The sequence below is a fragment of the Limanda limanda genome, chromosome 2 (genome assembly GCF_963576545.1).
Source record: "Limanda limanda chromosome 2, fLimLim1.1, whole genome shotgun sequence".
Taxonomy (NCBI): Eukaryota; Metazoa; Chordata; class Actinopteri; order Pleuronectiformes; family Pleuronectidae; genus Limanda; species Limanda limanda.
This window is the reverse complement of record NC_083637.1, coordinates 25231815-25364708: the sequence shown is the minus strand read 5'-3', so window position 1 is coordinate 25364708 and position 132894 is coordinate 25231815. Positions and strand designations below refer to the sequence as shown.

At 41.5% G+C, this 132894-nt stretch overlaps 7 protein-coding genes across 14 annotated transcripts; 6 read left to right on the top strand and 1 right to left on the bottom strand.

Annotated features, from left to right (window-relative positions):
- The first annotated feature begins 35778 nt into the window (after nt 1-35778).
- ptger1a (prostaglandin E receptor 1a (subtype EP1)) lies at nt 35779-40442 on the top strand. Its single transcript, XM_061094745.1, has 2 exons — nt 35779-36666; nt 39623-40442. Exons 1-2 carry the CDS (start codon nt 35797-35799, stop codon nt 39890-39892), a joined length of 1140 nt encoding a protein of 379 aa, XP_060950728.1. The 5' UTR covers nt 35779-35796; the 3' UTR covers nt 39893-40442.
- A 1537-nt stretch (nt 40443-41979) lies between these two features.
- ilf3a (interleukin enhancer binding factor 3a) lies at nt 41980-54964 on the top strand. Of its 3 annotated transcripts, none has more exons than XM_061090654.1 (20): nt 41980-42059; nt 42338-42481; nt 43213-43324; nt 44407-44606; nt 44745-44913; nt 45041-45398; nt 47049-47140; nt 47641-47736; nt 48356-48467; nt 48565-48644; nt 48733-48841; nt 48944-49081; nt 50940-51130; nt 51307-51417; nt 51794-51925; nt 52144-52305; nt 52407-52533; nt 52638-52670; nt 53531-53893; nt 54019-54964. In XM_061090654.1, exons 2-20 carry the CDS (start codon nt 42369-42371, stop codon nt 54129-54131), a joined length of 2811 nt encoding a protein of 936 aa, XP_060946637.1. In that variant the 5' UTR covers nt 41980-42059; nt 42338-42368; the 3' UTR covers nt 54132-54964. The 3 variants fall into 3 exon arrangements, with proteins under 3 accessions (XP_060946637.1, XP_060946623.1, XP_060946629.1); XM_061090640.1 differs by having other exon boundaries at nt 48547-48644; XM_061090646.1 differs by having other exon boundaries at nt 42317-42481; nt 48547-48644.
- Nucleotides 54965-56455: 1491 nt separating this feature from the next.
- acp5a (acid phosphatase 5a, tartrate resistant) lies at nt 56456-58636 on the top strand. 3 transcript variants are annotated; one of them, XM_061092901.1, is made up of 6 exons: nt 56456-56483; nt 57036-57196; nt 57292-57491; nt 57593-57717; nt 57806-58151; nt 58237-58636. In XM_061092901.1, exons 2-6 carry the CDS (start codon nt 57106-57108, stop codon nt 58474-58476), a joined length of 1002 nt encoding a protein of 333 aa, XP_060948884.1. In that variant the 5' UTR covers nt 56456-56483; nt 57036-57105; the 3' UTR covers nt 58477-58636. The 3 variants fall into 3 exon arrangements, with proteins under 3 accessions (XP_060948884.1, XP_060948892.1, XP_060948876.1); XM_061092909.1 differs by lacking the exon at nt 56456-56483 and adding an exon at nt 56952-56985 and having other exon boundaries at nt 57106-57196; XM_061092893.1 differs by lacking the exon at nt 56456-56483 and having other exon boundaries at nt 57013-57196.
- An 11635-nt stretch (nt 58637-70271) lies between these two features.
- On the bottom strand, nt 70272-75448 carry gcdha (glutaryl-CoA dehydrogenase a). 2 transcript variants are annotated; one of them, XM_061090624.1, is made up of 12 exons: nt 75366-75448; nt 74764-74877; nt 74630-74662; nt 74363-74503; nt 74109-74171; nt 73374-73544; nt 73142-73271; nt 72332-72548; nt 72104-72207; nt 71372-71497; nt 71111-71271; nt 70272-70811 (listed from the first exon to the last, which is right to left on the bottom strand). In XM_061090624.1, the coding sequence occupies exons 2-12, from the start codon at nt 74864-74866 to the stop codon at nt 70738-70740; spliced, it is 1323 nt and encodes a 440-aa protein (XP_060946607.1). In that variant the 5' UTR covers nt 74867-74877; nt 75366-75448; the 3' UTR covers nt 70272-70737. The 2 variants fall into 2 exon arrangements, with proteins under 2 accessions (XP_060946607.1, XP_060946614.1); XM_061090631.1 differs by having other exon boundaries at nt 74764-74871.
- Nucleotides 75449-79087: 3639 nt separating this feature from the next.
- On the top strand, nt 79088-97477 carry slc44a2 (solute carrier family 44 member 2 (CTL2 blood group)). Of its 3 annotated transcripts, none has more exons than XM_061086758.1 (22): nt 79088-79192; nt 85096-85144; nt 85238-85311; nt 85969-86053; nt 86641-86725; nt 86827-86946; nt 87036-87096; nt 87222-87348; nt 88204-88287; nt 88675-88787; nt 88888-89019; nt 89110-89209; nt 90677-90769; nt 90955-91039; nt 91505-91767; nt 92135-92229; nt 92854-92957; nt 93041-93114; nt 93210-93280; nt 93397-93485; nt 94001-94085; nt 96692-97477. In XM_061086758.1, exons 1-22 carry the CDS (start codon nt 79156-79158, stop codon nt 96799-96801), a joined length of 2136 nt encoding a protein of 711 aa, XP_060942741.1. In that variant the 5' UTR covers nt 79088-79155; the 3' UTR covers nt 96802-97477. The 3 variants fall into 3 exon arrangements, with proteins under 3 accessions (XP_060942741.1, XP_060942755.1, XP_060942748.1); XM_061086772.1 differs by lacking the exon at nt 96692-97477 and adding an exon at nt 94369-95849; XM_061086765.1 differs by lacking the exon at nt 79088-79192 and adding an exon at nt 83477-83569.
- Nucleotides 97478-98149: 672 nt separating this feature from the next.
- Nucleotides 98150-106460, top strand: odad3 (outer dynein arm docking complex subunit 3). The gene is made up of 13 exons (XM_061067419.1): nt 98150-98228; nt 98448-98569; nt 98701-98778; nt 99868-100059; nt 100213-100314; nt 101145-101270; nt 101875-101997; nt 102136-102285; nt 102368-102528; nt 102617-102773; nt 104094-104243; nt 106168-106255; nt 106339-106460. The coding sequence occupies exons 1-13, from the start codon at nt 98150-98152 to the stop codon at nt 106458-106460; spliced, it is 1650 nt and encodes a 549-aa protein (XP_060923402.1).
- A 4821-nt stretch (nt 106461-111281) lies between these two features.
- On the top strand, nt 111282-131586 carry rgl3a (ral guanine nucleotide dissociation stimulator-like 3a). Its single transcript, XM_061093820.1, has 17 exons — nt 111282-111479; nt 118147-118436; nt 121606-121650; nt 121853-122022; nt 123383-123543; nt 123638-123949; nt 124045-124148; nt 124898-124982; nt 126042-126113; nt 127695-127781; nt 127883-127915; nt 128008-128129; nt 128223-128318; nt 128551-128686; nt 128804-129055; nt 130801-130915; nt 131388-131586. The coding sequence occupies exons 1-17, from the start codon at nt 111282-111284 to the stop codon at nt 131540-131542; spliced, it is 2433 nt and encodes an 810-aa protein (XP_060949803.1). The 3' UTR covers nt 131543-131586.
- Nucleotides 131587-132894: the final 1308 nt, after the last annotated feature.

Genomic DNA, 132894 nt, shown 5'->3' with positions numbered 1-132894 from the left:
AGTTATACACTGGACTCTTTCTTTAGGTGATTCTGATAAAATAGCAAATATCTTTTTTTCCAACAATGATGATGCAGTTAAGGTGACATTCCTGGACTACCTGGAAACAATAAAATCGCACATTTCTTTTACCTAAATGTTGGAGCGGCATGCAGCATTTTTTTTTGATTTGCAAGCAAAGCCAGCATTTGGACTTGTCTAACGCAGGTGTAGCCAATAACAGTCTCTCCTGCTGCACGCCTTTGCAAAAAGACAAAGTGTCTGCTGTGAGAAGGTTCTGATGTATTGCACTGAATCCTTTTTCTACTTCAGCTTCCAAAGGGAAACATGAAAGAAAACCACTGTTTTAACCCTTTTCTTTTTTCTCTCTCTCCGACCGTGAATGTTTGCCAAAAACATGACTCCAGGCGAATGCTGATGTTGCTCTGTAATATGAACACATTAGTCATCGCAGCTTTACCGGGCCATAAAACGTCGAGATCTTAAGATCCTGCGTGACGTCCTGCCTATACTCAACCAAAACGTCAGTCAGTGCAGCTGAGCTACGACAGCAGTGTTTTCTTTAACATCTTGAATGTGTAGCCGGCTAAATGCAACAGAGTGAGTTTGTCACTGTTCAGCGTACGAGTCCCAAGTCAACTCATTCCTGTTGTAATGGTCTGTGACAAAGAGAGAGAAAATAGCCAGAGCCAAGCCAAGGGGGACTCTGATCTGATTGGCCCTTGAAGTGCCCTCCCCTCTCCTGTTAGTTTAAAAAATAAATAAACTAATCACTCACTAGCAATTAATATGACAATGTGTTTTTATTTTATAATCTTTGTTTAAATAAATAATGTGCTTGAACAAGGAACAAGGAACAATTTTCCGCCCCCTCCCCTGTAAATTGTGGCCCTTTTGTTGCCTTAATTTACAGAAATAGATCTACCACTGTAAAGTCACACATAGAGAAATAACGACATCAGTAGACAAAGTATACTTTATATATTATAAAATATTTTAATGAGGTTTACATTTTAAATATAATATTTACATCTTAAGATTTTTAAATATCTTGTGACCCAGAACACAATGCAATTTATCCATAACCTGATACAGGAACTATATTAACTGGTAAACAGAGTTACTTGTCGTCCCTCTCTCTCCGAGGGAAGGATAAGGTAGATGCTTATGACCATTGCTTTGTTATTTAGGAGGAAGAGAGGGAGGGAATCCAAAGTGGAGCAGGCTTTCTCTCCTTCCTCCAGTTTGTCCATGACTCATGTGTCTGGAAGTTCATTCTTCGAGCATCTCCTGTATGATTTATAGTATGTTTAAGGGGCTTGGCAGAAGATGGAGTTTTATCACATAACTTGTGGCTTCGCAATCGTCCCTCTGAGGGACAGATTCCCCCAAACTGTGCAACTCTGGCATTATTGGTTCAGTTGTACTTTTCCGTTTCTTCTCTCTGTTTGTTTCGAAGATAAGCGTTCACACTCGCACTTATACACACACACACACACACACACACACACACACACACACAGGACTGGTCCAGCACAGATCAGTGAACATCTGTGTGTGCAATTATGACCGGGAATTTCCTTAATTAATGAAACATCGCGTTTCTTCGTTGATTTGTGCAGCAGAGGTAAAGTCTCTCAGACCCTTGGATCACACAGTCCAAATTTAACATTTTGGTGCACTGTCATTTTCATGCGGTCAGGTTATGTTGAGGTCATCGGAGTGCACTTGGCTCCTCTGTGTGTTTTGCAGTGACACGAGACACCGGAGACATGCACAGAGCGTCTCCCGGGCAGAGGGCCATGCTGCATCTGCCGCAGGTATCAGCCTGCCAGTCTTCCTGCAGGCCGGTCAGATGACCTCACATAACTCCTGGGTTGAGGTCACCAAACAGACCCTGGATCAGTCACACAGAATCTGAAACCTATTTGCCACAAGCAACTAATCACCCCTCTGATTTACAGTGGAACAAATACACGACCCGCTGCCAAGATGCTTTTTTGGAAATCCCGGCCAGGCTCATATTTGTGTATTACAACTGAACTTTGCAAGAAGTTAACCAGCAAAAGCTGTGCGAGGCTGGAGAACAAAGCGAGACACCAGCACAGCAACTGATTGAGCAGATGTGTGTCGGACAGGATGCAACCGCACCTCCGACAGGACAGTGCAGAGCAGGACAGCACGGAGATAAGTGTTTGCAAACATGCGACATGCGTCTTAGGTCAAGCTATAAATCTTCACAATTGAATTCAAGTAAGGAAATCGGGATTTCACCCTCTGCCACAAACTGCTGTCATTACGTTGATGCATTCATTAAAAAGACTTATTTTTGTCAAAAGTCAGTGTTCCTGTTCCAGTCACAAATTGGATGCAGAGCTCATTTATTGCAGCCCTGCTTTAAATTCTTCACAGATTGATGTGCGATAACGATTGGTTCAGTATTTTAGATAATTATTCCACCCCCAGACAAATATGACCATGAAACTATGACCGCTGGAGAGATTCAGAACAGACTTCTGTCACAATGCATTATGATAACTAGCCGAGGATTTGGGCTGCGTGTTTGTGTGGGCGGATACAGAGTGAAGCTCACATTTGCTCAGCACGTATACAGTAGTAGTGTGTGCGTTTGCCTGTGTGTGTTCTCTGTGTGTGCGCGCACGCGTGTGTGTGTGTGTGTGTGTGTGAGACCCCCGAAGTGATCTGCCCCCTCAAATGACTCCAGCATGTGTGTGGATGGAGGCATGCAGGACGTCTGTTGCAACAATCTAAACAAACCCATGTTGATCGAGGTGGAACATCAGTGTAAATCACAGTCAGGTGCAGTGGAAGGAGGATCTTGCGATCTTCAGCACCCCCTGTGGTGCACAGCTAGCAGAGATATTACAAATGTGTGTGTTTGGAGATATCAGCCAGAAGTTTTTAACTATTTCATTTCTAACTCACCGCTGACTGTTAAACCTTCAATAACCTAAAGGACAACATCCAATACAGGCTGCAGTATAGGCTATTAATCCACCTCCCCCATGTTAATGGTACGCTTACCACATCTCTGTAGCCCTCTCCTCAACTCTGAACATCCAAGGCCCAGTCCCACCCTCAAGGCTCCAGTCAGTCCCTGAGGGCTCAGGGCTTTCCCATTGTCAAATCATCGAGTGCGTGAGGGCTCCCTCGCAGTTTTTATGAGCCTTTTATGCTCTCTTTTTATTTCCATTCGTGCAGACTTTGCCAAAGGGAATTACCCACAGTTCATAGCGTGATGTAGACTGGACCCATTGACAGCACAGTACGCAAGTAGTAGTGTTTTGAAACGGATGCAGGCAGCCACTGGTATATAAATCAATAAACAAGCATGCAAGGAGCTCAAGTTTGTGTAGTTCCTTGTCTAATCAATTTAAAATGTTTGCATAATTGCTATTTTACCAACAAAGAGAGTAAATTAAATATTTAAAAATACCTCTCTTCTACTTTGTAAGAAGAGCCCGGAACACGGTGATATCAGGATGTCAGTCTCTCAAGCCCATTGGTCAAGAAAAAAATGAACAATGTAATATAAAAAGAGGCAAACTTTTTATGTTGTCAAGTAACATAATATGGCGCATGGTGCCGTCCAAATCCGATTCCACCTCACGCACTTGCTGCCTCTCACACTCAATCACTTACCAACTGATGTCAGTAAAGTCTCTGAGGGTTCAGGGCTCAAGTGCTAAAGGGAAATATTAAGATTCTGCCCAAATGTCCAGAAAAACTGTCAGCCATTGTGTTGCATTGTGGGTAATGTAGACACCAGGTTTTGAGAAGGCAAAAAAAACCACATATGTCGTTCTGCTGCATTTAAACTTAAAAAGCAGTTACTTAAGCTGCTTTCAGACATGCACTGAACTAATGACTTTATTTGTTGCTCTGTTTTGGTCTGCACCGACTTCTGCTAAATGTTCGTCTGGTTTTCCTCTGAAGAAAAAAATAGCCTTAGGAGCAGTGAGCATGAGCCAGAAAAAATGTTCAGCTTGAAAACCAAAACAATGAGGTGAAAGTCAATAAAACCCCAATAAAACCATTTAGGTGGTAAAGCAGATTCTGGTTTGTCACTATGAATGATTTATTTCACAATACAGTCATTTGATCCAAGGTTGTTATAAAGATGTGAATTACACCTGATTTAAGAATAGGAAACAGACTAATTTTAATAGTTCGAATTTCCTCTGTAATGAGACAAATATGGGCCCCGGAGATCCCCTTCATAATTTCATCTGAAAAGCAGTCACGCAACATTTCAGTAAATCCCTTCACATCACTCGCCACCAGACCTCAGGGATCAGCGCAAATACGAAGAACTCTGTGTCTTCAAAGGCATCAGTGGTTGAAAGAGTCTCAGCGAGGAAGTACAATGGAAGTGTTAGGTCCCCTTTATTTCCTGCAAAGACCCAACCACACACCGGTGCCAAATGAGAACAAATCCAGCTGAAGATAAAGTGTCTTTCCAGTATTTTTCTTTTTCTCCCTAACAGCTTTCATCTGAGCAGAACACTTAACCACTCAAAAACTTCAAACCCCTGGGCACAGGCGCTGGATGGCTACACATCCCAGTGATTCACCGCGGCTATTTTCATCAGTAATTAGGAAAATGAGCCCAGATAAATGCACGTCTCTTAAATGGAACTTATTGATCCACTTTTCTCATGAAGCCCCGTAATGTCTAAATATTTCACTGTAACTAGAATCTTTCACGAATTCCCTCTGAGATCATTATCTTATCACATAATACTCCTCACGCTATTTACAAAACTATGTGGCATTGCCATAGTTGGCCATTCTCATCACTGGGTCATTTTAATCATGCATTTTCCTTTCAGGGGGAATGGTTTTGGTTCCACAGATGAATTACCTCAAATGTGCAGCTCCGGCTTTTTTTTCCTTTTCGGTGCAACTGCATTTGATTTGTATTGACTGGAGTCCAATAGCTGTTGAGAGGAATTTAACCCTTGTGTGGTGTTGGTTGGTGTGATTTTTAAACTGAGAGCACAGATTTACACATGGCTATTTTTTTTCTTTGTTGACTCTCTGGGAGCTCGGTCCATTTCTAACGTCCGTCTGAGCAGAGAATATTTTTGTCTTATTTATTAATGGAAAATGCTGTATTTGTTGTGTTCCACCCTGAATTTGCAGCTGGGTGAGAGTGTGAGAAATGTTTTGAAATAACATTGAGCCGGTTCCTGCGCGACTACAACATTTTAAGAGTGTGGGAATAGCAGGAGTGAGCAGGGTCTACGGCGCTATGATGAAACGCGCGCGCGTGTGTGTGTGTTTGTGTGTGTGTTTGTGTGTGTGTTTGTGTGTGTGTTTGTGTGTGTGTCCGTGCATGCGTGCGTGGCGGGTTGTCATCGACCAAGCAGTCAAATGAGCACACGATTACTTTAAAAAAAATGAGATTGTCATTGTATTTGGCAGAAGATGCTAAATATACGAATCAGTGGAAAAATAAGCAAATTACGTTGATAGTTGGGAACATGGAAGAGGTCAAACCAACAGAGCCCCACTTAGGAATCCTGCTAAGAAAGCGAGACATTAAGTAAACTAAGTGACCTAACAAAATGAGATGAGGAGACGTGTACACTGACAGCTCAAACCATTTGAGCTAGAATGGCCCAAAAGTTCCCTTATGAAGCTTTCATTTGGATCTCTGCCAAATTATACACACCCATAAATATCAGTATATATCAGTACCCTAGACATGTCTGATTTCTTCATCAAGATCCATGAGTTATTCTCTGAGAAATGTTGAAAAACAACATATCTCACAATGTCAAAGAAAATGAAATAACAAATCCGGTAACCACCGGATCCTTGCCAAAAATGTTTTGGTAATTGGTACTCATTTTTGCATAATCCTGTACGCAAACTTACCAATCCATAAACAAACCTATTGACAGGGGTGAAAACATGACCTCTTTGGGGAAATGAAGGACAAAATCCAACAAAAACGACAAAACAACTGGTTTTGCTTTATGCAACACAATCTGACTGCAAGGAAAACTAAACTGTGACAATGATGTGTGAGAGTGTGAAATCATAAACGTATCTTTTGAATTTGTATGTTGCGAGCTGTGAGACAGGATGAGCGTTACCATATTTATTTCAGCTGTGGCTGCAGGACACAGCTTCTGTCCCCAGTTGGACAAGCTGTCCCCATGTTGATCATACACACAAGCACATACACAATCACACGCACCATACACACACACACACACACACACACACACACACAGAGTCATGCCTCCATGACTTCAGAGGACAGTATATTGACCTACATTAATTTCCTGGAGACTTACTCTGTAGTTGCTATTTGCCAAAGCCTACACCTATATCTAACCTAACCCTTCACCATAACCTTTAACTAATGGACTATTGATTCAATAAGGAACATTTTAAGTAACATATCAGTCCATCTGTGCCTGTGCCCCATGTAGCACTAAACTGGGTTTTTCATTTTAACCCAAACTTAACCGATACCTAAACAGGACCAATACCATAACCTTAACAATAACCTTAACCTTCACCATCACCATAACCATAACCTTAACCTTAACCTTAACCTTAACCTTCACCATGACCATAACCATAACCATAACCTAAACCATAACCATAGCCATAGCCTTAGCCTTAGCCTTAGCCCTAACCTTAACCTTAACCTTAACCTTAACCTTAACCTTAACCTTAACCTTAACCTTAACCTAACCTCAAACTTAGCCTCAAACATTTCTTCACATTATTAGGGACTTGCTTTCCTTCCCTGTTGCCACAACATTAGCTTTACCTGTAATAACTGGACCACACATGATCACACGCACAGAAAATAAGCCAAGGCCTATATGAACAATTTGATGGAATGCACACAGTGGGACAAAAGCATATCACAAATACTATAAAAAAGGAATGTTATTAATTACTGGGATGTTGAAAAGAATACCTGGAGTAATATCAATACCGACAAAATTAAGATGTGATGGCTAAGGGATGAAAACTTCATTGATTGTAGATAATAATTTCCTATTAAAAAAATTTCCCCACAATTGCCCAATTTCAGTTAAACCATGTCAGCAATTTAAATTTGAGTAGGTGAATTCTCAAGTTGTAACATTTCGCTGTGACAGCGAAACTGAATTTCTTTACTGAGCTGCGTTGCAACCAGATCATATGGTTGCTTTTCTGTGTTATAAAACATGAATCTTTTACCAGCACACAAAGTTCCCAGTGAAATTATTTGGCCTACACGTTATTTCCTGTCCATCTGGAGTGTGTTGATGTTGACGTTTTTACTGTGCAAAGACAAGAAAACATTCTGTGGCATTAAATTGGAGGCCAGGGGCATCGCCAGGCCTGTTCACCACTCCATCACAGTGCTAATAAACATCGACACAATATGAGTCACATTCATATTCATTCATGGGAAATAAAAAGAGATTATGTGACGGGGCATCACATTTCTTCTCTCAGGAAATAGGTATTTGGCAACAAAAAAAACTAATATTCAGGCCCCAGCTGTCACTCCTGTTAATAGCTGTACTAAGTGTGAACTTGACTATATAAACATACAGTACATGTTGAAATTTTGGGGGTTGCTGAAACCCCGGCAGCTTTGACACAATAAATATCCTCTATTGCATTTTCCAGGCCTTCCGTCTGCCTCCGAATCTCAGACCATTTATTCATGGATTCCCTCCCACAGCAGCACGCCTCCACATTAACCACACAGTGTGAATGGGCCCAGGGAGAGTTTCGGATGAGTGAGCCGAGAGATCCTTGAAATTCAAAGTAAATCATCGAAGCCTCTGAAGTTCCACCAATTACGAGCAGTTCAATGAAAAGCTGTCGCTTCCTTCCCATCGCTGTATAACCTTACATGAAACATTTTTAACTTGGTAGGATACTGTGACAGGGCCCAGGCAGACACCGCAGCTCAGCTCATTACATAGACGCTCCCCGGGCCAAGTCCACTCCAGCTCCAGACCAATGTGGCTCCTGTAATGTGGAAGCAGTGAAGTATCTGGTGTAAGCCATGCAAAATAGATATTTCACTTCCAGTCCCAAAAAACTGGAACTATCTGGTTCTGTTAAGCAAGAGTTTTTTAAATTAGTGTCAGGGAAGATTAGCCCTAGTGTTTTGTTGACTCTGGCTTTCCTCCCTCAGATCCTACTGAATGTGTGTTCAAACAAAACACACGCAGCAGCAAAGGTATTAATGCCTTTAATTATTTCTTTATAGTTTAAAAATTCGATTTTAAGTAAAATAATTATATAGTATTTTAGTATAATATTCCTTCAGTTTGCCACAAGCTGTTCTCACATATTTGATAAAGCTTATAAAATTCAGAAAATGTAAAAAAAAGCAAAAGCACCAAATAGGTAAATATTTTATGATTCATATGTTGCATAGCTACATATTCTATATTATTTTTGTTGACAAAAAAAACTATTCACAGCTACAGAAACGCACATGATGTCATTAAGCATTAGAAGTCCAGAGGTCTGACTCGCGGTTAAACTAAATAGAGAGAAATCCATATAATGTTAGTGCTGCATAAAAGGCACTGTCAGCAAGAATCACAGATCGAGCATATGAAATTCATTCAGTCCATTATATTTAACCATCTCTCCGAAAACTGGGGTTTCTGAGACCCCGAACAGAACTAATGAGTCCCGAGGACGTCAGGGCAGAGGGTTCAGAAATGAGAGAAAACACATGATGTATCAGGGAGATAAAAATGAATGTGACATTAATTTTCTTAAAGATGGTTCCTGTCATTTCTGGTAGTTCTTCTCCCGCTGATGTGTGTTCAAGTGCTCATAGAGTTGGTTTTAATAAGTGATTTGATGGTATAAAAACACATCACGATTGACAGCGGAGACTGATGATTGGTCGAGCTGGCCTCGCTACCCCGACTCCGTCCCTTGGTCACTGCTGCTATTTCTGGATGGTGAGAGGAAGTGGAGACGTGCTGGCCATGCAGTCCATATGGAATGGAGAAATGAACGCCTGATCTCCTCCTTCTGTGACATGTTCAAATGTCTTGTGTAAAAAAAAAAGCCTATCACATGTTGTTACATTCAGACTTTTTGAGCAGAACACTTCCGTCATTCAAAGCTCCTGCAGACATGTAAATGTTGTTGAGTGTTACACATACTATTGAAAGTAGACGAGTAAAATACTTAGATATAAAATAGAGCAATAATCAAATATGGCCAACAAATCTAAAACCCTCTTCTCTGATCCACAGCATGTTGTCTTCCTACGTGTATTGTGTAGATTAAGATCCACAGGGCTGTGTTGGAGACTGTGTAGTCTCTACCTGTAGCTGATTCAAACTCAGTCTGCCTCTACAACAGTGAACTCCACACAATGACTCAACTCCAACTAAGCCATGCAATCATGTTCCAGGAAAGTCGTACAGTACGGTACAATGGGGGCTGTGATTGTTAGCAGACACTTTGGGTATGGATCATCTGAGGCAGAGCAACGTACAGCCGGTCCAGTGGATGAACAGTGAGTCAGACTAAATCAGTGTTTAAAAATTCCATACACATATGGTGGTTTGAGGCAAAGACCCAGTCTGATATTGAATTTGGTCCGTGATGTTTAACTTGGCAAATGGAAACCCTATTATTTTCTGTAATTATTCAAGATCAACACTTAATTTATCAAGTCAAATACTGCAAACTATAAAGCCTCGTCGGCAACAGTAATCCCATATTCTGTGTACAGTACCCTCCTTATACGGCCTTGATACATGCCACACTGTTTATTCATTCCATATCAGTCATCTGAGTTAAAGGGAATTTTTTGGGAAAAGTAAAAACCTTGTGTGACATTTTTGTACGTCTCACATCATTTGCAGAGCAGAGGGGAGAAATTACACATTTTGGAGTTTGAACATAGCATTCAGTGACTCTTCTTTGTGTCACATAAACACATGACTCCTTCACAGCGCCGTGATGCCGCGCAGGGCCGCACAAGCTTCCAAATATGGAGCCATTAATATTGGGGAGAGACCAAAATCTCTGAAAGCTTGCTGTGTAATTTTAATTTTGTGGTGTTTACACTCATGCCTCGCTCTGCTGTACATAGATGCCTCGTCCTGATTCCGCTGAGGGAAAAGCAGAGTTTGGCTGCTGAGCAGAAGTTGACTCATGTTGTTTCATAACAGATTGTTCCCTCTTCTCTCCGATTTGTCTCCCCGTGTTTCTCTTCACCTCCTCCTCAGCAGGGGTTCCATCACAAAGAGACAGTTTGATCCAGCCTGTGAAACTATTTATAAATAGTAAAAAAAAAGCAGATCAGAAATAAAATAAAATAACTTGTCCTTCAGGGTGGTCCCTCTCAGCTGTATGTCTTTCAGATCACAGTCAGGGTGAATGAAACACACGTGGTTGGTTAAGTATCATCTCTGCCCAGCGTCCTGCCGACAGTCACGAAGAGCAGATGCAGAATTCTCTGCTTTCGATGGGATACAGACAAACCATCACATAGTTTGCAGGGATGAAATATTAGCCATGAAAAAGATTAATCTCCAGCATCATTTCAGCTGGAAACATGCAGCTACACTGGATGAGCTGTAAAGACAAACTCTCTTGATAAAGTCAATGCTCTTTCCAAGAGTTAGTGTAACAAGCAGCTATCACTTTGCTGCACCGGGACAGAGACAACGTTACACAGGCGAGTTTTGTGGTGAGTGAGGTAACAGCTAAAAAGCTGAGACCTCACTCAGAGGGAGAATTAGTGAAGGAGCCTCGTTGCTGCTGTTGTGGAGCTGCTGGAACCAGACAAAGTTCAATTGTTCCAAAGTGTCAGTTTGCCGCAGAGCAGATTACTGATATAGCACAGGAGAAACACTGAGGAAAAAACACTGAAGGACACAGAGTTAAAGATCGGTGATGAAACAACAGACAGACCCAGCCAACCGTTTTGGGCGTAGGATCCATAAACTGTAGATATGTCTCAATGCCTGCAATTGAAGGCCGATTGTGTCAAAGCTGCTTGACTAGACTGTCCAATTTGGAAGGCTCCTTCAAATGTGGCCTTTCATCATCACAAAACGAAGGCTCCCATGTGGATCCTGCTCCAGCCAACCCATCTCAGGAGTCATGGCGATTCAGTGACAAACGGTTCATCACAGAGGCAAGTGCCAAGACTATCACACGTCAACTAAACCGAGCAGCAAACAGTGCTCATGTTACAAACATGTTTACTGAGCCTGTTAAACTTTCCCATTTTGTGCAACTGCAGGTGTGTTGCTAGGCGACAAGATGTTCTGTAGATCATACGGTCATTTTGGTTCGGCCTTCGCTGTGCCAATGATTTGTAACCGCTTGTATAAAAAGATGGATGACATCACAGCTCCCCTAAAGTGTAACCAAAGCGCATTGATTGCCACCTGGAGGCTGACTGCAGAATAGGTCATAAACCCTCCTTCCTCCACGTTAACAGATGGGACATAGACCAAACCAAAAAGTCAGAATACTTTTTCTTAACCTAAATGTCCATTGTTCTCATAATATTGGGTTTATTGATGAGTTCTGGTAAGTTTGGGTTTATTGATGAAATAAAAAAGAGCCGAAACACCATGATTGACAGCTGAGACTGACTCGTGATTGGTCGACTGCGTGTATTACATTACATTACATTACATTTCATTTAGCTGACGCTTTTATCCAAAGCGACTTACAATAAGTGCATTCAACCCCGAGGGAAGAAACCCAGAACAACAAGAATCAAGACAGTACAATTTCTTCGAAATAAAGCAAAACTACAAAGTGCTATTGTTAAGTGCCATTTAAGTGCTACCAAAGTGTTAGTTTCAAAAGTGGTTAGTTTTTTTTGTTTTTTTTTTATTCAAGGTACAGTCGGAAGAGGTGTGTTTTTAGTTTTCTGCGGAAGATGTGTAAACTTTCAGATGTCCGGATGTCAATTGGGAGCTCATTCCACCATTTAGGAGCTAGGTCAGCAAACAGTCGTGATTTTGATGAGTGTTTAGCTCGCAGTGAAGGAGCAACAAGCCGATTGACCAAAGCAGAGCGGAGTGAACGTGCTGGTGTGTAGTGTTTGACCATGTCCTGGATGTAAACTGGACCTGATCTGTTTACAGCATGGTACGCAAGTACTAGTGTTTTGAACCGGATGCGGGTGTATCGGTGAGACCTCGCTACTGAGGCTGCGTGTCCCAAATTTCTCTAGACTCTAAAACATGTAAGATGGCAGTGCTTGTATCACAGTCACTTTAGGGTTCATTTACTGGATAGAAGGAGGAAGTGAAGACATGTCGTCCATCTTTATTTACAGTCCATGGTGTGATCAGTGCCGAGTTTGATGAGATTTGCTGTCTTTGTTTTTGGCTAAATTCAGACGCGTCTATAACATCATCCTCATCGTCAGAGAAGCAACTCCAGACATTGCATTTGAGATGTTAGCCTGTTATATGTGTTGAATAATTAACTAGAAGGAGGTTGTTAAAACTGAAGTGGATCTTGATTGGAAAAAGATTCCCCCACCGCTGCTTTAATCCATTTTTAAAGGCCCCTGAGATTACAGACGCCAATTACCTTTACGTGATGAATCTTGTTTACTTCCTGAGGTCAGAGCTCTATTGGCAGACCTGTTGGGGGAGCGTTATTGATGACGTGCTTCTGCGGCTGATGGTAAAAAAGGGATCGATCCAATCAAATTGAGGGCAGGGGTTAGTGTTAAGTGTGTAAAAGGAATACCTAAATCAGACTCTACATACAAACAAATACATTTATCAACCAGTGTCACACACACACACACACACAGACACACACAAACACACACCTCTCTCTGCATCTCTGCTTCAAATGTCTCATGAGGTGTTTTTAGATGTCATGGAGATTAGCCAGCAGACTCTAACGCTCCCTTTCTGACGTTACCACACCAACCCAGTGACCCAGTGTCCTCTCCACCCACAGCACGCTACACCTATAAGTCAAGTAAATATATTAAAACAGAGGTAGTTCTACTTAATTTCCTCAATGTGGAAACTTTAAACGACCCAACTAAGGGCTGCATGTGGGTAGTGTTTTTTTCTATCCTTAATTTCCTGCCAATTTTCCCATAAAAATCATACAGTAACACGCTGCACCTCTCAAACTGCAAAAACCTGAAATTTTATGATCAATGGTTTATAAAACCTGACCCACCCATACCCGAGAAAAAGAGGGAAAATATGATCTGAGATTGCGATATTTCAGATCTCCCGTGAATAGTTTAGGAACAGAGAGAGGGCAGCCAACACATTGGACAAGACTCCTGAGATGAATGTACTCTCCTAACATCCATGAAACTTGATTTTTCAGCTTCACACCCATTGGATCAACCTTCCATGTAGTTTCATAACTGCTTTCACCTCTCAGCTTCTTTCTCCCTTTCATCCTCTCCACAGGGATCTGTGATTCATGGGCTCAGGCATTTCAGAAGCCCCGGGTTCAGAGCAGAGAGACGTAGTGTGGTGAAGAAATCACCGGGCTGTTACTGTTGAGATTACAAATGGATGAAATTTCCCAGTCAGTAAGAACAAAGAGAGAAAACACTTCCCATGCCTGTTGCACCTGCTGAACACATTCATGTTGGCTGAGATGTTTTCAGAAAGGGTTTGAAATCTCAATTTTATGATTCTGGAAGCCCTGCCTGCCTCAGTGTTTGTTACCACCCCCGTCAACCCATTACATTCCAGCATGGCATATAGACAGTTTACAGGGAAAACTGTGTAATACTACACAAAACATTTTCAACTTTGTAGCCGGCAAGCAAATTGAGTTAAAACCTGGTCTCTCTTTCAAGCTTGTATATTAGTTTTCTATCACATCACAATTATTCTGGAGAAGGCTCACCAGAGACTTGTATTTCTAATGTGGTCATTCTAGTAAAGTTTTGATGCAGAGGTGGATACAGGAATCTTTTGTCCCCTTTTCCTTAACATTGTGAGATCTCCTTGATTTCCCTGAGAATAATTCATGGACCTTGATAAAAAGAAAAAAAATCCAGGCATGTTTGGGAAGCTGAAAGTTATGAGTTTGTGCGATTTGAACAACATTAAGAAATCCAGATCTAGTTAAATGTGGATTCATAAGGAGGATGTTGGGCCTTGGTGGATATATTAGTACCATTCTAGTTTTGAAATGTGTCTGTTCCCTTGAATAAAATTGGTGATTTCTTTGGGTTTTTTGAACAATGGTGGAAACATGTTGGATAATGTAAGTAATTACACAAGTAAACAAAACATATATTCCCATGAATTATGTCAACTTTTCTGCCTCGCCATATGCTAATTTGTCCCACCCCAGTTTCATAATGAACCAAACATTGTTTTACACTGTAAAACAGATCTCGTCTCACTCTTACTTGGTTTGTGCAGCAATATTTGCAGAGCTATCTGCTCTCACTGTCATGCTACCACCTGCTCACGCTACCATGAGCTACAGAGTGCTTAAGCTATGGTCAATAACATTTTTACCATCCACGAAGACAGTAAGATAGATCAGCTGCAGTTTTGTCATCAACGCAGTGAATCTGTTGTGTGTGAGAGTGGCCTTTGTGAGCCTGCATATGCCCCCCATTATTGCCATAGATTGAAGGAATTCTCTGGGAAACCCTGATATAACATAGGTCTATTCATATTTGGATATTTCAATGAAGAATTGTTTATATTATATCTTTAAGGCCCCGATTTGATGTTGCCCTGTTATTTGCTGGGAACTTGTCCAGGGTGTACCTCACCTCTTACCCAGTGAGCTGAGATTGGCTCCAGCCAATACCATGGCATAGATAACGGTTGGATGGATACTCCCTATTTGAATTTTGAGTGTGTGTATTTTTTCTCATCTTTGTCCTGGTGAGTTCACCCAGACAAATTCCAAACAACTTTGTTTACATGGCAATAAAGTATTGAGTCTTGAATTAGATCATCACTGTTAGGAGAGAGGGTTTGGTGAACAGTCAATTGCAAATGAAGAAGGCTGAAATACTTAGGAGCACATCTGTTGTGGTCATTAACTTCTAGTTCAGCCTCTGAGGTAGTCAACACAGACACAAGAGTTAGGAAATAAGTGACAATTACAATGTATCCTCAGGGATTTAGCATCTGATAGGCTCATCATATAAAAAACCTAATGGATTTTCAAGGGCTGTTGCAATTGTATGGATATCAAGCGAATGTGGGCCAGAAAGCAGCTCAGTTTCGTGATTTGGTTGAAACTGCAAAGTCCAACAGTTGGATCATTCATCTCTCAGTATTACCTTCATTTAGATTCCAGATTTTTAAATAAAACCAGTCGGGCACAGGAACATAGAGAAGTCGACTTTATTAGCTGTACAGGCCATTTCCTGTTCTAAGTAGCTGATCACTAGGACGGTGATCAGTTTGCCTTACGATTCATTTTTTCCACACTGCACATTTCAAATTAATGGACATGTACAACATAAAGACTGAAAAGCGAATGCCAGGGCGCTACAACAGATCTGCGTTCAAAGGAAAAACAGATTCCTTCGAGGAGGAAAGTGCGATCATGGTGTACAGATGTGTATTACACCGAGGACTTTAAGCGTCTGCTAAATGTCAAAGGAAAAATTCTTCAGCTCCTCTTCTGGAGGACTGTATCTTCGGACCCTCAGGGCCTGGAACTAATTTAAACATGATTCTAATGGCAACAATCAACATATTAAAGCCATTTGTTGTAACCTCAGATTAAAAAAAAGAAAATCATTAAAAACTAAAAGTGCAGTTTGAATTCTTTCACCTTTGTCTTCCTCTAGCCTGCAGTCATGGCTGCCTCCATCCTCTCTCTCTCCAGCAGAAACTTTATCACAACTCTCAATGCCAGCACGTTGTTAATTTTACAGGAACTCAGGGTTGGTGCACACCTAAAGGAGCACAATTCAGAGCGTGACCTACTTCGAATTGGCACGATCATCACACAGAAGTGCAGGGCGACAGCTGGCACACAGGAATTAGCTCAGCCAGGATATGCTGGCTGAAACGTACAAGTTCATATGACCTGTAGTCAAGGCAAAGGTGTTTAAAAAGACTTGTGATGGTTATCCTTGCTTTTAAACGCCTCTTGGCTCAAATGACGGGAACCGAGTCGTGTTTGGGAGCCAATTTTTAATAGTCGTGTCCAGATTTCACTGCCTACCATAAATTGATTTCCCCTTAAGCGAGGTCCAACTGGGAAAGAAATCGAGGCTTGGACTTACCTGTGGGTGCTGACCGAGTTAGGGGAGGGTTTGTGATTTGTGAGCCAATCAGTCTGTCCTGCCTGGGAGTGACTGATCTTTCACAGCAAAAGACGCCAAAAACTGCAAAGAGCGACGCCCTCTGAAAGCAACACGGCCATAATATGCTTTTTAAGATATTCCCATAGAGCAGCCACATTCAAAGGTGGGCTGAAGTGCAAGTTGAGAGCTTGAGAGAGAAGTTCAGCTTTCCTTCCTTTTCCCATTTTGACAATCTGACAAACACTCTGTGAGAAGCACGCAGAGGGCTTTAAACATCACACCACCAGCATTCACTTCCAAGTTTCCACAGGCTCTTAAATTGATTCAATGTAATTATGTTCGTGGTGAAAAATGGGCTCTCTGTATTTCCAGGTTTGTGTTTGTGAGAGCTGCCACCATGAAACCGCTCACGTGGGCTGAATCTGAAGAGACGCCTGCTCGACGGTTGTTTGGAATAACCCTCATTAATCCTACATGTGAAGTTTACAATAGACAGATTCAAAAATCTGTTTTCGATTTTGTGTTGAGTGTCCTGGAAAACAGTGGGAAAGAGCCTGATTTCTATTTGGATCTTCACCATCAGTCCCCAAAAATGTCTGATTATGTTCATCAAGATCCATTAATTATTCTCTAAATATTATGACATTTTCAGTTTTAGAGAAAAGTGTCAAAAAATTCTCTGACCCGTCCCTGGATGTGGATCTGCACCAACATGTATTTGGTTCTTCCCTGACCATACCACATCATTCCAGAGAGTTTCAAGTTAATCTGTCCATTAGTTTTTGTCTAACCCCTATATAACAGACTTAAACAGACAGAAAACTGCCTGTTTTATTCATAAAGATCCATTAACTATTCTTTGAGAAATCAATGAAAATGTTGCAAATAAACTCTCTCGCAATGTTAAAGAAAGTGACAATACATTTCCTGGATTTACCCGCTGATACAGATCAGTGTAAACTTTTAAATTACTTTTTCCCTGACCCAGACCACATCATTCCACCCAGTGCCATGACAATCCATCCTGTAGTGATTGCGTAATTCTGCGTAATAACAGACAGACAAACAAAAACAAAAAACCCAGACGAAAACATAACCTCGTTGGCGGAGGTAATTAAACCAGCATTACGTGTCCCCATGTTTTTCAACAGAATATCTACTGTGACAGGGAAACGCAATCTGAGACTGAGTTACAATAAATTGCTGCATTTTTCTTTTGAAATGCTGCCGAGTGACAACACACGCAGACAGAGCACTTGGTCCGGAGCATGTGACCATATAAAAACACACATGGCTGCAGAGACACGAACAGCCACCTGATACATCATTTATCCCCCATCAGGGTCTATGAACCAAGAAACGCCAAAGCCAGACTTTTAGAATTTAAGACCTTTGCGACTGTGCTTGAACTATCCATTATAACATGTATTTATTACTGACACTTGCCTAAAGTGCGTGAAATCTCGAGAAAAATCTCAAAACTTTCCCAGATCTTTTAGGAACAACTAAGTTGCCTGTTATTTCTTCCAGATGGTTTGAAGTCTGGATCACTAATATGTGTTTTGAACAACTACTGGACCTTGATTTACATTTTTTTTTTTTGCATCCACTCAAATACTGTATTTCTATGGGAACTTTGGATGGGTACTTGGCTGCAGATTAAATCTTGAGTTACATACACTGCAGAACTAAGCTTAGCTGAAACAACTTCTTAACCACATAAAATGTGACTTGTACTACCCTTACATGGACGTAGCAGTTACTGGCTCAGACCCTGGTTGTGGTGAGAAGCGTTGTGTGCCAAACATGTGGTTTAGGTTTAGTGTGTGAGGATGCGAGGGCACACTGACATCTTGTAACTTAGTGGTAAAACATACATATGCCTGAAATGCCCCGCTGGAGCGTTCCTGCTTTGAAATTTCACCGAGCCACATGTTTTGAGTTTTCCATCATGAGAAAGACAAAAGGGCAGGAGTCAATACCGCGTCCTTCACTTGGATTAAATTGTCATTGTAAAATAAAGTGCATAAAGTCAAATCATTCCTCTTTTCTCCGCTGACTCATCTTTCATTGCAAGTGGATCCACATCTGGCCCGATCACATCTGTTGAGTTTCTGTTGCACAAGGAAGAACAGGGATATTTTCGTTATGCAACGGGTGTAATTTCACATGTAAAGATGTACAACAGGTATTTTTTTATTTTAAAAATGCTCTCAGACTCTCTAGGAAATACACCAACTTTTATTTGTTAGTTTTACGAGAAGATTGATACCAGTCTCTGTAAATCAGAGCTTATTGAGCCGCTAGCACAGTTAGTTACTTCGACTTAATTAGCATAAGGACTATCCGAGGACTGAAAGTGATCTGGAAACTGCTGCCTACAGCATGTTATATTTTGTTTATCCGGACAAAGATGGATGTATAAAAGCCATACGCTGTGGTTTCATGGAAGATTTATGTACTGAGCCACAGAGAGCCGAGGGCATGACAATACAAGCTAGCCTTTGTTCCGCCAGCTTCTGTGACTCAGTGCGACCTTTCTTTCCTTCATCGGGCTTTCTGAAAAAAATAAGTGTATTCCTGCGGTTTCCTTTCCGATATGTTCAAAGTCAAATCGGCATCCTCTGTGGCAGCTACTATCAGAAACTTAAACCCTCGCGCTTTTCACAACGCCAACAGTGATTAGTTTGTGAGGAAAGTTTACTCGTGTGGCAATTATTTGTCTCATGCTTTGTCTACATAGAGTTCATCAGGGTTCCTCTATAAAGTCCTTTTTCCAATTTGTTGACCGTAATCTCTGCTGTCTGAAACCTGCCTCCTGCTGTTATTACAGACATGTCTGAACCGCCTGCGACCCGCTCATAGACTCTATGTCTTTGGTTGAACCAAGGAACTTAAATATTAGATCATTTTTACGAAGACAAAAACAATGTCCTTATGAAGACATGTTCAGCGAACCTTATGACATATACTCGCTAAAAGGCTGCTGGCTGTATCTTCACATTTAATAGAAACACATGAGAGTGGTATCAATCTTCCCATCTCATCTCAGCAAGAAAGTACATCTGGGTATTTTCCAAACTCCAAACGTATTACTTAAAAAAATGCAGGTACATTAAATAAGTTAACGATTTACAGAAACAGAGGGAGATATTTTCCTTTCACCCTTGCACGTAACGTACTCATGTATATACTCACACACACAAATGTACACATTCTTATATTTTTCCATCCATGTATTATAGTAATTTGGCCGAGGCGGCTTCAGGCCACCTACACGGAACTGGCAGCCGTTTTACAGAGTGAACATTACACCCCAACAAATCTACATCACCGTCTCCATCAGACAAAGGAATGGAACAAATGCTCTTCCAGCCACACCAAAGAGTCATTGGATGTATATGTGTCTTTGTGTGAAGGAATATATTTGACTGAGTGTGTGTGTACTTTTTTATTACCCTTATAGGACCTTTTTCCAGTAATAACACTGACCTTGTGGGGACCAGTAGATCTCATGGGGACCAAAGCATTGCCCTAATGAGGCTAAACTACTTTTCCGAGTTCATGCGGTGTAAGATGTGAATTGTGGTTTGGTTAAAGTTAGGTTTCGGCATGATTTTTTCATAGTTGCGGTTCTGGATAATGCTTTGGGTTAGGCTGAATATAATGAATGGAAGTCAATGCAAAGTCCTACCAAGGATAGTGTGTGTGTGTGTGTGTGTGTAAGTGTGTGTGTGTGTGTGTATTTGTATGTGTGTGTGTAAGTGTGTGTGTTTGTGAAGCCTTTTTATCATAAACATATTTAGTTCTTTAGAAATTGAAAAGGACGTAGTTGTTGTTTGGTCTTTCCGATCTTCATAAACAACAGATGACAGTAACACAGGATTATGTGCAAACCAAGATGTACGTTGGCATTTAGAGTCAACACCTTCAATGAAGCATAGTCTAATCACAGGTTATGACTCATCAGTGCTAATCCCCTGCATGAGACAATGTTCCTACTCCAAAATAGTTTACGGAAACACCAAACCATGTGGTTTAATTTAATGAAGTCTCTCCTGTTGGCTCCTTTTATCATACGGATTGTATTATTATTTTTTTTTTCCTTTGTTGTGCATTCCAGTGATGGGCCTTGTGAGCCAGGGTGGTGCAGCATGTTTGGCTGCTAACATGATGGATGGCAAGACAGTCATTTGGAGTAAACACATTTCTGTGTCAAAGTTCAGCATGCGGTCCTCACATCACACTTCAGACCACGTTTGCCTCCGATCCACTGACTTCACTTTGAACCGTAGATGTCACTCTGCGACGAGTGTTTGTTCCTGAACGAAGCCTCAACAGGTTCCTTTGAGGCCAAAACAGTCTCATCCGGAGCAGAGGAAGGAAACTGGCTCCTTGGTGCAGCAGCTGTGGTGTGGAAACACTATTACTACCAAATGCGATAAATGATGCCCTCGCAAGATGTTTAGTCGAACCTCCATGCTGAGAGAGAGTGGTGATTTCACGTTTCTTTAAAGTCCAAATGATCAGTTTGGCATGAGTTCGTTTGTGAATGATGTCATGTCCTGCCTTCACACTGCAGATGATTTTGATTAACTACACTAAAAGCTCCACGACTCTGAAGCCATGCCAATACGACTGGGGTTTTAATCTTTACAGTATATCAAGGCTATTAAACAGATATAACCACTGTGTCATTAATACATTATGAGACAGCATTAATAAACCCTGTGCTCTGATAAAGGCTTTGTATGAATGAATCTCAGGGAGGATGATGTCTGTTTTTGGGGTTTCACTTAAACGGGATTACTGTCTGGGCAAAGTGGGCGCCGGTCCCAGAGTCCTGGAACAGCAGGAGCTGGATTCATAAAGATAGACTTTGACTATGGCTTAGATCAAACTATTAATTGGATGGAAGATGGAAGTCTGAAATCATACACAGCATGGAACTGTTTTTATACGGTTCTTGATCTTTAAGTCGGGCAAATTTACTATGACTTCTGGGTCATTAGTCAAACCTTCCAGACCCCTAAACTCCATATGAAAATGTTTGACTTTTGGAAAATTCAACCGCTAAAAGGATATTATACTGGAAATTTAAAAAAAAACTCAGTACAATGATGTGCTCAGTACAGTCTGTCCTCATGCTGTGTATTTCCAATATAAGTACCTGCGCCCACTAAACTAAAAACGGGTTTCCTTCTCACTGAGGCTTCAACAATGAGGCTTTTGTCACTGGTCAGCAGGTGTCCCCGACTGTTACCGTGGAAACATGGCTCTGACTGCTGATGTAGTCTGAGGAGGTGTCTCATAAGAAGTCTCACTTGCATTAGACTAAACGGGCAGAATGAACTCTGGCAAAAAACTACAACCCTGTTTGTGTGTGTGTGTGTGTGTGTGTGTGTGTGTGTGTGTGTGTGTGTGTGTGTGTGTGTGTGTGTGTGTTTGAGTGAGGACATATGGCTTTTAGAGTTTTTAGGGTCAGGGTAAGGATTAGTGTTTGTCATTTACTTGTGATGGCTACAGAATCCAGAGATAGAAAGTACAAGAATAGAATAGTACATGAATGTGTGTGTGTGTGTGTGTGTGTGTGTTTGTGTGTGTGTGTGTGTGTGTGTGTGTGTGTGTGTGTGTGTGTGTGTGTGTGTGTGTGTGTGTGTGTGTCTCTGTTACTGGTGTAAACACACATTTAGAATGACTGATGAGATAACACGGTTGTAAGGCATCTTCCATGAATGTATCAGAAGTTTATTTGTGTTTACTTTATATTTCCTAATAAGTAACTTAATTTTTAATTAAATCTGTGTATGAGTTATGTATCCAATCATAAATTCTTCTCCACATCTCTTGACAAATGAGCAAACCAGAGGTCCTGGAGCCTCTGAGTCAAGGATATGTATCATAACTTTATAGCACCGTATTTTTTACACGCCATTTAAGCACATTTAGAACATTTTTAAAGCAGCCTGTGAATAATTTGCACATTTGCCAACAAAAATGATTTATGATCAATATTTTATAAATTATTTTACGTCTGCGCAATAGTGTTAAAGTGTGTCGTAAAAAAAGTATTACTCACTAGAGAGCCTACATATGATACATGATGTAAGGGGGTTAAATAATAATATTTTTTTGGATTAATGCAACAGATTGGCTATTTTCACAAATGAAACGTGTCAGGCTTGTTACTATAGTTCTGAGCCCCTCTGTCAAATCAGCAAGTAGAGAGAGAAAGACCTCCCTCTGTGAGTAGAGTGTAGAGGGAAGGTCAGACTGGAGGTAAACACAGCATGATCACTATCAGCAGCATCACTGGAGTCGGTGAGCTGGCTCAGTGCTTTCGCTGTGTCACCACAGTACAGCATGTACCTCAGGGAGAACAATGCTGAGCAAGTTGTGAGCAGTCATAGCAGCACAAGTTTCAAGGTCAGGAGAGTGTGAGTTATCTGTCCGTGTGCAGAACTCCGTCTCACGTAGCGTCACATCTGTGGACGGCCAGCCGGCACTAAATCTCTCACACAGGGCCGCACACTCATCCCTGCATAATCGCTCAGCCTGAAGACAAATGGTAACAGGAAGCAAGTGTCCAAACCTTTTCCCAGACGGACTAACCACTCAGGAGCATTTAATCTTGAATATACGAGGAAGGTTTTCTAGATTTTTACTGTTAAGCGTTTGTTTTCTCTACGTCAAATGAAAAAAGGCCATTTTGATCAATGATGAGTGCTGCCACAACAGCACTTGAGTCCAGAAGAATCTTATTGATTCACTGCCTCCAGCCACAGGCCTCTGCCACTGACATTTCATCATGACAGTGAGACTGATGATGAAATGGAAACTAAACCAAGAGATGTAGCGGGGCTGAAGAGACGGATGGCTCCGAAATCCCAACTAGCTCTCTACTGTAACTGCGGCTATTATTATTCGTATATTAAATATCTTTGGTACATCTGTTTCTCAAGATAATTGCTGATCAATACCAATCTTCCTGTCTCCAAACCAGTTATTTGTATCTCTCCACCGGCAGTGGTCAAGACCTCAACATCTTCAGTCTAACTTGTTCTGAACTGGAAACAGTTTGTTTAAAAAGGCCCTGCAGTAAATGTTTTGTTTAAAAGGTGATGGTTTGGTATACAAATGGATTTGTATGTGTATCTGTATTTCCATCACAATGTCAACAGAAATAATAAGGAAAGAAGAAAAAACAACAACAGAAAAATGAAAAGGAAAATTGCTTTTTTATTTTTCACACTTTGGTTCTGACAATTTAAAATTACCATGTGTGAGAACATACACTGCTGGGCTAATAATCAGGAAGCACTTCTGCACAACTTTATTTCCAGGTTTATGAGTTAAAAGACAGAAACAGAGAATAAGAAGAAAGCAGACTGGTTAGTCCTTGTTTCATTTCCTGGCATGGCTCATGACCACAAATGGACCAGCTAATGGTTTCATAGTTTCAGGCTCAATTCAGTTTGTCTTTGTTAAATAGAGCTTCATGCCGATTATAGGGTCAGCCAAAAAACTAAAAGCCACTTGAGGAATCTGAAGTCTTTCCCAACAAGTAGGGGTGCAAAACAAGAGATCTTCGGTCTGTGTGTCAATGCTCTATAGACCAGATGCTCTCAAGAATAATTCAAAAACAAGCTCAAAAACAAAACTGTGTGGCCTCACCTGATCACGATTCCCTGGAGCAGTTCACCTTTGACCCCCAAATGAAGACAGAAGTTGTGCCTCAATGCAGGGGCTGCATCCTTCAGAGGTTGCATTTAACAACTAACTGCGAGACAGCGGCACGACGAGACTGTCTCATTTTGAATGCTCCTTCAAATGTGGCCGACAAATACTGTACATTTTTCCATTCCAGATAAACAAAGGCTTCGATGGGTGGATCCTTTCGGCCAATGATATCCAAGGATTCAAAATAGATAATGGTGCCAACAATTGTTTTAGTATCAGGCTTCAACTCAAGCCAACAACGAATAGTACGTATGTTACAAAACAAAGGGGGCATTAAAAATGATATGTCCAAGAGTTTTAAAAAATAAGCTAACTAAACTTACTAACTTACCTAAAAATTAACATTTTGCTTTGGAGGCGCTCTTCTGCAAATTCTGTTTTGTACACAACCAATGACGCTAGCTGATTCCCCCTGTTTTCAGTCTTCGTGCTAAGCTAAGGCAGATGCCGACTGTAGCCTCATACTTATTGTACAAGCACGAGTGGTACCAACAAACATTTTAACCAAAAAATATTCTTTTACATTGAGATACAGCTGAATCAATTCAAATCCAGTTAAACTTGTTGCATTGTTATTGCAAATACTAAGTAAAAAAACAAGTTAATAGTACAGTTGGCCTTTTAAATGTGACGTTTTTATAGGCCCACTGTTTCTGATACATTGCTTACTCTGGTCCAGGTAAAAGGTTAATGTGTGCCACTGGGAATGCGATGCAGTAATTGTCTGTTTGTGTGTGGGTGCGGATGATGAGTTGTCTCCTATTAATACCATCCCTGCTGACTTGATTAGCAGGCTGTGGTTCTTAAATCTTGCACTGCTGCACACCCACTTCAATTACCACTTCCCCATTTTTATTCACACTGACAGGACCTCTCATCAATCACTACACGGAGGCGAGGCCTTCACTTTTATTACCGCACACATCAACAAAGCGACCGAGCGCTCGGCCCCATGTGGAATGATGGAGGGCGCCGTTGTCATACATCAGACCGCTCACTTGTCCAGATATGTTGAGTCTCCCTGCAAAGTTTCTGCTCATTTCTCTGGCTAAGCTTCGTGCATAGAGGACGCAGATGAAGATGTAGATTTGTCTTCTCTGGCTACAACGGATTTATGAAAATAACATATATAAAGCCGCACAAACAGAAGGTATGTCCCTCTACTCAGGATTTATGTTTGTCATTGCCGCTCTTGCATTAAATTCTCTGTCTTTGTCCAGGATAAGTGCAGCACATCAGCCAAGGCAGCTGGAAGCAGCCAGTCCCCTCACAGATTCATTCAGATACTGACTAAACACAGGTTTAGTTTGGCCGAGGCCGTGCAGGGAGAATTTGCTCTGATGTAGACCATTAAACACTGATATGGAAACCTGTCATGGGTTTTTACTGTGAAATAAGATTTATGACAAAAAAGCCACAGAAATGTCACAGTTACACAGTTTGCAGAGACAACAGCAAAGAGGTTTTGAGAATTTCACTTCTCAGAACTGCGTTTGGTAGAAAAAGGTGATCCTGACCCTGTGCTTGATGTATTTCTTGGCATCTGCATGTTTTTTACGCTGATGAATTTACACCATGACATTTAATTGCAAGCTAACGGTAAAAGGGAATACATAACCCTCTTCTCTGTCCTTCAGAGAAAGGTCACAGTGTTCTTGCCGTGAACTCAGCGAATATAACGCATGAACTAAATTGGAGTCCAGGGAGCTTGGTTATAACAGCTATGAAATATCACTAACCGTGAATTTTTAAAGGATGAAGTTATATTTTTCCTTGAATTTTAGCACCCAAACGTGCTTTACTTTTCTAAGTTATGAGGGGCATATTCTCATTTCTGGAAAATCAGTAGCACACAGAGCTTTGGTGTAATTTATTGGAAATGGAGCTGTCAAATGAATAAGTGGCGTTTGAGGACATTTTGAAAGATGCTTTGTGACAGGAAAAGTGAATGGAGGAATAAAAAAAATTGTATGGGAAAGCAGTAAAGACGGTGCCTGTACTTGGCAAATTCCAGGTAAGGATTACTAAGTGCTAAAACAGCATACATATGTGAGTGCTTGGATGGCTCTAATAGCCAGGCTGGTGTCCCAGTCACGGTAATGTTCTTTTTCTCCATCTCTCTTTCTTTTTACATTGAAAATTTCATGACACTTATTTCTTTCACTGTCCTAACTGGACTGCTCTTTGCCTTCTTCTGTCTCCTCTCCTGCCAACAGCTCATAAATTAAACCTTGACACAGATCATTAATTTTACAGGCTCATCATGTTGGCCTTGCCAGCATTTGACATATTGCTTAGTCAGAAAGCTTATTTTTCCCAACATATAAAGGCATCATCAACTAATCAGGCCTGTAGACAGATGCTGGGAGCTACAGGAAGTCTCTGTCTTTACTCTCCTGTTTTACTTTACAGGAGCAGAAGGTCCAGCCATTGGTAGGGTTGAGTATATCGCTTAATTTTTTCCTGAAGAACAGATACTTAAAACAACAACATAAGTACATATGTAAGTTGACGATGAGAACAGGTTTTTTTATTGTTAGTGAGAATTTATAATTTAATATACTCAAGCCCCAAACTTGTAATCAGATGTCTCCCCACCGCTGGGGCCAAGGACGCCCACACTGTCGGCTGATGGGTTTGACATGAGGTTACACGGAGCATCACTTTACTTTCCAACGTGTCCTGCATGTCGCCAGTCACTTCATTAAGTTTGGCTGTAGGCATTTTGTTGTCATGTCGACTCGAGTTTGACGTAACTACTAGCTAGCTGTAGGCTAACAAATTCTGTTTCCACCAGAGTTATGGGTATCGTTACCTAGACACGTGCATGTGGCCAAAATGAGGATTTAAAATCTGGGTTGTGATTCGGTCTGGTGTAGGTACAGGCCATGTAGGAATTTACTACTATTATTAAAGCCTGACAGACACACACTTACACTTTAAGGACAGGCGGTCGAATCTGCATAGTGATAGATTTATAATAAAGGGAAAAAGTTGTCCTCCAGAACAAATTTCTTTGGGCAGAAACCTAATTAACTTTGATTTGTTGTGAAGAAATTGGCCAACATTTGTGATTACTGAGCCATTTGAGGTTCATCGCCCATCTCCATTTACATATTATATGACTGCAACCATGTGTTAGCACAGCTATTTAAACAGAGGGATGTAAATAGCCTGAGAATGGTGCATTACAGTTTCCATTTTCTGCGGGAAGAGCTCGTCTGGCCACCAAAATGGTATCTTCATCTTGTTTGTTTCTTCTCAATGCATCCAGCTGTTGGACAAGACCAACCTTACAATGTCAGCTTCATGGTGGTAACGTTAATGATTCACTAAGGTTAGGGCTGCACTGTGGGTTCGTACAGTAAGATGCACCCATTTTGGACAGTCTCTCCTGGAAGACATTCAAAATCTTCCACATCACCTACACTCTGAAGGCCAATAAAAGCATGGGCTGGGTGTGAATGTCAGATTTTCAGAGTTGAAGGAAACTGTCGGACACAGCGCCCGGTTCTGACATCGGAAAGGTGCCTGTCAACCATCTGACAGGCTCCTTGGTGCCCGCACAAAAATCTGTGTCAGACTGCCAATTAGATGTTGAGATATTTTGCTGGATAAGGGAAATTTTGACCTTCTGATGAGGACAGACTCAAGGAAAACTTCTAGGTTTCCCCAACAAGTATTTCTGATTATGTTGCTAAATGATGTAGTTTGGAGAAAGCACAACCATTCAAAGCCCAAAGTGCAGCAAAAGCAGGAGTTTCTTTAACACTGCAAGAAAAAATATTTGGTCTGGATAAACTTCTGCAAGGTCGAAATGAAACACAGACTCAGAATAATTCCAAGGTACTCACGGACCTTGAGCGTGAGACATCCATATGTAACTTTACATGGAGGCCTTTTTGTGGTTTTTCACATCATGTCAGATCAGTGGGGGGTTAGTCTGTGTTGTGTTGGAAAGAGACGCTGAACAGATCAAACTACTGATGCTTAACCGTATAAACACTCAAATGCTCAAATAAATATTCACCGGCATGTGTCAACCTCTTAAATATAGTCTATGGTGTCAACACAGGACAGCGAGTTGAGATCGAGTAAATCTTCCTGCCAATTTGTATCTGTCCATCCAAAAACTAAATGTATAGGAGCCTTTGGTGTGTGTTTTTTTTTTTTAATCTTCGTTCAAGAGCGTGGTCTTCTTGATTTCACGTTCAGATTTTTATAATGCTTTCACTCAAAACCCTTGCGCTTACACTACACACTTGGATTTGCTCTGCTTGTACTCAATCTGTGAACTTTACTACACCTGACATTATATTTGCTGGGGAATCTTGACAGCCTCCGAGAGACGTGTCATGCACGCACAGAAGCACAATGAGGGGAAGAGCTGAAGCTGGAGCGCAGGACATCTGTCAAAGCAACAACATATCTGAGTGCAAGTGCCCAGTTTGGGTACAAGCAGACCAAATCTAAGCACAAGCAGGTGCTAGAGTGAGACTGCAGGCCTTACAAAATATGAACGTGAAATCAATAAATCCTGCTCTCAAACTGAAAGAACATGCTCTTGAATTAAGAAATTGAAGAAAAAAAAATCCATATTGTTGTCACTACAGTACATGCATCTCTCACAAACTGCTTGCTTTGATTGTATATGTCACGAACATGTATATCTTACATTATTGTTCAAGTGGATGTGACAGATTTAATACTTTTTAAGGAAGTACTGCGACTCGATTTTTCTCTTGGGTAACTATCCAAAGAACACAGATTAAAATGAGTACTTTTTAATGGGTTCCTGTCTGGAGACAGGAAAAATCAGCCACTTGCGTTGCCTGGAATGAACGACAACTGTGAGTATTTGTGGATTTCACTGTATTATGATTGAGTTATTTCTCTTGGCACAGTGAGCACACCCTCCCACCAACCAGCACAGTGTGCGAAACAGTAACTAAATATTAGAAATGACCTCTGGGCTGCTGCCAGACAGCAGTTTTTAAACAATTTGCACTCCGAGGAGAGTTTGCATTTCATCAGGGAAAAGTAGTTGAATTTGTTTCTGTCTTTGACAGCTTGTTTGTCTCCTCTACACGCTGATGAATATTCTTATGCGAGCATTCCACTGTTTCAGTTTTGGCCAGTAGTTCCTAAGGCGCCCAGACTGATAGTGTGTGGCTTTCCACTGGTAATAGCCAGCATTTCCCTAAAATGACAGTGAGGAATGCACAAGCCAATGACCCCGTGGTTACCCTTGCCACACTGCAAGCAATCATATGATGTCATTTTGTTTTATTGAAAGTAACACATTGCAGTTGTGAAAACTACTGTCCCAGGACTGAGTTTGCTTGCAGTCATAAAAAGGGTCATATTTCAGATAGTGGAGATTATAGTGACTGGCAAACCAAAACTCCTCTCTGCTTCAAAGCTTCTCACATGTAAAGAAATACTCAATCTCTCTGACATACAGGCATGTGCTCTGCAGAAAGTTTTGGCAAAATGGCCGATGAGAGGAACTGTTGAACAGTTGTGGTGGGGGATTCTCGAAGCAAGTCAGAATACTTGCGTGCACATGCAACACGAAAACCTCTGACGCTCCTCCTTCAATGTTACATTTGCAATCTCGAGAAAAGATAGATATCTCACTGTAAACTTTTCCAGGCCGAAGGGCTCTTCCATCTCAGAGGGCTCCTAAGATCATCAGGTATGCAGTCAGCGGGTTGTTTTTTTTCACTCTGTGGTCGGTGAGAGGGGAAGGGTGTAGAAGAACCTCGAACCCATAAACCCCAGACTTGATATTGGAAGAGCCAGTGGTCTGCAGAGGCCAAATGGCACCATTTGTGAGAGCAATTGATGAGGGAAAAAAGTCTCCCTTCAGAGAGAGAGGATTAACACACGTGGTGGCCAAACACTTGATTGTTGCACATAGGACTCCACGTGGGCACTGGGAACCGACTGAATAATTGGCTCTCTGGTCAAAGAGCAACAGATACTGAAATGTGCCTGTTTTTATATTCTGATAACATGTATGAAGCTTTTAAAATAAAAAAACAAGCTCATTTCTATGCTGATTTGCTTTTGTTGGCGTAAAGGCTCTTATATACTACTACGTGTCCGTTTCTCGGAGAGTTCTCAGCAGGGGGCAAAGACTCTTTTTGATTTTTACTTCTCCGTCAGTCTACGTCCGGAAAAAATTCACTGCCAAACCCATAGGTGGCGCAACGGAAGACGAGCTCAGAGAAGCCTACCCCATTTGGGAAGAAGAAGTCCACGTGTCTCTGTTGACATGTTAGCTTGCGTCCCACACACTGAACCATGGCAACTAACAGAACTAAATAAAGTGACACCCAGCGGGTCAAAATGCTGATGTAATCGTTTCTTAGCGCAGCGGTTCCCGGGTCTTGTTTCCGAACTGTGTTGCTGATTCCACAGCTTGAATCTGCTTGAGGCTACATGTAGCTAGAAGCTACACGGACCTAGCTCCCCCCAGCTTCCACACACAGTCAGCAGGGACTCCCGACACTAACTACTACTATCCAGTGTTTGCTTCTAACCTGACGGTATTATAGAAACAGTGTCATGATAGAAGTGGAATTAAAGTCGTGACGGCGGGTTCTTGCACTGTTACCACCGCAGTTAGCATGGTGGCTAGCCTAGCCCGCTAGCCTAGCCTGCTAGCGCCGTTTTGAAAGCTCGTTATAACCGTCTGTGACCGTGCACACATGCCCTCAGTGCTCGAACGAGCCACCGTCAGCCGGACAACTCCGCTGGCTTAACACACACGTCACATTAATCGTAGAATCATAGTTGTGTTTGGGTTTGATGCTACATGGAAGTAAACAGGAAGTAAACAGGAAGTTTGAGGTCCGGAAATACGGAAATGACGTCATACGGAAATGATGTCGTTCGCGGACCAATCACAGCCAAGAGCGGTCCGTCGGGTCTCCAACATGAAGACGGATAGTTAGAAAAATCAGACGTGTACGAAAAGCTGTACGAAGCATTCGGAGAGGGCGTTTCACGACGGATAGGGCGGTCTTATCTGTCCGTAATAGAAGAAACGGAGAGGCATAAATTGACCTTAAGTCTGCTCGGATGTGCATAAATTCACAGGAAGCTGTTTTTGTGTCTCACTTTTGCTGCTTGCAACGTCTTCCAAAGAGGTTGTGCTGATTTGTTAACTATGTTTTTTTACTGATAAGAAGGGCACTTGGAGAGCACATAATGTTAATGCCAGGGCTAGGTTATTTATATAATGCTCCACCCCTCCACAACATTTCCTGGAAATTGGTTAGGTAGTTTTTCATAATCCTGCTAAATAACAATCAGACAAATAAACTGATGAAACTAAAAGGGTCCTCTGGGAGCTAACACCGCTGCTTGATTTGCCACTGTATTGCATAAACATGTAAGATCAGATACACAAACCAAGTACATAGAAATTCTCTGCAAACTGTTGTAGCACAGGCAGAATTTCTCTCTCATATTGAAGAAAGGTTGTTACTGTGAAGTGACTGAATATAGATCATTATTCAGATCCCCACTAAATTCAAGTTGTTCATAGATATTATCACTTTAAATGTGCCTGACTTTTGTCATAAAGGTCTATTTCTTTTTAAACTCCTGGATCCGCCCCCTTAATTGAATCTGCTCCAAATGGGTTCTTCCTTGGACCAGACCCCCACCCTTCCACCAAGTTTCAAGAAAATCGTTTCAGTGATTTTTGTGTATTCCTGCAGTCGGACGAACAGCAATTATAACTTATTGGTGGAAGTAATAAATAATTTAGGTGGTCAGACCACAGCCTATTTTTGTATCACATGTATGATTGTTCATCCCTTGATGGAGGTTCTGGTAAACTGGCCTCCAGAAAAGTATTTTTACCGATTCTGTTTTTGAATCATGCTAACACTCTTAGCATGATTCTATGGATGTTTTTTCTATCTCTCAGTTCTTTATATTGGTCCTGACTAAAATATATTGACAGTTCCAAATGGACTTCCATGCTGTGTTGCAGACATTCATTATCCCCATAGGATTAAATCCCACTTACTTAAACTCTTTTTACTCTTCCCCTAGCACCTCCAGGTCGACTATTTTGTTTAGTTTGAAAGACCTTTGTGGCATTTTAAACCTTTATTACTGAGAGGCTTTTTTTTTGCCTTCACATTTTATGAGTTTCCCAGAGTGTGAGCAGTCAAATGAGGTGAGGAAGAGAAAGAAGGAGAGAGAGAGAAAAAGAGGGAAGAACAAGAAAAGGGTCATCAGACGAACAGAAGCCAGGTGGTTCATGGTTAGAACCTTAAATACCTCCGCTACCAAGGTGGCCCCAGAGTTTGGGTTTGCGCTGAAATATTTTTGCAGCTGCAGGTTAGATCGGCTTTATTTATTATTTTTTAAAGATTTTCAGAAGATAAACTTCTTCAGTGGCCCCCCTGACTTTTCCTCTGGAGACAACAGCTGGGCAACATTAGTACCTGCAAAACTAAAGGCACTCCCTTTTTGTCAAGAGCAGAGTAGCTTGAGCTAACATCAGCCCGACATCAGCATGTTTAGATTGTGACAAGCATGCAGACAACAGCATTGACCTCAATGCACCACTATGCCTAAGCAGCCATTATGTGAGCATGGCTTTGGACTCTTGTTTCGTCGAGAGTCAAAGCTCCTGAAAGTGGTTATGTGTCACACCAGGTGTGTTTTCACTCAGTGTTTGGTGAACCCCAGCTCACCGTCTGCTGCTGTCAAATGCTTTTTGCAGACCTCACTCCTTTAACCTACAACAGATGCCCTTTGCAATTTTACAAATGAATACTTCCCTAATAGACATTTTTGATATTTTAACATGTTGTGAAATCGTACAATTTATCTTCAAAAGACACTCATGCAGAGTCGAGTTGCCAGGCAGTGAAACCTTCCCTCCAGCTGCCTTTCTTTCTAAGTTTTGTAAACCAATTTGCGTGTCAGTGCCTATACCTCCACTCTGCCTCCTGTGAACCCCCAGCCAATATTGGGATGTTGCTTTTTCCCCCGTTTCCAAACCACAACTTGTGCAAGTATGTGTCCAGCTGGGCTGCCAGGTCCTCTTAAAAATAAAACAAACATGAACACCTGTCCCCAGTATGTGGCAAAAGAAACCAAAATCAGAGATACATTATGCCTCGCCGTGGTTTTCCCTCTCAGACTGTCAATCAGCAGGGAGAAAAATTGACATGTTTTCCATAATGCAGCTGCAAAAACCCTCAGGACTAATATCAGAGTCCTTGAGAAACATCTGGATCTTTCATGATGATGAATATCACTTCTCCATACTGATCCCAATGAGTTTCCAGAACTTGTAGCTGTTTGTTTTTTCAAAAAAATCAAAAACATAAGGGCAAACCAAACTTTTTAGATAATTGAATCAAATATTTTGAGTTCAGTGTCTGACCTAGTCCCCATGCACTGAGGTCACGTATACAGAGAATAGGAAAGTGGCAGCCTGATAAAGACTGCTGGATCCTTCCGTAAACTGATACCTCCAGGTTATTTTGAGCACAGTGTTAAATAGTGAGGGAAAAAACATTTAATCTCGGCTGTGAAACTGAATCTGTTCACATGGATCCAGGCTTCACGAGACAAAACATCTTCACCACAGATCCATTACAGGCTACAACAAGCAGAAGTCATATGTAGAGTCCCATCTTGTAAAACAGTTTCATTAGCGAGTGCTTGACTCCAAACAATGTGGTGACATCAAAGGCAAAGTTGTGCCTGTGATATCTGCAGCCGTGTCGGTCAATGCAAGCAGCTCTGTGAATATTAGCTCTGTGTTAATATTATTAATATAACGTTTGAGATAATTTCCTGGAAGTGTAGGTGACACATATAAAGTGAGTATTATTAGGTATAGTGCTCAGTGATTGTACACTGTAATGTAAACACCAGGCAGCGACACAGAGGGGGAGAGAGGGGGGGGCAGATGAGGCAGCAGCAGCAGAGACGCCCTCACAGCCTGAAGGCGGCGGAAAGACGTGTTATAAAAAAACGTGCGTCTGTGTTTCAGTGTCAGTGGGGATCCTTTCACTCCTGTACAAGCCCGGAGACACCATGCAGCAGCCGGACACACTCACACATGGATCCTATCCCACACAGGACGTCGATCTGCTGCACTTTACCAGAGGGGAATATGATTTCTGATCCAAACACCGAGACATTTTCTCATGTGTGTGTGGACTGTTTGTGCTGAGAGGATCTCTGGATTTCTGTGACTCAAGGAAAAACCCTCTGTTTGGATGTTCAGCTGGACCGAGGAGGATATCACAGCTATGCAGGGGTGAGCTTTAACTCTTAACTTCATAATGAATGTAATGGATAAATTTGACTTTATTTCTAAGAACTACAACTTTAAAGACTAAACTGCATCTTTAACCCTAACCCCAGTAACTCTGAAACAACATTTATCCAGTTTTATTTATCTTTATTTGCCTGTTTATTGTTTATTGCACACTGTAAAAAAAACCACCAGCATATAAATTCTGCAAACAGCTGCAAATCTATTTCCACAATGGATAAACTGCTTCATTAGAATTTGTAAAGGAAAAAGCACTATTGATTTTTTTCTGTAATCGGCAGAACCAACATAAAAACAGCTATTTTCTGCATCACACTAGACTCAATGTAAACTATTTCCAAAACATTATCAGAAGCTGATATTTTTTATATACAAGCAAAGATAGCTTCTGTTTGTTTGAAAGTTTCTTCTGTGGTTTTACTTTAATTTTATAAATAAATTTTTCTGTTATTACTGGGTAAGTAAGGCTTGTAAAAAACACCTTCCTTGGATTATAATGTGCTGTCAACAGAATCAGGATGGGGCTATGGGTAGGGCGACTGCCGAGTTTAAAAAGGTGCATGAATGAAAGTAAAGCTGAAGGGGGGGTTGTAAATTAGGAGGAAATGTTATAAAAACTATCAAATGTGTGTGTTTAACATTCAATAAACATAAATTTGAAAAAGAAAAATCACAATTCACTCCTGAATAAATCTGAACACTAGAACTGACTGTAAGGTCAGTTTAGACAAGAAAAGCAGATGTGAGGATTCTTCATGTTAGAACAAATATTCATATCTACTTGATTGTAGAAAAAAACAAATCTGCCTTTAGATAGTGTTTTGTTGTGAAGACTGTTTATAGCCGGTGTTAAAAACAAAACCTGAGTAATGACAAACTGTTCTGCCTCATGGCAGTTGTGGTGATTGACGCATCTTCTCAATGATTCTGTGGTTGCTTCAAAATGTTTGCTTCAGCTGATTGTTAGGGTCAAGTTCAAGTGGAATTTTAGAAGATAATTTTAAGAATAAACATCTAGTCAGGTCTTTCTGTTTTGAACTACTGCTTGTTAGAGGACTTCTATTCTGATCTATAAAGTTTACGATTTAAAATTATAAATAATAATAGGTTGTTAATAAGGTTGATGATTCAACAACAAAAAGATTCACTGCTCCTTATCATAAAATGGCTGGACTTCCTTCTAAAAGATAACTCCTCATTCTGTGAATTTGTGTTTACTTGGTGACTGTAAAGGCCGTAGAATGTGATTCACAACCTTTTCCCACTCATCAAAGGCTTCTGTCTACCCTCTTGATGTTAGACAATTCAATTTTAACCTACATGTCTAACCTTTACTGTTTTGAATACCCACAAATCAGTTGAATTTTGATTTCGATACGGTTCATAAACCAGATGTACCTTTTGTCTTGCAGCCTCGATTAACTATGGACCTCTGCACCTTCAGAGATCAGTGATGTTAGCTCTGAGCCACTACAACTCCTCAGTCTCCCCGCTCCTCCCTCACTTCTCCAATAACAGTGGAGGGAAGGTGGAGGCCCGGGTGGCCGTGGAGGGGCTGTCGCAGCAGGGGAACTTCACGTTGGTGCAGCCCACCACAAGTGGCATCATTGTCGTCGTACTGTCCATGACACTGGGCATCATCTCCAACATTGTGGCCCTGTTCATCCTGGCGAACGCCTACTGCCTCCAGCGCCGGCGCTCCAAAGCCACATTCCTCCTGTTCGCCACCTCACTCGTAGTAACAGATTTTGTCGGCCACGTGATCCCTGGCGCCCTGGTTCTGCGGCTCTATCTCCATGGAGGTGTGCGCCCAGAGGACTTTGACACGTCTGATGGCATGTGCCAGTTCTTGGGAGGCAGCATGGTGTTCTTTGGCCTGTGCCCACTCTTCATGGGCTGTGCCATGGCTGCTGAGCGCTGCCTGGGGGTCACAAGGCCTTTGCTACACTCATCCCTGGTCACCAAAACGCGAACAAAGATCTGCCTGTCTATCATCTGGCTGGCAGCTCTGTTAGTGGCCATGCTGCCCTGCTTTCACCTGGGCTCTTACGCCTACCAGGACCCAGGGACCTGGTGTTTCATCAGAGTGCTCAGTGACACTGAGGAGGTGGATGTGGCCTTCGTGGTGCTGTTCTCTGGACTCGGCCTGACCTCGCTCGCCGTGGCGCTGGTGTGTAACACCATCAGTGGACTGACACTGGTGGTCGCACGGCTCAGGAGGCAGCCCGGCTCCCATCGCTCGGCCAAGTCCCACGACATAGAGATGGTGGTGCAGCTGGTTGGCATCATGGTCACCTCGTGCATCTGCTGGAGCCCTCTGCTGGTGAGTATCAGGAAATACAATGACAGCGAGGCATACGGCCAGGTCACAGCAAAAAGATCAGTCATATTAAATGTGCACACACCAGTACAGAATAACTGATAAATAGAAGTCGGTCATACCCTTACTTCTAATGACTCCCCAGGCCCAAATCCAACCACCCAACACAGCAGAGTTTGGTTAATTCCTGTTACACCACAAATTATATGATTAGAACTAGCAGCTTTATCGACGCTTGCGGTAGAACCAAAAGAGAGAGAGGCTTGAATGTGTGAGCATTTATCTGTCCTGCTGTGTTTCAACAGTGACGGCAGACTATGTGGTCTCTTTCTTCTCAGCACAAGAATATGTTGTTTATGTTGAATGATACAGAAAGAGACGGCAACAGAGACACATTCAGACAATGGCATGAAGTATGTTTGTGTTATTATCATTCTTGGTTATAAAATTATTTTAAAAACTTCAACCCTTTTTGAACAAAATGTGGGAATTCAACAACTTTCATTGATCCATATGTCCATTTGTGATTTACTTTCTAGGCTTCATTTTTATCTGGCTCTAGAAAGCAACCTCAAATCAATAGAATTTTTTACCTCGAGTCCTGAAAATAGGAGCAGTTCACTAACGGTGCATGCACATGCTTCCCAGAAGCTCCCATTTCCTGGAGTTGTGAAGTTGTTGTTCTGACTTTGGTGTGTTCATGTGCCTTTGAAGTCAGAATGTGGAAAAAAACACATGGAGGCTGTCCACAAAATATGCTGGGTTATTGTTTTTAGAGCGTTTAAACAACACCATGACACTTCTTTCTGATAAAGGCATGGTAACAAAGAGCAAAGGAAAAGGACAGACATAAAACTTCTGTGTTGCCTAAAAAGTCTGGTATTCGTGCCTCACTAATCTGAGATGAGCAAACTGATTACAAGTGACAAACGTGCAGAATTTGACAAGTTCACATTAAAAGCTATTTAGAGCTGATTGCAAAATGATGCTAATAGGTTTATAAGGGATGATGTCAGTGACTCGTTTACAAGACGTTTCACCAACTTTCCGAGTTGCTCCGACTTTAGATGGCGATCACGTGAATTTTTCCAGTCTGGACTCATTTTTCCAGATTATTTCGCCACCGCATGAATAACACATCACTAATGTGGGTCCTGCATGAGTGGAGCTCCTCTCAGGACTGGGCATGTTTGACAGCTCCCTCACAGCTTCGACTTTGTTTGTTTCAACAACTTAATCTTGACCTCCTGCCGCATTATAGCGTGTTATCAGTATTTGTGTTTTCCAGCTGACCCCCACCTGACTCGAAGCAGATCGAGCTCTTAAAAAGCTGAGGGTAACTGAAAACACCTGCATGAATGTACAGGCTCTTTTTTTTACGGCCTAGTACCTTCTCTTTGTGGAATTGAAATGAGAGACCCAGGCCTTTTTTCACGGCAGACATTTTGGCATGTCATTGTAGGAAAGTCACGGGTGTTTCTGATAATATTCAAAATGGCTCTGTCCAAGTGGGTTATTTAATATTTACACCTGTGTTTCACCCTGTGACAGGTCTCTGTTTCTCCACTTAATACAATTAGACACCTTCAGCTCCTTTATTTCCTCAATGACTTTTCTCGTGACTTTCCACTGGAAACAACAAAAAACGTCAATAAACAAAACAGCACAAACGAGAATGGCACCCAGTAGAGTGCATGTACATCCGCCAACAGTCTCCTCATGAAAGCACATTTTAATTCACTAGATCTGAATTTTGATTGCACAGACTAATGAATGTCAGCCTCATAATCATGCCTGATTTATTTCATCAAGATCCATGAATTATCCTCTGAGAAATAAATACAAATGTAGAAAAAAACAATTGCAATGATAAAGAAAGTAAAGGAAAAAATCCTGGATCCGCCCAAACACGTAATGAGTTCTTCTTTGGGTCATGGCCCAACCCTTCAAAACCTTCATTGAAATCAATTGAGTGGTTTCTGCACAAAACTAACAAACAAATTAGGCTGAGGCAATAAATGGCAATTCAAAAGGAAGACTGTAATAATGATAGAAATTTCTATAAGTAACACAAATAATGGTTTCAGTGCATAGTCATCAGAAAGAGAGGGTCACTGATGGACGACTGTACATGCTTATTCAGCATCACCGGGATCAATTCCAACAAAACGCGATCCATTAGATCTTCGTCTGGACACAGGGACAGTCCTCTTGGTGCCCGTTGTATATGGTGACAAATATCACCTCATTAGTTCTGAGATTTCACACTTTTATTTATTATAACTGCACATCCAGTATTTATACTCAGAGGACTTGGTATCAATTCTCTCTATCAAGCCATCACATTGTATTGAAACCACATTGGAATAAAGTAATAGCAGGAGTTGTGTTTTTTTCAGTCCATATGGGCCTGAATTGAACCAGACCTTCACTTCAAGTGTATTTCAGGTCAAGGAAGTTGATGCCCAGCTGTGACGTGACAGGGGGGAGGATATTCACAAAACACTTAAAACCTTTAACTTTATAACTTAATACGTTATTGCTATAGCAACTGAGTTGATTGCAATTTGTTTTTGCAATCTCAACCATCAATTTAGAAGGTCTCTCTTGCCCTTTTCGATTTGCAGTTATGTTGAAAAAAAAGTGTTTTGTGGACCATATTATTGTTAACTATGACCATGACCATTGACCCATCAGCTCAAATTCTTAATCATCTGGAGATACCAAGTAGTAATCCCACCAAATTTGGTTAAAATCTGACCATGCGTTTTTGATATATTTTGCACTTACACACACAGACCAAATCAATACCCTGCTTGTACAGTTAAGCAGGGACAACTTTTTTGTTGTTTGCGAGCACCGCAAAGGTTTTGTTTGAATGATTCCTAGTATTACTCCTTAGGTAGCGTTTTCATTTTTTACCATAAATTAATTTCAAGCGTGTTTTTCTTGCCTGCAGATCTTTGGCCTGATGTCCGTGATCCACTCCTACACGGGATCCATTGGGGACAACCTGTCCAACTACAAAATCCTGATGGTGATGGGGGTGAGGCTGGCCACGTGGAACCAGATCCTTGACCCCTGGGTCTACATCCTGCTACGCCGCACCGTCCTCCGCAAAATCTACCTCATCGCTAAATGCCAAGTGGGCCTGAGGAGCAGCATGTTGGGCCGCTGGGAGCCCACGTCTTTCCCCAGCTCGGACAAGAAGGACGTCAACCACGTGTGAGCGGAGAGGAGGACTGATATTAATACTCTGTGGATGTGTGTTCTCACCACGTTATTGAACACATGAAGAACTTGACATGAAAAGACAATAAGACAGAGTTGGAAAGAACACACTCTGTGGCTGGGATAGTGGAACCGACCAGTTCGATGTTAAATTTGACATTTCTCAGATGATCCACAAAAGAAATGTGTTATGGATTCAAACTTTCTCCATCGTACTCCATCAAAGTTTATCAGCGGGTTCAACGTCTGATCTTACAAATGGAAGCTAGCTAATGCTGTGATTTTGCACAAAATATCATAAACTTTGTACAGTTTACTTATAATAAGTAAACATTCCTTACTGTTATTATATTCCCATTAGGAAACTCATAACGACAAAGAAGTAGGCAGTATTAACCACGCTGCAGACGGCTGCAGGAGTGATATTTAAAAAAGGGACTGAATATTATCTCAACCTCATTGTCATCAGCTTTTCACCAGTATTAAAAGCATCATTTTAAGTATTCTGCTGAATGTACTGCATAGAGGAATGTTAATATTCATATACTGTGGAGTTTATGAATGTCTGAATATGCTTTTCATGTGTTTATACAGTTTTATAATTTTATAAGTTGATACTTGAAATCGACCCTCAATTTACTGAGGAGATGTAAATAAAACAATTTAATGTGATTTGTACATGTAACCTGAATTTCTTTTTATTTTCCTATCAAATGGTTCCTTGTGGAGAAGGGGGATATATTGCCTGGTTAATAAATGTACCACACTGCATACAGTGGTGTAGTAAAGTATTACAGATAATTACTCTACACCATGCTTTCAGTGTAAACTATGAACCTATGAAAACTTCTTTGTTACCCAAAAGTATTGATAGATCTGTACTTTTGGTTGTGCGTGAGGGTTGATCAGGATGTCCTCTGAGGATTGTGGGATTTTCTGCAGAGTCATCCTTGGCCTCCCTTTACACAGATGACTATGATTATCCCCTGAAAGGCCGTGCAGAAAATAAGCTGTTAGATCAGGAGGGTGGTCTGCTTTCTTGCATGGGCAATTGTCCTGTCAAGCAGTCTGTTTCTATAAAGTGTCTTTAGATGAGGTACTGTGTAATTTAAATATGATTATTCCACTTTTTCAGTCTTATCTGTTTCCTGTCATGCCTAACATCTGTGCAACCACACTGATGGGATCTGCTGCTGAAACAGTTTGTTCTCCTTATTCAGCAACCCTGCCAGCAGCTGATGTTGCTTTGAGTAAACTTTTAAAAATGAAAAGACTAATTATAAATGTATAAAATGTACAAGTAGGACATAACTTCGACTATAGCTTCCTGTTCCACCAGAGTACATTGAGGTCTCAGGTGGGCTTTTGAATTTCACCTAAAAGGTAACTGCTCCCACTTCCTACACCTCACATAGCGCCCTGATATATAACCAATAAATAATCATTGTGAAATATAGCATCAGTTGGCTGGAGAAATACATTTAAAGTCCCACACAGTACATTTTGGATGGATGCGTTGCTGATGTGTACAGTAATTGGAAAAGAGACTGATTCACGCTTTTCTTTTTCATCTGTAACTCTATTACAAAAAATATTTGTATTAAACTTTTATCAGACAAAAAAAAAATAATCACAAACTGCAACAAAAAACTGCCTAATTTAAAACAACAAACAAAACGTGAAGACAGACACAAAAAAGTATGGTCCTTAAAAAAAAGGAAATGGCCCTTGATAAGAAACAAAATGTGTGAGGCATGGAGGTGTGGTTCTCCAATAGGGGGTCCTCTGCACACTGCCAGGTGGTCTGCAAAACTTTGTAGATTCATTCATTAAAAATAATCATCATATTTGATAGTTATATGACATGGTAGATAATTTTCAGACTTTTCTCGTGGTCTTTCACATAATTGTAAGAAAAGGTCCCTGGGATTTTAACTGTGTATCTGGGGTCCTCGGCTGAGAACAAATTGTGAATCCCTAGTTCACCCTCCGGAGCAGAAGGTGGCGGTAATGGGCCAATAAGGTGGATGTTATCCGTAGGACGAAAGAGACGGCGAAGAAGAAGCAGAGCCAGTCGATGTAGCAGCAGAAGAAGAAGAAGAAGAAGAAAAGGTGGCTACAGTAAATCAGGAAGGTTTCCACCTTTAACTGGCTCTTCTTCACAGGTAAGTCCTCACTGCACCGACCAAGCTGCACCAGAGGAAGCACTGTTAGCATGTGTTAGCATTCTGCTAACAGCAGCTCGCTCTCTAACCCCAGTGGACGCTCTGCTCTGTAAACATTAGCTAGCGAGCTGTCGCTGTTCCCGCAGCTGGGTCCCCCCTCCCACCCCCCCACAGAGAGCGGGAGGCCACTGGGGACGTTCTATCTGCTGTTTCAATCATGTCTCGGTCTCCTGTCCGTCGCTCACTTGCTCTGACAGATGCTTTTGCTGCTGAAACAGGCGCTAGCCTCGGACCCACTGTCGTGACAGCATGGCGGCCATTGGATCGCCACATTGGGATGAGCACCAGGCGTATGAGGAGCTCCTGTACTGGGACGGACTGATCCAGGAGGGACACCGCCTCCTCCCGCATGATTTTGATAGGTATAGAAACACAGACACCCAAACAGCATACACCCACACAGGCATTTCTATATGTCTTAGTAAATTACACTGACAGAGAAGTATGCACATAAACACACTCATAGGCGAACCTGTAATGAAATAAAACACAGCGACATCTAGTGATTTGTAGGGGTAACAGCAGACATAAGATGAGACATTCCCAAGTGGCAGCAGCACAATAAAGAAGCAGCAGAAGGGGAAATATAGCAAGAATAGAAGTAATGTCGTGTATACAAGGTTGTTTTCTATGTGCAATATAGAGATAAGGATCAAACTGGTGTGTTATTGTGCAGTTCATCCCTTCTTTGTAATATACTGAGCACAAAGTGTGCAGCAGGTTTCAGTTTCATTTCAATTATATGTAAGTTAAAGGTCAGTTTGCCAGTGAGTGAGCTGATCTGTTAATGCTGCATTTTCCTTTTCAAAATGAAATCACACACCGTTACAGCCTGCTGAATTAAATATATGATTATTTAATAAATCAGATAAAGCAGGATTTTGAATAACTGTTCTGACACGTTATTTGGCATTTGTCACCAAATGCGTGTGCAGTATCATCGCTACTTCCTGTAGCGGACATTAAGGCTTAAAACAAAGTGTAAATTATGCCTTTTCAAGTCGAATTTGAAATATAAGCTATCCCTTTATGCTTGTCTTCAGTGTTGTCCTCATTTCATACATCTCACTTATACTAATTCTCATTCTTTCAGATATGAGGAGCTGCGTTACTGGTACGACTGCTTGTGCTACGAGGAGGAGCTCAGACAGTATCATGACTACATGGCTGCTGTCGAGGAGATTGAGGATCAGCGGCATTATGAGGTTATTCTCTCACCTGCTAAATCGATCTATCTTATCTAACCCACTTTTTCTTTCGCTCTAAATCCCATTTCAACCCTTCTCCCCGCAGCGTATAGTGGTAGGGAGTCCTAATTCATGTTAAGATGGATGGGTAGGGGCGAGTTTAAATAATAAAACTAAAAATTTTAACCAGCACATAAATATAAATAAATATAATAAATGTGCATGCCAAAATTTTCTCTATTCCTGTGGAATACATTAAACATTATCTTTTTTCACCTTTTTAATCATATCTGGGTCACGGGAATTGGACGGGCCGTTGTTTGTGGGAGGTATTGTGCGCCTCCTCTATCTTGTAGCATCTGGCTCATCTCAGAGTCAGTTGAGGCCATATCTGCAGAAGATATTATGTCAGTATTAAATATCCCACTGAGGACAGGGGAGACTCATGGTGAAGTGGTTACCCCAGCGGATGATTTCAGGTCTTGCCTCGCAAAGACTGGGACAGGTTGAACATGCACTGCAAAAACGAGCAGGCATTTTGAATTATTACTATGTCTGAAGTTTATGATGATGCTTGAAAAGTACTTTTACAGGGCTTAGTTCTATACATACACGCAGGCGGAGTAGGGCAGGTCTTATATAAATAAAAAATGCCACTTACATACAAATAGAAACAGAAGTACCTGGACTTTGCCCATCATCTATGTCCATTTGCAAAAAATAACAACTTCTAGAATGTATTTTAATAGCTGTGTGCTACTGTATGGATTTGACTGAAAAAGAGCTAAAATAAATACATCTAGGTATATACCAGCCACCTCTCGAAACCAAAGTCTTGCAAACAGCACACATGTCCAATATACTTGTGGGACTTTCCAGGATGAAATATTTCCAAATTACTTTAGCTCGCTCTGGCGACGCTAACACCACCAGCATTCACTTCCTCTTTGCTGCTCTAAAAACAGAGCTTGCCAGTTGAACGACAACTGCCTTTACGAAGTGGCAAGGAAGAAGTCATTTAAATGAAAATAAAATTGTACTTTGAAAACTAAACTTTGAAAACAATATTATGACTAATGTTTTTTTTTTCCCAAATGAAGGAGGCTGCACCCTCCCAGGTGAGCAAGGGGCCATATGATCGCCACGTAATGGCCAAACATTCTGATGTGTATCCCACACCTGAGGAGCTGGAAGCTGTGCAGGAAATTGTCTCCCGTGTGGAGAGTGCTCTGAAGACTGTGTCTGACCAGATGGACACTTCCAAGGAAAACAAAGACGATACGGAGACAGAGACGGAGAGGTAAGCAACGTTCCAAGCCGTTGCAGCTGTCCCAGTTGCTTAAAAGTAAATCAAAATTCAATTAATCTTTTGAATCTTCATTTTTTCCCCATTCATTAAATCATATTTTTTATCTTTTTTTCGTTCGCACCATCCAAGCACTGATTCAGAAGACCGTGTCCTGCGTGGTGTTATGAGGGTTGGACTGGTGGCCAAAGGACTCCTGCTGAAGGGAGACAAAGACTTGGAGCTGGTGCTGCTTTGTTCCAACAAGCCGACAATCACCCTGCTCATAGAGGTGGCGGAAAAACTGACGGCCCAGTTAGAGGTAGGAATCAGTAACTACCGCTGTGTTATGTCACTCTCCATTAAAAACCAGATATTGCAGATTTGGGTTGTTTTTTAAACAAAAAAGTGTGTTTGCAGTTCTAACTTCTTTTACCTCTTTTCAATAGGGTATTTCAGCAGGGGCGTACACAGTTAGCCAGTGTCCGGGGGACGCGGCCATTGTTGTGACGAGCACAACGGAGTTAGCCCTGACTCTTACTATCCACCTGACATCACCTCTTGTCAGGATGGAGGAAGAATGTAAAACTGCAGACGAAGAAGAAGGAGAGAAGGCAGAGGAAGAATCAGCAGCGGCCGAAGGAGGAGAAGACTCAGTAGAAGGAGTGAAGACAATGGAAGAAGAAGCTGAAGGAGGAGAAGACGCAGTAGAAGGAGTAAAGACCGATGAAGCAGAAGTGGCTGACGCAGAAACGTCAGAAGCAGCAGCAGCAGAAAATACGGAAACAGCAGCAGTAGAAGAAGAAGGTAGATATGTTGTTCAAACCTCAGACTAGACATCAACTATCACAGGGCTGATCTGTGTGTTCTCAATATACAGACACTACTTCTCCACTGATCTGTAGCTCTGCTCTGAGGGTTCAATCCTTCAGTGTATATCCACCCTCAGTGGAGCTTGTACAGTGTCTCAGACCAAGTGAACAACCGACCAGTGTTGGCTCTTCACTCGCTCTAGAGTCCTTTCATCGTTTCTGAGCTCCTACATTTCCTCTGAAGTCGCTGATACTTTCTGCACATGTTGTTTGCCTCAGTCATTAAAAAATCCACTTTTATTCTTGTAGAATTGTTTTCATGTTTATAGTGACGGCTTTTTCCAGAATGACAGGTTCAAGCGCGTATTGCATGTATTTGATGCTGAACATGTATGTTTGGCACCAGCTGCAGCAAAACTGATCTGCAGCTAGGAGTTTCCTTCAGTTTCTCAGGGGAGGCTTTAAATTCAACCACGCAGGAAAGGGGAGGTAGGACAGACTGATTGTCTGTTTATGTTGGAAGTCGACGGTTATTGGAGTGTTTGTTGAGCTTCCATGTTAATCAACCTGGAAGGTATTTACACTAGAGTCTAAAGTTACAGTTCGTTTATTGGTCATTGGGAGTTTGCTGAAGCCCCACATACAGAACAGAACCATACCAGTCTCAGTGCCGTTTTAGTCCAGTTACAACTCTTCACACCAGGGCTGCACATTTAAGATCACTGAATAATGGTGTTTAGTATTTCAGCATCAATAATAAATCAATTCCCTTCCTCACAGCCTTCAATTAAAAATTGTTTTGTCTTGAAGAAAACACAACAAGTCTTCATCAACTATCCGTCAAATATCAAAAAATATCAGAGAAGAACACTGTGAATGCCACTTGTTATCAGACCTAGCAGTGCTAACCACATTAAAATACAACATTGAATTAAATGCTCAAGTATGATTTTATTAATGTTATGATGCAGCTCTGCTGCTAATTTGTTGCTGACAATTGTTTGACAGTTTTCAACAGTTCACAATGGCTCATTATAGACATGACAAGCAGTTTTCAGACAGATTAGCTGAATAGTATTTTTAGTGTGTAGAATGAGCTAGAAGCTGCACACAGCTGGTATGGCTCTCTGTGTTTCCAGACTTTCAGAAAGCATCTTTTAGAACAGGGGCTCCATCAGTTTTGCTGCAGCACGGCGCAGACGTTTAGATTCTCTAAATGATTGTGATTTACAACTTATTACCTTTTTAGTTTGTCAAGTTTTTTTAGGAATCGCTGGACCTTTGACCAACTGGACAAACTGTCTCAGGAGGGGAAGGAAGCAGCAAACCCAAGCCAAGGGGCTGAGGGAAGGGGGGGGTGGGGTTAATGCAGTTTGCACCCCCAACACATAGACTGACAAACAGTAAACACTACTTCACTTTATGGCAGTCTTTTTGCTTCTACTTTCACACACTGGTGAAAAGGAACCTGGTGTCTTTGACTGTCAGGGTTGTTGGGACCAACCATTTAACACACTAGCAATTTCTTACCCCCCTCTCCCTGCTGCTGGTGGTTTGTGGAGCGCTGCTACTCCCTGAGCTGCAAGACAGAAGCAACCCCCTTGGTCAAACTGTACCTTTTCTTCTTACCCCACCTCGTCAATAGAAACGCGAACAGTCATCGATCCGCCGGACGTTCTGGACAGGCAGAAATGCCTAACTGCCTTGGCGTCTCTCCGCCACGCCAAGTGGTTCCAGGTTTGCATTCCCGTCCTTATTTGTACATAAGGTTTAATATATTCCTTTTCAGACATTTTCTTTTATTTTCTCTCCATTTTAGAGACAAGAACACTTTTTTAAACTGTTCATTTCAAGATGTTGTTCAAAGATCCTAAAAAATCAAAATGTAAAAAAACTTGAGAAGAGTGATCTGCTGCTCCATACCAACGACAACTAAATTAATCATTGGTATCGACACAGCATGTAATTTGATTTATTAAAATGACGTATGCCAGACTGAACCCCCTAAATGTTTACTCCTATGCCAAAAAGTGCGTGCAGACATTTCTAATATATAAAATAAAAATAATTCTTGGTTTCAACAGCTGTTGATCTGGAGATGCCTCAGTTCTTATCTTTCTTTCCTTTTCTTTCTCTTGCTTTCCGGTTCTTTTCATGAGAACCCAGAAAAACAGGAGTGAGGTCCCAGTGGAGGCGGCAGCTCCTCTGACTGAACTGGTTTTTGTTTGTGTCTCCAGGCCAAAGTCAGCCACCTGAACTCTGCCGTGGTTGTGATCCGGATCATGAGGGACTTGTGTAACCGTGTTCCGACCTGGACGCCACTCTCAGGATGGGTAAGGAAACTGTCATTGCAAATTATAGCAGCTATTAGACATGCACTGAAGTCTGTATAATCTCCTGACAACATCTGCAGGGGCTGCATGTGAGAATGCAAATGTCTGAGTGAGAGCCTGCAGACTTTCTCCGGAGTTTCTCTCTTCTCCTAAAGCAAGGTGGCGTGTTGATTACCTTTCTAACACGTGACCCATGCGAAAAAGACCACAAATGTCTCAGGATGAAAAAGTGGTGCCATACATGTAGAAGAAACCAAAGATGTCGAGAGTGGTAAGAGCTGTCGCCACTCACCAGTGTTAATGTGCTGTAAGTAAAAACAGGCAAAATCTGATGGGGAATTAATACATTGTGTCCGGCCTCGACATGCTGCACCACTCCTCACCTGAATGCTCCGGAGATTTCCGAGCCTCGAAACTCCTGCTGCATTGTTCATGTGTGAATAGAAAACTCTGGAGAAAGTCTGGACTCCATTGTGGACATTCTCCGGAATTCATGTCTGAAAACAGCTTAGGTTATAACAGCAGCTCAGATGACGTCTTTCTATATGTGTGATCAAATCCTTGACTCTTTCTTGTTATGGAGCAGCATTTGATACATTTTTTGGTTTCCCCCCCACAGCCTCTTGAGCTGCTGGTGGAGAAGGCCATCTGTACGTCGGAGAGACCAATGGGAGCAGGCGAGTCCTTCCGCCGGGTTTTGGAGTGTGTGGCCTCTGGGATTCTCTTATATGGTGAGTTCGTCAAACCAGAACAAACATTCATGCCCTAGCCTCAATATCAGTGAACAAATGTATCTGTCAATGTGCAAAGATGGCCCTGGAATTAAAGATCCATGTGAGAAGGAAGAGGTCGACGCCACTGAAAACCTGACTCCGCAGCAGCGTGAGGACATCACACAGAGTGCTCAGGTAAGATGAGGCAAATACAGGCCAACACAACCACACTCGTATTCATGAACCCTGTAGAAAAAGTATCTAACTTCTGTATTTTTCTCAGCTTGCTTTGAGGCTATGTGCGTTTGCACAGATGCATAAGGTGCTGGGGAGGGAATACAAACCTGTAAAGCCACGGAAATCACTGGGAGCCAGCCACAGAGAGAACACAGGTACACAACGGTCTGAACCCTTTCCCCTTTCCCCTTTCCATACAGTTCATGAGACGTGTAATGCTTTAATAAAAAAATGTTCGTTTCTGTTGTTCTTTGCAGCCCAGATAGCTCCTGCTGGATACTCCCTGCCAGCGAAGAGACCTTACACCGAGATGGAAAAAGACGAGGAGGAGCCCCAACTCAACAGCAAACAGAGGAAGTTTCTCAAGTTCCAGAAGCGCTTCCAGAGGAAATCATGTCAGTAATGAATATCACAGATCTCTGTATTGGCTGAGCAATTTGAAATGTCAAATGCTTCACTTTTGATTGTGGAGACATGTCCTGGCAGATGTTAAATGTTTCCGGAACTGGAGAAAATTACCCTAATTAATGTCTTAATCCTCAACTCCGTGATGGATTCACATTATTATTACGAGCAAAGATTGTTTCAAAGCACACATGGATACGTGACTGTTATTTGAAAACGGGACTCTATCAGTAACCAAATCCCCTCACTCCCATAGTGCATGAGTACACAATATGCTGTGTTCACACCAAACACGAAGCAAATTTCCGCGTTGCGTAACCTGCGTGAGTTTTGCCGCAGGATCGTTTGTGTTTACTCGAGCAACGCAAGTAACCACAACCCGCGGACATTCGCCTGTTCTCTTTGGAAAAGAGGAGAGGAGGACTTTAGGCTGAAGTAACTAAAGTTGCTGTGTTGTACATGTTGTGGAAACGCCAGAGAAGCCAGTGTGTGTGGGTCCACTAGCCCATCTCAAGGTGCCCACACCTTTGGGAATTTCTCCATCCTCCTCAGGAGCTGCGCCTGGACGACGGCCATTTCCAGCACTACCTGACCACCGGCCAGTTTGATGACCTGCTAACTGGTAAGTTTCCTTCTCAACGCTGATTGGCTTTTGCGACATCACATCAGGCAAATTTTTCGCTGGCTCTTCAAATAATTTGACTCGTTCTCATTGTCCGGCATGTGTGACACGAAGTTTACGTCGATACACATCTTTGCATTGACTGTGTGCAGTCAAATTGCACAATAATTCCCATCACGTTTGGTGTGAACACAGCATCCGTGTCAACAATGCAAATATGGAATCGGGAACATTTTTGAATATGCTGACAGAACCTTAGGGCCTGATCTACTGAAGGTTTGCGCGTTTAAAAACGTGTGCAAACTTGAGATCCGCGAAAAAACATGCAAGCTGATCGGTGCGCACTGACGATTGCGTGCAGAATAACCCGCGCTGTCCATTCAGTACGTTTGCCTTAATGAATCTGCAATATCGGGAAGAGTAGATGAAAACACATTGTGATTTACAAAGCCTGAAAAAATTGCAGGGGTCGAGACTGCTTTATGCACAGATGGCTGAAGCCAAACAAAACTGAGCATTCACAGCCACTAAAGAACCGAAAAACGACCTCAAGCCTAAAGAAAAATTAACATTGACATTCATCATATCTTCGTATTTCCCTCTTTTTCACTGCGGGTTTTCTTTTTCGCAAGTTGCGCTCGTCTCCAGTGCGTTCGTCTCCTCCGCCGCGCTCTCCTCCCTCTCCCTCCGCCGGCTGCTCCGTTGTGGGACCGCTTGTATCGAGAGACCTCACCACTGCCTGTAAAATATATTTTTTGTTTTGCAGGCCAACATAGATTGTAATGTTTCCATGTGTTGTAGTTCTTTCTCAAGGATACAGATAGCATCATGCTGTAATAAAACTACAATGAAGATCTTTGTTTTTCCTCTTGTTGTGTTTGGTATATTGTTGTGTTTTTTTTCTGTTGTTGATGTGGTTAGTTTGTGTGTATGTATATATATGTATATATATATGTGTATATCTATATATTTATATACAAACAATAACAATGTGGCACTGATAATGGCTGTGAGACATATTATTGATACATGGTGTCTCTGTAGTAGTGTTGTAGTTTGTGAGAGAATTTTGCATTTTGAAGGTTATTCTCTACTACTTTACCTTATGTTCAATTTTGGGGAACTGTAAATAATTCTGGTATTCTGATATTCCTTCATATCTGTCCTACTTGACATAGGTCTTACATTTCATTCCTTCTCAAACCCTGTATTCCTTTTCTCTGTAGTCACAGAAGATTTTAGCATGAATGCTGTGATGCGTCTGAACCAGTACAGACCTGGTCTGGAGTACCGGCTCACATCTCAAACTGGGCCAGTCCACGAGCCCGTCTTCACCATGACTGTGGACTTGAATGGGGTCGTCTACGAGGCCACCGGGCCGTCCAAACGAGCTGCCAAGCTCAACGTAGCCACCAAGGCAAGATACTCCTTCGTTTCACAAACGCACGTTGATCACTCAGTCCTGGCTGACTTCTCTGCTACAGGGACGAAGCCATTTTCCCTGACCTGTATTCCTGTTGTAGTTTACGGACATGCAGTCCAACGGGCCATTGATCTAAAGAGTTGTTCATGTTTTACTTATGTCATTCACAGGTCCTGCAGGAACTCGGCCTGCCAACGGGATCTGATTCTAAACCAGAGTCCATAGCCGAAGTCGAAGGACCAGTAAAAGATGCAACGATGACCTCTACTCAGTCAGAAGATGTACGCACATGTGTTCCTCCTTCAGTTGTGTTGAATTTAGAATCCGTCCATCAGTTATATCGCCTCACCCTTTGAAGGGAGCTGCAGCCAATCCCAGCTGACATTAGGCAGGAGGCCGGTTGCACCTTGAACAGGTCGCCACTCCGTCTCAGGGCCAACATAGAGACAGACCACCATTCACATTCACGCTCAATTCAGAGTCTAGAGTAATGTATCCCAAATCTGTATTTCTTTGGACTGTGGGAGAAAGCTTGAAGAGAAAACTAATGTAGAATCTTTCTTAAAAAAAAAAGTGATAGATGAAATGTTCATGCGCAAAGGGCTCATTGTCGTGTATGTTTAACATGGGTCATGTTTGTCCACTTGTTTTGAACAGAGCGGCCAGGGCCCCATCTTGACCAAACATGGCAAAAACCCTGTGATGGAGCTAAATGAGAAGCGTCGCAGCCTTAAGTACGAGCTGTCTGCAGAGACGGGGGGCTCCCATGAAAAGTGCTTTGTCATGGAGGTGAGTCAGCAATATCACAACACAAAAACAAGACTACAAAGATGGCTTGTATTGAAAAACTGGGTTCTGCTGTAAATGGCTCTGCCCTGCATTACAGCTCCAATAGCTGATGTGTGTCAGCATTTCTAGCTCGCAGAATCAAATAAGAATGAACAAGGATGCATGCAGAGTTGAAAAGGAACCAAATGCTGAAGTGTTCCCTCTTTCTTGTCTGTCAGGTGGAGGTGGACGGGCAGAAGTTTAAAGGGCGAGGTTCTAACAAGAAGGAGGCAAAGGCCTATGCTGCGCTCGCTGCTCTGGAGAAGCTGTTCCCAGAAAACGATGGGGAATCGAACACCAACAGATTTCTTCCAAAGAAGAAGGTCACCTACACCGACATGGTAATGTTTCAGGCCAGCGATCACCAGAATGTGAGACTGCGGTTCAGTTTATTATGAAGGGCACTTTGCATTAAATCATTTTCTCTGTCACTGATCCATAGCACATCCCGGGTTTTGGAACAATTCGTGGCATTCCTTCAGACTCCGGATCCCGTGGCTGGGGGCCCAACAGAGGAAGAGGGAGGGGCCGAGGCAAACAGTTCACCGGAGGACCCAGCTATAACAAGAGTGAGCACTTTTACACTCTAAGTGTAAAGACAAAAACAAAATTGTTTTGATATACATCATACACCTATGAAGAAATCAACTGAAGTCTTTTCTTTCCATAACAGCCAACTACAGTTATGAGGGCAACACCGGCGCATGTAAGTGAACACTACTCATCTCTGTTAGCTCTGTGGACACGCACCTTAGAGGGTTGTGCTGTTTAGAAAAATAAAATAGGAATAATTAGTCTACAAATACAATATTGCTGTTTCATTATAAAGAAGTGCAACAAAATATTTCTGGGAAAAAACTTCTTTATTTACTTCACAATGGTGAAACTGAAAATAAACCTATATTCTTAGTAGAGTGCAGACCTGCACCAAGGCCCAACAGTCCCTATATGAAACCCAGTTCATTCACTAGATCTGGATTTAATTTGTATCCGCTCTAAAGTGCACACACTCTCTATATCTGATATTTTTCATCAAGAGCCGTGAATAATTGTCCACAGAAATTGAATTCCATCTCACACTATTAAAGAACGTGAAGGAAAATTCCTGAATCCGCCCCCTGACCCAGATCTGCTCCAAATTGAATGGGTTCTTCTCTGATCCATCCTTCCACTAAGATTCCTGGTAACCTGTTTCGTAGATTTAGCGTAGTCCTGCTCACTAACAAACACAGATGAAAACAACCATCTGGGCGGAGTTAATAAGTAATTTGCATGAATTGGAAGCTCTTTATTGACAGATAATAGAAGGAACTTAATTGTAGTTTGTCACACATACAGCTGAAAGTTTGTGGTATTTATCAATAAGACAGTTTATAGAAAACGATCAATAGGTTTGATCAATTTCTCAAATAATATTTGCATGTGTTTTTGATGGTAAACTTTGGTTGGATTGTTTGGATTCAACATACCATTTACATTTGACCGTTTGGGTCCCGGGAAATTAAAATTTGTTTTAGTTGGAGACAAATAATTCTACAAAACAGTGGTTTTTTTTTACATTTTTAGACAAACCTTACGGTAACACCGCAGCCAAAAGCCCTGCACCTGGCGGATCAGGCAGCAACGTCGGCTACGGCACCTTTTACCCCGAGAGCAGCGGCGGCACCTTTTACTCCGAGAGCAGCGGCAGCACCCCCAACTACTCCTGCCCCCCCATGTCCAGCTCCGACCCCAGCGCCGCCAAGGCAGAAAGCTACCAGTCGATGCCCCCCCCTGCCGACCAGGAGAGCCCCTACAGCTACGGCTACGGAGACGAGAAGAAGAAGATGCTGACACAAACCCAGAACGAGGGCCAGGCAGGAAACCACTCCATGTACAGCACCGCTTACCCAAGCACAGTGACGGGCGGCCAAGTGTATAATAATTACGGTGAGTCAAGATGGAGCAAATCTTTCTCCGATGCACCTATTCACACTTCAAAATGATCCGTGGCTGCATGTATGTGTCCTGTATAAACAGACAAACCTGACATGGGAATTGATCTAATTCCACAGGCTGGGGGAACCAGGCGTCCTGGGGGAACCAGCAGGGGGGGTACACCTCGTACCAGGGCTACGGAGGACAAAACCAGGGCTCGTACTCTGGATACAGCAACGTGAATTACTAATCATGACTTCATGTTCTCACCTCACTCCGCCATCTTCTGACTCTGATTGTTCCCCCCTCGAATATGATCTGGGGATCCCACTTCTCAAAAGGAAAAGAAAAATTGATCATGTTGTCATTCAAACTGTATTTTTGCTGTTTTTTGTTTTGTACCCGTTTATTCTTGCGTCTTGTAAAAGTAATTTTAGGGGACAGATGCTCAAGTTTATGATTTATTCAAGTCCCTGTTTTTCTTTTAACTGCTACATCTGTCAGCGTGTTTTAAAAGAACACACCTGGTTTATCATTCTGTCTTGTGTCTTGGGTTGTTGTGTTATTTTAATAAAGCGCACTGTTTTTGTTACAGCACATTTGAAGCTGCTTGTAGTTTAAACTGAATTTTTGTTTATTTGTGTCACAAAATGCTCAAATAACTAGTGAAATAAATGATTAAGACTTTGGAGCGAAACTTCTGACCATCAGTTTGCTATTTCACAAACAAGTACAAAGTTAGGATTACTGTGTATATACACCAAGTCAGAGATGAGCTGTCATCAGTAGGATTTGAAATGTGAGTGAACTTGAGCTTCCCCAGATATTCCTCTGCTTCACTTTATCACCCAGTGTAGTGCGTGTAGTATAACTGTAGCGTGGTCACATCACATGTGCAGCTATGTTAGCAAAGACGGGATGAAGCCTTGTTGGCCGCTGTGAGGGAATGAGGTCATTGTTGCTGCAACGGTTCCACAGGAGGAATTACTAATGGCACAAGGACACAGATGGAACATAATGGAGATAATGTAAATGCCAGGTGGAGAATAAATCATCATTAAAAGAGAAATACATAAAATTTTATATGTATGGGCATCATTTGAAGACGTCATACTGTCTTTGCAAAAGTAAGCACACCTACATCATCACCCTAAAACCCGCAGACCTGAATGAATACTAGTTCCCTTCTCAAAGGGACACTCCACATTGTTAGTATTAAACTTCCATAAAGGTTGTAGAACTGATTTTAAATATAAATGGTCCAAATGGAAACAACAGACTGAGATCCAGAATTTAAGTCTCCGGTATGAGTCAAGTTCCAGAGCTTGATATTAAATGTCCCATTATTCTACTCAATTACATCTTTTATTCATCTTTTTAAAGTCAAACTGTCTTTTGATCATCATAGGCAGACCGATATAAGGGATAGAGGCAGACAGATAGACATATAGTGGTGTCATCAGGGTTACTTTCTCAGAATTGAGAAAGTGCCTCTAGAGTCAAAGAGGAAATTATGCTGATGTATTAACATGCAGATGACGAGAATACTTGAGCATCACATTTGTGAAGTGCCTTTTTAATCAGGTTAATGAGAGTAGTAAATACATATAACAATCTGTATTTTCTTATATAAGCACCTCTTCATTCGGCCAAATAATATATGTATATAAATATATATATCTTTGATTGTGTGAATGGAAGTGATTTAAAACACCAAGAAAGTACTGTCACAATTTATCCTCGCCTGGTGCTGTAACGCTATAAATCAGACAGATGGTGAGAAGCTGGTGTGTACGCTGATGCTCACATTTAACCAACACCAAACATGTTCATATCTCTCTTATGAAAACTTTTAAAGCTGGTCCTTTTAGTTACTTTACAAACTAACAAACTCTCTATTATCTAAACTGTAATCTAAGATCTTTCAACCAACACATTTCTTAAATCAGGCTGTTATCTAAGGGTAACCATGCCTTGACCAGTAAGACCACCAGGCTCTGAATCTCCTAACTTCACCATCAGCACTAAATCAATGCTTGAAATATAGTTTTAAATAATGATTTTGCTTTTAATTTTAATATTTTCTCTTATGTTATTTTTCTTGTCTTTTGTGTTTTATCCCTATTTATTTTGTAAATTGTGTATTTTGTGGTATTTCAGTATTGAAGCCTACAGTCGTGCGCATTTGCATGTTAAATTGAGAAGCATGCAGGAAGTTATGTTTTCATTTGTAGATGAAATGTGACCGGGAATTTGAATGATGCAAAACAAATGACAAGACTGCTTTCTATGAAACTGCAGTTTGGACTGGCCTTGACCCATCAGTCTGCTGATGTATACTTGTTATATTTCCTTTTCCGAAATGATCCACAAATAGATTTTTACAAATAAAGGAGGAAAACAAGTGATTAACACAGAGGTGGAAAAAGTGGAGTCTGGACCCCAGCTATAATAACCCCAGTGGATCACATGGACTGAGTCAGGGTGTGACCAATGCTCATGTCCCAGGGCTCGTCCTGCTGCGACCTGATAAAAGGGAGGACAGGAGGAGCGCTGCGAGGACAGAGAGGGTCCCATCAGGTCATCCGAGCAGTTATCCGCTGTGAGTGTTTTATCTTTGACATTACTATCTCTTCTTCACACCACACGTTCTGGCTGTTTTCCTTGTCTGTCACTTTTGTTTTGGAGAGTCAGAGAGGAGTGATGCATCACATTCTGCTTTACTTCTGTATTAGGGCTGGGGTTAGGCCGGTGAAGGTCATTTGATCTGTGGCTTTTAAAACTTGTGATTCTCATTTGAAAAAAGGGTGGAATGATAAGCTTGAAGAAACATGACCTTGTGACTCCTGAAGCTCGTAGCCTCTCTCTCTCTCTCTCTCTCTCTCTCTCTCTCTCTCTCTCTCTCTCTCTCTCTCTCTCTGTGTCTCTCTCTCTCACTCTCTCTCTCTCACACACACACACTTTGATTAACGTCCATTAGCTGCAGCTGGGACATGTCAGCTCTGGGCTACAGCCAATCACAAATCACCATAAGGCATAAAACTCCAGAGAGCGTGTTGTGGTGTCATGAGGAGGAAGGTGACAGGAAAGCGTAGGCTTGTGTGGTAAGCTGCCGTTGTTGTTTCTCACACTTGTTTTATGTTCCTCTTCTCAGCTCTTTGCTTGTGGACTAGTTCACTTTCAGTTCAGTCTGTTGATTGAAGATCAGATTGTTATCTTTAAAGATGGAGCTCCCTCTGGTATTCATCCTAATTGCTGCCATCTCTGTGGCCTACTGCTATCCTACTGCCTACCAAGACCTGGAGGGAAATGGCAGTAAGTGTTTTTCACTGGCTTAAATTGTTTAAATATTTCTCAGTATGCTTCTTGGACTCTACGGATTTCATATCTTGTGTCCCTTTTTTAAAAAGAAAACAGAACTTCCATCAAGTTCCTGGCTATAGGAGACTGGGGTGGCGTGCCCTATCCCCCGTACATCACCGCCGTGCAGAAGGCTACTGCTCGGGAGATGAGCAAAATAGCAGAGCAGATGGGAGCTGACTTCGTTCTGGCCCTCGGCGACAACTTCTACTATAGAGGTGTGGACAGCGTGGATTCTCCTCGGTTTAAGGTCAGTTAAGTGAACCTGCGAGAGTGGAAACTAGGGTTTTAAGTAAAGTGGCATGGTGGATGTGATTTGACTGGGCTTTATCTTCTGCGTCTTCCTGTCAGGACACGTTTGAGACTGTGTACACAGCAAAGTCTCTCAGAGTGCCCTGGTATGTTCTCGCTGGGAATCACGACCACGCAGGGAACGTCAAAGCCCAGATTGATTACAGCCAAAAATCAGACAGATGGTGAGAAGCAACTAGAGAGAGTGGAATTAATTACAGACACCAAGAAACTGACAGACACTTGCACTTTCTTTGCTCTTCATCGTCTCAGGAAGTTTCCCTCCTATTACTACGAGCTGAACTTCCGCATCCCCAACACCGGGAAGACTCTGACCATCATCATGCTCGACACCGTTATGCTGTGTGGCAACTCTGACGACTTCCTGGACGAGAAGCCCAGAGGCCCCCTGCGAGCTGTGGACGCCAACCGACAGGTGACCTGGCTGCAGGAGAGACTGGCCCGGTCCAAGGCCGACTTCCTGTTGGTTGCTGGCCACTACCCCGTGTGGTCGGTGTCGGAACACGGGCCCACAGAGTGTCTGCTGCAGAGAGTTCATCCTCTGCTCATTAAATACAAAGCCACCGCCTACCTCTGTGGACATGACCACAATCTGCAGGTTGGTACAAGTCACAAAAATAAAAGAAATTGTAAGCGTTTTCAAAAATGTGCTTCAGTCTCAATCCTGTCTCTGTGCCCGACAGTACATTGAAGAGTCTGGTGTTGGCTACGTGGTGAGTGGTGCTGGAAACTTCCTGGATCCTGACATCCGGCACTGGAAGCATGTTCCCAAAGGTTCTGTGAAGTTCTTCACCGGCAAGGCTTCAACACTGGGAGGCTTTGTCCATGCAGAAGTCACCAAGAACAAGATGATCCTGACCTTTTACCAGGCAAAGGGCACCTCACTCTATCGCACTGTCCTCTCACAAAGGGCGTTTGACTAGAAGAGTGACTGGGAAACGGTCGACTCTCTCAGAATCATTCTACAGTGTAGTTTGAGATCAGACTAATAGCTGTAATCCTGTTTTAAATGTTGGCATTCATATTTCAAAAGTATTGATTATATTTTAAAAGAGAATCAACTGGTTTTAACATTTATGTAAATGTTTGTATGGAAAAAGAATAAATTGTTATTTGTAAAAAATTGTGTCCTGACATTTTTACTATTGCCTATAATGGTAAATTATGCTCTCTATACAGTAATAATGTTTGATATTATATTATATAATGTTTGATATATATTTTATAGAACTTTGAAATATCCAGAAATGAACTGATTTTTGGACTTTACTTCGAAAAAATCTCCAAATCTATACTGTAAAAATGTTTAATATTCAGTATAGTCAGAGAGGTCCTGAACACAGCGTATCAGTTTTACTCTGAACTTATTGAGCAAAGTGTTTTTACAGTACTTTGAAATATCTAGAAATTATATATTCCACAGTTGAAATATTGGACTTTATTTTGAAAAATCTCTTAATCTATGATATAGTACCACAAGGTGCCTTGAAAAATAAAAGTGCAAAGGTGAGGAAAACCAGATTATACTCTGCAATGCATTAAAACAAAGCAAAAATATAAAGAAACTTTAAAATATAAGAACACTAGTCTACAGGTTCCTTTCTAAGTGCGATTCTGTTTGTTCCAGTGTTGGAGCTAAAATCATCATCCCCTTTGTTTCAAACGAGCAACTGCTGCTTCATTCAGGCGGATGAATAATGAATTAGCCTTGCAGGCAGGAGGAAATTAAAGTGTGGATAATTTGTAGGTTTTGGGGACTGTAGCAATATTTTTGAAATGGAAATTGCAGGATTGAACAAGGCTCTTGAAATGCTGAATGAAGTTGAGGTATTGATACTTTGTGGAGCGTGGAGTTGAGGATCAGATGACTTCAAGCTTTTTATAAAAGTGCTTTGTGTTCTGCTGATGTGAATCTGGTCAGTCAGAATCGGTTTCTTAAAGTAAACTGTATGAGACTGTGACTGAAATCAAGTCCTACAGTTCTGAGCAGTGTTGCCAGGTTACATGTCCGAAGCAATTGCAGCCTTTCTGCTGGCTGGATTGTGAATTTGCACCTTCTTCTTTGAACTTGAGTCTTGTAAAAGTGCTCCATATGCACAAATGTTGCACTCCAGTCATATTTGAACAGACACAAATTTTCTTGGACATCTCTGGAGAGACATGAGAAGACAGAAGTCTACTTATATTATAAGTCTGCCTAGACAAACAGTGGCTCATTTGTTCTGTTCTTAGTCAAATCAGGTCAGTGTTTATTAATATCAAGTGAACTTGCAGTTCGGAAAACATCTGACACATTAAAAAATTTCCCTACGGCTTGTATTTTCCCTCTCTCCTTTCCTGCTTATATTGAAGTTATACAATTTGCCAGAGTAAATCAGAGAATGAGTTGTGTGACACATGTATATGGAGCACCTATGGTTTACATTATGCATTAATGCATAGCAGTGTGAGCCAAGCAGTCGCCCTTTAGTCAAATTCCTGTTTACATTGTGTCAGCTCTGCCTGTTCACCTATTCTGTGGCTTTGCCCTCATTTTCTTAGGCATCATTTTATACCTGTACATCATCTGCAGCATTCAAACATATGTCACTCATTTACATCCTGTCACAGAGCCCTTAAGTAATCTGGACATCCAGTGGTTTTTATGCTAATCATGTCAGGAGCATATATACATATGCAGAATTGGAAATGCTGACATGGCTGCTACCGCTAAAGGACGGGAGAGGTCCAGACTTCTGCAGTCTTCCTTTCCCCGTCAGAGAACCACCTGGCCGGCCAATGCGGGATTAGGCTGGATGACAGCAGATTGGCAGTGACCATGGCCAGGATAAACCCAGCCAACCAATGACGATTAACCTGGGAGTGAAGCACAGAGAGCGCAGCAGACGGGTTTCTATTTTTCACTCCCTTCTCTCTTGCTTGGATGTTGGATGGCACTTTTCAAATCTGCACAGATAAAATAAATGTATGCAAACACACACATTATGCTGGACTATAGGTTCACCCCCCTACAACCAGACAAAGCACACTTCTTATTGTAGCATCTGATAAAATGGCATGAAGACATTTTGTTTATTGGCGACTTCAGGGTTAATGACCTTTGTTGCATGGGGTCCTGGTCCAGGTATGGGATAATCTGCTGGTGTCATGCTTCGTGAGAGCTGACAGGTCTGAGTCACTGCTCAGAGGAAGCTATCACCTGAGGATAAAGGACTAGTGAGGATCACTTAACCTGGACTAACCTGTAGACCAAAAGGAGCCTCGCCGGGTCAGACGGGCTGATGATTAGACACTCTGATATATCTATGCTCATATACATGTATATACATCTGCAGGTCCTGAGGGGTGCACCAATAGGTTAGCAGCAAGTAAACAATTTGAATTGATGATTTCAGCAGTTATAACCCAAAATTATAATAGTTGTAATCATAACTTAACTTTGTATTACACTTTTTAACACTCAAGGAGTGGATGTGGCATTTTTTCAAACCAATATGACAGGAGTCTCTCATTGTGGTGAAACTACGGATAATTTGAACCCCAATCTGCAGCTCCTTTAGCTGCATTGAGCTGGGTGGCTAAAAGATAAACAACTCACAGCTGTACACTACCTGATACAGTACCAAGCTTCAGACAAACCTAGATAAGAGACTGTAGATGTTTGAGCATTTAGCAGCTAAAGAGCTGGGTGTGTCTGGGATGTTGGTGGAGACCAAAAACGGAGCTAAAAGATGTACAATCATCGTGTTTTGGACACACAACTCCAGATTCATGACTGTGTTGAGCTATAATTGTGAATTAGCAACTGTTTGTTTATAAACTACCCGTATGGATGATATGTCAATGTTGTGTTGCTGCTAACTGTAATGCTATCTAATGTGTTATTACCTTTTTCAACCGGGCATTTGTTTGTTGGTTTGTTTGTAAGCGGGTTTACACAAAATAACTCAACTGATCTCCATGAAAATTTGCAACATTTTCATTCCTCAAAACTATTTTTGGATCTTGATGAAAATAATGAGACGTGCTTAGAGGACTGATATTTATAAATTATGAGTGTGTGCAATTAGGTGACGATCCAAATAGAAACCTGTAGAGTGATTTTTTAAATGTGGTTTCATGACCTTGGCAGAGAATTGCGTAATTGGGTTTTTATATAGTTACTCCTAAATTTGATTATTTTCGTGTTGTATTTTAACATCTGTAACATATTCAAGTATCACCATTAAAACATTTTGTGACCATGTTGGGTTTTGTTATTCAGCCCCAGCCCAACCCATGCTCACAGGTTTATATTCATTTGCATGTTTTAGGTTTTACCAGCTGCTGCCGAATGTACGGCAGCGCAGTAATCCTGCACTCACATGTTCCACTTCAAAACCCCCAGACAACAATTCTAATCCCAAAACATCTCTTCCCATGGTGGACAGAGATAAAAGGCTGATCTCACTGCAGGCAGTTAGGCCTGTGTAAACAGTGTTTTCATTTATTTAATTATGCCATCACACTATGCTCATTGTCACTGTGATGATTAGCATCAGGAAATTAAAAACGATCACCCTATATTACCTGTAATACAACATATGGATAGATAGATAATAAGAGTGAGAAATATATCTGCTCAGCCTTTAGTTTCAACCTTATCAGTGGGTTAAGATGTCATTGCTGTGTGGTCTGGAAGAGGCTGGTGAATCTCTCCCTCAATCTGACCTTTGAGTTGTATTAGCTCCACCTTAAGGCCAAACCCCCCGCCCTGCTCCAGTTGGAGATCCTGTGCAGCCAGTGCGTCCCCCCACCGTGTCAGAAGTTAAGAGCTTTAAAATCTCCTGCTTGAGGAAATAGGATTAACCAACCTTTTATCTCACCGCAAGTCACAAGTGAAGAAAGGGAAAGTTCTTTCTAAATTAATCTAGAATATAACTTGTTGTTTTCCTCAAAAAAAGGCACAAGCGAGGGTTTATTTGTTCCAAGAGCACCAAATAGGAAGCTCCTGAATCCTGACTGGTGTATGTATACGACCCATGACATCACGTTATTCCAACTGAGCTCTCCCTTCTTTACACAAATTTATAAAACTGCCCTTACTTTGGCAGAAAATTGTGTTTTCACAAGAGATCTCATCCTCAATTGTAAGAAGCTGATAGAGCAAATGTGTTTTTAGGGTCTTGAAGATAGCATAATCTACAGGAAGTGATAGCACACATTCATTGGTCCCCACTAAATGTTAAGGCTAGTTGTGAGTTTCAAAGTGCTTTTTCCCCCATAGTTATACTTATATAATGGAAATCATATCGTCCATAGTCAATCTTTTCTGGCAAAAAAAATTCTAGAATTTGTATTTTTAATCATTTAAATTTTCACCTGTTGTTTCACTTCCACCTCCCTCCTCCAAGCCTGCTCTGTGTCCTTTCACACTCACGCTTTTACAGCTGCAACACCAGTCCCACTTCCCTTCAGGTTGCTTCAAACATCAGCTCTCATTAGATCAAATATGTTGAAAGTCTCAGTGCTGCAATTTCTCTTTCCAGGCCAGTCCCAATGAGTGAAGCAGAGACCTCTGCCCAGGCCAACAATAATCTTGAAGAGCCCACTATCATGAAACATCCACACACACACACACACACACACACACACACACACACACACACACACAAAAGTCACTCCTGCTGCTTTGCAATGAAAACAGAGCTTTTCTGCGGCGCTCTGCTCTTCCTGCTCCATCCATCACTGACTCCCCTCTGCTCTTCACTCAACACCCTTCTCCTCTGACACTGTATCTTTGCTTTCTCTCTCTGCGCCCCCCCTCCACCCGTGCCTTGATCAGTCCCGTCACACGACCACAATAACAAGGTGAGTTTCGGACATCCGGCCCCTCAGATTGGGCTGCTGCTGCTGTCCGATTATCTAATTCCACAGCTCAAAAGTAATAAAAGGACGTTGTATTAAAGGCTAAGCTGCTCATCTAATCTTCTCTCCCTAATCTCCGGCCCTCCCTGACTACAGGCGCTCTGGATCTCACAGATGGAATGAGCAATGTTGCCTAAATAAGAGTTCTCCCCAAAACATCAAATGATTAAAATAATGATGATAAAAAAAAAGTTAGTGTGTAATTACATTGATTGTGCGTCAATAATGGTGAAAGAGAAAATGAGAGATTAATGGGAGTGCTGGTACCGTGCAAATGTGTGTGTTTGTGATGTCACAACCTTTTTTGAAACCGGATTTCTGCTTCACAGCCAACTTCCTGCTTAAAATAGAACCTAAAATCCTTATTTTTGTGTTATGTAACTGTGTGTGTGTGTGTGTTTGTGTTTGTGCTCTTGGTATTATTCATGTTGTGGGGACTTAAATCTGTTTACACCATTAGGTAATGGGGGAAAGAACAAGACACCATAACAAAATCTATTACATTTTAAGGTGAAGGCATGTTTTAAGGTTATATTTAGTTAAGGTTTAGGTTAAAGTTAGGTGTTAATTTAGATTTAGGTTAATATAAGACCCAGGCAAGTAACAATGGTTAAGGTTAGAATAAGTCTCAATGGAAGTCTATGGAATGTCCTATGAAGTCATTGAAACACGACTTTGCAACCTTGTGCGTTTGTGTGTGTGTTTTTTTTCCAACAAGCAAAAATAGAGACTTGTGAGCCTTGAAAATTCACATCATCACATTCATCACTTTACCAGATATGACTTATATGAGTGAGTCATGTAACAATATTTACTGACACTTTGTGACTTTTTGTTATTTTAAGATAATTCCCTATATTCATCTGTAGCATAGGTGACAGCTTCCTGTCGTTAAAAAGGTATCACACTGTCACCTTAAAGAGGTCACCTCCACTAATTGAATTATCTCCACCCTATTAGTAAGTAATCACGGCCTATCCTCCTAAAAGAATATATTTAGTATCAGAATAAGATTGGAACACAAGTGTTTGCAAACATGATCTCAGCAGTAACTAGTATTCACCTTTATTCGACATGAGAACACAGCACTGTAACGTGCACACTGATCTCTTCACCATTTCTCTGCAGGTTATTAAACACACTGTCTATAATACTCAGCAAAGAACTAGTAGGACAGAATGGCTTAAAGATTGATTTTAAGGGAAGTTTGGCGGTTAAAAGTTATTATATATTTGGAGTATTCTGCATTGAATGTGGTCACAAGCTCCTAATAACTCAGCTACGTCAGAAGTTTGTTGAATCCAGAAAAGATCCAACATCCAAACAAATGGACTGATGTAGGAAGTGAGACTGGCAGGAGAAGGAAAGTGATCACGATGGTGACTTGGCACAAATCCACTGGGAAAAGGAACAAGTGAAGGCTCTTGCATCTTAGGCTCTGTCACTCCAACAGAAGTTAATCCATTCGACCTGATTGGCCTTATGTGTTTCCAGATTAACTGGACCTGCAAAACTCACTGTTTTATTCCACAGCTTTCCCAGAAAATGTTTTTCCAACTCCTTTAAAACAGTGGATGGGCAAAGGTTGTGTCAGAGGCGAGAACAAGGAGCCAAAGAAGTTCACCTTAAGAGGAGACGGAGGAAGACAGTAAAGATGCACCATGTGAAAACTGTCTTTGACCCTTTCACTCATGCGTCACTCTCCTTCGGGATTGGCTGATTGTAGGACGGGCTCGCCATGCTGAGGGAGTGGGGCAAGAATGAGGGTATGTATGGGATGACGGCAATCATAGGGCTGGACATCGGGCTCTCGATTTGGGACGTGATGGGGATGATGCAGTCATCCTGGTCCCACACGTGGAAAGCATTTGGATGGGAGTGGTTGAGGCCAGCTGGCATGTTCAGCTGACTAACTCCATCCAGCTCAGCCTCCTTTTTCAGGTCATCATCAACCGGGCCCAACAAACAGTCTGTGGACGGACACGGGAGGAGAGATGAGAATTTGATTGTATACTTAGTACTTACCCAAACTAGAATGACACTCAGTCAAGCACATACCTCCGAAAAGGCCCAACTGTCTCCTTGAATTCAATCAAACTGCACTCAATTTCACACACTCATCATCAGTCCTCTAAATGACTTTTATTTTTTTGAATCAAAATCATTGAATTTTCCCTGGATAATCTCGCAATGTTAAAGATCGTAAATAGAAAATCCTGGATTCAGATACACACCAAAATGCTTCTTCCCAAAACCCACATCCTTCCAACAAATCCGTGCAGTTGTTTTTGTGTAATTTTGGTAACAAACAAACAAAACAACCAACAAGTAAACAGACAGGCATAAAAGGTTGTCCATACCATCGTTATTTAAAGTCTTGTCTTGTTTAATTGTTGCAGAATATTATTAATATTATTAAAATAAGTTTGCTGAATTCTTACTGCAGCCTCTCCAAAAGCTGCTATCTCTGCTATTTAATTATTAAATTTATTAAGTCATTCCTGTATTGGGGTCGTAATGACTATTAATACTATTAAATTTCAACACAGTGAAATCAAACAGTGCCTAATTTAGCTGTGTTACAATTACATATAAAACCTGAACCAGCTCAATGCTAAGATTTGGGTCATATGATGCATTGAGTTTTTGAATGAGGACTCAAACTAACTAATCAATGTATAACTGAATATTTGTATTGAATAAAGAGCTTGGTGTTGAATGTAAATCATTATTTAACACAGATATTTGTTTACTTAAAGTGAAATCTGTAGAAATATTCCTCACATTATAATAAATAATGGAATAAATCAATAACAGAGGACAGGTCGAGAAAAATGCATTTATACATAGATAAACAATATCATCCAGTATTTTTTTTATGTATGAAGATTGATGTACATCCCATAGACTTGAGTACCTGTTATATCCAGCATGAGGTCTTTGATGAGGTGACCCACGATGGCGTAAGCGACAGCGACCACGACCAGGGCGGCCATCACCAGGTAGACCACAGACTTGGGGAGCAGGATGAGGTCCCTGGACGGGGGCTTGTACTCCTTGTACAGAGGCTCCATATTGTGAACCAAGTAGTGGAAAGACTGTCCTCCAACGTCTGTGAAATTTAAGTTGTCCAAATTTAAGTTATCCATATTCCCAGAGCTACTCCGTTACATTTATATTCAAACTAAAAATGGTTCTCATCGAAGTATCCACTTGCTGAGATGTCTCTATACCTGAAATGCAGAGAAGCAGAGTTAAGGTTAGGACTACTGCTCAGATATTCAATCAAATATCAATTCAACTGAAGCAACAGGATTTAATAGGAGAATGTAATGCATTTACATTTTCTATTTAAATTTTAAAGCATAATGAGCTACCAATATGAAACTAGGCCAGTGAGTAAATTCACCCACCTGTCAAGACCAAGTTTTTGCAGCTTCCGGATTACACCCACTTGGATCTTTGCAGTGCTGCCTCATCGACATCTCTCTACATAGCAGTTTGTTACTTTGATAATTACTCCATCACTACCATTAGTGCGTCCTGTAGCCAACAGGACACCGGGACATTTCAGCCCCTCGGCCGCGTGCTGTGTCCTCCCTGCTGCAATAATCCAGACTATGGGCGGTGACAGGGAGAGACAGATAGAGAGAGGAAGGGGGGGATTACACTTCCAATCACAGCCACGATCAATCAGGCTCTCATCCCTCCACCGTCCTATCCCACAGAGATGACTTAATCCACAGCAAACACACACACACACACACATTACAACCACACACGCACACATACATATCCAAGACGCAAAGGAAAAAGAGTGTTTGCTATGAAATTCTCAGTTGTTTTTAGTTTATTAGAAGTAAATCCTTCATGAAGTGACTTCATGTCTGAAAAGGTCGAAATTAAATCCTGCTCCACTACCAGATATATATCGATACTCACTTCACTGTGATATAATTTCTCATGGATGTCTCTGTAAAAAGATTTCCTGACCATTGAGTGTCAAACAGGTCAAATCAGTGATACCAGGAAATGAGTGTATTTAAATCAACTTAGGTACTTGTGCTTTACTCAAGTAAATGCATTTTATTCTTCTTTGCACTTGTCCTTAACATTTAGAGGAAAATATTCTTCAGCCCACGTATATCTGCAAGTAAGTTATTTTTGCAGATTAAAACTTTATTATGAGATTTGACATTTTATTTATTTAGAAATTGTGGTGAATTGTTATACGTTGATCTTCTTGAAAACAGTCCGGTGATAAAATAATATTAAGGCACTAAAGCAAAAAGATGAGGCATAGTTAGTTTTTCTGAATTACTTTATTTATCTATTTTTAAACTGCTACTAGTAGAGAGCACCTCCTCATTAAACCCACAAAATGTGGAAGATTTTGAATGTTTGTATTTCATTTTATATTTGTTTTAATTTATAGAATTTTTGTTACATTTGGTTTTAGTTTTCTTATAAGTCATTATTGTTTTCTACCACATCCCAAACATATTTTTAACATTTCAACAGTGTATTTAAAATTGATGTGTCAAATAAACACTATAAATTATACACAGTGTAATTGATCAACCTGTATTTGACAGGAAACCAGCAGACTAGCTAGCTTAGGTTAGCATAACTACAGAGACAGCTACACTTATTCAACACTTCAGTCCTGATCACAGCTTTATTCCTGTAAGTAAAACAAGGAGCCATTTGTTTGTGAGATACAGTAAAGTGTAAGTTATACATAATTATAATTGTTTTGTGTGGAAGTGTGAAGCTAAAGTTAAAGTTAGTGTTTTAGAGCCAAGAGGTTTTAGCTAAAGCTAATGGTGCTAATGCTAGCTGTAAGTGAAAGAATAGCACTGACATGCTATTTTCTCTGTGTGAAAACGATTTTAGACATTTGTCCCTGTTGTTTATTCTTTTTTTATCATCATTATTGATTCTAATTCAGGTTTCTCTCGAGGTTCAACCAGATCAAAATGGAACTTTTCTATGAAGACATTACACCACCGTCCACCTCCAGGTCCACTCCTAAGAGCGGACACGAAGACTCACAGATGGTAACATTTAATCGTATAATAAACCAGAATACAGCCTTTTTAAATGACACTGTATATTATCAGTAATCAAAAGATAACTCTGTGAACATGGTGACCAATTCACAGATGCACAAACTAAACTGTTTGTGTTTCTTTCTCTTCCCTTTGTCCTCCTCCACCCTGCCTGTTTAGTTTGTTGGTAAACACACAATGAAGAGAATGAAAATCAATTTAGCTTTGCCATTAATCTCGTAAAAGGCTGAACCTGATCCCTGTACAGCTAAGAAAAAAAGAGCTTCTGAAATGGGACTATTTATGTTTTCCATTGTCTCTTGTTATGATGCTTTGGGATCCCTCGATAAAAAACAGATTTACTCAAACTGTGGACCACACCACAAATGTAGCCCGATTCCACAAGTAGACCAGGAACCTGCCATATGTTGAGTGAAAAAGGACCTTGAGAGATTAAGATGTGGAAGAATCATGTGAACTGTTCTGTTCGGAAACATAGACCTTTTCATCATTACTAGTTCACACAACACACCTTGATCCCATGTTGTCCCTGCTGAAAATACCTTTCACCAAACCCAAACTAACATTTTGTTATCATCAGTCCAAATAGATATATGTTTGTGCTGTTTGTAACTGTTGTTTCTTTGTCCTTGGAGTCGCAGTCGCCAGAAAAAGACCATGACTCCTCATTCGGGAAGTTCTCAACTGGGAGCATGACTGACGAGCAACACACCAGGTCAACAATCACCGACACACCAACGCACACACTGCAACAATAATTCATGTAGTGTTTTGTTTTTTCAGCAGATGAGGTGTACTTCATTGATCCATCATTGACTAAGACATTCGACTGAAGTCTGATTTCGAATTTTATTGTTAACACTTGTATCTACCGTAGCTCAAACATAGACACCATCAGCAGAAGGGTGCAGGAGCTGGTGGAAAAGATTAACGCCGACCGCAGTGACCAGAAAGTGTTGGACAGCTTCAATGAGAAGTTGGTGGAGAAGGTACAAAAATTTTTTTTTAAATTCATCTGGTCCTCCTCAGTGTGTTGTCTTTTGTCTGGTCCACTAGGCGCATACTTTACAAATACTCCTTTCACGACTGTGAGTGCTGCACTTTCGCTCCCTGCAAAGACGATCTCATCTGTTTTTTCTCATATGATTTTTTCCCCAGGTGACAGAGGGGTGTCAGCAGATGAAGGAGCACATGTACCAGGTTTACGAGGCGAACAGTAATGAGATGCAGGTGAAGCTGCAGGAGTTGACTGAGGTCCTGGACAGCTGCACTAAACTCTGCTCTGAGCTCCAGGAGGCCAACCGGGCGCTGGCAGGGATCAGAGCGGGTCTGGCCATTACAATGACAGGGTCCCCATAAACTAGTAAATGTTCTTAGATATTGAACTGATTAATATGTTATTAGCAATAAGTTTCTGTTCCTGTGTTTATCACTATATTGAGTTTTCAGAGTAGTTCAAGTTGTCTGCCTAAAAGGCTGTATTGGAGAAGATTGCTCATCTGGTTTTGCTCTTCCTTCTTTCTTCTTCCTCTTGTTCCAAGAATACACAGTTGTCTGCGACTCTAGGTCGGTCAGGTCAGGTCATGATTCCAGGCATAGAAAAAGAAAGCAAAAACTAATACATGTTTTACTTATGTTCCATTTCAATATGTGTTGATCCCCTAAATAAAAGTTACGTGTTCTCGTGCCAAAATGTGTCATCAGTACTTTCATGTTCCATCAAACCAGAGATGCCAATCTTTAAACCACCAGTAACAGATTTATTTTGATAACAGGTTACATCGATTTGTTTCCACACGACCACACATATCTCAGAACCCATTGTAACCGCTTATTTACATACTGTTTAGCTACGAAAAAACAACTCATAATGCCCTGACTGTTCCATGCGATATGGATATAAATACCTTATATTAACCGTGCAAATGTCCCTCAAATATCTCACTTGGACCCAATGCTTTGTTCAGGTGTTCTTACATATTCAGATACCAGGCAGAAGTGGTAGGAGATGGTTCCCTTCAGTAGTTAAAAAAATATTTTGTAAATGTAATAAAGTATTCGTGGTATAGCTCCTCGTGTGATGAGGATTATTGCTCATCATGTTTCAACAAACGGAGTTCTGCCCAGAGATGACATGTTTCTCACTGGGCACATGAGCAGCAGTATTCCACAAAAAGTCAGTTTCAGGAAGGTAGCGGAAAAGCTTTAATTTCCAACTGTGAAAGATTGCAGTCCAGTGATGGCTTTGCCCAGGATCAAGGCGTGGATGTCATGAGTTCCTATGGAAAAAGCATCAATTGTAATGAATTAAGTTATTTTCATTTAAAATTGTTTTTGAGTTATGCATAAAGATATCATTTTAAAAACAAGTTAGTCAACTTTCATGAGAGGCTATTCAAAATGTTCCATACTAATCAATTGTCAACCTCTATCTATCTGTACACTGCTGACCTCTGGTGGTGGACGTACTTTGCTGCCATTATATCTTACATTGTCACCTTACTACTGGGAGTTTGTGGTTCTTTGGTAAATCTTTACAATTTAAGGGCAGTGCCTTCATTCATGCGTGTGTGCCTACCCTCATATGTGTTGACAGCCTCCAGGTTCATGACGTGACGGATGATGTGATACTCATCTGAGATGCCATTTCCTCCCAACATGTCTCGGGCTTGTCTGGCGATATCCAGCGACTTGCCACAGCTATTCCTCTTCAGCATGGAGATCATCTCTGGTGCCGCTCTGTTCCACGACAATGAGAAGGAAAAGTGTTCATTGCAGCGGTTGACAGAGACCAAAACTAATAAGAAAGAAATTGAAATACAGAAAGAGAGACACTCACTTCTTCTCATCAATGAGTCTTCCAAGGGCCAGGCATGAATGCAGACCAATGGTGATCTCTGTCAGCATGTCAGCCATCTTCTTCTGCATCAGCTGGTTCCTGGCCAGTGGCACACCAAACTGGATTCTGATTGGGGGGGGAGATATAAAAAAATGAAGGCTGACTGAACTTGAGGAGACACTTTGATCAGTATGATTATAATGTCACACTCATTTCAAACTGGATTTATATCTTTAGTCCCAGGAACTTTTCAAAAAAGAACTACAAAGCTTCTTCAGAGTGTTGGTTTCCTGGTTCCAATGAAGTCTGAATACTCAGGATGATTAGACAAATGAGCTGCTTAACATATGAAAAACTAAAAGCTACAACATGCAGGTGACAATACAACAACAAGACTATACTGCTTTAACATTGAGATTATTTACTCAACGCTGGGAAAGAGACTAGCACTAAAAGCAATGCAAAATGGGGGTTAAATTAAAATGCTGGGGTACTTGATCAAGCACAAATGTTTAGCATTGCGAATCAGGCCTAAAGGTTCCACTACTTTTACAAAGTCCTATCCCTGAGCAAATATAGGTAACAAGATTTCCCAGAACTCAACTTAGACCCTGTGTCGTGGAAAGGTTCCTATTTCCTGGGAACATTTTCTGTTGTCAAAACACAGCTTCTGTCAAGTCCTCTAACTTGATTTGATGTTCACACAAACTGTCGACAGAATATAAAACGTACCTGTCCAGAGTGTACTGTCGGGCAGCATGGAAGCAGAATTCAGCCGCTCCCAGGGCTCCCCAGGCAATGCCATACCGAGCGTTGTTGAGACAGCCAAAGGGACCCTGGTCAAAAAGGTCAACAACGGAAGAAATGTAAGATATTTGCGCAAAGAAACATTCATGTTGTTATATTTAATTCAATTTGATCTTATTTCGTTCAACTTGGTGCGAGTGAGTAGCCACTTACAGCCAGACCAGAGACGTTGGGCAACAGGTTCTCCTGGGGAACTTCCACTTCGTCCATAAGGATCATGCCAGTGGCTGACGCCCTCAGTGAGAACTTGCCCTCGATCTTGGGGGTGGCAAAACCCTTCATGTCACGCTCCAGGATGAAACCCCTCACCCTGCCGTCCTCACACTTGGCCCAGACCACTGCAATGTCTGCTATGGGGGAATTTGTGATCCTAGCAGAGGACGGGGAAGGAGAATTCACAAAGAACTTAACACAGGGTTGCAGTTAAGCTGATACACAAAAGCTGGTCTGGCTTTAACCTGACCCAAAGAGAGGTGCACCACATCTGTTAATATTATTATTCTCCAAATACCAGACCTACTTCATATTTAAAATTAATTTATGATCGAAAACTAATGGACACTGGGACAGAATGAATTGTCCCTCACGTTATTTTATATAATTTCAATAGAATAAACCATTTTTATTTTTCTTATATGCATTACATCACGAAAATCATTTTCTGGACTACGCCTCCTCATCTGTATTTTTACCTCCACCAAGCAGGTTCGATTTTAATCTCTTGTTTGTCTGTTTAGCTGCTTTCAGACATGCACTGAACAACAGAGATTCTCTGTACTTTGTCAATGAAGGTGCATGTGGGAACACAAATGTCTGAGTGAGAGCCTCCGGATTATCTGCGGACTTTCTCCACCTTGCCCCCTAGAATAAAGTCAGCAGAAAGTCTGGAGAATTGTTGTCTTGTTGCTTTGAGCAAACGCTCCATCAGAAGGGCCTGTGCTTCATGTGGGTCTGTCCACCTACCAGGTCTTGGCTCCACTGACGCTGAAGGTGCCGCTGGATGGGTTGTACTTGGCCTTGGTCTCCATGCTGCTTGGATCACTGCCGTGGTTTGGCTCTGTCAAGCCGAAGCAGCCCAGGATTTCTCCACGAGCTGTAGATTAAAAAAAAAACACAAACACACCATACTGATTCAAATAAAAGTACACTAATGTTTCTGAAATGGAGTGCCGATTTGTGTTAAAATATTTGTTACCAAGCCTTGGCAGGTACTTCTCCTTCTGAGCCTCTGTGCCATAAGCATTGATTGGATGCATGACTAATGAAGACTGGACGCTCATGGCTGACCGATACCCGCTATCAACTCTCTCGACTTCTCTGGCGATGAGACCGTACGCCACGTAACTAGTGCCAGCACAGCCGTATCCTGCAGGGTAAACAGATAGCAATGCAAAGTCCTGAAGGGTCAACGGCCTGCAACTTAAGAAAAACAAAGCAAACAGAATGCAAAGCAAATGGAGAAAATACATCTTCAGTTACACATTCACAGCAAATAGGTTCAGAGCGTCCCGCCAGTTGAAGTGAATTGAGCTTTCAGGGCCACCGTAAAATGGCAAAAATAAACCATGAAGCGTGGACAGAAAAATGAACACATTTATAGATTTAATATATACATTGAAGACCATGTACTATGCAATATTTAGAATGGAACTAAGACAAGATGGTATTTTAAAAGTCCCATTATGAGGACACCTAAAGTGTTACAGCAGCAAAAAGGGAATAGTGAAATAAACACTCAGTAGAGGGTAATTACTAAGTAAAAAAAGTAATATTAACACAAATAAATATCAAAGACAGCAATATGTACAATGTAAACAAAATATAAACAGTAAAACATTTAAGTACATGTATGATATTGAACTTGCCTTGCACAAATAGAAAATTAAATTATTATTACGTGAGGGGAGTATGAGTAAGTATTTTTGTTTACCTTGAATGGTCGGGCCCAGGACGCCCAGCTCTCCCATCTCTGAGACGATCTCACGGTGGAAATCTGTTGCACGATGCATGTTGGGAAAGAGAAGGTGACAAGCTTGTAAAATCCTTTTAATAGAAACAAACAAAACTGAATTATTCTATAGCCACTATTTACTGTTTGATCAAGATATTAACAACATTGTCTGTGTATATACAGTCTATGTATAACCCTGGTATACTCTGATCATGGATGTGTGTTCAGCTCACGTTCATGTCTGTTGGCCATGACGATACGGGGCATGAGTTTTTCCTGGCAGTAATCACGGAAGGAGTCTCGGATCATGATCTCCTCCTCTGTCAGCAGACCCTCCAGGTTCAGAGCGTCCCGCCAGTTGAATGGCACCTTGGCTGAGGGTCAAAACATGTTCACACAAGCACACACACAGACACACACACAGTGGTTATGTCACCATCACATGCCTCAGCAGAACATTTAAAGGAATCTTGACAGACCATATTCAACATGTCACATACCTGCCTTTGTCGGTTTCTTGACTTCTTCAACGTCTGAAGGGACGAAAAACAGTAAAAAAGATGGTCACTCTAACATAATAGTACTATCACACCGTCTATGTATATATTATATAAATGAATAACTTCAAATGTACCTTTTGGGGCTGTTGCAATGGTGCCCTGGGCTCTGGACGCTGTGACAGCAGCACATCTTTGGCTGCTGGAGAGCAGACGGATGGCAGCACTTCTGAGAGCCATGTTTCCTGAGCCTAGAGAGAGGAGGACATATTTATTAGAGCTGTAATATATTCTAATATGACTGAGTGGGACATTTAATGGAACATTGTTATGGAACTGTGTTACAGGTTGAGGAACCAGAACAGGTATAATCAGGGCAACACAAACCACAATACAAACAATATCAATTTGCAATATCATGATTGTAATCCGTGTAAGCTATAAACCCATGTTAAGTGTTGATTGTGTATTGACCAGTCATTCCTACGGTATCATCGCTCCATGCATAACAAAGGGCAGAGATTTGGGTGTTAGAACGTCACAGGAATAGACCTATAATAACAAAGTTGTATCTTCGTCTTTCAGAACACACGGTCCCATGCAGCCCAGTGAGACCAGCACCAGCATGTCCGTGCAACACAATGTAAACACACTTTAACAAATCTTGCAGTGACCTTTCTTCAGTAAGTCTCGTCCCACTCATGCAGTTCTCTCTCAGTCTCCAGTATCTGTCGCTTACCTTTTCTCCTCTCGGTGGATTTACGTGATGATCTGATGCCTTTCAGCGGTGGAATGAGCTATGAAAGTTGCTTAAGTAATATTTCTGCCGGTGCTACGTCACAGGGCTACGTAACGCCACAAATGTGGGAGCTGCTGTCCGCCATGACAGGTGAGGCATTTATACAACGCGAGCTAACTTGCTAACCAGCTAGCTCAGTGGAGAAGTAAGCACTTTGAAAACACTCAGTGGGTGTAACCATCCAGAATGCTACAGCCTACTTCCGGTGTCCTGCAGGGCACGTGGTTAAATTTATAGTTAGCGTGTAAATTGAATTTGCGACACTTGCCCTCACTCAAAATGGCGGCCTGGTGTTGCCGTGTGTGTGTGGGGGCAGTGGGGGGTGGAGGCCCAGGCCCTCCCACCTCATTGGCTGGTAAAATAAGATGCCATGCACTGAACCTGTGAGCCCCTGTACCTGTTACATACAGTCTGTTCACAAGTTAGGTAAGTGACACTGCAGCTGGCAGACCCACAATGCAACAGAATGCATACTTCATACAAGGCATAACAGTCCCTCAAATTCAATCAAAGTGCACCAAACTTCACACACTCACACAAACTCACGCACACAAACACACACACACACACACACACACACACAAAGCTCTGTTCAGTTCAGTCACAAAGACTGGAGTGAAAACATAACCTCCTTGGCGGAAGTTATTCCACTGTGTAGTTTTAATGTGGGGATATTTTATGGTGCAAATGGCAAATGAGGACACACAACAACGAAAAGTAAAAAACTCAAGAGAGATTAACTCCTATCAGAATTGATCCTTGTCATAGAAGGTGAGTTTTGCTTTTGTTGTTATGTCTTGTTGTTGTGATACCTTATTTGTTGCTGTGTTTAGCTTTTTGTTGTCTTTTGTGATTTGCCGTTGTAATCCTCTATTTGCCGTTGTCGTTTGCCCTTCATCGCCCCCATAATATTTATCACTGATGTGTTTTTATATATGGAACACATTTCATGAAGAAAAAGTAAGAAACTAAATTGAATTGCACCCAGTAGAGCATTTATCTCCAATCATATTTTGTATTCAAGGTTCATGAACTATTCTCTGGGAAAGCAATGAAAATATCAAAATTGTCCGATCTCACAAGTACAAGTTACAGTAAGTGAAAACAATTCCCGGATTCATCTCCTGATGCACACAAAACTCTGATGAGTTCTACCCTGACCCATACAACATCCTTCCTCCAAGTTTCATGCCAAACTATTTCTCATGATTTGGTTATAATCAAATCAACCATCTAACCAACAAGCAAGGGGAAAACATGACATCCTTGGCAGAGGCAACTAATAAACTAACTAAATAAAAGTCAACTACTTCCAGAGACCAAACTGTTCTGTTTTAAAACTATTTAATAGCCCAGCATTTTTAGGAGAATAGATGAATGTAACATCTTAACAGCCAATTGAATTATAAACCAGTTTTGATTAATTATTAATTAAGCTTGGTTTGCTTGTTTGGTTGTTATTTCAGATGCTCTCCTTACTTCTTAAGAAATGTATTGGTATTACATGACTTTAAATTATTCATTACTTTACCGGCAAACGCACACATGACACTTTCATTGCTAAAGATGGGGCAGATTTCCAGCCAACAGGGTAACTTGGAGAGGATCTGTGTCTGAACCTTGTCCTCTCACTACTGGGGTCCCTCAAGGTTCTGTCCTGGGTCCTCTCCTCTTCTCTCTGTACACCAACTCTCTTGGCCCATTCACTTGCATGGCTTTTCCTACCATAGGTATGCTGATGACACCCAACAAATCCTCTCTTTTCCCCGATCTGAAACACAGGTAGCAGCACGAATCTCTGCCTGTCTGACTGACATCTCTCAGTGGATGACCGCACACCTTGACAAGACTGAACTACTCTTCCTTCCAGGGACAAACTCTCCCACCCACGACCTGACTATTAACTATGACAACTCCGTGTTATTCCCCACTCAGACCGCTAGGAACCTGGGTGTGACACTCGACAGCCAACTCTCCCTGACTGCCAACATTACTGCAACAACACGTTCCTGTAGATTCATGCTGTACAACATCCGGAGAATACGCCCCCTTCTCACTCAGAAGGCGGTGCAGGTTCTGGTCCAGGCCCTGATCATCTCACGCCTAGACTATTGTAACTCCCTCCTGGCAGGTCTACCTGCTAGTGCCATCCGACCTCTGCAGCTCATCCAGAATGCAGCAGCTTGACTGGTCTTAACCAACCTAAATTCTCTCACACTACTCCGCTCCTCCGCTCCCTTCACTGGTTACAAGTGGCTGCCCGCATCCAGTTCAAAACACTTGTACTTGCGTACCGTGCTGCGAACGGATCAGATCCAGTCTACATCCAGGACATGGTCAAATGTTACACCCCAGCCCATTCACTCCGCTCTGCTTCAGCTAAACGACTCGTTGCTCCTTCACTGCGAGCTAAACACTCATCAAAATCACGACTGTTTGCTGTCCTGGCTCCTAAATGGTGGAATAAGCTCCCAATCGACATCCGGACATCAGAAAGTTTACACATCTTCCGCCGCAAACTAAAAACATACCTCTTTCGACTATACCTTGAATAAAAAAAAAAAAAAAAAATGACTTACAATTTTTGAAACTAACAATTAAGTAGCACTTAAATGGCACTTACTTATAGCATTTTGTAGTTTTGCTTTATTTTTGAAGAAATTGTACTTTCTTTATTCTTGTTGTTCTTGGTTTGTACCCTCGGGGTTGAATGCACTTATTGTAAGTCGCTTTGGATAAAAGCATCAGCTAAATGAAATGTAATGTAGTGTAATGTTATATTTAAGGAAACAGGAAGTCTCTCCTAATTTGCCTTTCAGTGTTTTTTTTAAGAATGTTATTGAATTTGTTTTTGGTTTCGTTTATGATTTTTTTTTTGTGCACCAAAAAGTTGCTGTAGTTTGAGCTGAGCATCATATCATCTAATTGTATTTTCAGACAGTAGACATGCATAGATTACTCTGGGATATTTTTCTCCCATGATTAAAGTCTTTATTATTTTAAACAGCAGTATATTCAAAATTATAATGGTTTTTGTCACATGTTATTACATTGTTTGTGTATTATGGTTTAATGTAGAGCTGAATATGCTTTGTGTGCAAAATAATCTATTTACAGATGAGATTTTCAAACACCGTAAAAACACTGTCCAAATAGTTGAGTAGATAGTGTAATATTCCCCTGGAGGGTTTGTATGAATCTGCCCGGAACACTTAGGAGAAGTAATGACGATTCTTGAGTGTAGTTGAGTACTTTGTTATACTCCTCCACTGATGGTGCAAATGTGGACTATTATTTCCTCTTAAATAAATAAATAAATATTCGACTAAATAAATCAACTATCTCAATTTATAATGAATATTTTTTTTATTAAATGTTTAGGTACAACCAGGTTCTTCACAAACACACACTCAACACATTCCATTTAAGCGACAGCCAAAAAACCGCTTTTGTCACGCTAAGGCGCTGCGTGATTGGCTGTGGCAGCTGTCACTCACTAAACTCCGCTCTCTGATTGGCTGTGTCCTCTTTCCGTTATCCAGGAATGCGCCCTGCCTCCGCTTGGTTTGCTCTCTCTCTGTCCCCCCCCCCCCCCTCTCTCTCTATCTCTCTCTCTCTCTCTCTCTCTCTCTCTCTCTCTCTCTCTCTCCCTCTCTCTCTGAACTGTTACTGATGGTCTTTCCCTCACATTTCCATGGTAACTGTCCTGTCTGAGGCGTGAACAGTGAGAATGGAGCTGGACGAGAAGAAGCCGGACGGTAAATACGGTAAGACGTCTCCCATGTCTCCGCGTTTTTCTCCCGGCTCTCTGTTTTGAAGCAATGGAAACAATGACTGCAGTGGATGGATGGGTGTGGACCTCATGGCTCCTGTGCAGATCGGGAGGCATCCTCATCCACCACGGGCGGCTTGTTTTTCACCGGAGGCCACACCTAGAATCTCAGAAAACGTCTATTAATCTAATCTTTAATATTTCACTTAACCGTAAACAGTGAATGGAGGCAATAGGTTTATGACAGAAAGCTAGTGTACCCCATTTCAACAGCCTGTATTTTAAACTATAAAGCTCAGAAAAGTAGGTTGTCAATTATCCTACTGAAATAGGCGGGTTCAAAGTATACTACATGTACTTTGCACTGCAGAAGAACAACAACTAACACAGAGGAGGATAACAGCTATTTTTCATTTACCGTCTTTTTCTCTTGGCTCAAAACCCATTTGGTGTTTTATAATTGAACATATTTCTGTTTCCTTCACAGAAACACACACTCAAACAGAGAGGCACTTCCCATATTTGAATTGCTTTTGCTCATATATTATGGAGGAGCCATCCTCCTTCCCAGCCAAACACATGACTCACTGCCGATTGTTATATGTGTCATATACACATGAACATTTCCACCACCAACCCTGGTGTCAGCCTGCTGTGGAGCTTATCTCTGGGCTGGGTTGTGGTCCATATGCACTGCTTAGTCATGAAGTCTGTATCCAGTGTTATTTTAAGGCTTAATTCCCCCTGTCAGTGTTGTCACATGCAAGGACGGCCTATAGGCATTCTTAATGAAATGATAGCCACAATCCTCACACTGGTATTTCATTAGGAACACATCATTAATACTGTCTGACTTTGGAGTTATTCCATCTTTCACAATGTCAGATGCTCCCTGCAGCCCACACCCACAATGTTACGTACACATCCTCTTCTGTCCATCCATAGAGCTCCCACTGAGGACAATTTCCTTGTTGATTTCCTGTTACCACGTAAACAGCACTTTTTCCTTTACTCCTCCTCCCCCATTATAGCTAAAAGGTCAAAGACCACAGCCCTTTAAACAGGATCCACCAATAGGAACACACAATAAAGATTGCAGCTCACCAGTAGCCTTAAACAGTAGTTTATTACAGCAGAGTTTGACCTGTGAGCCGAGAGTTTTCCCACAACTGTTGCTACTCCATTTCCCTCTGTCTCTGCCAGTGTGCATGCATGCAGGCAGGCTGCAGCCTGCACCGTCTGGACTGTGTTCAGCCTTGCCTGCTCTTCCCACCCAGCAGACACAGTCAGAAGACTTCCAGTCAATATTAAGCTGGAAATCGCTCCGATGCATTACCACACACAATCCACACGTGCACGCACAACGACACCACTGCTAAGTGTTTCACAATGACTGCTTGTCGTCTGGATCAAGGCTGTTGCTTTGGGAGAATAAGACCCACTGTTGCTGTTTCATCCAGCAGAGAATGTGATCTGAGCCAGCGGTTGTCAGTTTTTATGTATTTAGCTCATCAAACGAGACTTTAATGTCTTTCCTCTTTGTCTTTTAACACTATCTAGGCCAATGACCTCATTGGTAGCATTCAAGGAGGAGTTTGAAGCAGCTGGCAGCCACTTGATACAGAAGTAGACCAGTAGATTATGTAATATTTGCTGAGATTGTAGCAATACCATATTAATTGCCTTCATCTACATTTCCTATATAGAAAGTTAGACTGGTCAGGAATAAGAGCACAGGAGACTAAACCTGCTCCATGCATGTACAATCTGTGCACGCACACAGGCACACACACACACACACACACACGCACACGCACACGAACAACCACAGTGGCCACTAACCCATTAAGGTAGTCGGGGAAGGGCTCATCTGATAACCCCTCTGGGCCCATTAGGGAATCACATCAGCCATGACATCATCACTCCCTGTAACGCACACACACAGGCACACACACACACACACCAAGAGTCTACAACCAAGTCTACAAACCAAATCTGGCAATGCAAGGTCCCTGTAGGGTGCAGGTAGGGCGTGTAAACCTAGAGAGCCCAGGTTATCCAAATGTGGAAATAGAGTCTAAAACATGTTCACCTTTTTAAAGATGGTCCTTAGTTCTTTATTTACTGAAGAAAAATTACGTCGCTGAAGCACTAAAACATTAATTTAGCCAATTATGTTCACAAATACAATCATTTACAAGACATTTGTTAGCCTGTACAGATCTATAATGCTTCTCAGCGCAGTCAAAGATTGTTTCGTGGCACAAAACGGGAAAAGAGTTCAAGCTGGGCATGTTGGCCCAGCTCTAATGGAACTGTGTCTCTCACGTACACAGATGGTCCCACAAATCAAAGGCTGGTGGAAAAATCACTTTCAGTGTTTGTTCCCATCGGTGTAAAGAAAGATAAAATGTACCGATGGCAGAGAGGAGAAGTGAGGCCAAAAAGAAAACTGTTTAAACTTTGGTTAACAAAGATATGGAAATCTAAAATGTCTGTCATAAGTAGCTGTTTCAAACACAGTGGGTTCTAAGTATGATTTCTGTTACAGTATTTTAGATAATGGTCTCATTTTCAGCTTATCAAAGATATGTTCATATTCACACATTGAACAATTAACAACAATAAGTTGGAGTATATACGTTAAATATTCCTGGATCTGACCTATGATCTAGATCCGCACCAAAAAGTAATGGGTTCTTCCATGACCCATTCTTCAACCAAGTGAATTGGAAATCCGTCCAGTAGTTTTTGCATTATCCTGCTTACTAACAGATAATCAACAAACAAACGCGAATGATAACACTACCTTGTTGAGTATAGCATAGGGGTGCTAACCAATAACAGGACTCACAACTACACCAAATAGTGAAGGGAACAGGGGAGGCAAGACTTCCAAAAAACTAGAGTAAAGCTAGAGCAGGGTTCGTTTCAAGCGTGAGTACCACAACGTAAGATGGCGTTCTGACAGAGTAGTGGCGTCTGACCTGGTCCTTAAACACAGAGAACGGGAGTTGAATCAGATGGGGGGATGTGCAGGTGAGTTGGTGGGAGGAGAAGAAACAAATCGGATAAATCATTTTAATCAGTAAGACAGAAAATATTCTTCCCCCTGCTACAGCTTTATTATATTTAATGCTATTTAGCTCCTCACAAGAAAATATGCACATTTCCCAGTTTATATGTTGATATCAGTCTCATGTTTTCAGAATCCGACAGGCGGCAGGTTTAGGAATCTGGTTGGAAGTGGCACTGCTCATGTATGTGGTCAGTAGTTGGTATTTCATGCATGCTGTTTGTCAGTCACATGGCAGCGGAGGTGGGCTGAGCAGAGAACTTGTAGGGCGATCTTATCTCTGATGTGCAGTTCAGATCGTCGCCTCTTGTCCGCCAACAAACCCAATGCATCATAATCAACTGGTTGTTTTAGCAATGAATGAAACGATTTCATGAAATCTCTGTCCGCTTTTTGGGAAGTTGCAGAAATGAAGTTTGAATTCAAAGGACTTTTTAGGAGATCTTTTGTCAAAGTGTTGTAACTCTGGAAACTACAGCTTCCTTGGAGTAGAAAAACGTCAAGAGAAGGCGATTAATGAGCAAGTTAAGAGGGAGTTTTTACTCTCCACAGTGTCTAAGTGTTTGCCTTGAGATTATATATATTGTGACTTTATGAAGAAAATTGAATTGAATTTGAAATATAGTGAATTTAAATGAATTTTATATTGGTTATAAGGGTTGCATAGCAGTGATTTGTAGTGTGTATTTTTTGTTTTCAGTAGCCATGTCAAGATGAGATGAGGTAAGATAAGATAAGATAAAAAAATCCCTTATGGGTCTTCAGTGCTGTGTTGGTGGAGTGAGATATGTTTTGCATTGAGGTGAGAGGGCAGCTGCTCTACATGCTGCAAACTGTCAAACTGTGAAAACAAGGAAACATACAACACAGTTCATCATTTTGATTTGATGAATTGAGTCAAAGCCTTAAATTACATGTTAGGATGCAGGTGCCACTGGAACTAACACTCCCTGTCATCAGATGTTTAATATGTACACACTTTAGTCTTGTGTATGTGTGTAAACATTTCCAAAATATGGCAGCAGGATTGTCTCAGGCGCCACAAGCCCCTGCCGGTTTGATTCCCCTATCACTACTGCAATTCCCCCGAAACACAACCAGCCTAGACAGGGACCAATGCGAGAGGGAGTACGCTGAGTGAGCAGCAGAGTTCTCTGAAAGAAGGAAGTGAAGAGTTAGAGGTTGGAGGAAGAAAACCCCTCATACAGGAAGAAACAACAACACACACTGAGAGAGGAGTCTATGAAAGTGTCCCTGAGTGAAGTAACGAGAGAATGGCTAAATACCATGGACGAGGTACTGTAACAGATTTATTATCATTAGCTGAAGGTGAATGTGTTGTTGACATGACTCCGTGACAGTAAGAGTAATAGTAACGTTAGTTAGTATTAGTTACGGAAAAATACAGTGTTATGCCTTTGATCCGTGTTTGAAATGTAGGCAGAAACTGCATCGTGTGTATGTGAGTTATGGGTGAAGTGTGTGAGGCAATCAATATGTAGGCAGCAACAACAAGTGAGTGGACTTGGCTTTAACTGTAGCATTTAAAGAACCGCTTACTGCCACTTCAGCATGTGAACGGTCATGACGTCTGTGCAAGGCAGTTACTGTGATGTGACAGGATGTGAAGTCGGCCCTGTGGTTGCCTTACTGGAGGATGTTAGTTGACGACATAATGTTGTTGCTTCACTGTGTTAAAAAAGTATTTCTATTGACTATGATTCAGAAGCCACTGAATACCACGCTCATTGTTGACTCATACAGCTCATGGTGATCTCACCGAGAGCAGCCTCGCTCGGTTGATGTTCCCTCCTCTGCTGCTTCTGAGGTGTTTCCATGGCGGCTCGAGATGTCGACAGGGAGCTCACCATCGCTGGGGAGCCATTTTGTCAGTTGCTAGGCATGACAGTCAGGCAGAAAAATCCTATTGTGCAGGAGATTGTCTCGTCTTTGTCAATACAGGGCCCTACAATTATGTATTGTACTCATGTGGGTCTCAATACCCACTCTAGTTTCTGTGGAGTGCATTACACTGTACAAATATCTGCCTCCACCAAGTAGGTTGTGTTGTCTTCCGAAAGCAATTTGGTTGAGGGCAATTAAAAGAATAAACAAGATAGCGCCATGCACTGACAAGCATGCACTAAAACAATAAGTGAATAAGACACAATAAAAGAGTTGAGATAAAAGTACAATTTCTTTGAAAATACAGAATTTCTTAAAAAATGTGATAATTAGTCCCACAACGGGAACATTTTCATTAACATTTACTAAAAGTTATAATGAAAACATAAATCACTTAAATAGTTCATATGAGAGCGAAGCATTTATGTATCTTGATGACGTTTTTTTTTTATAACATATGATGAAAAATTATACTTGTGATGGTTAGATCTACGGGTTTGAACAGTTTGGTGCAGATTTAGATAAAAGTCTGAATCACAGACGTGCAGGATTATTTGGCCTCTTTGTAAGTGTCTTTGTATTGGAGTCTGTCAAACATGTGCACAAACTAATCGACTTATACTGACAGTGTCGATTTTATTAAAGCAATAAGTCAGTGCAACTAATTAACTATAATGACTTTCAGTAGAGCTCATTCCTCAAACGCCAAACCTCCTACACATGTCTGTCTAGTTGTAACTATAGAGAAATAAAGCAAAATGGAAGTAGCCTGATAATATGAACCATCTTGCTGTTTGATGACAGTGTTAACCACTGCACCACCGTGCCATTCTAGTTCCTCAAGAGTATATTTATCTCTAAAATATCAGTCTATGGCAATTAAGAATAACAAGTCTGTTGTTTTGTTTCATCCCAAGGTGAATCCAGGAAGTTTGATCCAAACTTCAAGGGACCAATCAACAACAGGTGAGACAATTGTTATTATGACTTCATCACGATCTATTTTTCTCTCTCCAGTATGAGAAGTGAGTAACAGTATTGTGCCTCTGCTCTGCTCAGGGGCTGCACAGATGTCCTCTGCTGCATTCTCTTCATCCTCGCCCTGTTGGGCTACTTTGCTGTGGGTATCATCGGTAAGACTGAGTTTTATTACTTTAATATGTATTATATATCTACTGTGACACCTCAGGGAAAAGCAGAGAAACCATTCTTTTATAATTGTGTGCAGAATTGATTTGTATACATTTGCAAGACCAGTCACTATTAAAAAGTGTAACACCACTTTTATTTTAATACAACAAGGTTTATTCACCAAACTGTTTGCCTGTCTTGTACAAGGTTGTTTCCAGTTTCCTTATTTAATTCCACCTTTAGGTACAATGTTTACTGTTATAGAATCATAGGCCCAATAGTAATAGAAGTTAAATGAATGCTGTATATATAGCATAATGGAACTAGGAGTACATTGACGTATAATTAAACTCTTTTTCAAGCACTGCTTTCCAATAAAATAACTGATCAATGAATCAATGCTCAAGAAAAGCAATCCAAAGACATTTGGTGAAGGAGAGCAGTTGTGCAGCATGTTTTTATTTTGACGGGCTGACATTGAAGGTCACAGTGCTCTGCAGATTGCTGTGTGTGTGTATGTATGTGTGTGTGTTATACGAATTGTTAACATATTTAAGACATGATGCATTGCTATGAGCTTTACGAGAAAAGTGTTATTCCATGTATATATTGCCATGTAATTCAGTGTTTTAATTCAATCTTTACTCTTCTTTGTGCAGCCTGGTCTCAGGGTGACCCCAGGAAAGTGATCTATCCCACAGACAGCAGGGGGCAGTTTTGTGGACAGGCTGGGACACCTCTGGAGTAAGTTACATGGCAACATCACTGTAATTACACCAGCTTGAGTGCAGTTTGTATACTTCACATGATATCTATTGATGTGATGTCCTTCAGTTGGGACTGAAGAGACATTTAGACCCCATTTCCAACCTAATATGAACCTCCATCCTGAGGGATTTGATCACAACTGGTCAGCTGGAAGTTCAGGTCTGAATGCCCCCAAATATGTCCTGAATGCATGTTGATATCTGATCAGTCAGAACACACAGGAACACACAGGGCCACATTCTTTTCGGTGTGTGAACACAAATGCATCCGGGGTGAAATGAAGGACCACCGACTCAGCTGACATTCACTGACCCGCTACAGTTTAAATGTATTTTCACGCTTCTACATCAACACTCATCACCACACAATAATTTATAGTTTTCTTTGCATTCAAATGACCTACGTAATTAATTGGCATACTGGAGACACATTCAGGACACATTTTAATACAGATGAACTTGTGATGGGATCTTTCTGTACAGTTGTTAATACCAGGTCAGAACAGGACTTTATTTCTGATGTTGCTCCACTAACAGCTTTCTTTCACTTTTCTCCAACAACAGGAAGAAGCCTCTTCTGTTCTACTTCAACATACTGAAATGTGCCAGTCCTCTGACGCTGCTGGAGTTCCAGTGTCCCACCACACAGGTTAGAAACAAGCAGCTAATCCTTTATAGTCACTGCAACTGTGGTCTGGTTTCTAAAAGTAATGTTCACTGTCATGACTGTGTGTTGTTATTTGTGTCCAGTTATGTGTGGAGAGCTGTCCTGACAGGCATCTCACCTTGGTGAAAGCCAAGTTAGGCAACACAGAAGACCATGAATACTACAAACAATTCTGCAAGGAAGGAGTCAACTTTGCCAAATTGGTAAATAATTTGACTATTCACATTATACACATACAATATGAGTAATAAAATGTAAAAGATTCCATGAAAGGCTGCTTTACATTCTGCAGAGCCCTCCTGAGATCCTGAGGGATGGCTTGTGTCCAGCCCTGTTGATGCCCAGCAAAGCCTGTAAGTGAGAATATTCTCTGTGCTTAGTTTTCACCCACACATCAAGCTGCTGTGATCGCAGGTTTCTAATGAAGTAGAACAAATAGAACTTTGTAAACTCTGATCATCTCCTCCTCCCTCCACAGTCACGCGCCGCTGCCTTCCTGCTTTGGGAACGATGAAAGGTGGGGTGGTGGTGGTGGGCAATGAAACCACTTTCGATTCCGGGGAGGGCGTCAGTATCAATGCCACCGATGTGCTGGAGGCCTCGAAGTGAGTCTTTTTAACTGTGCGGCAACATATACAGTATATTCACACGAAAGAAATGAATAGTATAACAACATCAAGGCTGTTTGATTGACACACAGATACCATCATGTTACAATTACGATACAGATATTAACACACTGGTTGTAGGATGTCTGCCTGTAGTTTGAGAAATAACCTTGAATATTTCAGGTTATTCTCTACTTACAATTCTGAGACTCCCTCATATCTTTCATACTTGATATATTAACTTTTGTCTTGACAAGTACGTATAACTTGTTGAGACCTGTAGAATCCCTGTGTTCAGATTGGTAGATGAGCTGGTTCTTCCTGAACATTCTTGTCCCACATCCTACTGTACTGTGTCAGCTGACAGATAACACATCACATTATCCTGATAACTCACTGCTCTGATTTGATATCCTATTTAAAGGTCTTTGTACTTTTAGTTATACTCCACACTGATGTGTGCTTGCTACAGCTCCTACCTGCCTCAGTCCTGCTTTGTGATTTGCAGACAGGAGGGTCTTGATGTCAGTGGTTTGTATCTGTGTTGTTCTCACGGGGGAATACCCCTGAATGTTACTCATCAAGATGACAAGTAGTCTGCCTGACAACGTTCGATGATGATGTTTGTGATTAAAAATGTTTTCATTTAATCTAGTTACATTTCCACTGATATTACACACACACTCTCCATATTAATAAATTATGAATAGTATTATTTGTTATTGGTTCAGCTATAGGCCTTCTTTTATCTGAGCACCTGTTAAAACATGTTTTCAGTTTAGGGCTCCACGCATGGCAGGTTTGGTTTTGGACACTGATGGTTGGTTTTATCTCCAATTCCCTTTTCTACAGGAAGTCGAATGTGGTCGTTGAAGCTCGCCAGGTGGCCATGAGGATCTTTGAAGACTACACACAGTCTTGGCACTGGATATTGCTGTAAGTCTTCTCTCTGCTGGTTACAGTAACAAAACATGTTAAGTACAACACCAAAAGTATAACACAAGATAATGGAAAATATTACTGTTTAAAAATTATATAATTGTTTAAAAATATTTGCTGTTTTTGTTGTCAGTAGACAGGATGAGTATGCAGCAGAAGCACAAACAGTTAGGGCTGAAATATTTTATTAATTATGTGTAAAAAAAAGTGGGGCAAACCTTTGTATACAAACTAAATATACATGATTTACGGTTACATAATTTTTATGCTACGCTCATTGGCAGCAAATCCTAGAGGAAACCCTGGACTGTTGAAACCTCCAGCTCAGATGTTGTCTTGACTACAGTAACATGTTAAAACATCTGATGTGTCCATCCTCTCCAGTGGTCTGGTGATAGCCATGGTCGTCAGCTTGATTTTCATCGTCCTGCTGAGATTCCTGGCTGGTATCATGGTCTGGATCATGATTGTTTTGGTTATTCTTGTCATTGGCTACGGTAAGTCTTCAGTCTGTGACATAATTACATTTCTATTTAAGATGTATTTGTGTTTACTGTTATAAAAATACACCCCGGAATATTTCTACAATGTTTTCAGGTATTTTCCACTGTTATATGGAATTTGCCAGTCTGACGGGAGAGCCTGGGTCAGACGTCACCATCCGTGACCTGGGCCTGCAGACCGACTTCTCAGTCTATCTGCAGATCAAACAGACTTGGCTGGCCTTCAGTAAGAACAAATATGCTTTCACTTCGTAATACAACTCTGCATTAACTGCTTATGAACCCTGTTAATGCTTTTATATTCTCTGTTTTGCAGTGATCATCTTGGCTATTGTGGAATTCATCATCATCCTGCTACTCATCTTCCTCCGGAAGAGAATCATGATCGCCATCGCTCTCATCAAAGAGGCCAGCAGGTCAGTGTTAGTTGGTCGCTTATTCAAGTCTTGCAATGTGCAGCATCTCTCTCTTCTGTTTAGGTGGAAAAGTGAGAGGACCCACTCACTATTTTCAATGCTTCACCAGTTTACATCCATCCTATACTCAATCAATTGCCTGTGTGAAGTTAAAAGAGTCTCTTGAGTTGCTTTTAGACTTGCACTCAACTCAAATGTCCGAGTGAGACGCTTAGAAGTTTCTGCAGACTTTCTCCGTCTGGCCTCCTAGTATAATGTCCTTGGAGATCCAAGAGAAGTCGATGCGTGAACACAGCAGGGACCCCAGGCTGGATTCACATTGAGCCAGGGGGGTGGGTTGGTGACCCTTCTGACGTGAACCAGATGCAAAAATAAAAAAAACCGAAAAGAAAACAATTTTCTCCTGAAAAAAGCGGTGACACCACAGTCTATGGGTGACACACAGGTAGAAGACACAGACAAAGATGTCAGGAGAGTTTGTGGTGATAAGAGCCGTTACCGGTGTCTCTGTGTTGGCAAGAAAATCCTGTGATCTCAGCAGCGGAGTTAAAAGGTCACTTCCTGCCTCTGCCTGCTGCATCCGGCTCCTCTACCTCTCGCCTGAATAATGCAGATGATTTGATGCTGTTGAACCGATTTGTGCAGAGAACGTCAGGCTGTGTAGTGCATGTGTGAAAGGCAAACTCTGGGCAGACTCCATTGCTTTGTAGAGACAAACCCCCACAAAACTTTCACCCAACCCTGCAGTTCCCCACAGGTCTACCATGCATTATAGCTCATTTTATTTTCCAGCCCATAACAGTATTGTTCGGTGTCACAGATCTCTTCATTCTTGTATCCTGCCACAGGGGAAGCTAGTTTTATTAACAGAATTCTACAGAGAGACGCAGTTAGCAACTGGTGGGGGAACACAGTAAATCACTTATCAGCTAAAGAACCAGATATGTCCCTCCAGAGACAATGGAGACCAAAACAGAGCTCAAAAGGAGAGAGAATATTCAGAAGCTAGCCAGAAACACAACTTCAAATAAAAGACGCTTTGTGTTCGTTCATGCAGGACACAGAAATCATACACCTCCACAGTAGTCAGCTGACAGACAGCCACGAATATAACTCAATTCCTTGCTTTGGACTCACTCCTGTATAGAGGGCGCAACTGCATTGGGCTTCCCGTTTAGTTTGGCAAGCTGTGTTGCTAATCCAGGGAGCATTTTGCATTTGTTGCAATAAACGGTTTAGTTATGATGAGAAGTTTCCTGACTGAAATATGCATGTTGCTCAGTGACTGCTGGTTTTGTCAACAGGCAGCTATTTAACACACAACAAAAGTTTGATCTCCATATTGTGTTTAAAGATTGTTCTGCTGACGCCAAACAACACTTTGATTTGTGTTCTTACAGTAGAGAACCTCACCTTCACAGTTTCTTTGTTAAAATAACACTTGGACTATTGTTTTTTCTTTTTCAGAGCTGTTGGGCACGTGATGTCATCGCTGTTCTACCCACTGCTGACCTTTACCCTCCTGGCCGTGGTGATCGCCTACTGGGCCATCACTGCTGTGTATCCATTCACTTTTCAGGAGATGACATTAAGATGATCAAAAGAACATTACATTTTCTGCTCTAATTGCCTTTTATCCATGCTGCAAGTGTCAGGGTGTCATTAAAAAAAACAGGTGCAGATCACTGAATTGTGACATTGTCAGCGATATCCTCCCCTTGTTGTCTCCTTAACACCTTTGACAGTTTCTTGTCCACCTCTAATGAGCAGGTGTACAAAGTTTTCAACAACTCTGAGTGTGAGTACGCACTAGAGACCTGTGACCCCAAGGTAGGTGTTTTCTTTATGTACTTTATTGTAGGAGTGCCAGAGTTTTGCATTTGCTTGTATAATATTAGTCATACTTGTAGAATTCTTACAATATTTATGTATTTTATGGTGAATAAAAGGGATGTTGTAGAAATATGTACGCACAATAATGACATAGAATAACAACCTTGGCCACAACTTTTTACGAGTTCCACATTATCTGTTTCATAGCCGCAGTTCTCAGTGTCCTGTATATAGAGATATACCTAAAATAATACAGTTTTTTCAGGTGCCTGTTTGATTTGGAGTATTTTCATGGTAGAGGTTATGATTATTTGTCGGTATGTTTAAAAATAATGGGAAGTGTTATTGTGTTGCTCCTCCAGAGGTCTGGAAACTAAACGTAAATTGTATTTTTGTTGTGATATAGAACCTTGTGCATATCTTCCAATAACCCTGTGGTGTGCTCCTTATCTCTTTCCCCAGACATTCAACACCTCCAATATCTCTGCTCAGTGTTCAGATGCAGAGTGTCTGTTTGCCTTCTACGGCGGAGAGACCCTCTACCACAAGTATCTCATCCTGTTCCAGTTCTACAACATCTTCCTGTTCTTCTGGTGTGCCAACTTTGTGACGGCCCTGGGCCAGGTCACTCTGGCGGGGGCCTTTGCCTCATATTACTGGGCCTTCAAGAAGCCTGGTGATATCCCTGCCTACCCCATCTTCGCCTCACTAGGACGCGCCCTCAGGTTTGAAGATGGATTTGTATATACATGTGCAAACTAGAGAGTGATCAGTTTTCTTTTTTGTAATTTTGCTTCCAAACAAACCAGCAATCAAATTGACAAGGGTGAGAAAAGAACCTCCTTGGTGGAGGTAATCATAAATGTACAGTGCAATATATGTAGTTGTGCATTAACCCAATGGATTTCTAATAATATGAAAATAGCAAGTGCTACTACATATGTTTAAACATTGAAGGGAGCGTTCTTTGTTTCTATGTGGTTTAGTAACTGTTAGTCAGGTTGTTTCAAGGTGTCATTTAATGTCCTGCCCTGTATCACAGAGAAAGAGTGTTTGATGCCACCTCTGTCCCTGTTTCCTCCTCGTGTGTAGATACCACACAGGCTCCCTGGCTTTCGGCTCTCTGATCCTGTCTGTGGTTCAGGTCATCAGGGTCTTTCTGGAGTATCTGGACCAAAAGTTGAAAGGTCAGAAGATTTAACATCACGAGACTGGCTTGTTTAGAACATGGTTGTTGACTGACTGCATATCTTTATCACTATCCTATGTTCAAGAGATTCAGGAGATCTTAATTGTTATTGTACAGAAATGCCTATAGAATAACACACATGGCATAGAGACATTAAAGTAAAGGATTAAATGTGAAACAGAATATATATAAGAATATGAAAATAGTGACATTTTACAGTGACATTTATTACACAAATAAACACAATAAATATTGCATATATTCATCAATAATTATGGTTTTATACATTTAGGTTTTACTTGTTAAACCGGTTATTCTTCAATCGGACTATCCAATGTATGCATGTATAAAAACATTAATGGGATTAAAGCAGTTGTTTTTCATATATGGATTGTAATATACCTGGACACACTCGTTATGATACATTATATATGTTACAGTGGCAAACACTGTCTTTTTAAACTTATACGTGACCTCTGATGTATTTATAGTAACAGAGCATATATATACATCGCAACAGGTTATAAAAGGTGCATAGTACGACCTGATCATAGATCAGTCCTGTTATTCTGTGGTTGTAAACCCATTCCTACTTTCTATCATAATGTCTCTCATCCCTCAGGTGCTCAGAACAAATGTGCAAAATTCATGTTGAGCTGCATGAAGTGCTGCTTCTGGTGTCTGGAGAAATGTATCAAGTTCCTCAACAGAAACGCCTACATCATGGTGAGTTCCAATCTCTGGATACAGCTCCAGGAAAAAGATGCTGCATTTGGATAGATTTACATTTTCTGATTTTGTTTCGTAAGGTCGCCATCTATGGGAAGAGTTTCTGTGCTTCAGCTCGAGATGCCTTTTTCCTTCTCATGAGAAACATCCTCAGGTGGGATAACATTACTTATACACCCGTGCACTATTGAAGCTATTCTGAGCCTGATTAATTTGATGCACTCTCATATTCTGCCCGTCTCATCTCAGAGTGGCTGTTCTCGACAAAGTGACTGACTTCCTGCTGTTTCTTGGGAAGCTCCTCATTGTTGGCATTGTTGGTAAGGGACTATGTGTTTTTTTTAGACCAAAGGTATTTTTTGTCTAAACAAGTGGAGAGAGATAGCTGTCTGGCTTTCTAGTTTAAATCCATCTCTTTATTATTTTCTCTGCGCAGGGATCTTCTCTTTCTTTTTCTTCTCTGGGAGAATCAAAGCAGTAGAGGATGCAGCTCCATCTCTGAACTACTACTGGGTGCCAATAATGGTAAAAAATAAATTGTTAACTATGAATTTTTATTGCCATTTTTAGACAAACTCCAGAGAATGTCCGGACAATTGGGTGTTGACATTCTCCAGATGGATTCCGCTGTAGAGATCACATGTTTTTGTTTACAGCACATCAACACAAGCGTTAGCCCTCATCACCAAAAACTGTCTTGACATCTTTGTCTGTGTCATATACGTGTGTGGACCAAATTTTCCATCCCGAGATGTTTCTATTTTTTTAGTTTTTTGAATTTTTAAGTCTGTCACATGTTACAAAACGCCATCAACACACCTTCTAGCTCACTGTGAATCCTGCGGAGGAATTCCTGTTGTTTTCCCACATGGGCTCAGATGGACATTATCTGGAGATTTACTAAGGGGCCGGCAGGAGAAACAGAGCCTCTCACTCGGACATTTGTGTTCTCACATACAGCCCCTCTCGGAGTTCATTGCATCTCTGAAAGCAATCTATGATTTAAACACGTCTTTATGTGTGTGATTTTTTTCACCCAGACGGTGGTAGTGGGATCCTATCTCATCGCCCATGGCTTCTTCAGTGTGTACGCCATGTGTGTGGACACACTCTTCCTCTGCTTCTGTGAGTAACTCTACATTCAGTTGATAGCAAAACCTCCTGCAGATCTTCTCTACTCTTCATGATTTCAAATACTGACACAACTGTCTCAAACTGAGCTGCTGGTTCTGCTTCTTCTTCCTGCCATGTTTCTGACTTGACTTCTCTTTGTCTCGTTTCCCCCTTTGATTTCACTTTACTTTTATTTCTACACATTCCCTTTATTCCATGTTTTCATTCCCCTCAACCCCTAATTTCCATTAACCCAATCAAACACGACAACTCCATTACCCCACACACTGAAAAGGTGAGGACCTGGAAAGAAACGATGGCTCGTCTGAGAGACCTTACTTCATGTCCCCCGAGCTGCACGAGATCCTCTCCAAAGTAGAGAGGCAGGAGGAAGATCACGATGGCGTTGAGCAGGCAGATGCCGCGAAGTCTGCAGATGAGGTGAAACTGGAGGAGGAGACGCCTCTTCAGCAACAGCAGGACGGAGAGATCCAACTGACACAGCAGACAGTGCTGAGGCAGGACAAAGAAGAGGAGCAACCGCTGCAGTCCAACACTGACGCCGAGGAGCCGAAAGAGGAGAAGAGCGAGGAACTGACCCTCGATCAAGCAGAGGAGGCTGAGAAGAAAGAAGTCGCGGAGGTGAAGGAAGAGGCAGATAAGCAGGAGGTAAAACAGGAAGAAAAGACGGAGGAGGTGACCCCAGCAGCTGCGGAGGCTGAGAAAGAGGAAACTGGTGGAAAGGAAGAGGAAAAGAAGGAATCTAAGGAGGGAAATCCTCCCTCTGCACCACAGGAGTAGAAGTCAGCAGTGATGCGAGAGAGGCTTGGTAAACCTCAAGAAGAATGAAAGAACTGTCTTCAACTCTGTGACATGGACCTGATAAATGTGTGTCATACAACAAGCTTAAATGTCAAATGGCCTTTCTCTGTGAGCGGGCTGACGTCCGGCCGGAGGAGGTTTGTGTTGGTCGTGTGAAGCAGGTGAAAAAATGCCCAGTGCATCTCTGTAGCTTGAAAAAAAAAAAAACGCTCCGTTGTGTTGGTTTTAGAACAGTGTTGGTTTTTATATTGTGACGATGTGTAGAACATTGTGAGTGCTGAACCTGTGCCTGATTACTGTCACTGATATCTGTCGTCTTAATCCTGTGATAATGAATGCAATACAGAGTCACACGAGTACAGTCAGAACAAACACTTCTCCACTGATGGTGAATCTCTTTCACTGTTTACAATAAAACCAGCTCACGCCAAAACCTTACAGACACATTTGATATACTGTATGAATATTGGATCTTTTTTTTCTTATGGAACTTGTGTATATATAGAGTAGCGTTTGCATATGGTGTATTTATTGGCTTCAGTCTTGTAGAGATCCTCGCTAAGACGGGATCCCATGTATTGTATTGCCACCTACTTGCCTTGGTATGTCTTGGACTGGCATTAAGTGCTGTGGCTGCGTTGCCGTGACGACGCAGACGTCACAACCTCTCAGACTCTGTGGAACCCAGCGCCCCCTGTTGTTTACTGACCATAACTACCTGGCTCTGTCCCTATCCTCTGTCTCTCTCTCTCTTTCTCTTTCGCTCTCTTGAAGTGCTGCATGGTGTAGACATGACCTCCTGAATGCCCTTAACTAACATCTTATGTCTCTGGATGCTTTTGTACCTCTATCTCTTGATTGTCACCTTGTGAGCGATGTAAGTTGATTTTACACTAACAATGAATGCTGACATTCCATATTTATTGGCTGTGAATCTTGATTAAAGGAGATTGTATTATAATCATAGTGGGTCTGTCATGGGTAAATATGTGTGTGTCAAGGTGAGTTGGTGTTTGGAAGCAGTTGAGTTCAGACCTTGGTATTAACGTCCTTCCTGAGTTTGTGGCCACAATATGACCACCACTCAACACTGACCACCACACAGGGATTAATGCTTTCCTTAAATTGGTAAAATCTTTCATCATATCTGCACACATTCATTCATCCAGTCCCTCCTGACTCCACACACATACTCTCTCTCTCTCAGTGACATCACACCCATCTGTAGATATAAAATTAGTTAAAACAACATAATTTGGTCTTCATGAACACAAATGACATACGTGACCATTTGCAAATAGAGCTTGGAAGTGAGCTCCGATCACAAACAGTCACAGGAGACACATTGAGGACACATGTCAATGTCAGGTGTGAACAGAGGAACTTAACATCGTCCACGTGTGATTGGATCTCTCAGGACGTACGTCAATACCAGGTCTGAACAGGACCAACGTGTCCGACACAATCAGAGAGGACTGACTTTTTCTTAATGGCACTACAAGAATCCTGGCATAAGAATTACAACTGTGTAAACAGTTTCTGAGAGTCTACTGTGGCCGTTAAAGTGCCTGAGCTTTCACAAAACAAAATAAACTTGATCTTATCTTGGTAACAGAAATAATCTATCATATTATTTAAAGACTAACTAAACAAAAACCACACGATTAGTTTCTTTAACTGCTTGAAGACAAAGCTGAATGTATATAGACAATGTATATATGCAAGCATGGGTAAATGATAGTCATTGCATGCTGTTGGGAAAATGTTCCTCATCTTCCTCTGTCCGCATGTCACAGTGGAGGACATGGAGCGCAATGATGGATCAGCAGAGAGGCCGTATTTCATGTCGCAGAACCTGCTCACCATCCTGAAGAAGTCCAACGAGGAGTCCAAGTCTGTAGATTAAGTCACAGCTGTGTATGCGTGTGTATGCGTGTGTGTTTGTGTGTGTGTCTGTACCAACAATAGGAGGAAGTGCCATTTTCAGTGCTACATAACGTAGGTACAGAATCTACGTGTTTTGCTTTCAAATGAGATTCATCTATTAATTGTGTACATATCTGTTCCTTTGTTATGTTCTTACAAAGTCTTCCCTGTCTCCTTGTATCTGCTAAACAAGAATGATTTTATCACAGAAGGAATTTGGGAGTTTGCGTTACATATGAAATGTCACTTTAAATAAGTTTGACTGAAAAAACTCATGTCTTAAATTTTGGTATTTTTTATTTCTGTGTATTCTGTTTTATATATGTTTCAGTTACGTCTCCAGTTTGTTGCCGGTTCAACCTGCTGATGCCTGAGTAAAGTTATGCTTTATCAAATTAACTGAGCATATTGCACTACTCAAAATTAACTCACCAAAGCAGAGTTGCCAAACAGCAGGTAGTTTAAAGCTTTGTATAAAGCCGTAAGAGATTTACAGATGATGCAAGGTCATTTACAGTTCTTAATTTTAAAGCTTGTGTTCTATTTTGTTTATTATCTCCAGTGAACATAACCATATCCATAGTTAATATGCAAATGTTAAGTTTGTAAAGGTTTTGCACTGCCTCTTGTTTTGTTGTCAACTAATAAAGATCTGTGTTGCCATGCCAGTGTTCAAAGAAAAAAGTTAATTGCTTCTAAGGTAAAATAACACATGAAGTCATGCACTGCTTTTAGCATTGTTTCCTAACCCTGGGAAAAATCATTTGCTAATACTGGAAATTAACATTTTAATACAAATTTTAAAAGAATAGGTCAACTATGCACGAAGCAGAGTTTGAATATAATATCATTTAATTCACATCATGCCTCCGCCCCAGCGACATCCAGTGGCCAGAGGCATTATGTTTTTATTTTATTACGGCTCTAGCTTCCTTCTTTTAGTCAGGCCTTTATGTGTTTATATTTTTTTTACAGTATGAACATGATATTTTACAGTGGAGTAGCATGCCTGGTATTTTTTAGCATAAAATGATAGGATATAAAAAGTTTAGTGCTGAAACTGAATAATATAAAAGAGTATAAACATAGTCCAGTAATGTTTTCTATTGATCACATACAGAAAATACATGATTTTGAATGAAAAGCGATTAAAGTAGGTGTTGTGACAGTAAATGAGATTAAAGGTCCAGTTTTATGTTTTGACTAGTGGCTCCACTTTCAAACTCTGAGCCTCACGTTGGTGTTGACAGGTTGCTAGGCAACCCTGTGTCCAGGTCATGCTAAGTGGACATGCTAGTTTAGAGAGGGTTTGAGCAGTAGGAGACATGATGTCTTTCAGTGGGGACACTCTGAAACCTCCGCTGCTTGAGCACATAGCGGAGATGCAGCGGAAAATACATCTTCTGGGTAAGTTGGTGTTTTTCTGAACATTGATATTAGCTGTTTATGAAGCACAGTGCCACAGATAGATAGATAGTGGTTAGCATGATTAACACGTGGCTGTGTGCGTGGCCACTGTAAACATGTCGCTAAACCAAAGAGAACAACACTTTATTAATAATAATAATAATGATGAGACGTACATGTCCGTGTGCTGCTGATGTAATGACTGATTATGTCCACTAGAGCGCGACAGAAGCGCTTTCTATGAGAGCTCTCAGTCCAGCATCAAGGAGAACACGGAGAACATCCGGAAGCTGAGGCAGGACAACAAGAGGCTGTACAGGAAGCTGGCCGAGGTTCACACAGTGAGTGAACTGACTGAGGTTCATCTGTCAGCTCTGCTTTGTGTGATCTGTCCTCTCTGATCACCATCAGAACACAGTGGAGCTGTGACACCTCACTCGGCCCTAACACTGGGGGGGTTTGCTTCTTGCAGGGTGATGATCATGTCATCAAAGAGGCCTTCCACAGCAGAGGGATGGAGAAGAGCGCCTACCGCAACATGTCAGGCAAGGTGAGAGGACTCACAGGGTTCTCACACATCCTGCAAAACCCTGCACGGTCATGGGAACAACCTGGACATGTATTTCTTTATTTACTGTAGTTGAACCCCTTCTGTAAATCGCCTCCGTAAACTTCAGTATGTGTTCTGTTGGTAAGAAGCTGTGCAGAATGAAAGCTGCTCTCTCGCCTACTGAGAGTGCATACAATATTACTTGTATTACTTACCTTATAGTGTGATTTCCTTCATTTTTAAATTGTTATAGAGGTGATAGAAGTCATTTTTTGGTCCAATTTTGAAGTTCACATCAGGGACCTGCAGTGTGTTTAGAGCACCTGCCACATTTCAAGTAAGTATTCAAGAAATTCAAGTAACACAAACATTTTTAGGATTAATCAAAAGAGGTCATGGTCAAGACGGCATTGTACACTTAATCAGGAACCCTGCATCATTATAAAAGAAAAGCTTGACGAATAGAAATGGGGTTCAATGTTATTACATTACATTACATTTCATTTAGCTGACGCTTTTATCCAAAGCGACTTACAATAAGTGCATTCAACCCCGAGGGTACAAACCAAGAACAACAAGAATCAAGACAGTACAATTTCTTCGAAATAAAGCAAAACTACAAAGTGCTATAAGTAAGTGCCATTTTAGTGCTACCAAAGTGTTAGTTTCAAAAGTGGTGAGTGTTTTTTTTATTCAAGGTACAGTCGGAAGAGGTGTGTTTTTAGTTTTTGGCGGAAGATGTGTAAACTTTCAGATGTACGGATGTCGAGTGGGAGCTCATTCCACCATTTAGAAGCTAGGACAGCAAACAGTCGTGATTTTGATGAGTGTTTAGTGTCAATACTATATATATATATATATATATATATATATATATATCAGATTTTATTCATTTTTTACCAATTGCTGTCCTGAACAGTGTGTCAACCTTGAAGCTGAATAAATATGACTGGGTTGTTTTGTTGTGCACCTTAAGCTTTGTTACAACACAATTTAAAATCCATTATATCCACAGATCTCTCTCCCTCTCCCTGCCTGTATTTCAGCCTCGGCTCACTAACACTTTTTTTTTTACTGCCTCTTCCTCAGGCCGCTGTGACAACAGTAGAACAGAGCATGTTGACGAAGAAGAAGCGTCTCAATGCCCTCAAACACACAACCCAGACCTACCAGCAGCGCCTTGAGGAGCTGAGGGTGGTTCAGCAGAGACTGAAACCTGAGGGCAGCCGTGGAGCACAGTCCTCTGATGCTCGCACCCGGAAGAAAGAGGAAGATGCCATGGTGCTTAGCCCTCAAACTCATGTAGAGATGTGCAAAACATGAATGTGATATTTTATTTCATCCTGTTGACAGATGATTCCAATCAGAGAAAATTTAAAATGTTGTGTGTTTGTGTGTGTGTGCGTGTGTTTGTCCGTGTGTGTGTGTCCTCAGAACCTGCGGGCACTGGAAAACAGTCTGGAGAAGACAAAGTTTAAGTGCAAGGAGGCTGACAACATCACGACTAACTATCTGAAACTCAAAGGTCACCTGCAGGTTTGTCAAACATTCATACTTTTAGCTTTAAAATTATGTTTTGCGCCAAATAAACTCACACTTACTAGCTGGACATGTTGCTCTAGCTTGTGTTGACACCAGGGGGCAGCTGTGACTCAGGAGGAATACAGACAGGGTTGTACACTAGTCAGAAGGCCGGCACCTCCAGTCTGCATTCTGAAGTGTCCTTGGACATGATAATGAACTCCATATTGCCCCTTGTGTGTGCGTGAATGGGCGAATGCAACTTGTAACACTTTTGAGTAGTTGACTGGAAAAGGGTTGTACAAATACCAACCATTTACCAGTGTTTCCCCCAGTGATTTGTGTCTGTTACCTATAGGAGAGATTATTTTGCTGTTTACGTAGCCATTTTAACTGCAGGCACAAAACGTTCATTGTACAAATATGGTAACAATGCATTAGCTGTCAGAGGACGAGAGTGAAACTCACTGTCTGCTTATGACCTCATTGAGGTATTATTCACAGAAGCAGTGGTTGCTTGGTGTTGGGCTGCAGTGCTCTGCACGCTATTGGCCTGTGTGATGTGTCTGTGATATCAAGTGAGATGTGAGACTTTCACAGTGGAACAGTGCGTCTTGTCCCAAACTCACTTTACCTCTGCACTTAACTTGACTTCTGGTACTCAAAAAAATATAGTCTCCAGAAACTACAGAATACTTTCAAACCTGCTTCATATTCTCACTTCAATGTCTCAGGTGCATTTTAATTTTAATTTTCTCATATATTTGTTTTCTCTTGTTCCCTTTTCACATACTCCCGCTCTATCTTTCTCTCCCTCACTTGTGTCCCCACTCTCACCCACTCAGGACGAGAGTCTGACTTTCCAGGGCCAGCTGGACGGTCTGGAGGCAGAAATCCTGAGGCACAGGAAGGAGCTTCACAGCCTGCAGGTCTTGAACAACGACGCCCAGCTCTCTAAAGAAGCTGCTAAGGTGACCTGTGACCTTTGACCTGTGACCTGCTCACAGAGGGATGATTCCCTCACCACTGCTGTCATCAACACTGATATACATGAAGTTATATGAGTGCAGTTGGCACAAGGGCTTTTTCAGTGTTCCTTGCCTCCACCAAGGAGGAGGCTTTCATTGCTGTTTGTTTGCTAGGTAGCAGGATTACCCAAAAATGTATAAACCAGTTTCCCAAAATTTGAAGAGTTGGGGTATGACCCAATAAAGAAACCACTCAAATTTGTAGTGGATCTCAATGAATTCCCTCTCTTTAACATTGTGAGATAGGTTGTAATCTAGTGTGCTCTCCAAGCACCCTTCCATTCACCTGTGACCTTTTCATTTTGATTAAAACAACTTAAGATTTCACTTGCATGAGAAATTCCTAATCACTGAACATTCTGCAAACCATCGTCCCCCAAAACAACAACTTCTCTGTCTCCTTTCTTCACAATCAGTGCACAGCTATAGCTCATGGTGGGTGAAGGTGCAGTGTTGGTTCTCGCCGCCTCCTACATCCTCATCTCTAATGCACTGCTCTCCCAATCTGTTGGTTTTCGTTTCTCCTTCCCTTCCTTCTTTGTGCTAGGCTGAGTTACAGCAGCTGGAGGAACTGCTCTGCAAGGAACGCAAAGAGAGAGAGAGTATTATCGCCAGCTACAGGAAGAAAGTTGAGGAGCACAGGGCCCAGGCTGAAAAGGTCGATAGAAGGGTAAGAACCTATTGTACAGCATGTACAATTCAGGAATATTATTCTAGTGTCTTGTGTGTTTTATTTAGAATTTGTTCCGTTCTTCCATCTTTTGATCAAAAACTTCATCACTGTCCATGTAAACTTTGCTCCCTGCACACACAGAGAACAACTATGCAGCCAGATGAGCTGAGCAGTGAGGCCCAGCGCAGCACCACCAGGATGGCAGCTGAAGAGGAGAGGGTCACCTCCACTTTTGAGGAGGCCTTCCAACGCATCAAGGAGGCCACTGGAGTCACAGACATACGGGTGTGGATGTGAACAGAAAAATTATCGCTATTTCGGCTGTGCAATAATTCATAATTTCATACTGGTTTTTCTCTGTGTGTAGGAGATAGTGGAGCGCTTCATCTCGCAAAAGGAGACACAACAACATCTGGAGAAGCTGAAGGGAGAGAATGATAAAGTCCTGCTGCAGCTGAAGGAGCAAAAGGAGCTGCTGAACCAACAGTTTCAGGACATGAAATATTCTGGAGAGGCTAAACTCTCCGGGTGAGACAACCAAACAGTAGTAGAAGAGACAAAGGTCTTAGTGTGTGTGGCTGTGTGATGCTTATGTCTTCATCTGCTGCTTTTGCAGTGACCAACAGATGCTGGAGGAGTGCAGGCAGCAGCTGCAGGCTCAGCAGCAGAGGTGCAGAGCAGCTAAAGAGAGACTGGATTGGCTTGTTAAAACGCTCAGTACCATCCGAGCCGGAGTGGAGCACCTGGCCGACAAACTTCAACACATCACACTGGTAAATATCATCCTAACAGCATTGACTACATTCATTTCTCCCCCCCCCCCCCCCCATTTGTCTTATTTATGAAATAGTTTACTATTTTACAACAAACAAACAAAAAAACAAACAAGATGGAGCAAAACACAGATAACAAAACAGACTTACTGCCTGATCACAGAAAATATAGACCTATCTATGCATGTTCAGAAGATGGTTGAGCATCAGAAATACAGTCTTGACCAAACTTAAGGCCAGAAATGCACAACACAAGACAAACCAGTTAAAAGCTAAACACATTATACACACAGGTTTCAGACTGTCTATTCATGCAATATGCTCAATAAAAGTTCCCCCAAATCTTTAGAAAGTTCAGATAGGTGCCTAAAAGAGTGTAACGAATTTCAAGATATAAGCAGATAAATTGTGATACAAAGACGTTTTAAAGATAAAGAGAGTAGGTTTCCACACTCACAGAACAACCCTTTGATCTATGATCTTCCAATCTGTGTGAGCAACAGGGCGAATCAAACATTGTCTTTCTGTAGCGAGGCGAATCGCAGCATGGCTTCGCGTGGAGTTCAGCTGTGGTCCTCAACCCGGGATAGTCGCTTTGCTGTTGTGCATGTGTGACCACGCCCACACAGACATAGAGGGAAATGACTACATTCATTTTTTGACTTGACCTCTCCCCCTGGATTGTGCTTTGCTTTGCTGTTGAGGATGAAGGATCTCAGCTTCAGCCGCATCCTGGATGGTTGTGGCAGCTGCTTATGTGATAGTGACAACTAGCTTGTCTAGGTTGTGTCTGTCCACATATTCCACTTTTACTGACCATAGACCATACATATCTGATATCTCTATCTTTACAATTTTCATTGATGTTCTGCCCTCCATGCCCTCTCTCTCTCCCTTCATCTCTATCAGACATTTTACTTTGTATAAATGCAAAACATTTATATTTCTCTTATTATTTTTTATATAACATTTTCTCAATTTTTTTATAACATTTTCTCATAAATGTTATAAATATTGTTGTTGTTTTTGTGTGCTCTGATACACACAACATCTATTGCATTTCTAGGCATCCTGGGAGAAGGATCCCTCACTTCTGACTCTCTCTGACATTTCTTGGTCCTTATTCCCTGATAAAAACATTTTATCTGTAGTTTTTCCTCACTCTAGTCAAGTGTTTAAGACAGAGGATAATAGACATTGGACAGATTGTTCAGCCCAATGAAGCAAATTGTAATTTGTGAACTGTTATGTGTAGATTTCCCATATGTTATTGATTTTGGTTTGACCTCTTTTGTCTTAAATTTCTGGTGATCTCTGGAGGGCGAGGACCAAGCGGCGGAGGCGTCTCCACACTCAGATGAGTATGTGCTGCGGCTGATGACCCAGTGCGATCGGAAGCTGAACTTACTTCAGGACGACCTCCAAGGAAAAGATCTCGCCGGTATCATGAAGGAGATGGAGGAAGAGGAGGTGAGACGAAGCTCAACAAACTGTCAGGCACCATCAGTGGTTTCAAATACAGCTTCAGGTGCTGAGACTGGGTTGTTCACCTTTCACAGGTAGTTGGTGAAAACGTACCCAGAAGGTTTTTACTCAGGTTCTCACACAGGTTTTTACTCAGGTTTTTACACAGGTTTTTACACAGGTATGCAGGAAGTACATGGGCAGCTCCACAGATGACTCACACTGAACATCCTTTTCTCATTAACACATTAGCATTACAAAACGCCCAACTGAACGATCATGTGATCAACATGTCACCTGTCACTACATGTACATGTCTGGAATGTGGTGGCATGCAGGAATGAGTTCTCTGGGAGGACATTGAAAAGAATGATTGAACGAACAATGGTTGTTGTTGGTTGGTTATCGAATGTCTTGAGTGTGATGGCATGAGGCTGTTTCAACCTCCTCAGTCAAACTGCTGCTACTATAACTACACCTGCTTGTAAGATCTTCACCTCCTTGTGGACAGGTGTCAATATTTGAAAAACTGGATTTAGCCAAATCTTTGTGTTAATGGTTTATTAATTCAGCTTTCTGCCTCTTACTGAAGTATACATTTATTTGAATCAATTACAGTATATAACTAGAATGACACTTAGTAGAGCACAGACCTTTGCCAAGAACTAACAGTCCCCTCCAATTCAATCAAACGGCCCCACGTCTCACACATTCATAGGTATAAGTCCCCTAAATGAAAAGAAATCCTGCTTCCACCAAGTTTTGTAAAAATCCGTTCAGTTGTTCTTGTGTTATCTTGCCTACAAACCAACCAACTAACTTAAAAATGTCTAGGGCATATTGGTTTGACTGGTCTTCAATCTTAGAGTCATACCTTTTCTGTAGGTATTAATTTGCTCTGTTCAGTATATTTAAAAAGCTAGTGATCCAAAGAAAGCTCTAGCATGAATTTCCAACAGTAAATGCAGTTTGGACAAAGGGAGTGTTGGGACAACATGACACAGTGCGACACATGAACACAGCATGGCTGAGCATGCATGCAGGCCTGCTGCTGTTCTTTCAAGTCTTATCTGAATGGAAAGGAAACCTGACGTGTTTGTTCTTGATTATAAACGCTCGGCAGCACCTTCACTGTTTGAGAACACGGGATATCAGCGTGTACCATAGGAAACATGCAACAGTCTCATGACATTGAGTGTTTTACACTCAGGTCCGTTTTTAGGACGGTGTAATCTGTAGTACTGACGTAAACTCTGAGCTGATAATTTGAAAATCAGTCCAGCTCTGTTTGCTTGACTGCTACTGTTGAGTGTGGCTCAGCTGTCCAGGTTTGAATTAAGCAGATTTAGTTGCCATTGACAGACCCAGCCTCATTAGCTAAACCAAATTTATAAATCATTTTTCAAATTAAGCTCTCATGTTTCCCATATACTCCTTCAAAAATGTACTCCTTCCTAATGAATGAGAAAATGTAAATACATCTGAAATTAAGTTGATAAAGGTCTAAAAATAAATCTATTCACCAAAAATAAACCTACATGTTCATATCAGCAAATCTTAATTATCAATTGTAGGATTTTCTATTTTATATAGACAAGAGACAGATAGATGTTCATTTCGACTTCTGGAAGAACTGATTGGAATTTGTTGGTCAAAGGTCAAGTTTATGGTGGCCTCACAAAACATGTGTTTAGCCTCTTGAACAGGAATTCTCAAGTTTACCTTCAGGAATTTTCTTGAACTTTTGATCAGTTGTCACAGCACTTGTTTTGGCAGAGACAAACAACGGCAGTGTGGCATTTCTAATCGTAAATAGATATTAATCATTGAAATATCACATCAAGAAAGGAAGAAAATACTGTTATGTCGCTGGTGACAGTTATTGATCAATGACTTTATTCAACGTGTGTCTGTGTGTTGCTCTGAGCAGTTCCACGTCAGGATTGAAGGGAAACTACCGGCTTACAACACCCGAGTCAAGCTCCCTGAGGACCAAAGACTTGACCTCCTCGATGACGGTGAGTCGGGAGCCGTGTACACACACACACACACGCTGTCTATACCTTTGGCTTTTTAAAAACAGTCACTGTTTGTGTTTCAGAGGAGGAGAGTGAAGAGGACGAGGCTGATATCATCTCACGTGAGGCGCTGAAGCGTCAGTCTCAGCTGATCGTTGACGCCAAGTCCAAGAAGAAAACCTGGAAGAATAAGGGAAAGTTATGATCCAACAGCACAACCTCAAGAAAAACAAGTGTGCTGAACCAAAACAACCATTAAGTGAACAAAGAGCTAAAATTGAGCACATTTGCCATTACTATTTTTTATCATTTAATGTTCAAGTCGTCCGTTGCTACAAAGATTCTTGCATTTCAAATAAATTTTGACTGAAAACACAAATGTATGTTTTAGACTTCTTTGAAAGATGAGCCCAATTTAACAGCTCGTAGATATTTGTTTTTTAGAGATCGAGCCGTTGAAGCTGGCTACTTGCTGTAGAAGTGGATTTATTGTGACAACAGTAATGTTCTCTGTCAGGTGTCACTGTTGTACCAACACCTATCACGTCACCTTTTTTTTTCAAGGCTGAGAATTCCACCCTTCAGCCTCACAGAAATAAAACCAAATCCCATTATGCTTCCGCTTATTTTGAATAACTCCTGTTTCTAGGTGACCTGTGCCCAAAGGTATTCTCTGCTGTTGTCCCGATTGAAACCTTTTCATTGTGCGCATCATAGGTTTTATTTTACAGACATGATGCACCGGGGCCCTCGGTGCGCTGAAAACAAACACCTGTGACGAATGCAGCCTTTGTTCATGGGTGAATCGCAGCAAAGCTAATGACGCTCATGCTTTGTTCTGTTGTAAGACGTGACAGAAAGCTGCTGAACCCTCCTATGTTTGTGACACAAATAGTGCAACGTCAACACCTGAACTATGTCTGCCATGTTCTGCATGTCAGGAATTGGTTCTGCCTCTCCGCTCGAATGCTCTGCGGTTGTTAAGAAGGATCGTCTGGTTCTGAGACTGAGCTACTGGCAGAACTGCATATTTTCATACCTGCGCATAAGAGGTTAACTCCAATGTACTGTGATGTTCTCTCTCTCTGTTATTGTCTGACTTCATGGATCAGGACCAGCCAGGACAAAAGTCTTTTAAATGATCTTGCCAACTTCGGAGCCATTAGAAGCTTGTAATTGAGACATTGATATCAGAGTGGTCTCAAGCTAATTTTCTGCAATTATTCAATCAGTGGTTAACCATTGACTACTTTATTATTTCCCATGTATACTTAAATAAACAATGTCTATATACACATACACTCTGATACTGACCCCTAAGCTCTGAACCAGTCTTCCATTACCAGTCAGGTCTTTGCCCACCAACAAACATCAAAGTTAAAATTCTACTATTTTGATTGTGATTTAAATTCAGCCTGATTTTGTCCCATGGTTCTGTGTCTATTTTTATTTAGTTAATTTCTTATTTCTTTTCCCCTCATCTTCCATAAACAGATAAATGTGTATGAAATGTAAAACTGTTTTCCCTTTTGTCTCAATTCTTTACTTCTATGGGCTAACTTAACTGTATTTATCACACTCATCTGTATTTCTCTTTTTATGTCTGTTTGTGTATATGCCTGAATTATTGAACCGTCTTTGCCATGTGCATTTTAAACCCATCCTATCACAGCATCTGCTCTGCTTTGTAGCCACAGATATATTTCCTGTTTGAGACAAAGGACTACACAAATGCAGAGACAGGATCAGGCTCAAAATCTTGGTCTTTAACATAAAAAGTACAATAACACACATAACATAACATACGCTGAACACAAAGGCAACAAAACTGAGGCAGAGACACAATGAGGAGGCGTGCGAATTAAAAAGAAAACAAATCCATAAACACACAAATACAAAAGCAAAGTCCAAACATATGTTCATAGCATAAATCAAAAGTCCAATGTCGATTTCATTGTATTTGTCTCCTGAATAATTGTTTATCTTTGTACTTCTTTTCCTTTTTTATACTTATATTATAGGCCATTATGTAAATAAATCAGTACCTGAAGAAACATGTGGAGGACCAGAAGCACTGGCACAAACACCATGGAACGAGAGTAACAAGATGAACCAGACTGGCAAAGACAAAGGGAAGCACAGAGATTTAAATAGAAGGAAGCAGGGGTGATTGAACACAAACACATTAGTAATAGGTGCAGACGGGAAAATAAGGCGAAGGGCAGAAATCAAACAGCAGACACACAACAAGCATAATTTCAAAATAAAACTGGAAAAGGAGAGCTCAGGGACAAAAACTAAACACAAGGAAACCAAGGTAAAAGTCCAGAAACTCAATAGGCCGCAACCAAAACAGTCTTCAAAGGTTCAGAGGAGCCACGGAAAAATGGTGACAATGATTGTACAGTTGAGCTTTAGATTGTTCTGTGTTGTTCCATGTTGCAGGTGCATGATAAGAAAAACTAGATTCACTGAGTAAGAACAGTTGAGCAATTTGAGCGTGTTTGAATAGAGGCCACATTAAAAGACAGCAGTGAGGTGATGTCAGGGGGTATACAACTCACAATGATAACTGTTGTATTATCACCAGCAATGAATCTCAAAATTGATTGAAAGATAGAGGAGGGTTGTAGCTGAAGCACATGTAAAATGTCAGAGGGAAGCATGTTTTGTCTCTGTATGAGGAGCTGATTTTCCTTTTTAAGGTAGTCACATGTTTAGAAAGGTGATATTAAAAAGTTATCTTACAGTTAACTGTTTCAATGTTCTACACGTGTTAGAGATGATCAGATTGTTATAATCAACATGTCTGGCTCCAGTGAAGCACATGAGTTTAGTAAGGTCTGCTCTGAGAACTAAAGCTTATGGTTATTAAGTGCAACTTGTAAATCAGAGAAGCAGTGTTGAAGGGATTTAACACAGTATGTGAAGTATCCGCAGCACAGTACAAAATACTTTCATCTGCATAAAATATTAAATAAATTAACATCACTATCCACAAGGAGGTTATGTTTCCACCTCTGCCCGTAAGTTTGTTGGTTTGTTTATTCGAAAAGCAATTTTGTTCAAAAACTACTGGACGCATTAGCAGGAAAACTTGTTGAGGGAAGAACCAAATTTAATGTTGGTGCAGATCAAGGAATGGTCTTTTGATGAAAAACAATCATACATGTTAAGGGGACTGATATGAGTGTGTGTAATTTCGTGTAGATCTGACAAAAAAAAAATCCAGATCCATTGAATTCATTCTTTGTGGTTTCACAAGGGGACTTTGTTGGGGCACTGCAGAGGTGTTTCTTTGTTAATTAAAGAGCCTCCACAATGGGAGACCCTGTCTGACCTACATGCACAAAGAGCAGATCAGTCTGTATGCTGCATATGCATTGAAGAGGTAAACAAACGCGTAATTGGTGTTTTATTCCCTCGACCAATCAGAGAGAGGGGGCGGAGCTGCGCTTCCTTGGTGCTGAGTTTGAATGGGAGCCAGCAGCGTGACAGCGTGTTTCTCCTCTGCTGCCAACAGTGAGTCGATCCAACATGTCTGTGTGATCTGTGTGAGTTCATACCGTCCAGCCAGCATGGCGTCCTGCGATCAGCTGGTCAGGAGCTGTTCATTCCAACACAAAACACAGGTGAGACACATCAGCTCACAACCAACAAACTGAATATTAACAAGTCACTGACATTCACATCAGAGTCAGGGACAGGGATGATCCTGGATGACTCTCCATGTTTTCAATCCGGATCAGAGCGTCCACATGTGTTAGTTAGAGAATGAAGCAGCAGGTTAGTTCAATGAGGAGGAGGGGGGGGGGGGGGGCAGCCACCTGGAACCATGGGCTGTTCAATACAACAGAGCTGAGATAAAGATCTTTCTCAGGTTGCATCTAGTCAACATTCCAACACACATGCATGAACGCGCGCACACTTCCCTGCGCTGCGTTAACAGACATGCCCACAGAGGAGCATCATCATCTTCATCATCCTCATCATCATCCACCCACAAACACAGAGCAGAGGCAGTTCTCTCTCAGTGTGAAAAGCCTCAGACTCGATCCTGCAGTTTCACATTAGTCTCTGCATCAATAACGATATCGTGTTGTGGAGGAATACAGCTCTGACCGTGCATGCTCTTCATCAGGATTCATCAACATGCTGCTTCAACTGAGGATCCATTGCAGTTAAGTGACTGTTCTATGTGCTTTCTGATATCATACAAAGTATAGTTTGAATAGTTGTATAATATATATTTTTACCTGTATTTAACTTGCTGGGCTGCTGTGATATAAGAATGATCCACATTAACAAAGGGTTGTCTTATCTTATTTTTCTCAGGATTGATTTAAAAGAAGTAATGAGACGTATGTGCTTCGTATAGCAAATTGGATAATATGGAAAATATATTATATATAATAAAAAAAAAAATGTTTACGGAGAACATCGACCAGAAAGTGATCTCTCATAATATTTTTTATGTTTTCATTAACGGAATTAAGATGCCAGTTAAAGATTCACCTAATTATTAATGTTACTCTGTTGTCAATTCATGAAGACAGATTTGGTCATGCACAATTATTTTCTGTACAGTTTTTTGTTTTGTTTCCTATGCTGGTTGTATGGTTTCTCTGTGGTTAAATTTAAATTGACCTTTTCTTTATGAAGGGTCAGTGAATTAAAGTCACTTAACTCATTGTGGGTCGCTGCTGCTGCTGCCGTTAATGAATTGAGTTGGTCTGAGGCATTAACCTGATTTCTGTGCTACAATGGTAAATGTGATCATGAGACGTTCTTATTGAACGACCACTGACCCTGTTTTTAGATTTGTTCTTTTTGTCTCATGGACTTCACATGACTGGAAACAGGAGATTTTGAGTACGGAGCTGTTTGCAGTAAAGAGAGGATTACAGTAAAATGATGGTATGAGGAAACTGTACTCACGCCCTCCTCTCTGGCACAGATGAGGCAGCAGGTGTGGGAGAGATCTGACGAAGCGCGTGGGCCCGTGGTGTGACACAGAGCCGGGGAGATGAGGATCACTCTTCCGGTGTTCGGAGGCGGTGATGGAGGGGAGCCCCGCAGCCTCCGCAGCAAAGTGGGCCGGATGGGCAGGATGAGGAAGCTGCTGTCGCTCAGGACCAATCCCTGTGTGGACGTGCACATGGACTCTGAGCCTGGTGTGTGGCTGAGGAGCTTCCAGTTGATAGACACTGATGCACAGTATGAGGTGAGTTATTGTTGAGTGTAAAAAAAACACACGAATATTAGCTAATTTTGTCGTAAAAGAGGTACTAGTAGTAGGTCTATCTAAAAAAACATCTGACTCTGGGAAACAAATTCCTACCTAAATCTATTCAAATACCTCTGAACTATTTCTTACCTTACCTCTGAACACATTAAACCTGTTCTATTTGATCTCCTTTTGATTCCTATTTTTTCACATCCCATGCCCAAGCATGTTAACCCAGTAAAAAGGAGATTGACTCTTTTCCTATTGCCAGTAGACAATATTCCTTTCTGGATTTCTTTGCACCAGTGCGACGTGTTTGATGTCACGAATGCACCGACAATTTAGCGGCGCTCTCACCTTGCTGGCTTGCCAATTTAGCGCTTTCACCCGTGTGAAATGTTTCCACTGTCGAGCTGAGCTGGAGCCGACAAAAACCCTTGTCAACTGCAGAGTCATTAGATCCGGGAGTGAATGCTGATTGAATCCATTCACACTGCCGACAAAAGCCGGGTGTGAGTGAGGGTCAGTGGGTTTTTTGAGCCGTGGTAAAGAGGCTCGGTGCAGATCTGCACAAGGTGTCTCACATGTGACCTTAATAATTGACTGAGAAGAATAATTGAGTTTCAAGAAGAGTGTTTGATGAGTTTCCTGCTCACCTGACTTATTGGTTTACTGACAAACCAAAACAAGAAACATGTATGTGTGTTGGCATACTCTTTGTTACACTACCTCTTAGATTAACTCTTCAGAGATGAGGTTAACCACGTTCTCTAGCAATTATGAGTCACAAGGCTGATTCCACTGCTGATGTATCAGTATCACTCGATCTGTATCTGTGGCAGAACGGCCGCGTCATATCTTCTGTTTCGTGGGAACTTCCATTATCGCTCCCACTCAGCTGGACCTTTTCCCACTTGAGGGGTCACCGATAATAGCGACTGTTAAACGAATCCAAGGAGGAATCTGAACAGACTCTCTAGGAAGTTTGCAGCGTTTACTGTATTTCCATGATTCAAAAAGCCTTTTTGGCCATTTGATATTTTAGGGAAATCACTCCAGCCATCATGTATAGACATCCTCTTAAATGACTAATCCAGGGGGTTTAGTCATGCTCGTGTTTGTGCCCTGCCTGCCACCACATCACCCATTCATGTGTCTAATCAGTAGTAATTGAGGTCGGCTCTGCTGCATAGCGCCGTCTCTCCGCTCTTTTGTTCCCCCTCCGAGAGACTGGGTGGTACGGGCATACGTGGGAGAGTGAGAGTGGATGTTCAGTTCGGAGAGAGACAGAAACTCATTAGAGAAACAAAAAGCTCATTCTTCTCTTGGAGCTATCACGTCCCATCTGTTCTGCTTGTCAGTGTTTCTATAATATTTAGCCTCTCATCATTTACAATTTGAGTCTTTGAGGGAAATGTGCTCTGGATTTGAATCGTTTTCCCAGATTTCTGCTTTTCTTGGAGTCACAAAGTTGAGGTGACTTATTTCCGAGCAGGCAGCAGACCTGTTTCGTGAGGTATGTGGTGTGAGCAGGCACAAACGCCCACAAGGACCAAAACCGTCCCGACTGGATTTTTGTTCAAGGCAGAGGCGCTGCAACACCTCGCATGTGAATGTTGGCTTTAAGTCAGCTTCCAGTTGTATAAGTCTTCTCACCAAACTACTACCAAAGTATGTTACATTTGATCTCTTCCTGTAAAAGTATCGCTGGTGCTTTTATAGAGCTGAAAATATGCATCACCTGTTAGAATGTGGAGCCTGTTCAGAGAGAGGATCTGAGAAAATTAGGTAATTTCTAAGTTCATCTCATTAAAGTCTATATTGTCTCTGCCATGTTTTTCTATCATGAGGAAAGATACTGTTTTTACAACTAGAATCACTTTTAGAGAGTGCATACCACTGCCTCTTCATCACCACATTGTATATACACATTATATGGATCCAGACCAAATTTCACCTGGTCAGAGATATCAGCACTCTACACATGCCAGATTTTTTCCTTAAGATCTTTGTATTGTTTCTTGAGAGATTCCCCAAAATTTTGAAAAACGCCTTAACTCACAATGTTAAAGACAGTGAAAAAATTCCTGGATCGACCCCCCCCCCAAACTCCAAATTGAATAGGTTGTTTCTTCATCTATACCAGATCCTCCACCAAGTTTCATGGAAGTCCGTCCAGTATATTTTGTGCAATCCTGTTTACTAACAAACTATAGGCTCCATTATGCTTCTACGTATCCGTTTCTCGGAGAGGGTTGCACGGAGAGCGGAGAGTCTTTTTGATTTTTACTTCTCCGACGACTGTACGTTGAAAACAATTCACCGCCAAACCCATAGGTGGCGCAACGGAAGACGAGCTCAGAGAAGCCTACCCCATTTATGGGAAGAAGAAGTCCACGTGTGTCTGTTTACCTCTGTCGGCTCGCCTCCCACACACTGAACCATGGCAACTAACAGAACTAAATAAAGTGACACCCAGCAGGTCAAGATGCTGATGTTATCGTTTCTTAGCGCAGCGGTTCCCCGACTGTGTTGCTAATTCCACAGCTTGAAGCTCCGTGTAGCTTGGAGCTTTAATTGTATATCGCCAAATCCAATACAATTAAAGTTGCTGGGGGATTACATATTCACTTAACAGAAAAAAACAGAAAATGCCTCCACACGGCTCCTGTGGTGTCTTCAGATTGTCCGCGAGCCCCAACATTCAAATGCACTGCTCCAGAGGAAGAGATCAGGACATTTAGGCTGAAAACTTGATGTAAATTATGCTGTTTCACGTCGACACTGAATGTCAGGGTTCCTGGACACTTGGATCACAGCACAGGAGCAGCATGGAGGCATGTTGTGTGTTTTTTCTGTTGTTTTTTACTTTTGAAGAAGTGGTTGCCATTCACTTGAATTGTATTGGATTTGGCTGTAACGCTGTTTACCCCTGGAACTTTAAAAGTGTTGCGGCTGTGGCTGAGGGGTAGAGTGGTCGTCCTCCAACCTGAAGGTCGGTAGTTCGATCCCCAGTCTTCCCCACCTGCATGCCAAAGTGTCCTTGGTCAAAATGCTGAACCCTGATTTGGCCCTCATAGAACAACAAAGTGCTGCAAATAGATGCACTGTATGAATGTGTGTGTGAATGGATGAATGTAAAACTGTACTGTAAAGCGCTCTGAGTGGTCATCAAGACTAGAAAAGCGCTATATAAATACAAAACCATTTACCATTTACCATTTGTGTGGACTAAAAAACTTCACCCACCCCTCCATCGGCATAGTGCTAAGTAGATAATGAGGGGATTTTCATTTTTGGGGTGAACTATCCCTTTAATGAGCATTGTCCCTGTCGAATAAACAAATAAATAAAATTAAATCAATGTCACAGTTGAGTAATAGAGTATCCATTGTATCAGCGGTGACAATACTAATTATTTGTCAGTTATATCCTCGTGTTTGTTCATTTTCTTAATTGTTCGTATCCTCTAATTCTCATTGGCTCACACGACTAACCCCGCCCACACCTGCCTGGCTGGCCCCGCCCCCGCCGCATACCGCTCCCTCCTCTCTCTCTGACTCGTCTGGTCTCAGTCGCTGCTCCGCTGCAGCTTCATGAAGTGAGAGAGAGGGATGAGGGAGTGTGTAGCAGAGTGTGTGAGGACGGAGCCGACCTCCTGACCGCCGCCCCCCCCACACATCTGTCCGCCTCATCCAGCTGCGGCTCACAGGGATTCACCCCGCGCTTGAGAGACATGGGGAGATGGCACTTATCTATGGTAGGTTCCTCCAGGTTCTCCTTCAGGCGGTGGGCTGTCCTCCACCAGAGACCCGGGGGCATCACCAAGTCTTTTTCGTTCGTGTTCAAGGTTGAGTTGTCAGCCACACGTGGACCTAGTTGTCTGACTGGTCGTGAGTTCATGGTCATGGTCATAGTGCTGGTCTGAGATGCTCCAGGCTGTCGTGCTGTCGAGCCCACTGGTGTTAGACTGGAGTTTCTGTCATGTGATATCAGGTGTTCTCACACACTGGCTGCTTCTTTTGTTTGCTGCTTCTGGGACAGATAGCACTTTTCTGTGTGGACGCATTGTTTCCTATAGAGACTCATTCCTGGGCTGTGACTACTTGCTGGATGTGGGGTGAATGGCAGATATTATTATGACCAGCAGCATGTTCCATTTTGACAACAACTCGTGTTTCTCAGCCTGGCTCCTGGGACGTTCACTGACACTGCCCATATATTATTATTATTATTTGGCTCACCTTGATTAAAACTACCGGCATTCGGCTCGTACAGTACTACAATTAATCCTCCCCCATGATGCTTAGAATTTAATTTAAAATTGTTGTTTTTTATAAAAATATTTGTATCAGCCTACTGATATGAATTAGATGTACAAAAAAAAAAGACACACCAGTCAAGACATGTAAATGTTACTTATTTCTAATATAATTTGCTCTTTTTAATCTCTCTCTTTAACCGTAACTTGTTGTTAATAATAATAATTATGATATTGATATATTTTTTAGATTAAAACATTGTCCTCTTCAGTTACATGTCATGCAGGATTTGCAATTATTCTCTTGTGTCTTGTTTGTATCGTCCTTGAACTTGTCACATGGTGTTTCAGTATGAATCTATCTCGCAGTTCTTAATCATAACTGAATACAAGTGCTCATCATCATAAGTGGTATGAATATGAAAGAGACTTTCTTATGTAGGTATTTGTTTTTTCCATTCTTTGCTGCTAAAAGTGAAAAATTATCAATATTTGCCATGAACGTAAGATATGAAATACTAAAGATTATCTTATGAAAATGGCAAGGGTGTGTGGTCCATTAACGGACGAATTTGACAAACATTTCTTAATGAAAGAACATTTTAGTTATAGTTGTGTACAAAATGTAAGTTGTTACATAAATCATCTACAGAGACGTGTTATGACAAATGAAAAAGTTCTGCCAACAAACTTTATCTGTGGACGTAGTTTTTCTGTTTTATAGCAGTTATAGCTTATAGCCAAATTCTGGCCTGGTGTGTAATAGTGTGTAAATGTTACATGTATGAAACCAACAACCTGGCATGTCTCTGTAGCTGGTCAACCAACCAGATGTGCCTGCTGGTGTCTAGCTGTCAGACCAGCTTGTAACAACAATGGCTCAGATTTGGCCGAAATTATATTGACTCACTGTAAATAGCTGCATCGGGCTTCAGTGTTGTATCTGTGTTTTCCACGTACATTTATGTTTCCCCCTAACCTTATGAGCCCAAACCTATCCTCACCGAAGGCAGCTCAAACACACACACATCACTGGGCTGCTGTCGTGTTGTTTGCTAAGTGATGGCAGTTGCTGTTGTGGAGCTGAAGCACTAATAAATATTGTGACATTATAATTTTCCAAAAGAATGAAATGGTTACATTTTAAACTGTGATACACGTCCTGATGGTTAGATTTACCATTTCAATCTTTTTAATGATCTAAAAATACTGCGGTGATTCGGTTGATACTCCCCATCATCAACAATGGTTTTGAAAACACTTCTGGTTAAACCAGTTGGATTTTCCAGTGTAACTATGTGACACCATTGCCTGTGTTTGTCTGAAGTTCAGGAAATGGTTGAACACAAATCTTGACTCAGTCTAATTCGGTGTCAGTTGTCAGGGGAACATGAATTTTGGAAAACACCGACTTTTTATTTGCTGTCTTCAGCATTATCATGATGTGCTGAAATTACTTCTTTAGCAATGTAATAGGTTAAATCGACCTCTGTGTATGAAATGTGCTTTAAATATTAAATTGACTTGCCAGCTTTAACGTTGCAAGTTTGATATGACATTATTTAATTTCGAATAAATATATAATTTAATTTACAATATGAACCTTTTCAGCAGATTTTAACAATACAATGAGAATATGATAAATTCTGCCAGTATAATCGTGATGCAATTTCTTTCACACCATTTAATTTGTAGTTGCCCTTATCGTTCACTTTTTCCAGAGGCAGAGAAATATCTAACAAAGACACTCACACATAGAGGGAAAATGTATGGCTGCTGTTGTCTGTAACAAGTACGAAGATAGAACTGAATTAAGAAAAAAAACTGGGTCAGGGTTCAATAAATCCTCCCCCTGTTTGTTCATATGAACACATAAGGAAGTGAATGACTCTTTGCCAACTCATGGGTCCGGGTGTCATGTCTACGTCAGGAACTGGGTCACAAGCAGAAGCTGAAGAATGAGGTTAATTGATGCTGGGTTTGACCCTTTTTTAATGAAATTGCTCATTTTGAGGCTTATTGCATTTGTCATGAGGTATTTGCTGCAGATATGTGAGATTGTCGCAGTAATTCAGTGAAGTAGATAATGTTGCGGCTGTTAAGAAAGATATAGTTGTAGTTATTAAGTACAGGGAAGTTTGAAACATACAGAGGCTCCTTAGTTTAGCCTTCGCATATCTGCACAAATTAAGATCACATGGAGAATGAAAAAATGCACCGCTGCTATAGGTTTCCACTATAAAGTTCAGGGAATTAGTGTTTTTCCATGATGTTTTTGTGACAAGCTCTTAAGTGTGTAACGTAGTCGTCTAGTTGACCTACATTATCATAAAGAAAAGGCAATATCAAGTATTTGCATGTGAGATTTGCCAGATCTTGATGACCTTGCGTTCTCCCCTGCAGGACCCGGTGCAGGAGTGGGGGGAGGAGGAGGAGGACGGGGCCTTGTTTGGCATCACGCTCCGCAGGGAGCCCGTCCAGCCCAATTCCGAAATGGCCGAGCTGGCCACGGCCTTCAGCTTTGTCCAGTACCACACGGTGAAGGTGCGCCGGCTGAAGGCCGCCACCCTGGAGCGTCTGGTCACCCACCTGCTGGACCGTGACCACCAGGAGCCCGACTTCACCCGTGTGTTCCTCTCCACCTACAGGGCCTTCACCTCCACCAGCACCCTCATCGAGCTGCTGTTTCAGAGGTGAGAAACCGTCCACACTGAGGCGCTATACAGAAAAGTGTTGAACTGAGACGTATGGCAACAAAAACCAGAGGAAGCAATCAACTGCTCAGAAAACGGACAGATCTGCTCAGTTTCTCAGATGAGAAGAGTCCCATGAGAACATCAGTGCCACTCGTATTCATTCTATAAGCCACATATGTTAGCTTAGCTTAGCATGAAGACAGGAAACAGGGAAATTGAAACCTGGCTCTTTGATAACATGACAAAATCCACTTATAAACACGTCAGGTGTAAAAATGTAATAAAACATTTAGTTTTATGGAGGATTGTAATACCTTCAAACAGAACCAGCTAACTGTTTTCAAAATTTCTAGTCTAAATCTTGGTAAGACAGTAAAAAGTGCAGTTGACTTTAAAATGTTGTTCTCAGTGAAATCTATACAGAAGGCTAAACCATATGGATTTAGGATAAATATTAACAAAGAAAAAAAGTTAATAAAACAGTAATAATGCTAAAATAGTTTTTACAATGCTACGGATTTAAACTAACTCGGTACTTGAGCCTGGGAGCCTATATTTTCTATGAAAGAAGAACAAGAGACTTCACAATGTAGTGTGTTCAAATTTGTCTGTCTCTGATGCTTTGTTACTCTGACTGGTTGTTCCTCTGCTCTGCGACTGTTGATAACGCCTTTGGAAATTGGCTTGGTGAAACTGAAAATAAGAAAAGTAGAAACTGTTGAAAAGAATCAGTCTTTTTAATCTTTATTTGAATCAGTCTCGAGAACATAGAAAAAAGAAGGATTCACAACAACAAAACAGCACCACAAAGAGGAATTAATCGAGAATCATAGAAAACGTCAGATAGAAACTGTAGTTGGAGGCTGGATTCTAGCTCATTCAATTTTAACGGTGTGAAATATCTGAAACCAGATCTGCCAATGTTTGTGCACAAATGAGGGATATCTATGGGAACTGTTACAGGAGTCGTTACCAAAGTTAACTATGTAAAGAATTAACACAGAAGTCGAACCCCAGTATCCTGGCTGATAGTTTTCTGTTTGACCCAGTCAGCCACACCGTTCCCTCTATGAATGTACTTTCCAGATCTCCATCACAGCATGTTCTCGGTCTGTGTTCTCTGCAGCAGACATACCTGTTCTGGTGTGTGTTACCTAAGGTGCAGACATAAGTAGAGCATACTGTATGCAAAACCATGTTCTACAGCATGCCACATGCCACACATCAATCTCCAAAGATAGAAATGTAACACCTTCTTGTACGTTGCCTCGGCTGTTCTCAAAGTGAGTCTCTGTTGACGCTCTGCAAGTTGGACAGGTGTTATTGTCATGAGCTCAACAAAGCCCCCCAGGAGATTTGTTCCATTCCTGAATGGCCATGGCTACGCCCACCACGCCCAGCGGAGTGTTTTTTATATCTCTGGCATCGAGAATGGATTTGATTGACAAATTACCTGCAGGAATGTCCTTTCTGAAACGAATACATGTTAGAGTTAGACATAGCAAGACTCCTCTGTCATTAATCCTCTGTGTGGGAGACAATCCACAGAACTCAGTTCTTTGTCTGTTCTTCAAAGCTCATCTTTGCTTATTGTGCTGCGAATTGCTTCCCGTAATAAAACTGTTCTGTAGAGTTGTGGTATTGTGTCAAACAGTCGCCCTCATATCTCTGGTGCTGGTGGCAACAGGTTTCCTGTGAGGTCAGCCTCACGATAACTTGGGAAGTGTTTTTTTCCTGCTTTGACTTGTAGGATTTTGTACTTAAAAACATTTAGTTTTTTAAACCACCTGTACTGTAACTTGATAGGTGCTATTTGATTTTAATGTTGATGATTGTCATTCTCTTATAACTTCCAAACATGCTCAATAATCTGCTCCGATTGGGCACATTGCACAAACACTGGGACTTTAAAATTCAGGTTCTTTTGTCACATTTTGATTTAACTAGTGCAGTAACTGTTCTAAACCTCCCTGTTTGTAATTTACTGTTTTCTTGACTTGTCCTTCATGTTCTGGACTGATACTAGATTTCAGTCGGCATCAATAATTATCACATTAATTAAAGATTTTTACCCCTGGATATAGTTTGGGGTTGAAAACTCTTCTTTATGAAAAGATAATGACAAACACTTGATAAACAGCAAAACAAACAAATCGGAGGTATATATATTATGTGTTATACCTCCTCACTACATAATGTATAAGCAATATGTCAATCAATATTTTTAATATTGCTATATATGAAAATGATTTTGCAATGTTTATTGATAGTATTGACTTTCCCTAACCCAGCTCTAGCTCTAAAGCATATTTATTCTTTTAAAAATATCCGTAGGTTACATTTGTCTGTTTTACTCTCCAGACTTTATTACAAGGCCTCAGTGTCTCTGGTGGGATTTAACAGGTTGCAGGACATTTCCATAGGATGAACTTCTATAGACCGTCAGTTCAGGGACATGTTTTCCACTCCAGGATGTTTTCTGTCACCATGTCTCAGTGTTGTCCCCCCACTGATATTTAGTTCCTAGGTCATTGGGCCTCATTCACCAGCCGTTCTCAAGAAAGAAAAAAAAAAATTTTAAACCCGTATGCAGTTTTTATGAAGATTCTGACGTTCACCAATGTTTTTCTTATCTGGGATTTGTTCTTTTGATTTGTGCACCTTCCTTTTCTTTCCCCTTCCCCCTCTCTCTTCTGTGTTTGACAATATTTATCTTGGCTTCAAATCGGAGATCAAACTATTTTTTTATACAGATATGCGACTTTCTCCGGATACAGCTTTCACTGAACGTGTACCTACATTCCATGTATTATTTTTTGGTATTTAATGTCCACTGCTGACACAAAAAAATTATAAATTTTTTCACGGTTCGAGTCCGGTTTGGTAGCATCTTTAGATTTTCGTTTAATCATTTGTCAGTTTTCAGTGTCTGTGATTTCTGTACGTGCACATGCCAATGCAGTCTCCTGCCCTTTTTTTCATTGGTGGGGTGTTTCCCTGTGCTAATTCCAAAAAATCCACGCACTTTTAACTTACGAAAACAGGGCGAACAATTAAACAAGCAGTATAAGAATGCGTAAGAAAACGAACCCTGACCTAACCCCTACCCACTAAGAAGATATTGGTGAATGAGGCCCTTTGATAACTGTGTTCTCCTTTCACACAGAGACGACTCAATCGCCAACCTGGATAACACTGTCTGCCCTCGCAGGTGAGAGTCATCAAGTTTTGCCTTCAATCCAAATTGAGTTTGGATAATTTTGTGTAGTAAAAGCCTCAGAGCATCAACTGGTGTGTTGACATTCAGGTCTTCCGATTTTTGTGGCACCTCTATCCAGCACCTATAGTGTTTATCGAGTTTTGCCGTTGAATACTTTCTGTAGAATCGACTAACCTCCCCTTCCTCCCCTCAGTACCTTACCCCCAGTGATTCGGCTGTGGCTGGAGGACTACAGTGAAGACTTCCATGAACCCCCCAAGTACCAGGCCCTCAGGCTGCTTTGTGGGCTCTTGAAGCATCGCCTCTGCTTCAGACGTGTGGCTCAGACTGCTGAGAGCCTGCTCAAGAGGCTCCAGGAACAAGGTATATAGGAGGATGGGGGGTGCAGTTACGTATTGTCTGTTTATCTCCTGCCACCACAGTGCATGACCTGCTGGTGATGGTGGTGGCTGTGCGTGTGTACTGTCGACACATGATGTGTGTATTATGTGTAAGAGATAGTATGGAGAGAAAAAACTTCATCTGGCATTTAACGCAACTCAGTGTCTCAATATTCAAGATGTTCACTGTAATTGACTCAATGCTGCCATGTTTTAAAACAATATAATTAAAGGTAAGACTTGTTGCTTTCATGGCACAAATACCATATATAAAACAAAGTTTTCAGATAAACATTATTGCAGGAACATTATCACTTTATTTACACATTGATATATTCAAATTATCAGTTCAACCATTTAAATCATGATTATACATATGCTGTCTATGCACAAACTTTTCACAGAAGTTTCTTTGTCTGTATGTGGAATGTACATCTTGAGAAGCGTTCATCGAATCGGCTTCTCACTTTGCGAGTGTATTGTAAATTGTCCCAGAAAGTGCGGTGCGGAGTTTGGAACAATTTAGAAGCTCAAAACATTAAATATAAAAAAAGGTTTAATTAAATGGTTTTCTATAGCAGGCTGTGTGCCTTCAGTGTTGATCATGTCTTCTTCTACATTCCTCCAAAAAACAACAGCAGCTGCCGGCAACTGGCTCAAACCAGGGGTCAAAATCGCCGCTAGTTCATTTTGATAATTTTATTATGTTTATTTCTGATATCGGACTAGAGACACAGACAAACTGACTGACGTGTTACAGGTGCAGATCTTCGTGATGGCAAAACATTCACAGATTCACTTCCTGTTTCACAATTTGTTTCTTCAATGTTTATTTTGTTGCTGTGTGGCTGAACTACGGAGCTTTTAATTTGAAAAGTTGTGAACTTGGGTCTTAAGATTGTGGCATTTGATAAAAAAACATTGAACATAAAATCGTCACTGCAGATAAACAAGGTAGGATGAACTCAATGTTTTCTGACTTCACTCTGCACCATCGACTATAAACAGCTCTGCGCAAAACGTTCAGCACTCACAAAAAAGTGCCTGATTATTGTACAACTATTTGAGGAGGACTCACTAATGACAATGAATAATTCTGAAGTGGCTCCAGAGCATTAATAAAAAGATTTAGAACAGGCACTGCACTAGTTAATATTACTAAAGAAATGTGCTTTTCATGGCTCAATATGCTGAAATAATTCAGTGAAATGAAACTTAAAAATACTCTGGCACCAATTTTCTCTCCGATATATGTGATGCATCATTACCTGTTTGTCAATGTTTTGTGAGGTTTCCATGAGCAGCCTGTTTGATTTTCATTTATGATTTTATGTGTGTGACAGATTGCAACCGGTCTGCGTCACATCACGGTGGTAAATCATTGCAGCAGGATCCGGGGGACGAGGAGGACGGAGGTGACATGTCCGCTAAGGAGGAGGACAAACACAGCTTTATGGACTTCCCTGTTACAGAAGTATCGGAGCAGCTGACCCGACTGGACGCTGTAGGTTTCATTTACAAACATCTGAAAGCTGTTTTCCGCGTCACAGCATGTCACTAACCCGCACTGTGTGTCCTTGTCATGGTCTCTCCCTCAGGATCTGTTTGTCAGAGTGGTGCCCTTCCACTGCCTGGGCTGCGTCTGGTCCCAGCGTGACAAGAAAGAAAGCCGAAACCTGGCGCCCACCGTCCGCGCCACCATCTTCCAGTTCAACGCCATCACCAACCGTGTCATCACCTCACTCCTCTGTCCGTCCTCGCCCAGCCCTCCCACTTCCTCTCCCATCTCATCGCCCATCTCCTCCTCTCCCTTCCTGTACCCCTCCACGGCCCCGAGCTCACCTCGCTGCGGGCACGCCAGCCCCGCCCACAGAGCACGCATCATCGAGAGGTGGATCACTGTTGCACAGGTCAGGGTGGAAAGTAATTTCAAGTTACTGACCTATAAATGAGTGTAGTTTTTTTTTTTAAAGCATAACAGAACCTTTTTTATCTGTCTGTGTAGGAGTGTAGAGAGTTGAAGAACTTCTCCTCTTTGAGAGCGATCCTGTCGGCGCTGCAGTCCAACGCTGTGTATCGCCTCAAGAAGACCTGGGCGGCCGTCAGCAGGTCAGCAAACCACTTCAAGACTCTGCAGGGTTGTTTTACTGAGAACATAGAGAACATAGTTGTTTTACATAAACCCGTGATCAGGGCACAAAATGAAAAAATTAGTGAAAACTGGCCGAGAGGATAACTATATTAAATCACCTTTGATATAGTCATCAGTGGAGCTGCTTTCAGACATTCACTGAAGTCTGGTTAATCTCCTTAAATTTTCCGGAAAGCTTAAATAGGACAAATATCTGAGTCAGTTGCTGAACCCCTAGTAAAGACTCTGGATGATGTAGGAGTGGTCTCTTGTGAGAATACAGCAGGACATTCACAAGATGGGTGCAAAACTTCACTCAGAATGAAAAAGCCTCTGTTTTATGAGACAAACTGACTCCAAACCAGGGCTGGATTGTATTATTATCCTTGAGAAAAAGGTTTGTTGTATTTAATCCGCTAATGAAGTCATGTTTACATCAGCTTTCTTTTTTTGATTGTTAGCAAGATAATCAAAAAAAAAGAATTCCCATGAAAGTTTGTGGAGGAGTGGAGCATTACTCGAGGAAGAACCAATGAAATCTGTAAGATTTCGAGCAGATGCGGATAGATGGCGGCTCCAATTTGTTTTTTACTTTCTTTAAAATGGCGTGATAAGGTGTGCGCTCCCTCAGTGCCTTTCTAGTTTTACATGAAACCTTTCTTAAGGTGAATTTTGACTCTATATGGAAGGAAACTGTCGTAACAAACTGAACATGTTTTGGTTTCAGGGAGAGCACGGCCACCTTCGATCACCTGTGTGACACTTTTCCTGATGAAAACTGTGTGTTGACCACCAGAGAGATCCTTGTGGAGGTAAGTGCATGTTAAATGAACAAGGGCCAGATCTGTTGAATTGGATTAAATTGACAATCTGTTGATTGAAAAGGAATACTAGAAAGTTTAAAACAATTGTTAGTTGCAGCTTCTGTGTATTGTCAAATGTGTTATACACACGTCGGCCAATAAGAATGCTTTCAAAAAAGGTAAAAACTAGAACAGGACTAATTAGAATGCAAACCTCCACCAGGGCCCAACAGTCTCCTTATGAAAACTTATTGAAATTCACATCAGGACTTTTTATTTGGATCTTAACCAAATTTCACACTCATAATATCATCCTGGATTTTCCCCCTGATTTTCCCCCTGATCCGGATCTGCACCAAAATTGAATGGGCTCTTCTCTGACCTATACCAAATCCTTCCACAAAGTTTTGTGACAATCTGTCCAATAGTTTTTGTGTAATCCTGCTAAATAACAGACAAACAAACGGCAATGAAAACATAACCTCTTGGTGAAGGTAATAAACCCAGATTGCTGGATGTATTATGCACCAATGGCCTGGTAGTTAACTGGTTTCCCTTGATGGTCTAATCTCATCTTTTTTGTGTGTGTGCTTTTGTCACCTTAACTCATAAGACTTGATGTGTGTTTGGTGTTCAGGCCCCTTGCTGCTCTGTGTCCTTTTGTCCGCACTGAAAAGCAGTAGATATGAATGTGTGTTTAGTGATTGTTACTCTTATCAGCTGCCCAGTCTCTAAAGAGTTATCAAAAAGCCATTCTTTGTGCCCAACACTAATAGAAAAAGCTAACTGGACATAAGCCGAATTAATAAGCAGTTATTAATTTCATTGAGAACGTTTTGTCTGATACAGTACATCCCTCAGGTCATAAATAACAAAACAGGCTGTAACCTTGTGGACCGGCTCTGAACAATAGTTGTCACACTGCCCGACACTTCAACAGCCAGCAGCAACCATTTATCTAGTGTGTCCGAGTTGTTTTCATCTCACACCAAGCTCTCTAATACTGACACTGAATTTCTGTTGTTTTGTTCTATAAATACAAATATGACTGTTGTCCGTTTCCTTCAGGATGACAGCCCCTCAGATAGCAGCGTCACCACGGGCTCTAGACCGCGGCTCTGCCCAACGTCCAAACAGATGGTAAGAAAAATAACTTTTTGGTTTGGAAAATAACCTTGTGGTACCTCAGTTTTAGGTTTTGACAACCAAAGTGAAGTGACTGTTTCAGCTGCACCATTCAGTAAAAACTGAAAGGAAGAGGTATATTTGTGTCTGCCTGCGTCATCACTTGTGCTTCTCTAAAAGTAACATGTTCTCAAGCTGGTTTACTTTACTTAAATAGACGTCAGTTCCCTCCCAGTTTCCTCTTCGCTTCCAATCTGTTCTTTTAATAGGAAACCACTCGTCTAACAGGGTTGGTGTCAGATGTTCGTAAATCTGTTACTCACCCACGTACCCCTCCCTTGCCCCAAGCCATCATAATGATTCATTGCACTCGTTGTCATATATGCCAATTCACAGCGCCCAACCCTTAATCTGAACTGGTATCACTGTTGGTATTCTTCTTTAAACAAAAGTTGACGTGCATGCATTGTTTCCCACAGCTTGCCAGTTTACTCAGTCTGGGTTGGGCTGTGTATAAAAGTTTTACAACCAAATCCTCACCTTGTTTAAAAAATTATTTTTAAAAACCTTTTAATCAGTCTGTGTTTCTCTATCAGTTTTTTTTTTGGATCTTATTATCATTACATTGGGCGATCGCAGTAACATCTTCTGCTCAGACTCAAGAGACTTATTATTCCATTAAATATAATGGATTTGTTATTTCTTACTTAAATCTAAGAATCTGGCTCAATTCCAGTGGTTCAGCTTGACATATCCTCTAGCAAGGGTTACGGCCATTGCTAGTAGTGATGCACACTTTGCCTAATAAAATATTTTGTAACTGATTGATACTTCATAATCTAGAAGTAAAAAAAATTAAATTTGTTGTCGAGACCCAAATTCCATTTAGCCTCAGATGATGTGTTTTAGGTGATGGATCAGTCAGTCTTCATGGGAGGAGACAAACCATCAGACACTAGAATATGTCACTCAGTAAAGTGCATACCCGCCATGGCCCAACAGTTCCCTTAAAGGGATAGTTCACCGAAAAATGAAAATTCACTCATTATCTTCTCACTACTATGCCGATGGAAGCCATCACTTCTTTAAACGTAGAAAAAACTGGTGTAAAAAATCTAGATAATGCTTAATAAAAAAGTGAAAAAGCAAATCCTTGATGTGCCCCCTCTTTCAAATTGAATTGGTTCTTCTTACCTGATCCGCTATTTTTTGTGGTAATTATTCCAGTATTTGTGTTATATTGCTAAATGACAAACATACAAACCAACCAACATGCGTACGGGCTGAAAATAAAATCCTCCTTGTGGAGCTAATTATCATAAGCAGCCTTCTGAACGTCTTCGGGCGTGCGTTCAGTCCAAAAACAGACAGGCAGATGTTAAGGGGATGAATGAAATTGAATAATGAAAAAGTATAATTTTGTACTTTTTGTACTGCTAATCCTTACTCCAGTCTTACTCCAAGAGTGATCAATTAGGAGATCACTACCCTCATGTCTGCAACGTCTTGCAAATGCATTTAATTAAACAAACATAGCAGAATGTTTATTCCATTTTTTTTTCAGTTGTAAACTCATGGTTTGATTATTGTTCCCAGAACCTGAGCAGTGGAATTGTGCCGTACCTGGGCACGTATCTGACCGTCCTCACCATGCTGGACACAGCACTGACTGACACAGTGGAGGTGAGAACTCATCACACCCACAGACCAAGCTGTTGTTTGCAGTTGATCTTTTTAAAAACACTTGACGCCACATTGAACTGGTTGTTCTTCCCTTCTCACAGGGTGGACTCGTCAACTTTGAGAAACGCAGACGAGTAAGTGTCGCCTCCTGGTGGTGTCTTGCATGAATGACTACCAACACGCTCCACTTTGATTTCATGTTCTTTTCTTCTTCTGTTTTTTCCAGGAGTTTGAGATTATCTCCCAGATCCGACAGCTTCAGGCTTCCTGTTCCCACTACAGCCTCCCGGTGAACCCTCGTATCACAGCCTGGCTGCAGGCGCACACCCTGCTCACAGACCAGGAGAGGTGAGACACACACCGACGACCCTGCAATGAGATATAAATACAATCATCGCTATTGTGTCATATCTTAGAGTCTGTTTTGTTGTCTTTTTGAAGCTATGAGCTGTCCCGTGACCTGGAGCCTCCAGTTGACCCGTGTCCCAACTCCCCCAACTCCTGGAGCAGTCGTCTGATCACGAAGAAGCTCGCCACGTAAGACTGAGCGAGCACCTTTACATAAAAGCTGTCAAAACTGGATGTCTTTCAATTCATTCAAAATAATGTAGTGGTAGATAATGTCTGTATGAAAAAACACATTGTTATAGCCAATTGTGGGCCGGAATTGTTTAGGATTTTTAAACACAGATAGATGTACTTTATTGATGAGCACTTGTGGTTCTTCATACTTATTTTTACTATTCAGTGAAATAAATTGTGTGTGCAGGTTGCGATCGGTCAGTGACAGCTCCCTCAGGAAGACCCATGCTGATCAGATCAGTGTGTCGTCCTCTGGCTCCAGCAGTTCAGACATGGAGGAGCTCTCGGCCCCTCAACCTTCGCCACTCAGACTCAAACTCAAGGTACAAACACCAACACTCTCACTCTCATATGTTTGTGATCAACAGGGTCGTTGGTTGGGTCACACATTTGCAAAACTGGCTTGAAATTTGAACAAAATATGCATATTTTCTCCTCAGTCTCTGTCCGGTTCTCTTCTCGACGTAGCCGAGGACTTCTCCTCCTCTCCGAGCCTCTCCACCTCCTCCTGCAGCTCCTCTCATCCGGACCTCAGCTCCTCCTCTCTGGCGCTGAGCCCCGAGTCGTCGTCATCATCCAGCTGCTCGTCTCAGGCCTCACTGCCCGTCTACAACAAGCAGGTCGCTGACTCGTGCATCATCAGGGTCAGTGTGGAGTCTGTCAGCAATGGAAACGTCTACAAGAGCATACTGGTGAGGGCGGTGGTTTTGTAATCGTGTTTTTTCTGTCTGTTGTTGGCACTTCCTTAAAAAAAGAAAAAAAAAAGCAGAAGAAACAAAAAAGAAAGCAGAAGTGGGAGGGGTTTGTGTTGGTTAATGACCTGTCACCCAAGAGCATTAGAAGCAAGGTTACTATTGACCAACTCTTCTATAGCATTTTGTCCAAGATAATAAATCTTAACAGATTAGCAATATTTACTGACGTTTGCAAACACTATAAAGTGATTTAAACCAGGATTTATGAAGGAATCCTTCATCTTGTATCAACATAATCAGTTTACACATATCTCTTATTTTCACTGTCACTCAATGTATTCAAAATGTCATGATATTCAGTGCAGGTAGATGGTGCTAAATATCCATTCAACAAATGTCATGTAACCAGCAAATGATTGGATTACATAAGTTTCTACTGGCACCACCCTTTGGTCCATTTTCATGATTTAAAACCCCCCAGTCTGTAAAATGCAAGCTATCCATTATAAGTTGAAAGCGACAACAAAAAATAACTGAAAAGAATGTCTCTGCACCGTGCTGCAGCAGAGAAGAGTCGTGTCACAGGAATCTTATCTCGTGAGCCAGTTATTGGAAATATTTGGAAACATTTTGTATTTAACGCACATACCGAAAAAGGAACCTGATAACATTTGCGATGCAATCTGCAAACTATGTGGTCTGAAGGACAGGATCTCGAGATAACACTTCGAATCTCCACACACTCACTCAGCTTTGAGAGGGAGAGTGCCCGCAGTGAAATGTAATATTACAGATCAAAGTGCTCCACACATACTGAACGGATCAATGTCTTCTCTTGTATAATGTCTGTCTTGGGTAATCAGCAACACTGGTGTTGTCACAGGTTTATTACAAAATTGGAAACTTTCCACATCCTCAATTAAATATACATTAAAATACAGTAATACAAAGAGGATGTATAAGTAAATTATGATGTAATCCACTAGAATGTCACTCAGTGGAGTTCATACATCTGCCAAGGCCCAACAGAGCCGGCAATATGTCGGTCCCATAAAAAGGCCTTCACTCGAAACCAAGGACAGTCTCGCAACGTTAAAGAAAATGAAAGAAACAGTGATCGAGATTTGCATCAAAACATAATATGTTCTTTTGAGGTTCGTGCCTTTTCAAATTTCATGGGAGTAGGCTGAGTTTTTGTGAAATCTTATTAACAAACAAACACAGAGGAAACACAACCTCCTTAGCATGGATGTTACCAAGGTGAGGGCCAGCTCCTCCCTGTATTTCATCGTCCTCACTCTTGAACAGTTAAGAAAGGCCTGAGCATGTCTGGTATGTATTCAGGCTTGAGTCCACTCAAGAACAGTTCAAGCACCTGCATTCTATAGGAAATCTCGATTCTGGGGTCATGAGAGCACGGCTGTTTGGAGCCGGATTTAAGAGGCTCTCAATAGTTGAGAAAAGGATTCTGGGATACATTTTTTAAATCAGTTTTGAGAATTTACCTGGTCTTTCATTTCTATTCTGCTTTGTTGAAGTTAGTGAGGTGGTCTGAAGTGTGTGTTAGTGTGTGTGTGTGCACGCTCAGAATAACTCAACAACAACTGAATATATAATATACATAATAAATAATAAGTGTAAAGTCTGAGGGGGTCTGGAGACTTTCTGAATGTGCTGTGTATGTCAATGACCTCAGCTCAGAATGAAAGGTATTTACCGTCCGTGTGATGTGTCCTCTCCAGCTGACCAGTCAGGACCACACTCCTCATGTGATCCAGAGAGCGATTGAAAAACACAACATGGAGGACGTCAGCTGCCACGACTTCAGCCTCTGCCAGATGCTCAACAACGGAAAAGGTTTGCTCACAATCTGATTGACTCTAACACGTCTTTCTCTAGAGTAGGATTCTCCAATGATACTGTTTTTATAACTTTTTCAAACTGTATTTATTGGCCAGTATTTAAATCGAAAGCAGGGAACATTTCGGCCTCTTTTTATTGTGTTACTCACAAACAGCAGGAGATCCACTGTAGAGGAAGCCATGATACGTTTCTTCACCAACAGTGCCTGTAAAATACTATCATCCAAATCAGCTGCAAGACATGATGATGCTTTCAGAAAGGGTAAAAACTGTCGGCTAGAAAATAACAAATGCTCCTCCCTGCCTTGAGTTATGCTCTCATTCGTTCCAAACAGAGTTAAAGTGGAGACATTTCAGACAATTGCTCGCCTAATAATAATTCTTAGAGATGTAGTAAGGGAAGTAGAAGTAGACTAAGAGGAAACAAATTTCAACACCTCATCACCTCATCTCTCCTTCTGCCTCAGAGCTCCTGATCCCCGACAAGGCCAATGTCTTCTACGCCATGTGCACCAGTGCCAACTACGACTTTGTCCTGCGCCAGCACTGGAGGAGCCACGGGAGACATGCTGCCTCTTCTCTCAGCCCCGGAGCTCCGGCCAAGGGTCGCCACGCCAAGTGATGAGCTACTGCGGGTTTGAAATGCAACTGGGAGACGGACAAGGTGCTCATCTGCAACAACCACTGGGGTTGTGTGTGTATCCTCTGATCCCTGTGTGGTCGTCAGTGGAGAGCAGATAGAGTACGAGCTGCTCCGCCACTGAGAAGCCCAAGAAACCTGAGAGCTCCGACTCAAAATAATGACCTGAGGGAGCGTTTTTCAGCGTGAAGTCGTCTGCACTGGAAGCAACGCTGAAAAGTTTCACATCACACAATATTCACGACTGAAGAGTTTGAGGAAAATGTCATTGTGAAAAGAAGAGAGACACCAGGAAGAACCTGAGATGAGGTTTTGGTATTCTCTGACAGCGTTTGGATAAACAAGACACATTTACCCATGAACACACTTTTATCACGTGGTGTAATGTAACTCCCGGTTCACTCTGGAAGAATACCTCCACGTCAGCCAGCTACAGGCCGGGGGGGCAGCTGGTCTGAGGAAACATTGCTGTGTCATGACAGTGGAACATGATGAATGTGGCTGTGTGGCTGCAGAGGGAGGCCGTCACGCTGGGACGCGGCTTCAACCCTTTTCTTTCCAGCGTGTGTTTTATTGGATTGGTAACAGAAGCTGCAGAGTTTCCCACCGACACTGAACACCATGAAGAAAAGTTACTCAGAAGGACTTAGTATGGGATGTTCACAGTTACCTAATCGGTAAACGTTTCCGAACAGATCTGGGTCAAATGTGACCCCCCCCGCCTGCCCGCCACTCCTGTACTGTTGTTCTCTAGCTGAGAATTTAAATCTTTTAATTTAACTTAATGGAATTTTATCATCTAAAATTATTTAATGCATTTCAGTATTCAGCTTTCAGAGCAAAAGTGGTAATGATAACGATGTTTCTGTTTTTTCTGTTTTAGTTTATTTGAGATCCACACTATTCTTAGATGTACATCTTTGGTGTCTAATAAGCTCAACTGAAGATTGTGTGACTGAAGAGAGCAGATTTTACCGTCTGCTGTTGTTGAATGAAGGAGCCTTTATGTGAATGCATGTTATAAAACTTTATATTTAGTGTTGTTGTCTGGAAAGTGCACAGAGGAGCCGACATGTTGACATGGAGATGTCTCTGTTACTCACTGAATGAAGGCTGGGATTCAGGCGAGGCGGCTGATCCATTTTATCTAAAGCACAGGAATGGGCCCTCTGCTGTAAACGGACTATGGCTAACTCCACCTGTCTACGTGAAAGTGCTGTGAACGGTTCTTGTATGTGAAAAAGAAGCTTTTCAGTACGTGAACTGATGCGACTTACACATGATCGCCTCAGTGATGTGAAACCCTCCTCCAAAGTTTCCCAGGAGCTTTCTGC

What these genes read in the sequence shown, in the direction of transcription:
- ptger1a (XM_061094745.1), top strand. Translation starts at nt 35,797, where the DNA reads ATGTTAGCTCTGAGCCACTACAACTCCTCAGTCTCCCCGCTCCTCCCT. An exon ending in TCTGCTGGAGCCCTCTGCTG is followed by an intron (nt 36,667 to 39,622) that starts GTGAGTATCAGG and finishes TCTTGCCTGCAG; the next exon opens with ATCTTTGGCCTGATGTCCGT.
- ilf3a (XM_061090640.1), top strand. Translation starts at nt 42,369, where the DNA reads ATGGCGGCCATTGGATCGCCACATTGGGATGAGCACCAGGCGTATGAG. An exon ending in AGGATCAGCGGCATTATGAG is followed by an intron (nt 43,325 to 44,406) that starts GTTATTCTCTCA and finishes TCCCAAATGAAG; the next exon opens with GAGGCTGCACCCTCCCAGGT. An exon ending in ACGGAGACAGAGACGGAGAG is followed by an intron (nt 44,607 to 44,744) that starts GTAAGCAACGTT and finishes GCACCATCCAAG; the next exon opens with CACTGATTCAGAAGACCGTG.
- acp5a (XM_061092901.1), top strand. Translation starts at nt 57,106, where the DNA reads ATGGAGCTCCCTCTGGTATTCATCCTAATTGCTGCCATCTCTGTGGCC. An exon ending in AGACCTGGAGGGAAATGGCA is followed by an intron (nt 57,197 to 57,291) that starts GTAAGTGTTTTT and finishes TTTTTTAAAAAG; the next exon opens with AAAACAGAACTTCCATCAAG. An exon ending in GACATGACCACAATCTGCAG is followed by an intron (nt 58,152 to 58,236) that starts GTTGGTACAAGT and finishes TGTGCCCGACAG; the next exon opens with TACATTGAAGAGTCTGGTGT.
- gcdha (XM_061090624.1), bottom strand. Translation starts at nt 74,866, where the DNA reads ATGGCTCTCAGAAGTGCTGCCATCCGTCTGCTCTCCAGCAGCCAAAGA. An exon ending in CAAGAAACCGACAAAGGCAG is followed by an intron (nt 74,504 to 74,629) that starts GTATGTGACATG and finishes TTTGACCCTCAG; the next exon opens with CCAAGGTGCCATTCAACTGG. An exon ending in CGACAGTACACTCTGGACAG is followed by an intron (nt 71,498 to 72,103) that starts GTACGTTTTATA and finishes CCCCCCAATCAG; the next exon opens with AATCCAGTTTGGTGTGCCAC.
- slc44a2 (XM_061086772.1), top strand. Translation starts at nt 79,156, where the DNA reads ATGGAGCTGGACGAGAAGAAGCCGGACGGTAAATACG. An exon ending in TACTGGGCCATCACTGCTGT is followed by an intron (nt 90,770 to 90,954) that starts GTATCCATTCAC and finishes CACCTTTGACAG; the next exon opens with TTTCTTGTCCACCTCTAATG. An exon ending in CCTCATTGTTGGCATTGTTG is followed by an intron (nt 93,281 to 93,396) that starts GTAAGGGACTAT and finishes TTCTCTGCGCAG; the next exon opens with GGATCTTCTCTTTCTTTTTC.
- odad3 (XM_061067419.1), top strand. Translation starts at nt 98,150, where the DNA reads ATGTCTTTCAGTGGGGACACTCTGAAACCTCCGCTGCTTGAGCACATA. An exon ending in ACCGCAACATGTCAGGCAAG is followed by an intron (nt 98,779 to 99,867) that starts GTGAGAGGACTC and finishes CCTCTTCCTCAG; the next exon opens with GCCGCTGTGACAACAGTAGA. An exon ending in CTGGAGTCACAGACATACGG is followed by an intron (nt 102,286 to 102,367) that starts GTGTGGATGTGA and finishes CTCTGTGTGTAG; the next exon opens with GAGATAGTGGAGCGCTTCAT.
- rgl3a (XM_061093820.1), top strand. Translation starts at nt 111,282, where the DNA reads ATGAGGATCACTCTTCCGGTGTTCGGAGGCGGTGATGGAGGGGAGCCC. An exon ending in AACACTGTCTGCCCTCGCAG is followed by an intron (nt 121,651 to 121,852) that starts GTGAGAGTCATC and finishes TCCTCCCCTCAG; the next exon opens with TACCTTACCCCCAGTGATTC. An exon ending in GCCCAACGTCCAAACAGATG is followed by an intron (nt 126,114 to 127,694) that starts GTAAGAAAAATA and finishes TATTGTTCCCAG; the next exon opens with AACCTGAGCAGTGGAATTGT.